This window comes from Neopsephotus bourkii, unplaced genomic scaffold (assembly GCF_033783945.1).
Source record: "Neopsephotus bourkii isolate Nb327-2 ecotype Australia unplaced genomic scaffold, CSIRO-AGI_Nbou_v1 NB_196, whole genome shotgun sequence".
In the NCBI taxonomy this organism is placed as follows: domain Eukaryota; kingdom Metazoa; phylum Chordata; class Aves; order Psittaciformes; family Psittacidae; genus Neopsephotus; species Neopsephotus bourkii.
The window spans coordinates 6,268,571-6,395,929 of record NW_026900709.1 but is presented as its reverse complement, the minus strand read 5'-3'; the positions used below and the strand labels follow the sequence as shown (position 1 = coordinate 6,395,929).

The following is a 127,359-nucleotide window of genomic DNA, read 5'->3' as shown; positions in this document are numbered from 1 at the left end:
CTTTTCTCTCTGTATTATGCTAGGCTATTTTATTCTAATGTAACAGATTTCCAAATGATCATTTTTACCCTCTTTCAGATCAGTCAACCATCGGATAAAACCAAAAAGATCATTTGGATGGACTGTGGGATTCATGCCAGAGAATGGATCGCTCCAGCTTTCTGCCAGTGGTTTGTGAAAGAAGTGAGTCCTTGCTTTTCCACTGAGAGAATAAAACCCCCCATATAATTTCAGATACTTCAGCTCTCTTCTCTATTTTGGTATCAAGAATTATGCTTTTCTACTAAAATATTATTTTCAAAATAAGTACAAAGTACAGATACCTGTGGAGACCAAAGTTCTAATCAGAGTTTAAGATGAGATGTGGGAGAATATATTTGTTAGCTCATTGTTTCCTCCACCTGAATTGATTCAAAGACACTGAACTTGATAGTGATCTCGCAATATCACAGAGTGGTTTTTGGATCAAACTGCTTTGCACCACAAACCCACAGTTCCCCTTAAATAAAGCAACCCTGAAATATGGTAAAGCAATGTTCCATGTGCATGGGAAGTACCTGGTGCACAGGTACGCTATCGTGCAGCTTTCATACCTATATCTGTATGAAGTGCGCTATACACTGTACTTTTGTAAATGGCAACAGGTGGATACAGGATGAGTCTCTGCTCATGGCAGGGGAGCTGGAACTAGAGATGATCTTAAGGTCCTTTCCAACCCAAACCATTCTGTGATTATATGATAACAATATATCTGGGGAACACGGTGATCTTGAATACCATGGTGATACCCAGTAGGGGGTGATCCCCTGATGATAGTTCTAAACTAGCTCTTTCCAGATTACCACTAGATTCTCTGCTCAACCCTCTGTATTTTTTCTTTTCAGATTCTTCAGAATTACAAATCTGACACAAACATAGGCAGATTTCTGCAGAATTTGGACCTCTACATCTTGCCAGTCCTCAATATTGATGGCTACATCTATTCCTGGGAAAAAGTAAGTAATGAAAATCCAGGAACTAGGTGGAAAGTTAGATGTGCATAGCATGTTTTGTTAATTTTAGATACAATCATAGCAATTATATTTATACAGAGAACAGTGACAGAATCATTACTCACATAAATCCTCTCCTGGCAGAGAGATTTTGTTTCTTCCAGTAAATCAGCAGTCACTTGAGATTACAGGGCTAGAAATTCCTGGCAAATGTCATGAGCCTTGGGAAAAGAGGACAAAACCACAGGATCAATTGCTTTTGGGTATCTGGGGATGGACTTATTTCTCTGCTAACAGCTCAAGGCTTGGCTGCTGGGGTTAAGCATGTCTGGAAGAGTCAGTCATTCTCTGCAAGAGATCTCAACTAGCAGATGGGTCTAAGCACCTCTGCAGCATGGGACAGGGGGAGAAGAGGTGAAATACTTGGCTATTTGGTTTTGAAGTAGGAGTACACTCCAAAAAAAGTCTTCCTTTTCTGATAGGGAGAATAATGCAAACTGTTGGTCTTCAGCAGCTCTCATCATTCTTCCAGGCTCCTGAGTCCAGCCAAAACACCTTTTAATGCAGGACCTTAGCATGGCCTAACAAGCTCAGCCTAACACCATATGGATCCTGCTTGTTCCCCGGCAGGTTTGGGGCACAACCACACATTGCAAATGGATTCATTGGTAATTCAGCTGGGAAGCTCATAAAGGCAGTGCTGTGAACTCTCAGGGAAATAAGTACAGAGTCATAGAATTATAGAGTAGTTAGGGTTGGAAAGGACCTTAAGATCATCTAGTTCCAACCCCCCTGCCATGGGCAGGGACACCTGTACAGCAGTGAATATAGCAGGGAACCAAGGAACAACATGCAAGATTAGCTGACAATAGAAATATTCATCTTCCTGAATCTGAAACAAACAGAAGTTGGGCTATCATCCCTTGGACACAGGTATCCCTCACAATGCCAAGTCTTTCTTAAAAGTGCAGCACTGGATGGAAGCAGTTGAGTACTCATAAAAAGCACACAACTTCTTTTAAAGCTTGGAAGGCTCATTTCAAGGTACAAGCAGGCTTGTGGAAGATGACAGCCTGGCTGTAGTAGATAAAGTGTTCCATCACTAAGCTTTATCACCCTCGCGTATAGAGTTGCACACTTACAATGCAGGAGTTACTGAGAATGCAGAGGTCTAAAATAAAAGAGCCGTTACTTCATGTTATTACCAGGCCCTATGGATCATTGAGTTGCTATAATGTAACTGAAGTTACTTTTGTTTAGGACCGTTTATGGAGGAAAAATCGTTCTCCATATATGAATGGCACCTGCTATGGCACAGATCTGAACCGAAACTTCAATTCCTCCTGGGGCAGTAAGTTCCAGCTATTTCAGATCAACAACACAAATGTAAAGCAAGAGTAATAGCTAGTCTCTGAAATAAGATGAAGACCTGTAAGAAAGAAACACTTATCTTGTTGTCATCAAAACAGATGTAAAAATAAAAACCTGGTCTGTAAAAATATTATCATTGACTTTCAACTGGCATTTATTTTTGTGAGCAGAAAATTGCTGCTTATATAACTATACCTCTAATTCACGGCAGGAGCAAGCATCAGCTCCTAGGTAGCAATGTTAGGAGTTAGTCACTTAACAGCCAGTATTTATGTTTGCCATGAATTTCAAGGAGCATCCCTGGCAGGTGGTGTGCTGTGGTGGTGTCAAAGTGTTTTTGTTGCAGTCAGCCTGTAAACAAGAGTTAAATACTTCAGTCTTGTAGCAAATTTTAGTTGCTACCAACAGGGTATAATGTTGAAGTCCCACTGAGCAATCTAGTCTTCCTGCCCATATAAACACATGCCTTAACACTCTAAGGTAGATTTCCCCGTTTCCTCTGAACTGTTTCCTCTCCTTTGATTCATTTTTTGTGTTCCTCTCCAGGTATTGGTGTTTCTTATAACTGCAGCAGTATCATCTTCTGTGGATCTGGACCAGAATCAGAGCCTGAGACAAAAGCTGTGGCGCAATTAATTGAAAAGAAGAAGAGTGACATTTTGTGCTATTTAACAATTCACTCCTATGGACAGTACATCCTCATTCCGTATGGTTCCACAACTGAACCTGCAAGTAACAGTGAAGAACTGGTAGGGCAAAACATTTATAGTCTGCATTTGTAGAGAATGAGTTCAGGCAGTAGCATGTGGCACAACTCTACCTGCCCCATTGCCTTTCCTTCAGAGGAGCTGGGCTGACTCAGGGGCTTGTTTCCCAGAGGTACTGTTGCTCCACACAGTATGAACAAGGTCTGTTTGCCACAGAATTAATCCTAATCCTTCACCTTAAATCAGGAAAATGGAACTATTACAGAGAGGGTTACTGCAGTGCAACGCAAGTGGAGAAGAGCACCAAATTCTTGTTGCATACAGGAATCACAGATTTGTTTAGGCTGGAAAAGATCTTTAAGATCATCAAACCCAGCCATTAACCCAGCACTGCCCAAGTCCACAACTAAACCACATTCCCAAGTGCTTCAGGTTCTCAGCACATTATATATACATGGTTGTCAGCGATTGTGTCTAGAAAGAGTATTTCAAATGTGGCTCACCAGGAGAATGGAAGCAAATTAGACACCTACTTCTTGGTTACTTCTAACCCTCAGCTTCTGAGTGTTCTAATTTGAATCATTAATATATGTATTTATGAACTAGCTGCAGCACTAGTAAAGAGCACAAGGCATTTTGGGTTTGGACTTCGTCTGAGTCACTGAAGAATTCATTTAGTCTGTCTATGGCTCAGTTTCTAAAGATGGTGGAATACAGGATGTGTGGCAATATAACAAGTGTGAGATTAATCAGTGCTGCCATCAGTTTCAGTATGCTATGCAGCATAGACTGATTCTGCGGAATCCAGCCCTGTAGCTTTATAACAAAGCAATTATCTTTTCTACCTAATAGAAGAGTAACTTTTAAAACTTCAGCATAATTTGCATTTAAAAAGTCAAGAGCAATTTGCCCAAATGTTTGTAATGGATTTCACTAGTCTTGAATTAATAATACCAAAACTTAAAGTTGATCACATGTAAATGTAAAACTGAATGAGACAGAAATATTGGTCCACTCAAAATAATTGCCAAACATATTGGCACTGATGACCATGCTTTTCTTATTTTGAATTTACAGATGTATGTTGCAGAGAAAGCAGCTGCTGCCCTGATGGAAAAGTACGGGACCAGCTATGAAGTAGGATCAACCTCTTTAATTTTATGTAAGTTTTTTTATGTTTCCCTTTGATTGTTCTGTTTTTTCAAAGAAAAGAGTCATTCTTGTGTCACAAGCATCAGTAAATATTCTTTTGCTGAGTTTCCTCTTTGAGTAATATTTAATGGGCTGGTTCAGTGGATCATCTAAGCAGCAGTCATTTTAATACAAGATAACACTGTAAATTATAAAGCTGACTGAGGGAAAGAAGGAAGCATTGATCAGAAGCTAGTTCCTACATGAATTCCTCACAGATACATCATAGGGGCCAGAAGGAGATCTGTGATAGATCATCCTGATCCTGCTGAAGTCAGCAGCCAAAATCCTATTTGTCTTCACTGGAGTCAAGCAAAAATTAAAATCCCAATCAGGTCTGTAGTAACTCCCTCAGACATTATCACATGGCAGCTGCTTGCAGTTCTGTGTGAAATATGTTGGTTTCAGCCTTGTTCCTAATAGACTTGGTAGCCACATCACAAACACAGCATCACAGCTGATACTAGTTGACAGCCTGTACACAGAGGACCAGCAGGCCCTAGAGACTACCTGGTAAACCCAGTATCTTCCCAGTAAGCAGTAAGTCATGCCTATCACTTAGAACAGTAAGTGGTTGGCTCCAGTACCCATGTGGTTTTGCATATTCACAGGGTCTGTCTGTGCCAGTCTCAGAGTCACTTGAGTCACCTACTGCATGGGCAATGTATAAGGTAACTTAACCAGGCTTAGGACTGCATCTTGCTAGGGTTTGTACTTTTACTAAATAGGTAAGAAAAAAAGTTTTGTGAGGCATATGAACAATGATACAGGGAACAGACAGAAATTTTTCTGGCTTGACCAACATTATGCTTAAAAACAAATACACAAAGAAATTCCAGGCAGTGTCAATGCAGGAAATGAAGTACCAGAGCAGATAAATGGCCAATCCATCTTGTATCCCACACTAGTCACAGTAAAATGCTAAAAACACAGAATCCGTGGAACTCATGAATCTTATGAAGAATTGTTTCACTTAGGAAGCTCCATGGAAAACTTTTAGTATAATTAAGAATTGCAACACATAGAAATTCTGCTCTCCATGTCACAGTGATATGTGGTTATTGCTTAGTTCAGGGTTTCTAGTAGAATCTTCCATTAACTATAGCAGAAAGTATTTCCAACAATGCTTAATACAGATCTCTCCCCTTTATTTTTCAATTCACAGACAGTAACTCAGGCTCCTCACGGGACTGGGCTCACATGATTGGCATTCCTTTCTCCTACACATTTGAACTGCGAGACAAGGGTACTCATGGATTTGTTCTACCCCCTGACCAGATACAGCCCACATGTGAGGAGACTATGTTGGCTGTGACAACTATCATAGACTATGTTGATCACAAGTATTTCCCAGGCGGGGCTGTGATGCTGTCCTCCAGCAGCCTGGGCCTAAGCCTTTACCTCAGTATCGTACTTACATGGACTGTTTCTTAAAAATGGCTTTGAGGACCCAGCAAGAGACTCCCATGCAAAGTACGCTATCTATTTCTTTGAAAAGACAAAATTACATGAGCAGAGGAACTAAATGTCAAGTATTTCAATAAAGGCTCATCCCACAAAATACAAGCGTCCACTTATGGTTTTGATAGCTATGTTTTAGGGGAAAATGAAAGAATGAAGAGCTGTGGCAATTTCCCAGACTCTACTTGCTTGCTCTGCAAGAAACCAGCTTGAGTACACACAGCACTGTTACTCCCTGGTTCTTGAGCATGTTTTCAGGGATTCAACTGGGTCAGCCACAGTCCTGCTCTGTCACAACTGTCCCTACCACCTGGCCCTGTTGATACAGGCAGATTAGTGAAGCTAGAAACAGCCCAATCCTACAAAAATACAAAAGGGAAAAGGAAGAGGAGGATGGGGTGCTATTCCTACAGAGCAAACCTGAGACTGAGTCCTTTGTGTCCTTAACTTCCCAAACTGTGCAACTGGTGGAGACAAAAAGTCTCCTGAAGTCAGACTCTTGAGTGATTTCATTACAGGCTGTAGGTAAAGAAAGCCTATTTACAGAGGGGTTCCTTTCTAAAAAAGCCTCATTAAACCTTTGGGAGCCTGCAGGCTGCAGGGATGTGCTGAGGATACTCATGTGAAGCTGGAAGCTCAGCGGAGTGCCACAGGAAGGAAATGTTTCAGCCCATTGAGCAGGAGCCCTCCACCTGAGCCACTCGAAAAGAAACACCAAGGAAAGAGCTTCTGTGTTATTACAGCCAACATCAGAGGGTCTAAGGCATTCACTGAAATAGGGAAGACCTATTTTAACCTCTATTCTTGTCTGGTTTTTAATACAGGAGTCGCATATCCCAGAAGTATGTCTACCAAGCTTTGCTATTACAGATAATAGGATGGATCTTTTTTCCTGATAGAAAATGAAAGTCCGGGGGCAGAGGGGTCTGTACGAAATGTCTCATTTTCTTGGCAAATTTCAAGATTCTGCTTGAAAATTGAAAGTGTTCTAACCAGAGATTTTAAACAAAAATATTTCCAACTTGCTGTTTTTCCTCTCTGACTGCTTGAAGGCTAGTGATGACAAATGCAGACCAAGAGCTTGTGCCAGACAACTCACAGCTAAAGAACATAGAAAGGACTGAAATATTAGTGTCCTCAAGTTATAAAGTACAAGAGTCAGTGACTTGACTAAGATCTAACAAAGGGTCTGAGGCAGAACCTAAAAAATTCTTTAGTCCAATTCTCTTCCAGTGATGTCAAGAGAAGCACTTGAGCATGGTACTGTTCAAAAAGAAATAAAAAGGATAAAACCTTGCAGTCACTTTTCCAAAGCATACCCTATTGTCATTTCGTCTGTACTGTAATTTGACAAACCTTAGCTCATGTCCACAGATTATTACCAATTGGTGTAGCTAAATCTGTCTAACTCCTGCAGGTTCCCCAGAGCATAGTCCTTTCAGACCAACCACTCACTTACAGTAAGACCCATCTGTTGCTGGGCTCTATAGCAGAAGGTGTCACTAATTAGCACTTCTCACAGGAGCATCACTCCCCCAAACTTATGTTTACTTCAGGATGTGACTTGTAAGTCTTTATATTTGTATTTGTATACTGTGTCTTTGGAACTTTAAGGAACAAAACAAGTCTATCTGAACTATGACTGTAAGGTGTCTTTAACCAAATAGGGCTTGACCACTAGTGTTTCATGGCCATTTGTTGGTAAACAGCAGTGAAGCTCCCCAGTGCCACCAGCAGCAGATGGCAGTGCCCTTTGGGAACTGATGCCCACACGTGCACCTTGCCAAAGCCAACCCAAACTTGGGCTGCCTCCGAGTGCTTTCAAAACTAACCTTTGACTATACTGGGACAAAAATGTTGATGGCCAGGGCTTCTTTACTGGATTCAGAAACATTGCACAGCCTTTAGGCCAAGAACCAGATAAAAGGGAGCTGGGTTTTGCTGATCTTGGGTACATTTGCTGCAATTGTTTACCACTACAAGATACAGCCAGGTGTGTCCCAGAGTTAATGATCAGGTTTCTGTGGACTGGCTTAGTCCCTTATTAGCTCCTCTTGTTGTAATAACCACCATCAGGGAGGGGAAGAGGCACCTTGAAGGGGGTTGACGTAAGAATCACAGAAGTGGAGAGGTAGACTTTGCAAAGAAAAAAGAAGAGAGAAAGACAGACATTTGCCAATAACCATTAGCTAGCATTATCTAGAAGAATCAGCGTCAGCACACTGATCATGCCTGGTCTTACAGCTCCTTGGATCTGTCAGCCATGATGCACTCACATAGCGAAACCACAAATTAAGGTTGTGTGGAAGCAGCACCTTGCCCCACTACCACTGCAGAGCAGACGTCCTGCAGTGAGTGCTTACAGCCCCTTTTAGGAACTACCATTGCACAAGCAAGCCACAACCACTAACAGGCCAAAACTGCAGCAAGTTGATCCTTACAAACATTACATGGGCTATATATTTCATACACCCTCCCAGTTTGCCAGCTTCTCTGAGTACCTTTTGTGATGGCAAAACAGTGGTAGGTATGGCTGACAAAAATCACTGGAGAGAGGGTGCATTTCATCAACCATATTTTGCAAAGGAAAATTTGAAAGAAAAACATAGTATGGATGTCTCTACTGAAATGCCCCTTATTTCATGACTCCATTGCCCAGCTTTCTCTCTCCTGCATTCCTTCGCTGCTTTCTCTGACCCTTGCCAGGTTTTGCTTTATGATGAAGTATGGAAAGAGCTGCATTCTGATTTATTGCATGCTAGCAGAAGCACAGCATTATCCTACCAACACAACAGTGTGACTTCTGACACATGCAAAACTATATGATACTTTTACTCACTGGGGTTGTTTCTCCCCAGTAATTTTGACAAGACCCATGCCCCTTCCTTTGCTTTCCACACTCAAATCATGCTTGCTTTATTATATAATTAGTATTGCAAAAGATTAATTACTTTTGGTCATTCAGGTTATTGATTAAAAACAAGGGCATCGCAGTTCTGAGTAACAGTGTTCTGTATTATCTTTGTTAACATTTTGTCTGACATACAAAAATAAAGATTGAAGACAGGGCCATCAGTGATCTCATTCCATTTCAGACAAGGAGCTCCCCTCTCCTCCATGCTATGTTAATTTGATTCAGTCCTCAGGCTCCTAACAAGTCAGCAACACTGTCCTCATTAAGGAAAGTGAAGATATCACGAGGGAACTATAATATTAAATGAACGTGCGTAGCCTCAATCCTTAGAGCATCACATAATGGACAAGCAAAAACCTATAGTTTTGAGGGGAGTGTGAAAAATATCTCTGTCAGTTGACCTTCCTGTGGAAGCACTTGCAATGCAAGTAGTTACTTCCTGGCAAACTGCTTATGCTTCAGAAATCCACTCAAACATTAATTCTTTTATGCAGATTCTATTCCAAGTGAAAAACTCACAGACTTGAACATTTTAGACTACGTATGAAAACTGGAAGCAGGCTTAACTGGAACAAATCTACTCAGAAAAACAGAAAGATGTTCTCAGTGAGCTGCAGACATTATTGTAAATAGAAATGTATTGATTTATGACAGCCAAAGACCTAGCCATTTGTGTTCCAAATCCCTCTAGCCAAAACACCCATTCTTCCAAAGTAGCCTGGGATCTACCTCAGACTGAAGGGACAGGCTCTGAATGGAAAGCAAAGTATACTGAGCAGGTCTTTGGTTCTCTCAGCCTAGAGCCTCTAGGTATTCATGGTCCTGATAAGCTTTATTTCATTCCCTGTGTCTTCTGGCTTCATCCAGAGCTGGGTTTTCTTGACTAGATGGGATGTCTAGTTATACCATGCACCAAAATCACACCAGAACCCATTGCTTTGGCGAGACATGCTGTGCTCACTATTTCCTTCCACATAAATGGCTGGCCAAGACTGTTTTGTTTTTATTACCACTAAGCTGGAAGGAAACCAATAATAAGAATAAATAGAGGTTGTGATTGGGCATTAGAATTAGCAAACTTAGTTACTCTTAATGAAAATCTTGTCTAAAATGCATTTTATACTTTCTTCATCCTCCTTCCAGTTAATCTGGATGGTATAAAATCCTTGTTGGTATAAAATACAACCGAATAATCTGATGACAGCCTGTCATAACTTGCTCCTGTCTGCCAAATTTCATGGTGTCTGTGTATGTGCACAGTAGGCATTCATAAAGCCAGCTTCTTTTCTGCAAGTTGGCAAACAATATGAGCATGCTATTCACAAGGCAGCCAGTGGCAAGCAGAAAGAGCAAATGCAGTGTCATGCTCATACCTTTTAATTCATTTCAGAATACTGACCCAAGGAACGTTGCATCACAGCTGTACTCTGTTATATGGGAATGCTTCGAATGAAGGTAATGTAATATAGGAAGAGGTGGTTAGAATCATATAGTACCAATTGCAATGGAAAAATCCCTAGAGGAAGGAGAGCATCTGTGAAAATGATGGAAATTTATTGTGCTGCAAATGATGCAAGTAACACTGGCTTTAGCAGTGGGAAAGAGGAAATGGGTAGGTCGCAGATGGATTAATAATGCCATTCTTCCTAGCCTTAGCTTCTTCTGCATGAGTGTCAAAAAGAGAGAGCCCTTGTTTTGAAAATATAAGCTGTGTTCTCAAACCCCATACATTTTTATGTGGGAGAGGGCTGAAGAGGAAAAGGATTAATGTTACTTAGCTCTGATTAGTGGGACGCAGGCCGGAAGAAGGACTAAACTTAATGAGGGAGATACTGAGCACAGGCATAACCAGGCAGCACGCTCTGTGATAATTGGGTGTAAAAGTCTATTTGCCAGACTCACATAACAGAAGTTTCCATCCTGAGATTGCAGTACAGGCTTTTATGTCATTTACAGCTAGTACCAGGGCAGGTCAATGAACGGATTGTAACAAGGATCCCCCATCCACTGCCATTATCTAACACACAAAAAGTAAGTCTGTATTTAATTCTGTGTTCCTAGTTTCTAAACTAAAGAGAAACACGTGAATCTATGAGGAAAGGCTTTTACTTCACATTTTCTCTTCCCACTTCAGTCACTGTTTCTGCATATTCTTTAGATTTGCATGTTGTGATCCCCCCCCAAGCTACATAGTTAGAAACAAATTAAGATTCTGGGGGTTTTGGAGAGGATTAGATTGGTTGGGGGTAGTATGCTTAGCTTCTACTTGAAAATTAAATCTTCCTTGGGATAAGCAATGTCCCGTGGGGTTGAACACTTGTGATATTGGAACTCTGAATTCACTGTTGTTTGCTTCACCACTTACCCGTGACTTTGACCTGAACAAATTACAGTGTGATTTTGAAAACACCCAAAGAGATCATTACCGAGAGGAAAAAATCTGAGCAAGCCAGCTCTGTGTCAAGCAGTTGGCTAGGAAATACTATAAAAGGGTCATGCTCAGGGATGACAAGCCATTCCACACCAAAATAATGTAATTCTGTGGGGAAATGACTGCACAAGAGTGCACTGCCAAAATGGGTTACTTGGCATTGCTCCCATCTCAGAGGCAAGTACCAAGCTACTTGTGCATGGAGAAATTTACCCAGCTGTCTTTTGTCCGCTACCTACAGAATCCCATTAATTTCATAAACTTGTTAGTTCCTTAAATAAACAAAACATTATCCAAGGATATTCTTTGCATATAAGCAACTGGGAATCAATAATAGTCTTGGGAAGGGGCAAGAAAGAGAATAAGCGTTAATAACAATTACTCATGGAAAGCAACCTAAACCATTTTTTAATTTAATCTGGAGTGCCAAATTTAAAGGATTCTTGAATGTTAAAGCCATTTTTATCATGCTGATCCTGTGTCTTACCGAGTGGGACCAGAGTATTACTCATTTTTTGTGACCCTGAGTTATCAAGGACATGCTGGGCAAACAGCCAAGGTAATACAAGCTCAATAATAATAATCTATACTTAAAGTCAACATGATGGCTATTATATGATGGCTGTGCCAATTGGAGAAAGGTTAGGTCTTCCAGCTCTGGTAAATGGTTGACTTAGCACTTTCTTTAGCGCATGAGAAATGTTATAACATAAAGCATCTATCTTACAAGTGGGAGAAACGTCAGGCAATGTAAGCAGCGAAGAAATGGGAAGAGGTAGCAGAATGATGGGGGTGGAGAAGTAGTGAATTCAAAAGCAGTTTGGACATGTTTTTTAGAAAAAAAAAAGGTAGTAAAACTCCCCTGGCTCCATCTGCACATAGGACTGTCATTGTGTGTGCCAGGAGAACAGATCAAGAGATTGATAGAAACCCTGTTCTATTTAAAGGACATGGAAATGTGTGGAATCAGAGAAGTTAGAAGTGACAAAAAAGGCCAGTGAAAGACTATCTGACCCTAGGACTGAACTCTGGGGTACATTTCTGGGGATGGTTGTTGAGTTATTAAAGTCTTGAGCCCTCCCCTTCCCTGTCCCCCTTCAAACTGTGAAGTTGTAATTTTACCTTCAGTTTTCAACCTTTTCCAATATGTATGACTGTTCAGCACAGAAAATAGATATATTTAAAAAATATTTGTATTTCTTAATATACATACTTGGAATTTTTTTAGCAAGTCTTACTTGTCTTAGTTACTTCAGTGGATCCTATGGACTCTCAAGGATCTAGAGACAGCCACTTGGCTTCACCCATTAATTATCCATCTTGTGACCCACAGTGTTCCAGGAACAGAAAATGAGCAAGTTCCAGAACCTGTCACTTCCTTTAGACTGTATGGATAAGATGGTCATGACGCTTTTTTTTCAGCTTGTGGGTTTTGTCCAGGCTACCAGCAATCTGATGTTGTATCCATTGTATGCTTTCTTTCAGCCGAAGATTGAGCTCTTTGACTGTCTTCCAAGGAAAATCAGGAACTCCAGCTGAGTTCTTTAGCCTAATATAGCTGTTGAAACAAAGCTTGTTCTACACCTACCGCATGGTCAGGCTCACTCAAATTAGGCTGTCTGGTCAGTCCCACTGACCTAGCTATGCTATTCTTCAGTCCTCTGTCAGGTAAAGGCTCTCTCAAAGGGATTATGTGGATGAAAAAGTGACCAGGAAATAATAAGCTATTTATTTTCTGAATAGGCTAAACTGGCACTTTCCCATATTGTAGACTTTCAGGGATAGACACCATTTACTTCATCTCCCTGAATAATCAAATACAATGACACTGCAGAACTATTTTGGAATTTTGTGGTTTTGAACAGCAGAAACATTACCTTTTATGTGACTATAGTATTTTCAGTCAGGCCAACACAGTGAGGCCCACATGGCTATTGAAAATCTTACTCTCAGTAGAAAGGGAAACTACTCAACAAGGCACATGTGAACCGAGGGATAAGAAAACCAGCTTGTGCAAGTGCACCTAGCAAGATGGACTGCAGAACACAGAATGGATCCAGATATTTAGAATCTCAGCTGGTGACATACTCACAACCCTGTTGCATTCAAACGGAGCCATTGAGATTTTAAATGAAAAATGACTTCACAGCAAAAGGAATTGTTTCTAAGCACAGGTCTACTTCAAAAACACATAGCATCCTAGAGCTAATCAATATGCTTTGCCTATCACATTTATCTTACACAGTACTTTTAGTAATGTAGTGCAAATATATCATTCTGCTTTTCTACAGAAAAACCATGGAAATCATTTAATAGTGTGTTTAACAGGTATTCTAGTGAAATACACCCTGCTTAAAGGTTACACTTTTTTAAGAGAGACCTTAAATTTCTATATGAAATGCAGTAGGTTTTACTTAGAGGACTAAACTCAAATGTTGACACGGTGTTATAGTATTCTGTGAGATTACTGACTCCACCTCATCCTCAGCTTCCAAACACAGACACGTTAAAGGAACCCACTGGGAGCATTCATATGATGATGTGTCAGGAGAAGACTGAAGAAAGGGGGTGAGGAGTTCTGACCTCCCAGAAAGCTGGAGTGTCTCAGAGGACCCTTCACTAAACAGCAGAAGGGTTTTCCAAACATGAGAGTGGAAAAAGAAGCTTCTCAAAGGGAAATCATCTTCTATGCTGAGCATTTTTTCTAGATTAAAAGGAAGAGGATTTGTAAATCCACAATCTAAAAATGTAAATATATATCTTATTTAATACATTTTAGGAAAAAAGGTAGTCGACTATAACTTAAATAGCAATCTTAAACTTGCTGTACAGACTATTGCAAATTTAAGCTTGAAATGAGTCCAGCACACCAGCAGTGTCTCAGAAATTTCTGAGGTTTGTGTTACCATGGTAGCAGAGTGGCAATGGGCTTAATCCTGCACTCACTGAGTCCATAGTCAAACTTCTCCTGGCCTTACTGATGCTGGATCTGACTCTGTAAATCCTAACATGCTGGAGACCAGAGCTTGATTTCTAAAACGTTTTTACCCAGTTTCCCACGACAGCTTGGGTTGGGAATTCTGTGGAGACCATTCACTTGAAAGAGGTCTGGGGGAGGTTTCTTTCATTCAGCAACAAATCCCTGTCTGATTAAAATAACTATGTTGACAGCCTGACAGGAAGCCATGCCATCCACTCCTTGGGTTGCAGGTACTGTTGGCGACATGTGCCAATTTAGAAGACGGGGAACATTAAGGGAGGGGAATCAGGAGTCAGACAAGGTCCCTGGTAAATTCCAAAGTAGTTAAAACAGAAGGGAATTGTTGCCTTGGTTAAATGCAGCTCCCAGTCTCTCACAGCCAACTAGACAAATTAACCATTATACTAAGACATTTCTTTTGTCCTCAAAGGACAATGGTAAAATGTGATGATTAGATAATATGCAGGAGTACACACAATAACCCCTCAACAAAATCACCACTTCTGTGGAACAAATATGCCTCTAAAAACCCAGGTCCATAGACATAAAGATTTGGGCTCTAATCACCTTTTTTTTTCTTCTCTTCCTGAAGAAATCAGGCCTGAGAGATCATATTGTCTTTCTCTCAGCCTTTTCTTAATAACTCATGAACCAGCTGGCTGCCTTCAGCCAAACTGGCAAGGGGAAAAAGATCACAAGAGTAAGAAGTTCCTGCAAGGTCTGTAGTAGAGACCTTGTAGGAATAGAGACCTTGTAGGAATACATACCCCAAGTTAGCACCTTTAAGAAGGAAATGGGTGTGTGATGAAGTCAGTAATTAGGTATCATTTGAAAAGGGGCTAAGGGGGGCTCTGCAAGAGCAGAGCAGAGGAAATTGAGTGTTTCTTGGCACACTTAAGATAGAAATGGAGAAGTGGGTTACAGGCTGTGTGTGGGCACAGACACAATTTCAGAGGAAACCAGACTTCATTAATTCTGCTGCTTGGTTGTAGTATTGTTTTCTGTGAACATGATGAGGATTATTAGACATAGCTGACTCAATTGCATTACTAACATGAAAAGGCCTGAACCAAACCACAAGAGGATGATAAGAAGCTTGAATGCTGAGAAACCATGTAATATGTAGTCATGCACAAGAAGAGCCAATATCAACATATAACATGCACTGCATGCTAATTATTGTACATACTGAAAGCCCTTGAAAATAGGGAAGAACCTGCAGGGCATTTAGAGCAAGGGAGGCACCTACATAAATCAGTATATTTTTGGACATAAATTCAGCCAAAGGGTGTTCTAAGGGTTCTTTGATCCTTTGGGAAGTTGAGCAAATCAATACACCTTCTTATAGCACTTCCTGCAGCAGTGTTAACTCAGAACTGACTATTGCACTCTCTACACATTTGAACCACCTTGTTTTGTAGAAATATGCTTTAGAGAATCAGCATAAATGCCTAGAGGTAAAGCAAGCGTCAGCCCTAAAAAACCCACATCCCTCTGATAAGAGATCTCAGATGAGGCCTATGCAGAGAAATGAGGAAGCTAAAAGCTATGCAGGAGCTGCCCTGGTGGAAGTGACTGAGAAGTCAGACTCTGCTTACATTTGTGGCTTGAAAAGCAAGGGCAATGTGGAAAGGCCAGGCTTTTTTTCCCATGTAAAGCCAATGTGGGAGCATAATCTGGTTTCTATGTGAATTTAGCTCCTGCTGAAAAGAGGACTGTTTCACTCTTCAGTTGTTAAAATATTGCTTCTTTAAAGGCAAGCAGAAGGCATTGCAAGGAAAGTTTTGCTCTACACTTAGAAAGACCTGTTAAGCACATACCCTCTGTCTTCTTCAGGTGACAAGATGATATTCTTGAATAACTTTTTCTATTGAATAAGTGTCACAAGGCTCAAGGGGACTGCTAATTCCCTTTCCTACAATGACTCAGGCTGGGATTTCCCCTAGTTCTGTTATTAACCTAGTTGCTATTTTTCCTCCTGCCCATTTTGTTGCTTAGGAGACTGCTGGTCATGAAAAAAAACAACCACCCACAAACAAAACAAAACAAAACAACCCCAAGGCCCAATCCTGCCACTGCGATCCCAAGTTACGAAATGCTGAATTCTCTTGCCTCCTGGGATCAGCCCACACAGAAGGAACATCCTTGTTAGTATAAAGAGTTTTCAGGGATATAATTTTCCAAGCACAGCCATTGCATGCTCTCCAAAAGCCAGGTAGCATAGTTTAATTTTTTATGGTGTTGGAGCAGTAACAGAAGTTTCTCCAGCAGAACAATGTAACTGGGCAATGATTTATGGGGCAGAGAGATGGTTAGATGACAGTCAATAGAACAGAGCAGCAATTTCCCTGCCATTACAACATGACTGTGCAGTCCTATGATAATTATAATTACATCACTGTGTAAATATAGGAACGAATTCATGGCCTCTTTCTCCTGTGGAGATTCTGCCAAGCCTATTTGTACACATTCTAATCCAGTATGAATATGATGCCCCATAATAACTGCTGGCTGCTCTGTCCTCTTTTCTTCAGGAGATCTCAATCAGCTTCCTAAAGCTGGTCACTATAATTTCTTTTTTTCCCCTTACATTTTTATCCTCCATCTCCACTTTTCAATTTATAGAAGGTGAAACTGCAGCCAGGAGAACAGGTCAACAATAAGAGATGATGAAAATTCTTGGACCCTGGTCCAGTCCTCTAATGGATGGGTATCACTCTAAAGAGAAAACAGTGTAAAATGCTGTAAAACACAATGACTAGAAACTGAGTTCTGCATAACAAGGTCTGTCTCTTGTTATTTTCTGGGTTTTCAAATGGACCAAATACATCATTTCTTGATGTGGGGTTGAAGCTCCTTGGATTTCATCCCTCATGAAAATTCTGCTGCTTATTTTTAGGATCTCAGCCACAGGTTTAAGGTAATGTCAAGCTCCTGTGCTTGACATGCTGAATGTGTGGGTTTCCAGCACATGTATTTAAAAAGCAGTCAGTTATAAATTGGCTTCCTAGGGCCTAAGGACTTTGGAAAAAGACTTATTTAAAGATATGCAGCATTAGAAAGCAGGACACCATCAAAAACGGCTGCTGTACAAGATGAGTCATAAGGTGATACCACTGATTTTGCTAGTAACACCAGAGGAAATTTCTGTCCTAGATCAAAAGCACTCAGCTGTTGTGGACTTGTTCCTGGGGAAGACATGACATGCTTTACCAGGCTTGTTTTCTCAGATGAATAAAGTGAGTGAGGAAAGAGATAATACCAGTTAATTCAATGCAAGTGGTAGGCAGTGAGAGGATAAGTTCTCATGTCTTGCTCTTATTTGTAGACAGTGACACATCTCCGCTGGACTTTAGGAAAGTAGGACTGACACCACTGTAGCTGACCTTAATTTCATGCTTTCTCCTACAATCTGTTCTTCCTATCTCACTTCCTGTAACGGGACAGTTTAGATTTGCTCTCCAGCAAGCTTGTTCATGTCTTTTTTCTGTTTGCCTAAGCCAGCAGAGTAGCCTACAGAGCTCTTCACCTTTATATAACATTTGCTTCCTCTCCAGTGGTACCTTTGCAAGAGCTGGCACTTTCATTGGTATATCTGACACCGGCACAAAATGATAGAATATTAATGCCCTTTCAAAATTAGTGCCCTCCCACAGGCAGAGGCAAGAATATAAGATGGGTATTTGAACCAAAATATATGATCAAGAAAGAACAGAGAGACAGAAGCACTTTCTCCCAAGAAGAAACCTGGTGGGGTTCTATTCAAAAGATGGTAATATGTGCTCCACCATGGAACCATAGAATCAACGAGCTTGGAAAAGACCTTTAAGATCATCAAGTCCAACTGTTACCCCACAACTGCCATGGCTACCCCTAAACCATGCCACTGAGGGCCTCATCTACACGGTTTCTGAACACTTTCAGGGAAGGTGATTCTACCACTTCCCTAGGCAGCCTGTTCCAATGCCTGACCACCCTATCAGGGAAAATATTTTTCCTAATATCTAATCTAAACCTCCCCTGGCACAGTTTGAGGCTGTTACCTCTTGTCCTACCACTTGTTACTTGGGAGACGAGACTGACTCTCACCTCGCTATAACCTTCCTCCAGGTAGTTGTAGAGAGCGATAAGGTCCTCCCCCAAGTCTTCCACAGAATAAACAACCTCAGTTCCCTCAGCCGTTCCTCATCAGACTTGTGCTCCAGGCCCTTCACCAGCTTTGTCACCTTTTTCTGGACCTCTTCTAGCAACACAGTATATCTTTTGCAGTGAGGACTGGAGATTCCTGGGGAGGGTGGGAGTATGCATCATGGGGTCATGACCAGCCCACCCTTCCTTTATTGTTAAGGTGGAAGGATTTATGTATTAATTTCTATTTCTGTAGCTCTTAAGACCAACACCAAGAGGTCAGGGCCATGCTGGATAAGGAGAGAGTGACACATAACAGAGAGACAAATGAGGGCCAAAACAAAAGCCAAGTCAGGGGCACTAGAGCAGGCTTGCTGCTCAGTCACAGGCAGATGCAAACATCCTGATTGATGTCTGCCGCAAGCTAACTGGGTCATGCTGGCTGAGTATGTGAAGACCATCTCCTTTTCAGTGCCATTCTGCTACTGTTACAGGCAAAAATAATAGCACAATCCAGTTTATGTGAGTTCAGGAGCTCCCAGATAACTGCCTGGAGCCCCAGTACAATCTCATTGCCTCCATCAAAGGAAGGGCACCTCCATCAAGTACAGGTGCTTTAATCTCCCATCATTTCAACACGAGCGAGAAAAGCCAAGTCAGATTTGAAAACTATGTCCTCTGTTTCCAGCTCTTGAACTTTGAGTCTTGTTTGTTACCTCCCTCATTTGGGAATCAGTCAGCTTAGCTGAGAACACTTCACATTTATTTTCTCCTCGATTTCCTTTGTAAACCTGTTGTGCACTATCTCCTTAGATAATAAGCTCTTCAGTATCATTATAGTCTGTATGCAGAGCACCAACCATGACATGGCACCAGCTCCCTGACTGGAGTGTCCATACTAAAATCCAAACAGAGCCAGTGGAAGGGAGAGTGAAGAGAAACAACTGCAAGAGATTATGGGGAGCATTAAAAAGGTCAAATTATCAGTGTTGCATTAGCATCTGCCAGGAGGAAAGGGGCAGCATCATCTGTGGCAGCAGCTACCGGGAATGTCCTTGGTGAGGAAGGGGAAGATGGTGATTGTGGTTGTTGGTAAACTACAGGGACCAGTCTGTCTCACAGCAACATTCCTTTCCTATTCAGTTTAGATTCTCTTTTGCAGGTTCTAGCCTTTTTTTCCTTTTATTTTAATCAAATAGGAGCATTTGGAACTGGGGCCACTTCTGAGTGCCTGATGCTTTGTTTTGAAAAGCTAGGGAAACACTGTGTCAGCTCCATCTTCTCTGAAAGGGATAAAAGACATCACAGACTTCTGTAGGCTCCTGCATCCTTGTGGATTGTTATTGCAGGGTTAAGCCCTGTGTTTCAAAAATTGAGGAAAACTTGTATGAAAAGTGCCTGGGGGCTTCTGAACTGGTTTACAAAAATAGCTGCCTGAAGAAGAAAAAGAAGAGAAAAAGATATCTGAAAAACAAATTCAACACCAAATAGTTTCTAGTGTACTCATCTATTTCAACTAGTGTGATATTAATAGAACACACAACAGCAGGGAGTGGGAAAAATAAACATATTTTCACTCACATAAAGGGACTGCCTATATGACTCACAAATGAAGAAATGCATAAATGGCTCCCCATGATAATCTGAAACTATATTATAACCACAGAAACAACTCAGCTCCTTAACTGTAACCTAACATGTTAAATTCACTCAGTTTTATTTGAGGCCCTGGACAGATTGAGTGATCAATCTCTATTACCCTGAGCTTTTTTTTTTTTTATCCCATCCTTACAGTGTCATTTTTCTTCTCACTAGACATTTCAGTTCATTTCCCTGAGCCTCCTTCAGCTTCATAGCTGAATATCAGACTTACATAAAAAAAAACCAAAGAGGCCCTCAAACTTCCAGAGGGAAGCGAGCAAGTAAGCATGTGCTGTGCACGAGAGAGGGAAATACAGCAAAAAAGGGAGGAAAAAAGGCAACTGTTAGTATTGCATTTGCTGCACTTAGTGGATAAATATTATGTGTTGTAGTTTCATAACGAAGATGTTCAGGGTCAAACAGGTGCTCGCTTCAGATGCTGTGAATTTAAGAGGCAGGGTTGTTTTTTTTTCTGTCTGGTAGAATTGTCAAACAGGTATTCCCCTAGAGAAATGGAATGAGGACACAGCAATTAAGTCTCCTGTTCCTGCAAAAGGAGTGCTAATCACATCCTTAGCAACTGCATGGTCACTATGGTACTGACACCATCTTATGCTCAAATCCTTCCTGATTCATTCTCCTGGTAGCTTTGGTGATGGCCAGAGCAGAGGTTACATACACTTGCTGACACTGTGCTGAATGGTTCCATCAATCTCCATTCTGCAATATTGGACTCTGTTGCAAGTGAAAATCAGCTGCAAGGCTAGAAAGGGAGCCTGTGAGTGTCCAGAGAATCTATGCTGTTTGCTTTTCAGAAACACTGTGCAAATGACAAACACAATGCTTCACTACAGCTTCTCTGCTCTAATAGTCTCAAATGTGAAGCTAATGAACTTTAGTTTTCAACTCCATTGAACCTCATTATACTGTAAATACCTTCTGTGTAACATCTTCTTGTGACTCAGCTGCCAAAACCAGTAATGAAGCTATCAGAAAAGAAGAAAAAGCTATGGTCTTAAAACCGAGCCGATTAGGTTCATCTTTCCACAGCAAATATTTGTCCTCGGAGAAGCAGTGACAAATTATAGAGGCTGTAATGGGAGAATGCTACATGTTGAGACATTCGTAAATGCTAACGGAATGAGAAAATACATACAGGAAAAAAAACTAATGCTCTGTCCCTGATGGAGTTGCTTAGAGTTGTTGCTGAATCCCTCCTGTAAGCTCTATCCCATGTGTCACAGACACAAATAACTGGAATCAGCTTTCGTTCACTGAGTCACTGACCTCTAACGGCTTTGTGTGCTCCAGTGACACAGAAGAGCTGAAACTCTAGTCCTCACTGTTGGCGGTGGTACAGAGTGGCAAAGGAAAACTTACTCCAGGCCGCAGTCCTTTATTTTCAAATCTCAGTGTTTTGGTACACAGGAAGACTAACCTTAGTATCAGCCTAGCAGAGAGAAAGAAACAAGTGTTTGCAGGAAAAAGATGGATGTCATGTAATTAAAGCATATGATGTCTATTTCAGGACACTGTACAGTTACTGGGAATAGGAGTAAACATTCCCTGGGAGCATATTTTCAATATCTCCTCAACTGCAGGATTCTGTTCTTAATAAAGTCAGTTACTGTTCATCTTTGGAGGCAGAACAGGTGGATGCTGTGTGGATCTAATGTGACAAACATCTATTTTCACATGTGGGAGGTAATGTTAAAATGGAGGCATGGATACTGGGAGGTAGTCAACGGGAGTGGGAGTTTCAAGTGGGACTGACAAAGAAGCAGATAAATGTGTGGCTTCAGAAAGATTCGCAGACTGGACATTTTCAATAATGCCAGCATTTATCATATACTTGTAATTGGAGGACCTCAGTTCTCCATTTTCCTAATTGAATCCTGTAACAAAGATGCCTTGAATGCTGTATACACTCACTGATTGCTGGGCAAACATTATTGGAGTGTTAATATTTGCTTTTTCCTAGAGCTAGCATTGTTTGAGAGGGTATAAGTCATTTTGGATAATGTTATGTTAAACACATATGAAAAGCATCTGGTATGCTCACTCTTTTGGGGTCTTTTTTTCTTCACTTCCCTAACTTTGCAGTGAAAAGAACTGCTAGTCAGTTGATAAACCCAGAAGTCGAGGTATTTCAAATTAACATGGTTTTACCTATCCTACTGGTATCCCATTCCTGGGGTCTTAGGGTCAGAAAGGGTGAGAATTCAAAATATTTATCCATTTTACATTCTCAAAGTTGGTCTCTATAACCACGCCTTCCCCTAACTCCCCACCTCCTTCTATTCTGCTCTGGGTGCTGATGCTTTGTTTCACACCAGAAGTGAACAACTTAACATCTTTACCACAGATAGTTTCCTTCAGAAGTTTGGACAACACCTAGTGTAATGGCCACCCTGCCCCTAATTACTTCTTTTTGGTACTACCATAACACAAACCTACATTTTCATGTTAAAGGTGAAGGTTCTATTTGAACGGGTTAAATCAAGCCTGACTCTCTACCTGAACAGAATGAGAAAAAGTAGATGGTGGATTCTTGATAAACAAGAAGGAGGAATTATTTTCTGCTCTAGCCAATATATAGTGAGGCCTTCCAGTACTTCCAGAGGCTCATCTTTTCAAATACCACATAGGTTTTCTCTGTAGCCCAAGAACTTGAGCAGTAATCAGTGTAGTGGAGCTGAAGATAAGCCAATAATTGCAAGTTTGGGCAGCTTACCCAAAGCCTTCACCACAAACATTATGAAAAACAATTCTTACTCTTTACATGAAGGTTGTAGTACACAGAATGTAGTACTTTTGAGAGGGTGATTGAGCTGCATAGCTGTGGAGTAATACTTCAGATGATTCGATTGGTCCTTCGGTCATTCAATATGTGTGTAACTGCATTTCATACAAAACTCTCCCAAGATAGACACTGATTTCTGGTAAGATATCTGGGGATTCTCCTGCTGAAATTGGAAAGAAGATAGAAGAAAAGGGGATTGCAAAACTCAAATACTGTGGTCTTGGCTCCCTGACATAGGTCAAGAAGAGGCTGTTTGGAAGTTGACCTCATATTTCAGATCTAGAAATGCACACCACAGGACTCGATGTTTTGAAAGGATAGCTTTGTTACCATGGTTGTTTTGCTAACTTCAGCATTTTTCCTCCATCCTGCTCTATAATCAGGTTAGGATTTGACCTTGTATATAAAAAAATGCACCTTTCAGCGGGTGTTCAGATTAGGTGATTGTTGTTGTGCAGGTCAATTGGGAAGGTGTCTAAATTGACTACACGTCTTTTTACGTGTGCAGAAATTTGGTTTGATGAATAGGAAATTCAGGCATCTGGAGCAGGTAAAAATTCACTGTAAGGATCTAAGAAGAAGCTTGTGCCTGTTCTACACTAGAACTTACTTTTTGTCATGGTTTAAGCCATATGAAACATGCTGAATAGGAATTTGTCTTGCCATTAAACCGACTGGTAACTGCTGTTCAGTGTAAGTCATGTTTTTCCTTTCTGCATAATCTGAAGAGAGTTAAGAGCCTCTCACAGCTCCAGTTGCAGAGGAGAAGTTCAAGTATAAAAGCTCATGTTTTCAGCTCTCTGTATGTTCCTGGGACATTCCCCAACGGATCAGCTATTTCAATGGCCATCACAACACCACAAAGCTCCTTGCTTCCTCTTTTTTCACTTCTGATGAAACTTCCTCCGTCACAGAAAGGAGTTAATGGTCCAGGTTTAATCAATAAAATCATTTACATTTCAAAATAATGACATCCACTCAGCTGTTAAGTTGTTAATTAGTTCTCAGGCATTCTCCCTTTATCCTCTTGTGCTGCAGAGCCAAAAGGAAGTGGCTGCAGCCGACAATCCTTCCAATTATAAGGGAGGTAACTTGAGCAAATGTTATCTCACAATCATACCTTGCTACAGGCTCAGTTTACACCAACACATTGGTTTCTGGAGAACTCCTTCTGATTTACCTACGGGTAAATGTCTTCATGTATCACACTGTCCTACTTTTAACAAGTTTTTGCCTTCTCTTTTTGCATGCTAAAATGCCTACAAAGCAATTATATGCCTGAACTTCAGCCTCTCTGCCCCTTTATTTTTTAACAGTGCTATTCTTTCACTCTGGAGCTACTAATATTTGAGGTCAGAAAAGCTATTTATACCACTTTATAATTCAGTGCCATTCTTTCCCTTGATTCTCACATGAAGGCCCTTCTACCCAGCTATAAAAAGGTACCAGGATATAAGTAAGGATCTGTCCTTTTTTTATTTCAGGCACCCAGATAGTTGCAAATGAAGATGAATATAAAGAATGTAAAGAATCTGTTCCCAATTTCTGTTCCCTTACTAATAAAGTCAGGAATACACATGCTGGGTTTCACAGTCTTCCCCAGCAGGTTCCTTAACAACTGGAAAGTTCCACCAATTAATCCCCAGCACAAGACATGCTTCACCTGCCTTGCTGGCAATCAGTTGCTCCAGAGCTTAGATTGATTTTGGCCTGTGATTATCAATTCTCTGGTTCTTGTCTGGACAGGGCAGGGAAGATCTTAAAGACAAGAAGATGTTTTAGGAAATAAAATCAGGATGTTCTACTCAGCACACAATTTCCTTCTATATCCCCATTTTGAAAGCCACATAAGTGTGTGCTTAACTTCTAGCACATGATTAATCATCTCTTTGGGTACAGGAAGTCTTTCACAAACTGGAGGCTATGTCTTCTCTTCTGCAGCACTAAAGACAGTTGCCTTCTTTTTTCTGTTTTCCTTTCTTCTTTCTCCCCCTCCTTTTCCCATTTCCTCTTTTTTGTTGTTGTAGTTACTTTTCCCCTGTTATATCTAATGAGTTTGTGCAAAGTTCTTCTCTTTCCTAAATATGGTGTGTGGGCAGGGAGTCAATTATTTAAGTAAGGGGGGGGGGGGAAGTTATAAAAATAGCAGCACGTTCCCAACTTTTCAAAGGGAATTTGTACTTCTGAGCCATTTAAATTTCTCTGGAAGCCTGAGGACTAAGTATACATATGACTGAACCTGGCTTTTTTATTGATGTTTGTCTTCTATAAATGAACCACTTCACTATGTTTTTGAAATCCACAAATTAGTACCAAGAAGCTGCACAAACAGTAAGTAAATCAAAACAAATGAGTAAGAGAGGACATCTTTTAAATACCAATCTAATTTAAAGTGTTTGTGACCATGGCAAAAAATGTTCCCACATGTTGCCAATGTGGAAAAATGTTGCAAATACTTTTAAAATATTTTAATAAATAAGTCTCATGTTTTAATCAGACACTTACAGCCTGCATATGTTGTCTGTAAAGCAAATACAATGATTCTTATTTTCACAGAAATATGATCCAGCCCTAGAGGTTGCAGAAGTTGTGATTTTGGATCTGAACTCCAAGGAACAAAATGCTAGAAATGTGTTTCATGAATTGGAGGATCTCAGATTGGGTGCATTTATTCCATTTGAAATACTTGAAAGCATACTAGAAAGGACTTAACCACTTCCTTAGAGATCATTTCATGTGCTTTTAAGAGTTATTCATGAAGGTTCATTCTATCACAAGGTTTCCAGCGTGGTAGTTCATGGGAGTCATAAATCCTGAAGCATATCACTTGATAGCCAAACTTGTGACAAGCAGTGTACCAATTGCCTATATCTGCAAAAACCTCATCTGATTAAAATACCCTGATTAAATAGATGGTTCCCTAGGTCAAAGAAAGGAAGAACTGGGGAAGGGGATTAATGAATAAATATTTTTCATGCTACTACTATTTTTTTTCCTGACTCCTTTTTCTGTACTTCTAAAAAATATTCATAGTCCTAGAATAGTCTGTCAATAGCACAAGCAATCACAACAGATTAGCCCAGAGGGGACTCTGATTCACTTTCAGTGTTAAGACAAAACCCCATTGATATCAATGACTTTGACCTTAAAATATGCATTTGTAATTGACTTGTCATAGCTCAGCTTTACTGCCCACTTGGCTTGATGCACACCACACACCTATTTACTTAGGACACAGAATGAGAAGTGAGAGTTACAGAAAATTTGTTCTGAACTTCTTCAGTTTAATTTGGATATTTGTGGGATTCAGGAGAGAGCCAGAAAACTAACCTAGTTATGGAATATTACCCATTGCAAGTCAGGCTCTGGCCAAATTGTTTTTCATATACAAATAATATTTGTCATGACTACGAATATAAAAGGATTGTTTTTTCTTTGGTGTGACATTTGAGGCTCTGTCCCTACAAAGGACTTGTATATAAGTGTGACCTAAACCTCTGTGGAGTAGACGCATACATGCACACATCCTATTCCCATTTAACTCCTTGATTTCATGTATGTGCAAGGTTAAGAAGCTCAAGGATATTTTGAGGCATTCTTGGTCTAACATTTGTAAAACAGTGTAGGAATCTTCTGCATATATTCACAGAAGCAAAAAACAGGTGGATTATTGCTATAACAGTTTTGTGGGAGGAAGATATGATGTGGAACAAAAGAAGAAAGAGTATCTTGGAAAATATTTCAGTGTAATGTTAGGATGTGAGGTGGGAAAGTAGACAAGCAGGTATTAGATAACCTAGGCTTTAAAACGTAGTGTATGTGTTTTGTGATCACCGTGAGTTACTCAGAAAAAACCTCCTTGCTCAGCCTAAGGCTCTGAGTATCCTTACTCATAGTTCTGTGGCTTATTCACAAGCTTCTCTATTTGATCTGGTATTTTTTAATGAGAAAATGCCTCCTTTCCAAATTTTACTGTTGGCAGGCTACTCTGGTATGCTTCTTGCCCAGAGGAGGTTGCTCAGAGTTATTCTGCAGTCCTTTTATTTACTCCTAATTTATATAGTTGCTTCTTGTCAGATATTAATAGATAAGTATTCTACTATATGTGTTTTTTTTCACCTACTAAAACCTTGCCTATATAGCTCCAGTGGTGTCTTGCAGCTGCAGAATCCCCTTCCCTGCCACCTCCACTCTGTGACCTAACCTGTCCTTGCTCTGAAGATAATAGTAAGTATTACAATATCCCATTGATTTTTGACACTCCCTCATTCTTCAGAAATACCTGTTTCGTCAAGGTCTCTTTCCACTGTCATACACTCTGCTTTCACCTGTTATTATTTTTAAGCTTGTGGTATGAAGACATTGATAGTATTTATTTTTGACCATCTACCTATTTTTAAACAACTCCTCTGCCTAGCTCCCTACTTCAGCATATACCACTATGATTTCAGTTTAGTCATTTTCAAGGTCATCCGTCATCCCTGTTCCCACCTTTTAGAACTGGATACACAGTCATCATGCTGATGGGGGAAAAAAGAAGGTATGTGGAAATGCAAGCACTCTTCTACCCAAAGACTTGACTACTCACATCCTACCCAGTGAAGACAAAGCGCTGCCTGATCCTGTGTGGTGTGATGAGGTCAGAGCAGTGTGGCTGCAAACCCCTTTCTATAATTAGATCAGGGCTGCTTTTTCCCTTGGAAATGCTCCCTCTTTATCATCAAGACATTTCATAGCTCACTTCTATTTCTTTTTTTTTTTTTTTTAAGCAGTGGGGGAGCTGATTTTTCCTAGCAATCTTTTCCCTCCCAAAAAAAAAAAAAAAGATAATGAAAACCAATTTCTACTTTGAATTTTTTTTCAAAGTATTTGAAAAATACTGATCTTTCATTAGTTTGCATTCATTTCCATTACCGATCTTTCCATAGGCTCATTGGAAACTCTGAGAGAGGGTTTGATTCTTTTCCGTGGAAAGAACATGGAAAACCTTGTTAGGCTTTTTGTCAAAAAAGAACAATTTTTCTTTTATCCAGCATTTTGCTTGCGATTTTCTGTAACGTTTCTTTGAAAACCCATGTCCCAGTTTCCTTTTAAATTTCTTCATTCTGTTCTGCTATTGAAAAGGCTGCAGATGGATGGGGGGATCTAGGAACTCCCCGTGTCAATCAGCTCTGTTCATTCAATGGCTGTATTTATTAATTAAAAACATATTGAGCAGCCCTGGTTCCTCAGTTCTGCACGCCTACACAATCCTCACTGCCATGCCATTCCCTGTCAGTTAGTGCTCTATCCTGAGGCCTCTCTCAGCTTGAGATTTCACATGAAACATGAATCCAAGGGGATATCACGTGTGTTTAGGTCCTGCTGAAAAGATTTCACACAGCTTGACAGGTGGGGAGGGGGCTGGGGGCAGTTTGAAGAGAAAAAATAAGTGCTTGAGGTGGACTGATAGTTAACTTTTTTTTTTTTCCTTTTAAAGGAGAAATGGAAAGGAAAGGTCTGTGTAAAGCGTGGAAAATCTCTCCATCATCACTGCCATTTGGTAAGCTGTGACATGAATGTACATGTAACAGCTGACCAGTGTATTAGTCATAAACTATGGGTTGGTAGGAAATACGGCACAACGGGCTGTCATCATACAAAGGAGCAGTTCTTCGAGATGAGTGTTAATTTGCTACATTATTAATGCTGAGCTATGGGTTGCTCCCCTGCAGAAAATGTTACATTCTCTTTATGCCACCTCCTGTTCTTATTAAAATCAGAGCTATGTGGAACAGCAGAACCATGGCAGGAGTCTGCTCCTTTTGAGGCCAAAGGAATGGGTGCTGACAGAAAGATTACAATTAAACTGTCTGCCTTTTAGCACTTTCACTGGCGTTTTCAGTAAAAAAAATATTTTGTGTGTGTGACAAAATAAAAAAAGTTTGGCAGGAATCAAGAAATCTCCATACTCCGGACTGAGCATTCAGGTTGCAGTCTGAACTCTATTTCAGCTGGAAACCTGCCTAATAGCTTTAATGGTCTTTAGATCACCCACCAGACCAGGGTAACTTTTCAGAAAAAGGCACTTTTTTCTGTATTCAGCTGTGATGAACCTATAAAAACCTATCTGCTCAGACACGCTGGAACTTAACATCTTCCTCTCTTTGGAGAGGATGTCTCTTTCCAAAAACATTAGATTGAATAACTGCTACGTAAATACCCTAATTTCCTTTTTCCATTCCTTTATATCTATGGACCGAGAGTTTTAATGCCTTCTCCAAGAAAGGAAGAGACTGAAGTATTCACTGACGCTCTCAAGCACACTCAAGGATGTACAGCATATAACCCCTTCCATACGTATCTTCTTATTTTTTCCCTACGCAGGTCACAGTGTATTAACACTGATCTCAGAGTTCCTTCAGAATCATGGTACATCCTTTGTCTTTTATGGCAAGAGAGATTCAGGGATACAGCAGAAAAAAATCTGCTTACTACCAAACAAATAATATTCTTTACAGTTGCCTCCCCCTTTCAAAACATTCTACCCTCACAATCACCCTTGACAAGGAATTCTTAGCATTGCTTCCAGTTTCCAGGTGAGAGAGTAAAAGAGCACTGACATCACAAAATAAGTATCAGTATCACATAGTCAAGACTCAAATACATATGTTCCCTTAAATTTGCATGTCTTTGTGTGAAAAGAAACAAGCCCTACTGAGATGAAGAAATCATCCAGTTCACAAGGCACATACTTGGCCCTTCACAGAATACGCACAGCCACTGTGTGATGTTTCACACAGATCCAATGAAGAATACAAGAGAGAACACAGGCAGGGAATCAGGAGAACGATGGTAATGCAGTAGTTACATCCACTGTATTTGAGCATCATGGTGGTGCCATTGAAGCTATCACTTCAACAGTTTGGCAGTCAGCTAAGGAGAAGTTTAACAGAATACAACTTGACTGAAGGTGCCTTTAACCATGAACTATATGGTGATATAAACAAACAGATTAACAGACAGGTGACGAGGGAAGTCAGTCTGGGGCTCTGTCTCTTTGGTAATCTCACCGGACTTTGAATCTTCAGTGATTTCATTAATGCAGGTACGCCTGTCTGGTAGGAGAATGCTGCTATTCCTGGTTTAGGGAGTTTTTGGAAGGCTAAAGACTCCTGATACCAATAAAGATATTTAGGCATTGAATTCTACTTGTGAATTTGGACCAAAGTGATGGGTTTACAGTGTCACAGGAGTGCCTGGCTTGGCAGACAAGACCTATTTACACCACAGTATTATACTAGAAGAGCTTTATTCATCTCCTCCTCTGACATCATAAGTATAGAGGTAGGGTAGGAGGATATTCTTAAGGATTGTATTATGGTACCTCCAGGAAGGTCAGGAGGGAATATAAGAACATGAATATCCCTAAACACCTGTGTGTATACACATGTATAAATACATACGCATGTGTGTAGGACAACACATACAACACATAAAGCAATAATCATGCTGATGGTGATTACCTGTTCACTCTGAGCTGCCAGCACACAAATAGATGCTAGTCTAGTTCTTAATAGATGTGTATTCACCTCCACAGCTGGCGATGCTTGGCACAGCTAAAGGCAGTTAGAATCAATAAGCCTGTAATTTCAGTGGTGCAGAGGCTGTTACAGTCCTTCATTTCAAATAATTCTGGGGCAGGTGTGAGGCACGTGCCATGTGAAGTAAAAACCAAAAACTTCCCTGATTTATGGAGCATTTTCACAAGCCATTATTTTTCCCCAGACAAAGTAAAACCAAGAACAGAATGAGCTGAAAGCGATTTTGGCACCAGATTCTTCTTGTTTTCAGTCCCACACACTCTAAGATGATTGGCACTGTAATCAGATGAAGGAAAATTATGGATCTCCATGTGGGTCATAACCTTCTACTGGAATCATGGATTTTTCTGAAACTATTTACAAATTCTTTTCAGAAAAATCGACACAAAGAGTAACAAAGAAATTGCCTTAGAGGAAATTGGTTGCTGCACTTTCAACAAAGGGTATTGTAACCAGCAGCTACAGTTACATGGATTTGGTTTTGGTCAATAAGAGATGCCTTTCCCAACTTGGTGTCAAAGTCAACTCAAGTCCTCTGCCAACTAGGCTGTAAATTGCCAAAGTCTGGGTTTAGCACAGAGTTCAGTAATAGCAAATGACAGTTTAAACTGTCCTCCTTGGGCTTGGCTGCTGTCAGTAAAAACTCTCTTCTCATGGAAAGAGGACACCAGCCTTCTACAACAAAAACATCTTACACAGATATTAGCACCTTGCTGTGTGTCTGCTAGAGCCACGGCGCGAGTGAATTCCATGGGCATTTTATATGCGTGCTACATGAGGAAAAAGGGGTGCACATCACTAAAACTGAGCCAATACAAGATGATAATATTCAATTAAACTTACCTAAAATGTTTGTTGCAGTATCTGGCACTTCCAAATCCCAGTGCAGTTCTTCATCATATCTTGCTCTATCTAAAACCAAACCTGAGGTAAAAAAAAAGTAATAAATGAAGGTAGCATTTAAATCTGAGTGTATATTTCTCTATTAAATTAACACAAACATACAGGCCATTTTCTCACAGATGTTGACTATTTTTCATATGTTCAAGCTGCTTCCAAGCAACTCCTTCCCTGCATGGAAATGGGGCTCTTCTGAAGACCAAAGGACGAGTGGCCAAACCCTTTTTCACAGAGTGACTTGCAGCCAGTGACTTCCAATTCATTAGGGGCACAGTCTCCCCTTGGTATATGTACAACGTAATTCCTACTAACATAAAAGGGAAAACTGCCCTCCCTAAGTCTGCCAGGCAGCACCTACCCAAGGGCTGGTTTCTGTTCAGAGTCTGCACAAAACTGCTTAGCCTTTGGATGTCTTTCTTGCCTGCCAGCCATGGTGGGCCAGCTTCCTTCTGGAGCATGCACTTACCTCCTGCTGGTACCACCACACACACAGCGGCAGGGGAAGGAGGAGGCCTGACATCCCTGAGGGCACAGCCCATCTTGGAGCTTCAGCACCATGGCGGACCCGTGAAGCAACATGGTGGACACCTGAGGCAGCATGGCGGACACCTGAAACAGCATGGCGGACACCTGAGGCAGCATGGTGGACACCTGAGGCAGCATGGCGGACACCTGAAGCAGCATGGCGGACACCTGAGGCAGCATGGCGGACATCTGAGGCAGCATGGCGGACACCTGAAGCAGCATGGCGGACACCACACACACACATGAAGCAGCATGGCGGACACCTGAGGCAGCATGGCGGACACATGAAGCAGCATGGCGGACATCTGAGGCAGCATGGCGGACACCTGAAGCAGCATGGCGGACACCTGAGGCAGCATGGCGGACACCTGAAGCAGCATGGCGGACACCTGAGGCAGCATGGCGGACACCTGAAGCAGCATGGCGGACACCTGAGGCAGCATGGCGGACACATGAAGCAGCATGGCGGACACCTGAAGCAGCATGGCGGACACCTGAAGCAGCATGGCGGACACCTGAGGAAGCATGGCGGACACCTGAGTCACCAAGCCTGTGCTCAGAGAGCAGCAGAGCTCCTCCTTGCCCCACAGATCAGTTAATAACAAGTAACCCCTGATCACAGTGACACAGCTCTTGTGAGCCCGCAGTGCTCTCCTGACAAGAGGCTGTGGTCACTGGAAGAGCCCAATAGCAGCTGTTGGAGGGAATGGTGCTGTGTTGAGTGCTGGTGGTGTTCATTCACTCAAATAAACACACCTGTCGCTGACTGGCTCGGCATGGCTTACATCTCACACCACCAGAATCCATTACCTTTCCCCACACGATCTCCCCAGGTAGCGCTCATTGCCCTTTAGCTGCCTTTGGGCATCTGGTAGCCCTGAGGTATACCCAGGTGGTGTTGTGTGGTGTGTCTGACGGGGCCACACTAGCCATTTAACAGTATGGGCAACGGGGCTACGGCGCTGTTGTGTTTACTAATGCAAATGCAACCTGGGAATGCCTAGGTGCCCAGTTTTTATCTGTGCCATGACTCCAGAGGGCAGGCACCCAGCGCCAGAGTTGCTGAGTGAAAAGCAGGCGAGGGGTTAACAGCAATGCCCACTATGAAGAACATGGCACCATTTTGTAGCTCTCTGGTTACCAGCACTGTGAAAACAAAACCCTCATGGCTCAGCAGAAAGCCTGGCCAGCTTTGAAAAGGGGTCCACAAAGCAGTGAAGTATGGCATGGGGATGGAAGGGTGGCAGAAACCCTGCATGGGGAGAGGGCAGCATGGCTTCCACATGCTGGGAGAGGACCCACCTGACAGCAGTTCTTGTGAATGCTTCATCCCTGGCAGTGTTCAAGGCCAGGTTGGATGAGGCCTTGGGTGATATGGTTTAGAGCAAGGTGTCCCTGCCCATGGCAGAGGGGTTGGAACTTGATGATCTTAAGGTCCTTTCCAACCCTAACTATTCTATGATTCTATGTCATCCTGCACTTCATTTTGACCTGAACGCTCTTGCTGTTGCCGCCACAGTTCCCATTGCTCAGGCCCTAAGCAGGGCTGGTGCTTGCAGCCGATGCGGCAAGCTGCCTGAGGGCACAGGCTGGCTGCTGCCAGGAGACCTGAGAGCAGAGGGCTGCCATTCTGAGGTGCTCGTGCCTCTCCCAGGGCAGCAGGCTGTCCTCAGGAGTGGGACAAGGGCATTGCACTCCCTATGTCCTAACTCTGGCTGCGTCTAAGCTTTTAGGAATGGGGTCTCTGCACAAGGGGAGGCCTATACTTGACAAGTACATACATTCCTTGGATGTCATACCGTTGACTCACCAGTACACAGCTCTGTTCTCTGAGCTGTACAGTGACCCAGCCAGGATTTTATTTCTTGGGTCTCTGAAAGTGATCGCTGTAACTCATCCTTCACAACAAAGACAATTTAATGTATCATTTAGGAACAATTTAGTCATTAAATGCCAATTGATCAGCTAAATGCAAAGGGGTGATGACGGTCTTTGGCTAAGAAGGAAAACCGTCACCTGGCAGTGTAAAAACCTGAGAGAGAGAGAGATGAGGAGGTTTGGGGTGGGCTGAGAGGAATTAGGGAAATGTTTGCAAGATCAGCACCAGAAAAGCAGAATGGAAACGATTAAGGTTGATTAGCAACAGTTACTTGGGATTTCAGCTGTTTGTGGGGACGCCTTGGAGCTACTCACATGATCTTAGATGGATCTGTAGCAGGGACCTTCTTCCACTTCGTGCCACAGCCTGTGAATTGTATTTAGGTTATACTGGGGCAGCTCTCGCTGTTTCCCAGAGCATTAGGTACTGTTCTGATTCAGAGCTGTGCCCTCCTTCCTCTGCCAAATGACCTTCCTTGGAGCAGCTCTCTCTGCATCATCAGCTAGCCACTGTACTTCAGGAAAGAGGTGGAAAGAAATGTATGTTTCAGGGACCAAAATATTCACCTCAGAAAGGCAAGGTTCTCATCACTGAATTTTAGGAATTTGCGTTTATTTTGTATCTTTCTCTCAAAAGGGTAAGAGGCTTTTGCTGAAGGTCAGGAAAGCTCCTGTTTCCCAAAGATCCCTCCTGAAAATCAAAAAATAACTTTTAAATTGTATCACTTAACCATACTTCTCTTTACTTATGGGATTAATACTGGCCCTAGGTTTGCTAACACCAGCTAGGCTGGGTCCTGAGCCGAAATGTGCCTTTCGATTCCCTCAGTAAATCAGAAATATTAGATAGGAGCCTCAGACCAGAAGGTGCTTCCCTGGACTGGGACCCTGGTTTCTGGTCCCCACACTCCATGTTATTTGGGAAGCGCAAGTTAAATTTGAGGTTCCACCTGCTTGGGATGCTTTTGTTCAGTCTGCACTCCCAAAAAGCCCAGCAGAAATCCAGCAGATAGAGGTAAATCTGAGGGAGTTTGGAAGAGCCTCCAAAGCCCTGAGGGATTTTAAACTCAAGACTAATTGGGTATAGCGCATCTTCATTTTGCTCAGTTTTATTGCCTCTCCATCATCGAACATCAACCAGCCAGAACACAAGCAGACAATGAACCTGAAACCGGTTTTCTTTTCTTTCCTTGGAGAAGTCCACACCCTGACAGCAGGAGTTGCTCAAGGTGTGTGACTGTGCATTACTGGACATTCATTTTAAGGGGAAGTTCTTTCACAGCATCTTTTTCCTCTGGCCTCCATCTCAGGGAGACCTTATAGCAGCCTTCTAGTACCTAGAAGATGCCTACAGGAAATCTGGAGAGGGACTTTTTACAAGAGCATGTAGTGACAGGGCAAGGGGGAACATATAGATGACGGGGGGGAGATTTAGATTAGATATTAGGAAAATGTTCTTCACTGTGAGGGTCTGAGGCACTGGAACAGGTTGCCCTGGCAGTGCTCAAGGCCAGGCTGGACAGGGCTTGGAAGGTGTCCCATGTCTAGTGGAAGGTGACCCTGCCCATGGAACAGGTAAAGATCAGAGGTATCTTTGTCTAGACATACAGACATATAAATGTCAGCATGCTCGAAGTAGGTGAGATGCTAAAAGCTTCCAGGTTTTTCTTAGGAAGAGAGGAAGTAAAGGAACTTGGACTTTGTCTTTAGAGGAAGAAAGCTGTAAAGTCAAAATTCTGTTTGCAGAAAAAAATCTGTGTCATACCTACATCATACAAATATCTCAAGCTACAAGAAGGACAATCTTTTTTTTGGCCTTTTAAATTCATGGTAGGATGCCAAAAACTCCTTGACAACTGCCTGCCTCACTTACGTACACTCTGTGACACCAAGATTTCCAAGATGTCACTGCCCCACTGAAGCAGACAGAGCACTGTGCAGTTTTGGCCATCTGGAACACAAGCCAAAAAGTTGACCTGTGCTGAGCTCTTTTCCAGTGCCAGACACTATTATGTCCATCATGAAACATCTGGTACAATCTGAGTGACCAGAGCCACCAGGGGTATCACTGGATCTTTTGTCTTCCAACTTACCACATGGCTTTCCAGAAAACCTTGACATCACCTCGGCTCCTTTTACATTCAACCCTCCCCTGGAGTGACTCACCTCTGGATGTGTCTCTTCATTAGCTACTGAGGGAGTATAAATGAGGAGGTTAGAGTGGTCACTTGGTTTCTAGAGCTAGATGTCAGGAGGGGAATCCTACCCTCCACCTGTCTCACATAAACAGCCCTAGCACATCTTCCAACAGGGCAAGTGAGGCATGCTGTCTCAGAAATAAAACCTAGCAAGTAGGCATCAATGAGCTCTATAGGATGTTCATATGCAAAGCTTATTGAGATTGTGCAGTGTGTGAGCACAAGACAGTAAAAACCTAAAGGGATACCAGCCTGACTTTAAAAAGTAATTTCCTTTTATGCCATGACACTGCAAAGTAATTGTGCCCAGAATTACTGTTTTTACTGCCTAAATACATTTTTAGTACTTGAGCATCCCTGTGGATTCAATTGTGCTTGCAATTTTTCAGGCATTAAAGTGGGAGACTAAATGACAGAGGCGGGGGAAAGAGAGCAATACTGCACTCCTGTGAGACAGCCTGATACATGGACTAGAGCATAGCACTAGTGCTCAGGCGCCTGAGAGTCTAGTCCTGTTTTGACCACTGACTGACCAGTATTTTATAGCTAGGCATGGAAAAACGCAGTGCAAGTGTTCTCTGGGTCTTCTGCAAAAGTAACAGTGGTGGAAATCTTCAACCAGTGTAAACTGTCGAGTAACAGAAGTCACCAACTCCAACAGAAGCACCATTACAAGCCAAATGTAGTCAGCTTTTAAGAGTAGGAACAGCCTTCTTGACCATCTTTTCCGAAAGCAACATGTGATATAGCATGAATATAAGCAACACTCGAGCTGTTATAAAACACATTAAACCCAGGAAATTATTTATATCAAAAAATGTCATTCTGATAAGTTAAGCATACTCAGAACTGATGTCAGTAACTGCTTACAGAACCATAGCCTTAACCAGTATTCAAACGCCTGCTCACAGAAGTTTCCATGAAGAAATAATATACAAGGCACACTAAACACTGTCGGGCCAAACACATTCTACTGTTTATTACACATATTACATTCTTAAATAAAAATGCGTCACATAACATTTTTGCATAGATATCTTACAATATACCAATTTAAAAAAGAATTATGAAACAGACCAGTAACAAAAATAAATTTTTTCTTCATTAATAATTTTGTAACATTAACATACCACCATCATATAATACAAATAATATTTTTAAATCTTAAGACTTTTTGTACAGCAAAAAAACTGACAAAGTAATATATTTATATATATATATATAAAAAGCTTAAAAAAAATAAAATGTCAAAAAAAGGCAGAACTGAGGGCTACAAGATTGGGTACTTCTGTGATATATTAGAAATACCAGAGTAGGCCTGAGAGAACGTGACCGAGGGCATCTCCAAAATGCACTTGTCAGACACATCTGCTAAAAGAAAAATTATAGTGCAAAACGAAAGTCCTTCAAGCAATGTTGTTTTCTTTTTTCTTTTTTTTTTTAAATAGGGAGCATTCATACTTTGTTGTGTTGTTGCTAAACAAAAAGAAATAAATCCCCCAAACAATAATATAACATATAGTAAGTACAGAGCAAGAAAGGTTCCAAAGGACAAGAAAGAAAACAGGCCACTTGGCAAAGCAAGGAAAGAAAACCTCAGCCTGCATTATTATTTTTCAACTAGATGAGTAGCCATGCTAAACTAAGGCCTTGTTTCTAAGAGAAAAGCTGCACTGTGGTTTAGGTACTTGAATTGGTGCAAGAACCTTCCTGTAGAGGTATCTTAACGGGTTGAAGGATTTCTTACACTTCAGCTTAACTGCATAGGATGCCAATGCAAAGTCAATCCAGGCAATCAAGTAATAAGTGCAGCTACAAAGTTGTTTTAACTTGACTGGTAATTTAACTTAGGGCAACTTCCCTGGTAGAGACATGGCCATGGGAACAAAGTAGTGTTTAAACCAGTGTTTTGATCTACTTCCAGAATCTGACAGGCCTGGGGTTTAAAATACAGAGCGATGGGTAAAATGTATGTTGCAAAATACCAGGATCAGCCCTTCGACCATCAGGCCTTCCAGGAACTGTGTGATAGCTTTTCATTTCCCCGAGAGCCTAACAAAAAAGGCTAAACTTGTTACCTTTCTGTCCATTCTAGTTCACTTTTAGTGTGTACATGCTATGCTAAGCCCTCATCCTCCTCCCTTTCCACCTCCCCTCCCAACCCCAAATTTGCAGCCTATTCATTTGCAGTACACAGCAACATGTATCTCCCAGCACTGTTAAAAACTTTTCCTAGAGAAGCCGACATGAGTCCTAAAATGCAGTGGCAACAGCAAGTGCCCTCCCAAACCAAAGCAATAGGCACGGTTGGCTACTACAAACTGTAAGTCAGTAGCTCAGTTTCCTCTTCTGTGTAGGTATATATAGTACACTGTTGTACATCCACACCCACACAGAGACAGGGTGGAGAACCTGTTTTCTGGCAGTATACAGAAGTTAGGATCAAAGCACTTTAAAAAAATCATCAAAGCTTTCATTTTGAAAATCGCAAAGAGTTCCAACTTCAATTATTACACCAAAAATGCCATAAACAAGCATTAAGGAAAACTATAAAACCCTGTTTGAAAAACGACGCCTGCATTTGAAAGTTTTCAGGTAGGGAAATCCATTCTTGAGGTGATAAAAGCAGCCTACCTCCCATCTCCACATTTTTATGTATATAATTCATATATATATCATTATATATATAACTTATATAGACGAGTATGTTTTGGACTTTTTCCTCTAAGGGAGGAGGAAAGTCTCAGCTTTACGAGACAGATCTTAGTACCTGGTGTGCCAGGTCCTACAGATCTTACAGTGCTAATTCTTGCCACTGAAGCCAATGTAGAGCTGAGGAGGGGAAAGACTGCAGTAGTCATCCCTAAACTACTAATGAAAAGAGACACAAAAGTGACAAAAGGAAGAACATCCAAGCTTGGTCTGGAAATCATCATTCAAGAAGGCGTAGATTTAATGCTAGTGAGAGACAGGCAAGACTTGTCAATGAGTAGCTGAAGTATCTTGTGAGGAAATAACTAAAATTTTGCAATACAGAGTTAAATAGAGCTATTATCACACATTGTTTTTTATTCCTTGTATATGGGGATCTTTGCAAGTGAAGTTCTATCTGAAACCAGCAAAAAGTACTTTCAAAGAGCGTTGGGTTAGAGGTGTCACCCAAGATATGAAAGCTTAAAAACAGTCTTACTGGATGGAATGATAGGATGTGCCAAGTCCTGAATGAAATCAAGAATAAAAGCCCTTGATCCACTGGGTGCTGGCCTAGTAACATTAAATTATTTACAAAATCTTCCTCTTTTTTTTTTCTTTTTTTTTTTTTTAATTTTGACATACATTAAGGGAACAGGCAGAGAAAAGGAAACACTTAAGCAAGTAGGATCTTCATCAGTTTTGTCAAAAGCACCAATTATGACCTCTTTTGTATGCAGATAAATACACTACCTGTGTTAGAGACAGCTAAGAAGCCCAAGTTGCCTAGGGCCAGGTAAAAACAAGGGAAAAAGCCTGATCCTGTAAATATCAGGAAGGTCACAGATCAGATACACTCCATCACCGTAACTATCATATGGATCAACTCCATTTTAGCCATACACCCTGGTGAGTAATTATCTTTTTACTCCTGAAGTTAAAACAGTTCCAGAAGCAAGGACCTGGGGGCTCCTCTTGGGTTCAGGTTCTTCTTCCCCATCTGTGTTTGGTCAGTTATTTCCACATATTAAGGGAAAATGTGCTAGCCTAAAAAAAACACAACATACCAGTAAACCCAATTCCAAAAAGTCTGAGGAAAATAAGAATTAATAATAATAATAATAATAAAAAGTTAACCTTTGTAGAAATATATATTGGCTTAGATTTCAGGTCCTGGAAACCATCTTTGAGACATCACATAGGTTTGTACTCTAGCAATCTTGTTTCCATACTATCTGGTTGGTCCCTGCAGCTGTGACACATCTCATGGTATAATATTGCTTCAAACTGGTTTGCTAAGGGGTTTGGGTTTTCTTTAAAGATTTCCTCCTCTCTAAGTCTTCCTCATGAAGAAGCCTTATAAAGTTTAATGAGAATGAGAGTTTGTGAGAAACCCTAAAGATCTATCCTACAGTCTGATCCACCAGCACTCTGATCCACCACTGGGAAAAACTAGAACCAGTACACATTCATCACTCAGAACACTGAAATGAACCACAGAAACACAGAAAAATTAATGTTGGAAGGTACCTCTGGAGGTCACCTAATTCAACCCTCTGTATAAAAACAGTTTAGTTAGATCAGACTGCTCGGAGCATTGTCCAGAACACTGAAAGAATCTAGGATTTCAATTCATCCTTCCTCTTTTGCCAATTTATCTAGCTAATACAGTTTTCTAGACTGAGTCCTGGCTACTGTTCTGAAAAAGAACAAGTCTGGGATAATGAAAAATACTCCGGACTCTGGAATGCCCTTTTCTGTTAGACTAATCTTTATAAAATACATGTCATAGTTTAGATTGCTCTTTATCTCCTAAGAGGAAAAAGAAACAGAACAAAGATGCACTGAAGTGGTGTTTTGGTCTAAAAAGTGACTAAAATACAGCATCATTTGTGTTTGTATTTGACATAGCATGAGTGAAACAATACAATTTTTTTAATTTAAGGTAAACCAGCAATGATTATATTGGAAAAACATAATTTTGCCTGCCAAGCCTCAAGCTGGCAGCATAGAAAGTGTATTTCTACAAGCATATTTTTATACGCAGATTCAAAAAATCTGATTAGAAAAATCTTTATACTGATGCTTCCTGATTAAAGTTTTTCATAAGTCCGTTTAAAAATAGAATCTTATCATAGAGTATAACTTGTCTCAATTAGGTAACTGAAGAATCCAAAATAAATTATATCAATATTGGAACACATGAAGCACATCTTGATCTGGAATATTCTGTCTGGTTTTGGTCTCTCCATTAGAAGAAAATTACTGACATATTGGAGAAAGTTGAGCAGACAGCTACCATGGAGATCGTGTTCTGGAACACATGATGGATGAAGAGAGGCTGAAAGACATGGTTCAACCTCATGAAGAGGAACGTGAGGGTAGATCTTATTGCTGCCTACAGGTACATAACAGAGAGTGCAGAGAAGAAGCCAGACTCTTCTTGAAGGTGCACAGTGAATGAGGCAATGAAAACAAGTTGGAACATGAAAAATTCCTACCTGAAACATGGACTTTAGATTTTTTTTTAATTTTACCATGATGGTAATCAAATATTGGACGAGCTTGTAGAAAAAGGCTGTAGAATGTCCATCCTTGGGGATATTTAAAACTCAGCTGGATATGGCCCTGAGCAACCAGCTCTAGTTGGAGGTTGGCCAAGACAGTTTCTGGAGGCCCCTTCCCATCTGCATGATTCTATCATTGACTGCTCTGCTCCAAAATATTATTTATCTCCTAACAAAATTTGTTTAGTTGCTTCCTCTATGTACACTATTTTCAGAGACTTTTGTCTCAATTTGTTCTCACCCTGAAGTTCCATGGCCTTGTAAATCACAATCTGACTTTCTTATAATGGCTTCTCTTTTGCAAACAGGCATAAATCTAGCATGAAAAAAACAAGGTAAAGCTTCTCCTTTCTATAGCTGGATAACTCAGTCCTCAACTGTCACCAAATCATCTGCTGCTGGGTTTGCTTCCAAAAAGCCTTAGAGAGGATTAGTCTTTCCTCATTAGTCTGTTTCTACTCATAGTTTACGAAGAGAGGACAACTTTAGCAAGGAGACACAGGCTCAAAAGAATCTAGCCATAACAGATGACAAAGTTTGAAGCGCACATCTTAAAATATCTGTGAAGAAACAAATCTTGTCACTGTAAAAAATGAATCCTGGGATGTTGAATCCTAATTATGCCTTTCCAAAATGGAGACTCCTACAAAATACCAGGTATAGTTCAAAACCTTACTAATGAGTAAGACACTTGTTTCCAAAAACTGAAGTCTAGAGAGTGGCTGAGTACACCATGTATACAAATGAAAAATATCTCCCTTTAGAAGCAGAAGAGATGTTCCTCAAGCTCAAAATTTGGCATCAGATTTAAGACCTACTACAGAGAGAGCCCGAAAAGTCTGAAATGTGGTTAAGTCTCTTATTCCCCTTTTAGCTATGCTTTTAGGCTATTTGGATCCAAGATTTAGATGTAGGTCTGCCTCTAGAACAAAATAATCAGACATTTTAGCATGCTTTTTTCCATGGGCCCTTGTTCTGCCATATTTAAATAAGATGTCAAGAAGACCATAAATGACAACTGGAAGTAAATAAAGAGTCTTGCTTCATTTTTTTAGTTTTAAATAGAGCCTGGTACTTAAACTGTCACTTATTAATTAAGGTTTGTAGACTACTGACAGCGTGTCTAAAGGCAGGTGTGTTCAGAGGTCAAAGGAGGATATTTATACAGGTTGACAGCCAGTGATTATCATAGTGGTGAGTTTGAGAGCACACACTTCAGGACACTACAGTAATGAAATTGTAGGATTCTCTTATCCTTTTTTTAATCTAATACACTGACTGGATGCTCTACAGTTTCACACAGCTGAGGTTTCAGTTCCCATTAGACATCTGGCAGGATGTTCTATATATTCCAACACAAATTGGATTGTAGGGCCCTCAGTCCCAGTGGAACAGCTGGGTGGAATGGCCATTAAAAACTATGCAAATACAGAGAAATACGAGATTGTCAGCAAGCAGTGCTCTGCAATTTTTAGATGTATACATATATATATAAGCATATATATATACACATATAGAGTATAGTTAGTTTAAAATCTTTGGAATAAACTCAATTTTTGTTCTCTCTTTCTCTCTGTCTTCCTTTCTTTTCTATTTTTCACTCTCTCCCTCTCTCATGCTCTTATCATGAATGTTACATCATTGTCCCCAAAAGATGGTTAGATTTTGGTCCATATTTCTTGCCATATGGGCCAGACATCGTATTTCCCCCCTGTCCCCAAAGCGTTCAATTGACAGTCACAGTGTTTTGTGAAAACTGTGAAGAAAACCAGCATCTTTCAAGTAAATTCAATCTCTCACTGGAACCGAAGGTTGCAAAGCGTGAGATTGCACTGTGAGGGTGGTAAGACACTGGAACAGGTTGCCCCTAGAAGTTGTGGATGCCCCATCCCTGGAAGTGTTCAAGGCCAGGTTAGGTGGGGCTTTGGTCTTGTGGAGGTGTCCCTGCCCATGGCAGGATGGTTGGAAGTAGATGATCTTTAAGGTCCCTTCCAACCCAAACCATTCTATGATTCTATGAAAACACTGAGAATTCAAGTGCCAAGGATCCTGGTGACAGCTCTTAATCATCTATTGATTTTCCTGTTTCTTCTTTTTTCCCCCCTAAGAGTACAGTTTTACCTCCCCAAACATAAATTAAGGGAAATATTTAACAGTCAATGCGTCAAAACAGTCAAAGAAGGGCAGTTGGCTAATACAGCATAAAAGAGCAGCAACCATTTTTGGACCACGCGCCATTTTGTTTCACTTCTAGACACATCTTGTAGGGATGGGTCCCAGAATATACAAAATATACAACCAAATGACCACCTGCCTGCTTGCATAGGCCATTTTTATGGTCCTAAATGCAGTCTTTGGAGTCAGGGCCAGTGCCAAATAGTTTGAAATGCAAGTTATGGTGAGATACATTTTTTGTTTTTCTTTTGCAATGAAGACTTCAATCCTCTTTGAGCCAACAAAATCAAATTAGCAATAGGACTGAAGGGCAAGCATGAGACCTCCACTTCTTGATGGTTCACATAGTAGGCCAAAACGGACCTCTAAGTTAGTAATACTTTAGACCAATCATTTGGAAAGCCTCACTGCTGTGTGTAAAATCCAACCCTTCCTTCACCATTCACGCTATTACACTTTCTCATATAGGAGTGGACTACAGCATCAACTTGATGAATGGAAAAGGAGGACTTTGTTAATTTCTTTAAAAGGCTAATGATGAATGAAGCCATTGTACTTGGAAGAGGTTCTCGATTTCCCACTCAATGACTGGAGTAGGGTTTTTGGCTTGTTTTTTTTTGTGTGTAAGATGCTCAACGAACATTAGCTTTAAATTAAAATGTCGGCAGGTACTCTTTACACAAACGAAAGTCCAATGTTTTAGATTGGTTAATAGAAGAACAGCAAGAAAAAGCAACATAATTCATTGCTAAGTCACTGTGGGTTGTGGCTAACATGCTCACATGATGTGGAAGGAATCCTGTAGTCATGCCTGTGTGGCCAGTCCCAGACGGATATCCAGGTGGAGACAAGGAGTTCTGAAGATCACTTGTTTGTGAAGAAAAGAGAAAATATGTTTAAGCTTCCAAATAAGCTTTTAAAGTTTTTTGTTCAACAAAGAAACAAGAAGTCCTAGCTATGGCAATAAGGTGAGGCCTACAGAGACATTAGGTGCTGTTTCTCTGGGGTTTATCCCTTGGCCACTTAGCCATCATGGCAGCAGCTTCCAGAGTCCCTAGTGCATATGTTGTGCAATAGCCAAAACAAAAATTAAACCAAAAACAACCAACAAAAATATAGTCCTCCATGAAGTCTACATAAACTCAGGCCAAAAAAGAGGATATTTGTGTCACAAGTGTCACTCCACAGTCTACTGCCATTAAGGCCACTGGTATTGACTTAAAAGGATCTCAATAGCTCAGTTCTAGGAAGAAGAACCAAAACCATGACAGGTCAAAGTGTCTGTGAGAAGTCTGACGCATTGAACATTAGGAATTCTCAGACAAAGAACAAATGAACCAAGAGGTTAATTTTGGCTACCAAACTGGGATTTGGTTTTCTAGGTCATTGTTTCCCCCCATCTATTTAAAAAGAAAGTTAGTGCTACAAATATGCAACTTCAAGACGACATATTCTCCTATTGAGTTGCATTGAGAAGCAAGTTAAATAAGCCCCTCCTACTGCCGTCCACCTGCAGGGAAGTCTCCTCTGTGTTCTTTGATTTCCATTGGCAAAGCCAGGAAACAAATCCAAGGGACGAAGCACTGTAAGCAAATATTTCTCCTCATTGACTTCACCTCTATACCATTTCCTCGCCTGCATCTTCACCCATCCAGCTGGGGCAAGGCATGAAGAACTGATGTACGTATTGAAGTATAATCGCGTGCATGACAGTGTGAGTGTGTGGTCTCTGTACAGAGGATTACACGTGATCAAGTTCTCGTCTCCTGCAAGGTAGCGCGTTGAAACTTGAGTCCCACTTTCATCTCACAACACTGAGCTCAGATGACATCTGTGCCAAGCTGACTGGTATTTAGATGTGTCTTTTCATGTGGAGGGCAAGGTGATCAGACCTGGAAAAACACCTGCAAAATAAAGCAAGTGGGAAATTACATAAATACAGGATTTGGGAAAACAGGGCTCCTGTTCCTTCTTCATTATGTACAGGAGGAAATATATATCCAAGTTTAGAGGCACTCTTCAGATTATCCATGGATCACCATCAAACCCTGTGTGATTGACCTCTGTGACTACAAATGGCCAACTATCCTGGCTCTTTGATAGCTAAATAGACTTCTTTCTCTTTTCCTCTCCCTCTCTCTACTTTCACCGAGTCATATATCAGGGAAGAGTGCTCACCTGTAGTACAAAATCAAATGTTTAATATTAGCATGTGTATGCATATAAAAACCAAAGAAATAAACCAAGTCAGTTTTGTTCACAGCTTTCACTCACCAAGACCAGTTTAAAATAAAAACACCAGCTTTCTCAACTGCCCAGCACCTACAACAAGCATTGAAGCATGACGCCAGATTTGAAAGCTGAATTCTCATTTCTAACTCCAAACTGAAAGGAAAGCTGGTTCAGAGTTTGGAGGGTGATAATCCGACAGGCTATACACTCTCTCTGCTGGGAATCTGGGTGGCAATATGTGGATGTTGATGAATGCCATCTCCTTGAAGGATGTTGGGAGAAGATAAGGTATTACACCTATTTTGTAAGAGTGAAAATTGAAAGACAGAGAAGGCAAGGAAATTGTAAATCACACAAGAAGTCTGGCAAAACGAAACAAAACAAAATCCAGGAGTTCACCTTTCAACTTCTGTTCTTTATCCACAAAGCTATTTTTCTCCATCTCATATGAAAGTGTAATGTTTTGACACTCTGAACATGTAGGTGGATGCTGATAAGACAGACTTACAGCAGCAACCCTAGAGAACTAGTTGAGATTTAGGGCTGGTCTAAAGATGCAGTTAACTGAGAATAAGGTATGGCATGTATCTGAAACAAAGCCTGTGTTCTCGATTAACTCCCTCTCTAAAGGCTTACAATTGCCTTCTTCTGAAATTACTTAATCCACTTGGGAAGTGGTTGAGATAATAAAAACCACACTTCCTCCTGGAGAGGACCAACCCCAGAAAGAGTTAACCAGGAATTACTATTCTAAACCAGCTGCCTTGTAACAGACATGCTGCAGGGCACTCACAGCAGCAGGAACAGCAGCAGCCCATATCCAGGCACACCACCAAGATATTGTCACAGTGATCAGGGGAATATGTTCTCAGGAAGACAAGTGCTCTTCTTCCCTGACATTCAATATATACTCTATTTTATCAAGACTGCTGGTAAGCAAGAATATTTTTTCAACTTTTATACCCATTAGAAAGGGATTGAAAGCACCAACTCGTGTCACAACCACCATCACAGTGTCATTACAGATATGTACAGCACCAAAGAGCAAACCACAGGATAAGTGGGGAGTAGTTCTGGCTGCCTACCCCAAACCCCTAACCTGGAGCCTGCCTGTCAGAGCAGCAGGACTCAAAACCCTCTCAGAAATTAAACTTGTACTAGATATACTTCAAGTTGAGCACTGAAAAGTGGAAGATTCACAAGTTCCTTGCAAATCCTGGTTTGCCTTCTTTCCACCCTAAGCCACAAGACACTGGCTTATTTATTCTTACTAATAGCAAAAAACATCTATTCTAAGTATCACACAAAAACCCACGTATCTTTGGCTTTTGAGTAAACTGGTTTTGTAGGCTCTGAGGGCACCAAGAAAAACTCTTTCCAGAACTGACTTACCTTGAATGTCTTTTCACTTACTGCCCCATAGAGTATAAAAGAGCCACTGACACTGGCCTGAAGAAGACCCAGATGGCTTATTGTGAGAACGTGGACAGCTCATATATGGGCACTAAATGTACTTTCAAAAAAGCAGTTTTTAGTTGAGTATTCCACATTTTTCAAGAAGAAGGTAGAAGAATGGATTTAACTACTCAGTAAAAAAAGCCAAATACCAAAGATAAAAAAGAACACTCAAATCTAAAGGCAAACACCAAGAGGATAAACACCCTAAGCAGAGAAATGCTGAGAAAGAGCAGCACTAAAATAATGAAGAGATTTTAAATAGTTAGGGGATCTTTTCTGCCCTGCTGGGCAATCTATCTGCATCTACATGCAGAGATGAGTGATCAAGAGGTACATTTTTAAGACAAAGAAACCTCATGAGAAGGCAACTTTTGCAATAAAAGCCAGATATTCATCTTCAGCGGATGAGCATAGCTCTGCTCAAGTCAGCTCTTCTCTACTGATGTGTAGTGGCTTACAAGGGGGTTAATACCTTCTGAGTGGTGAAAGTTAAAAAGAAAGCCTTCAAAATGGGATGGAGGCTGCATTCCTGCAAGCTCCTGCATGAAGCACAGCAAGACGGATGTGAATCTGACAATGGACACTTGGCTTTCAACACAGCAGGCTCAGCACAGCTAGAATTTTCTAGCCCTAGGGTGCCAAAATACACCCTTGGACCAACATCCCTCTCGTCAGTCTAAACTGAGAAAGCAGCATGCTCTGGCTACAAGGGCTGGCAAAACAAAACAACAGCTTGAGCGGCTGCCAAAAAGACATGCACCAGCTGGCACTTCAGTCTAGGACTAGTCATAAGACCACCACCCAAGCATGGCTTTTCCTCCCTGATTGTCTCTGTCATAGATGCAACTCAGGAAAAAAGAATGCTGAGTCACAGCACAGCAAGACTGTTTTACATCAGTAACCACAGTATTAGCACCTAGTATATTTTTCAGCCCTAGAATATGCTTATAGCTAATAAAATAGTTCCATATTTGCTAGTTTATAGCTAATAAAATGGTACAATACTAATTCTCCACATTCTCCTGCTGATTAATTTCGTTAATTCTAGCTCTTGGTAAGGCTGGTGGATGTGGGTATTTATTTTCAGCAGTAAAACAGTCCCTAAATCACAGTAACAAAAAAAGCTACTCGTAAGTGGACACATTTTTTTAACTTCTGGGACCAGAGGCAGAAGTGGAAGAGGCTCCACAGGTGTCAAGGGAAACTTCTTTCTTCACAAACTAGGGAACACCAGCTTGCTGGTCTCCAGCCCTGACCATGAGACAGACGAACCTGCTCCACCCCTCTGGCTCTACACCTCTTCCAATTCCAGACTGTGGTACATGGACCCATCACAATTTTCACTGTCATCCCTCTCCCGGTCCAGCTCTTCCAGCAAGGACGGTTTATACTAGAGTAAGATACCCTAATTCTGAAAGTCATACAGTGATGCATGATATGTAAATTCCCTACTCCCAAACATGATTCCTTCCTTTCTCTTGCTTTATCTCCTTAGCAACACAGCACTGCTTGGCACTGAAGCCTCTGCAGGAGAAAGAAGGAAGGTAACTACACTGAGAAGTAAATATATTGCTCAGCCATTTCTCTTACCAGCTGTGGATTCTCCACTGTGGGATGTGTTCATTCCAGCTAAGTGTGCTCTTACCTTGCTGTCAAAAAGGAAACTGTGTGTACATGTACACATACACATACAGAGGAATATATACCCCAATAGTCTGGCACTAAGCTCCTATCTCCTAAACACATATTTATGTAGAACAAGCAATTGCCACTACCCTGTCATGTTCTTCCCCTTTTGAGTGCTGAGGGCTTGCACTGTGTGAGGAACATAAGCCTAGCTTTTGTTTCTGAAGAGCAAAATTCCTGGAGAATGCTAATAATTAGCAGATCCATGGTGCCTGGAAGGCAGTATGGACTTGTACACTGCTTTCTGCACCACTTTAACCCATTCTCTTTTTTCCCCTGCTGCCCAAACCACACACCACTTGCAGCACATGTGGTGCTACTCAAACCAGTGGTAGTTTACTAACAATGTGATCTGAGGGCTGCATGATGTTGGAATAGGGCTGGGACAGCAGGAGAAAAGAATCACATCTTATCTCTTTTGTTTTAAAACTGACTGGTACACAGAGGACATTAACACCTTTTCGATGTCAGCCAGAAGGTTAGAGACACAAACATATCTGAAAACACCTTGGGAAGGGAACTGCAGCCAGACTGTGTCCACAACGTTCCCCTTCTTCACTTTCATGCTCTGATTGCCAAGGTTTGGCCTTCACCTCTGAACAATAGGCATATGTTTTGTGCTATGTCAGTGTTGTTAAAAGAGCTCTAAATGACTTCCTAAAGTTTAGCAAGTTGGATGTCTGAGAGAGTGACTACTCCTGTCAAAAATAGTGTGTGCAATAAAAGGTGGCAGTTCAAACATGGAGAAACTGCTCTCCAGCTGGGAATCCCAGCTCAAAAAGGAGCATCTTTAATAGTCAAAGTCTGCCTAAATAACTAACGACAGGCTTAGGTACATGTTTCAGTGCTTGCTGGAGGTAGAATCAGCCACAGGAGGTAGGAGAGAGATCTGTGAAAGAGGAAAGAAGGGAAAATAGTGGTATGGCAGAACAGGCCCAAAGAAGAACAGGCACTATCACATGCCTGAACCAACTGACTGGGAGAGTAAAGACAAATCTGTCTCCTGCCACCACACACAGATGGTATGTGCACGGAGTTGAACAGGGCACAATCCCCAGCACTCTTAACATACTAATAAATATTTTCCAGCATCTACAGATTCAGCTGAAGAGCAGAAAACGCATTAGATGACTGCAAGAACGTATCTCTTGACTGCAGTGACTGAGTTGGCTGCCAGAGAAAAATCCTACATACGCAGGGATAATGTGTAAAGGAAGGAGTATGGATGCTTAACAAAGGCTTGAAAGAGACTGAGTAGTTGTAATCACTGAATGCATTTCTTTAGATTTCTGCTAAAAATATTGTCTGCCCTGACACAGAAACCCCTGGTTTTGTGTGCATGTGTGTATGTGTGTGCGTGTTTGTTAGGATGGTTGGTTTGTGCTTCAGAGGAAAGAAAAGAAAAAGGCAATGCCTTACATTTGAAACAGAGAACGTAACTATACTCCTGCACAGAGAGGTGCTTATACAAAAGCAGAACTCCAGAGGTCCCTACTTGGCTTATTCTGTCGCTCATTCTGAGCAAACAAAAGATAATCCAGGGATAAAACAAAAAATAATCCAAGAGGAAGCCCTCTGTGGGGGAAGGGGGATGGGAAGAGGGGAGACAAGGGCAGAAGAGCACTTAAGGAGATGAAGCTCCTGGAAAGGCAGGATGTGAAAATGATCGAATTTCCTTCCCATAAAAGGATGGGGTCCCTTGTTTATGTCTCACACATCCTCTCTCCACGCATGTTCTCTGCTGGTCTGGTGTACCCAGAGGCTTCCTAGAGCCTTTATTGTATTACAAAATGTTTCCTTATCAGCACAGAGAACCTTAGTCCTGCATTAAAAAGATGGGTAATTTTCTTAAGCCTCTTTAAAAAATATATATAAATAGGATTAGCTGGATAACATGTTCGGATGCAAGCACATTATTTGATTACTCAATAGTGGATCCAGGTTTCACCCAGGGCACTGCCAATCTCCAGCTGGGGGGGGGGGGAGGGGGGGGCGAGGGGGAGAAATGCTCATTGTTCGATCCTGTCAGTGCTGTCAAGAGTCATTACAGGGGTAATTGCTTTTGCTCCACCCTAATTTCTTATCAATTTGGATTGGGGATAGGAAGGAGGGTTTTTCTTTTGGTTTTGTTTCTAAATTCAAAGAACACATCTTTCAAAACCACTCAGCACCGAGCAAGGATGACCGTGTTTTTCAATGAGCTCTTCATTCACTCAAGCAGCTGAAGCAGTGAGGACTGTGAAAAGGAACCTGCAGAGAGGGGCAGCAGCCATGACTCCCACTGGGAGCTGCTGGGTGCTCAGCTCACCAGGCAAAACTGGGCCCTTGTTTTTAAGTGCCCAGAGGGGAACTGCTGCATGACAGGCTCTTGAGAAACCTTGTCTCTGGGTACCTGTGTCAGGCCTTTAAATCTGGGCCCACACAGAATGAAGGTGCAGAATATCTGAATATTTCCCACATCAAACAGATATCAAGAAAGGGTGAGATTTAAAACTGTAAGGAAAGATTCACTAATGAGTGGGAATATGCAGAGATCATCGATTCTACACAAAACAACCCCATGAAATTGAGTTGTAAGATGCACCTAAATCACTCCTGTGCTTTTGAAAACGATGCCCTTTCTGGTCTTCTACTGACCCTCTCCTGCTGAACATGGGGAAGCATGGAGCCCTGTGCTCAGTGGTAGAGAAGACAACAAACATACAGAAATTAAGTGCTTTTTTCCAAGATTTGGGTACTTGTGGCACAACAGCCACACACACTTCCCATCTCCCCTGTTGTACACCAACGTGTTTGTCAGGCCCACTCTGACAAAATGCAGGCAACCAGTAATGGTGCTTGGGGTAGTCCTTGAAGCAAATAGAAGGAGCTCTGCCTTTGTGAGGGCACCAGACCCATAGGACCAGGAAATGGCAAACTGTGGAGATGGTTTGTTTAGAGGTCCATCGCTGAAGTGGTCTGGGGCCCTCTGGAAGTCTTCTCTGCTTTAAGAGAAACCAGCAGTTTTCAGTCAGACCTACACCTGGTCCCACATCTTTGTGCTGTGGTAGGGAAACAGCTTAGGCTGCCTAGGAAGTATTTCCCTCTGGCAGCTGGCCTGGCCACTTAGGCCAAGAGGGCAGCGGCAGAGTGGAGGGTCCCTCCTTCACCTGGGGATCAAGGCAGTGGGACAGGAGGCCAGAAGGGGCCCCTCTGCTGGGAGCCAGGTCTCTTGTCTCAGGGAGCTGGTGGCTCTGTGCCATTCACAAAGCCCACACGTTGCTCGAACATCAGGAATGTTAGGAGGCTGCATTACCTGTCACAATGGTTGCATTTAAAGGGCTTTGCACCCGTGTGCTTTCTGTAATGCCTCGTGAGCTCGTCGCTCCGTGCAAAACGCCACTCGCACCCTTCCCACGAGCACTTGTAAGGCTTCTCACCTGCGGATGGGAGGAGAGAACAGTCAGCATGGCAGCAGGATTACTGAGCACTCAACTTGCAAGCCCTGTGTCCTCCCACCTTCTCTGTCCCGCTCAGGCAGCTAAGCCTGTCGCACAATTCGTGGCAGATGTGGGATGGAAACAACTTAGTACTTGTGATGCATTATACTGAGGATGGATCCAGCCCAAATTCTACTACTGCTAAAATTATTGTGCAATCTTAATTCCCCTAACAAAACCAGTCATTTACTCTTCAAAAAAGAACGTCCCCAAATGCCTGTGCTGCTGTGTGGCTTGAGCCTGATTTTCAGCCAGCATTTCAGCTCAGTTTACCTTTGCCAATGAATTACTGTGGTACCTGCGAGTGGCTGTACTGACACCTGAACACAGTGCAGGTGTGCACTGCTCCAGTGACCACCACAAGCACATCACATACTTTATCCCAGCTGCCATTCACCCTTTGCATGGCCAGGCTAACATCTGTTGCCCTCAAGCTTTCATGCCCACTGCCCCCTTAGACTGCACCTTGTTTAGTTGCTTCTGACAACAAAAAATGTTCCTTGGTTCAATAAATTACGTGTCAGGACAGTGAGTGTGAGGGGAGAAATGTTTTCTTCTTTAAATCAGCTGGTCCTTCAGGCTTTGTGCACGACACCTTTTTCTGTCCCAAAATATTAACCATACCACCGAAGGCAGTGAAACAGAGCGGCGGTAAGACAGGAGAGATTCTGGTCTGTGTTCATATCCACATATATTCTAATGATAACCAGTCTCTGTGGGTCAAAGTCTGCCATGGTGTAACATCCATGGAGTCATTAGCACCGTCTAATTTCTACCTTCTGAATTCCAAGGTTTCATGCCCCCTTTTCTTATTCGGTGCACGTGTATTCATGTGCATGTAAATTTACCATCTCCCCCCAGAACAAATGCTCCTGTGCATCTCCTCCTCTGTAAACTCCATGTCACTATTCCCCACGCAGTCAGCACCGTATGGGTACAACAGAAGAGGAGCGAGCTGAGATAAAATGCAGACAAGACATCGCTTTCACACCAAGCTTCTGAGCTAGGAATTATGAACAGAGAAGAGCTTATTACTTATTTATTTGTTCTTAAAATTGCTAAGGAGGTGATCTTAAAAAACCCACCACTGGCCAAACTGAAGTCACGGTCTGTATGACCTCTCTATGCCAGTCACAGGAAATAATCACTTGGCTCCAGCACACAAATTTCTCAGTGCAGAGACACAGATTTCTACATTCAGCAAGTAAAGGAGTGAGATCTGATTATGGGAAATTTATGTATTTCAAGGTGACAAATTGGAGAGGCCAAAAGACCAAGAAAAGTGAAAGGGGCAAGAGAATGGCATGAAAATACATTTTTAAACAGCTGTTCTCTGGTGAGTTCCTGCAGACTTCTTATTGCAAAGCAGCTCTGCTGCACAGTGGTCACGCACCCCAGAGAGAACAGCAGAGTGGACTGAGGCGTTAACTGGTGCTGAGCCATTTTACTGCCCTCTGAGAAGTTTCTCTGGCTCAGTAGCTCAATTAAAGGATTCACTGGGGTGAAGCAATGAAGAGGGGGCAGTAGCTGGCAAGACTTCACCGAAATACCCATTTGTCCCTCAGTCCCTGAATGCAGAAAGGACAGGATATATGTCTCTTGTGTGCCACAGTCCTCCATGGGAAAATGCCCAACAGGACAATGGACTGTGCCAGCAATAACACCCCCCCCACACACTTAGATTGTGCCTGCCCTGTCATCTCTGCACACTTGCCTTTTGTTCTTCTTTTTCATTTAATAGGATTTCTTCAGGAAAAATAGGGGAAGGGGGTAAGAAACAACTTGTCAGTGCTCCAAGTGCTGGTGTCTTGTTTCTGGGCTTACTCAACTGTAATTCAAACACTGTCACCAGTGCTTGCCCCAGACATTGGAGCTGAAGTTGCAGCGCTCTCCCCTCCAGTACCTGACATCCTATCTGGCATGCTGCATCTGCTCTCTCCTCTGCAGAGCAAAGGGATTTCCCCCGTCCGGGCCATGTCTATGACAGCACTCCGGTTTTGTCTGAGCAGTTCATGCATTATTCTTAAAAGCTGCCAGTAAACAAGCCTCAATTCAGCTTCCTCAGTTCTCTGACGCTCTCTAGTGCCTACCTCCGAGTGGAGACAGAAGGCAAACTGCCTTTGCGGCAAAGCAGATGCAGAAGAGGACTGCTCAGCTTAATCTGGTGGGTACAGCCTGGCTGAAGGATACAGCCACCTACAGAGCAGAAGGGTGAAGGGAAAACATCCTTGGCTTTCTATGAAACTATTAGGCTATCAGGACTGAAGTGGAGTTTGGCTTGTTAACATTTGCCAAGAGCTTTGAAAACGTACAGTGTTATATACAGGTTACAAGAAACAGAGATGCCAAGCATGATTACTGGTAAACCCATGGGATGCCACGTATCTTTGTTATTTGCTGCAGGGGCTCCTCCCTCAAGTGTTCCTGGTCTGGCCTTGCACAGCCCTGAGCTGAGTTTTGTTTTCAGATGCTTTTCCTCTGTAACCCAAGCACCATTCCACAAAATGTCAGACAGTGCCTCTCTGAGCTGCAGGCAGCATGCTGGCACACAGTGCGCTGTTTGAGCACAAGATAAATGCAAAGGAGCACAGTGACCTTTAAAGCCATGTCAGACAGCTCCTTGACCCAGAGACCTCAAAGAGGTTAGATTTCCTGCCTTCCTGCAGCTACTCAAAAATGTGAGAGGCAGGAGACCTCCATATCTCTGCACGTTAAGACCAGGAACAAACTGCTTCTTTAATAGCTGCTTTCACCTTACCCGAAGACAGAATGAAAGCGTATCTTGCTGAGATGCACATATGTAGGAAGCACGGGAATGGAGGAGAGGAGGAGGGCCCTCCTATCTCACTACTGGCAACGGTAGGGAGAAGAAATGGGAAGGATCTTTTCCATGTGTCAGAGTGCTCTTCTGTTGTTGCAGAGGATTAATGAGAATAAAAGGATAGATGGTGAAATCCTCCTCTGCTGAAGGCAATGGCAGAACTCCCACTCACTCCTACAGGGCCAGGATCTCCCCTTTTTAACAAATTAATTATGAGCTTCAAAATCCAATTAAAAATAGGAACATCGCGGAGCTGTGCCACACTGACTTCTTTTCAGGCTCTAATTCCTCAAAATTAATAACTGCACTTGAAACTCGTGCCTGCGAGCCACTCCCAGGAAGGAGGCTCTATTCCTTACCTCACCTATATTCAACACAACGATCTGTGCAGTGCATAAACAAATCCATAAATCCACGTGTATACACGTACACTCAACACAGAAGCCTACACACATCCAAGAAGAAGCCAATACCCAGATACACAGCTGTTAAATGCTGAAGTGCTTCAGCTCAGAACGTGATTCACACCATGGGGCCAGTTCAGTCTTCCCACATGCAGCAGCACACCTGGGAAGGGCAGGCAGCCAGCAATGCAGACATATGTTCAAGCAGTGAATTATGCAGTTTTCTAAGATGAGTACTAGTCTGAAAACAATACACCACTTGCTCATGGAAAATGTTCTAGAACCAACCCAGAGCTTTCAGCTTTCCCTAAGCTTTTCCCAGGGAGGGGGAGACTGCTACCTAGTGATTTCACATTCCAGTTCCCTTGGGCAGTGTGCATCAGAGAGCAGCGCAGCACAGCACAGGCGAGCTGTGGAGTGAAGCAGTGGGTACACAGGACCCAACATGCAGACCACGTGCATGTGAAGGGTGTTATTTCTGGCTAGCCGCAGCCTGGTCCTGTGGCTGCTCCGTAGGTGAAGTGTGCCAGTTGTGTGCTTGCAGAGCACCTCCTGGACAGGCCATCCAAAACCACATTTGTGCTCCAGCCAGGATGAACCAGTGAATGGGAGCAACCGAAGCCTCACCTCAAGAGGGGATGTTTTATCACCAGAAAACCCTTACTAGATACAAGCTTAGTGGCCTGATGAGGATCCTCAGAAGCAGCCGGCACACGCCTGCAAGCACGAGTGCTGTGCTGAAACTTACTCTTCCAGAAGGACTTTACAATCAGAAAAGTTAGTGGTACAGGAACACTATTAGACCTTCAGATACGTTTTACGGCTTTAGTCCATCACGACTGGATCCAAGAGAAGCAGCCTTTCTTCACTGTGGTGACTACCCCGTGGTACACAGCCCATTTAATGCTCTTCCTGAAGCATATTTTCATACCCTGAGACTGGGACGGTTGGGGAATAGGCTCTCCATTACCCTTCTGCTTATGGCACCTCACACAACCTAGATCATCTCCTAGAAATACCTCCAATGCACACACCTCAGTACAGTCTGGCCCTCCATTCTCTTTATTTCACCCAGCCTGGTCCAATCTGGTAACTGAAGAACAAAGACCTTTGCAAATTTACTGGAAACATGCAATGGTGAAGCTAGAATTTATGAGTCATAACAAAAATCCATCAGACTTTGGCAGCCCTGGAACCAGGTCACTATTTCTTTGGTGACTAAGACAAGTGCAGGACTCTAAATGTTAGGCATTTAGTTACAAAATAAACAAATGATTGGTATAGCTTTCTCTTGAAAGCCAGAAGTTTATAATTCGAAAATATGAAATTTGAAAATATGCACACAATTCCAGCAACACTACCATGGTAAACACACACCAAGTCCCCAGCAAAACATGACTGATAGAGCTGGGCTGGTTCTATGATGAAGACACCACACTGGTCCTTGGGACTTCTCCCTCTATTTTCTAGTCTTCGGCGGTTTTGGTGAGTTTCATCTCATGGAACTTCAGGTATCAGAAACAATCATCCGAAATAACCACCTATGGCTCTTTTTCAAGTTAATGGAGAGGCAAAGGCATGTGCAGAGTGTGACACATCAGTCCTCAGTCAAACTGGAATTGGAGGTGAATTTCCTCCTCTGATGGTATAAGGGGCTAGGCAAGCAGCTCGCTTGCTGGCAGCTGTATCTTTACTTTCCAGGCACAAGCCAGAGAGCATCGTGTTTTCAACACACACTTAGACTGCAAACCTTACACAAGCCCTTATAGTAAATATTCCCTCACAGAACATAGCAGTGGGGATGTTGTCTCTTCTCAAAATCCAGAGATCCCCTGCCCTTGCCACCTACATCCCACAGACACCCTCTAGATCCAAGGGCTATTTCTTTTGTGTAAGGCAGCGTTTGCTACAGACATCTCACACTGGCTATTTCAACAGAGAGTGGTTAATAGACCTTAAGTTACAGGACACAGAGGTACATAACCCAGGTCAGCTGAGGCCACTGTCACGATCACAAAACCACAGCACGCAGTGGACACTGAGCATATTATACCTGCATTGTTTATTGCCAACCCTAAGGGTTAAAACATCACGGGTCCAGTCTCCCAAAGAAATAACGAGATTTTAAAGACGGAAATGATAATATTTAAGAGATCATTTGCCATCTGCTTTGTAGATAACCTAGGGCCATGATTTTAAACTTCCCTTCACAGCTCTGCAGGCTAGAAACGCGTATTACAAAATAGAGAGACAGGAGTTTGTTCTCTATTCCCTGGATTTCAAGAGTGAGGACTTTAAGAAGACGACCCTCCACATTTTGGAATGTGCACAGTAAGATCAAAATGTTGGCAACACTGTGGGGTGAAATCCTGGCTCCATCAAAGTCACTGGAAAAATGTCCATTAAGGCTTAAGTTTCAGCCTGTACCTTCACACAATTAGAAGTAAACAAAGATACTACGCTTATCATAGAATCGTACAATACCTAGGGTTGGAAAGAACTTTAAGATCATCTATTTCCAACCCCCCTGCCATGGGCCTGGACATCTCACACTAAACCATGTCATCCATCAATATCTGTTTCATATCCCTCCCCTGTCCACCGCCTCAAATACCACACCACAAGCATCCATTGATTACAGCACAGTTACTAAAACAAGCAAGTAGTTTTAGCCCCCAGTCCTGCAGTGAACTTCAGAGAAGAATCACAGTCAAAATCCTTGCTGGTATTTCTCCATGCTAAAATGTGGTGCAGTCACAGGACTCCTTTTGTCAATATGACTGATTTAGGCAAAAGAAACCGATGCATGTTTTGAAGGCCATTCAAGTAAGTTATTTGTTGTAGGTATGTTTTAAGAGCTCCTTAATATCATGCTACGCAACTACACAAAACGAGCATGCAAAAGTGTCCTTAAGAAAACAACAGAAACACCCCCTTGAAAATCACCACGTGCTCTAATCCATCACAGATTATTTACATACAGTTTCAGCATGAAAAAAAGTCTTATGAAAGAAACACAAAACATTTCCTTCCTTTTTAAAAACTGTGATTTAAAACCTGCTCAAAAGGAAACTAGTTCTAAGAGCCTCGATGTTCAAAAACACATACTGAAAGACAGCTTTAGCTACGCTTGCTCCAGTACTGGTGTTCCTAGAGCACCACACAAACTGCAAATTACAACTGAAGGAGGAATTAAACGCAAGATTTCTTGCCTGGATCTTTCCCATGAGGAAGATCGGGCGGCCTGAGCCATGCAAAGAAATGTGTGAAGAATCAAGTAGTGCCACTGGCTTTTTAAGAGAATGCTTTAATAGCTTTTCTTGCCACCCTTTCTGAGAAATCCTTTCGGGACCTGCTCTTCCTGGTCTCATGACTATGCCGATGAAGCAACAAACCAACAACCCAAGGCCTCCTTCAGAGGCCAATGGTCGTGGGGATGCTGTTGATGCTCAGACATGCCAGCAGCCGGTGCAGTTCCCAGTGGGAAGCAGCCCCCCAGACCGCCTTGCAGAGAAGCGCCAGGCAGGCAGTCGTATTTGCTTTGCAGTTTATTACTGAAGTCTGCCACAGCACAATGGGATGCCTAATGTGGAACATCACATTAGCAATATTTTATATTTATGTAGCACTCTTCATCTCCAAGGGTCCCTGAGAGCTTTACAAGCTACATACATGGCATACCAATGAAGCTGAGCCATAATTCTTCTAATTAGCTGAACATCAGCACACAGCACATGGCACAACAGAAAACGTTACTGGTCACTCCTCTCTTCCTATGGCAAGGACCGTGAGGTATTTAATAGAAGCATGGTGCAGAAGGGCACTCAGTTTTACGGATTCCTGGGAAAATGAAATCTAACCAGACAGGTCTCCTTAACACCCATGCCTGTCCTCCCTCATTACATACGTACACTTTGTCAGAGATGAGACACAGAAGAGAAGCAGCCCAAAAGTTGCCGCTTGTTAAATATCCCTATTTTCACACTAGATACAGCAAGTTACCATCACATGGCTCAGGCAGCTGCTCTGCTGGTGAGCCTACCAAAAACCTAGTGAGCAGCTGTTGTTCGCTGCACAACAACATCCCCTCTTTTTAAGATTAATAAGTTCATTTCTTCAGCAAAAAGGAAGAGCAGGCTATTTAATACACACATCCTCCAGAGATCAATGCTAACATCTAAGCGTATGTGCGTGCAACCCATCAACCAGTAAAACTAATTACAAAAATCAATTTCAGATACTTTCCAGAGCCTTTCATTCCTCAATATACTCCTAATTGATTTTTGTTGGAGAATGGAAAGCCTAACTATTATTTTTATTATTACAAAGGAGTGCAAGGGGGGGCAGTGGTCAGTGCTTAAGTGGCTCACCAATGCTTTCTACCCAAAAAGAGAAAAAAGAAGAAGAAGGAAAAAGAGAAGGCATTTTATTCACAGTTTTGCCACCTGCTGGAAAGATGGAAAAGCCTTTGAAAGGGTGACAAAGCACAAGAGAAAAGCTGGCAGGAGACAGGATGGGGCAGAAGAGGAATGTGACAGGATTGTGAAACACACAATATGAGAAGGTTGTACCTATTTTTAGATGGGCAGGGATGATCAAGTGCAAAAGCAGTACATTTCCAGGAACGATGTACAGCTCCTTTCATCCAAAAAGATCAGCAGTGCCCTTATAGAGAGATAGCTCTGATCATGTCTATATTAGAGATCGGGGAAAAGAGGTTAAGAACCAGACGCAATGTCCAATCAGTCTTTCTACAAACTTCTAAGCTCTGGATTAGTCCCTAAGGGCTTTGCCAAAGCTTGTCTATGGAGCCAGCAGCAGTCTTCGGCATGTAGCCATTCAGGAAACAAAAAGAAATGAATTTTTGCAGCCTTATGTCTTATACACACACAAGCACCTAGCACGCAACCACAAAGCCCACCTGCTTAGCCAAAGAGCAGAGAAAAGCAAAGCATGGAGCAACATTCAAAGAAATGGGAATGTTCCATTTTCTACTCCACTTAAGAGGACACAGTTAACGAATGCCCGCTGCCGTACTGCTGAGCACTGAATGTGGGGTAGAATGCCATGCTCTATCTCCTTGGGTCATCAAGAAGGATAAAGCCTTAGGAACACTGTTTCCTTTTCAAACCCCTTCTGTTCAGAAGATGCTCCTGGCTGTCAGAGAGTGGAGCTGGGGGCTGGCGCCAGCCCGGGTGCACAACCCATACTTGTGCCCCATTAATTGCCAGCACATCCTCCCCCCAGCGCCGGGCCCTGGGGACAGCAGCAGAGGGGCAGGCCCAGGCGAGCAGTCGGAGAAGCACCAGCAGCAACACTACCCAATTAAGCCTCCGGAATAAGGGAGTGAAGGGGACAGGAAAATTGAAAAGGAGAAAAGGGAGAAAGCGAAGAAAAAAAAAGGATGGAGTTGCTTGGCAACGGGAGGGCAGAAGCAGCTGTGCAGCAGGTCCGGCTGGTACCCAGGCGGCGGGCTGGCCCATTAGCACCCTGCATCTCATGCATTTCGTGCCGGGGTCTCCTAGTAACAGCCTGTGCACGCCGGGCTGTTGTGCGCTTCCCCTCCTCTCCTCCTGTTTCTCCCCACCATGCGAGGCATTGCTGTTTGCCCTAATTACACATTCTCTGCTGCTTCAAGCTGCCATTACTTCAGTCCCCAGAGGAGCAGCAAGAACTTTAATAAAAAAATCTCCTCTAATAAGGGCTTTTAGTTTCAAATTCAGTGGAGCTCTGAGAGCTCCAAGATGCAAGGCAAGGCAGCGGCGGCAGAAGGAACAGATGAAAAAGGTAGAAAAGATCAGCAGTTCACTGGGTCAGATTTTTCCAGAACCCTGAGATATATTTCTCTCTTTGTTTTTTGTATGTTATCCCAGAGGGCGGACAATGAATACAGCCCTTCATGGGACACAGGATGTATTTACATAATCTGGAGCAGCGTATCAAAGATGTGCGTGTTGGAAACCAAGAGTTTCTGAGAAATTCCAGGCAAAATATGAAGGCAAATAGTCCAGGCAAAATACAAGACACATCTACTGGGAACTAGGAGCAATGAAAAAAAATAAGAGGAATAGACACCCCCTTTTCCAAATGCTAACGTTTTAAATAGTTTTGCTCCACATTTTTGCTAATGAATGTGGGGTTTTGCTTATTCAAGCTACAACAGTGCTGATGTTTTTCACCATTATCTGTCACTTAATTGTCTCCCTTTTGCCACTGAAAAGTCAGAAAGAGATGACCAAAAAATATGATGCAGACTGGCAAAGATAGCACAGGAATAAAACACAAAGAACATACATTTCCATACATATGTACGGAGAAACAAGGAGGGAAGGAGGGAAGGAAAGGAAGGAGGGAAGGAAAGGAAGGAAAGGAAGGAAAAGAAGGAAGGGAGGAAGGAAGGGAGGAAGGAAGGAAAGAAGGGAAGGAAAGAAGGGAAGGAAGGAAGGAAGGGAGGGAGGGAGGGAGGGAGGGAGGGAGGGAGGGAGGAAGGGAGGGAGGAAGGGAGGGAGGAAGGAAAGGAAAGGAAAGGAAAGGAAAGGAAAGGAAAGGAAAGGAAAGGAAAGGAAGGAAGGAAAGGAAAAAGAACATACATTCCTTTCTGTTTCCCAGTTTTGTCAACAAAAGAAAGAAAAATGAAAGAAGACTGAGGATGCTTCCATTCATTCAGATACTGGATTTGATTTGGGGGTGAAGGTGGAAGGGGAATCATGTGCTTGGGTTTCAAAACTACACTGGCAGGTTCTCCCAGTGAAGGCTGCCCTGGTGTGAGGGCAGGGCTAACTACATGACAGCAGGCATGTGATGTTTCTGAGGGAGATCCCATTGTCCCTCATGCTTTCTCCTGTCCTGGGGCTGGAGGTGGCAGCTTGAGCTCAGCGGCACAGGAGCTCCTTGCATCTCCACCCTCAGTGAAGAAGTCTTGTCAACACTGCTGGACAAACCTTGGTGAATCAAGCAGCCTGGTTTCAGGAGCACAAGGCAGTGAGTAAAGATAATTTTACTGGCTAGGAAGTTTCCTCACCTGGATTTTGGAAAAGGCACAAGTGATGACCTATCCTTTGCTCTAAGGGAGGTACAAGCACCCAGCTGGAAACCACCCAGGTCATTCATGCTGCCACATGAATGTAACTAAAGGAGGACATAAATGGAGTATGACATTCCATTGCTGGGTGACACTGCATGAAACGCATTACCTAATTGTTGTGGTTTAACCTCAGGCAGCAAACTAAGTACCACTCAGCCCAGGTCACTCCCCCAGTCCCAGTGGGATGGGGAGGAGAATCGGGAAAAGGTAAAACCCGTGGGTTGAGATAACAATATTTAATAACTGAAGTAAAATGTAACAACAACAACAATAATAGTAAATGAAAGGGGAGAGAGAAAGAAATAAAACCCAAGAAAATCAACTGATGCACAGTACAACTGCTCACCACCCCCTGACCGATGCCCAGCCAGTCCCTGAGCAGCCATTGGTGCCTCCTGGCCAGCTCCCCCTGTTTATATACTGGGCATGATGCTCTGTGGTATGGAATATCCCTTTGGCTAGTTTGGGTCAGCTGTCCTGGCTCTGCTACCTCCCAGCTTCTTGTGTTCCTCCTCACTGGCAGAGCATGAGAGACTGAAAAGTCCTTGATCAGGGTAAGCACTACTTAGCAACAACTAAACCGTCAGTGTGTTATCAGCATTGTTCTCAGACTAAGGCCAAAACCCAATACTGTACCAGCTATTAAGAAGAAAATTAACTCTATCTCAGCTGAAACCAGGACACTAACACACATTCAAAGCCAAACAAAGCCCAGGAAAAATAATTACCTTTGGGATTCTGTGGCTTTTACAAAGAATTAATGATAAAATTTTATGACATGTATGACACTCATATGAAAGTCAATTTACAACAAATCAGAGCTTAGTCCATTCAAATTAATTTTTACCCAGATACTCATAGATAGAAGTGTTCTACTTAAGGACTATTTTCCACTACAAAGGCCAAGCTTTTAGTTAAGCTTGTTACACTAAGGACAGCTCTTTTCTCCCTGCCCCTCCCCAACACACATGCCACATTCTCCTAAAATCCAAGTATTTTTCCTCCAACTTCTAAAATAACAAACAGTAACCGTACTGGAAAAAGACCAAATGTGGAAAATTTCACTCTGAAGAAGGAAAAGCTTTGCAAAGTTAGAGGTGACCAACAAGAAGACATCAAAATGGAAGTTTATGCAAAATTAACCACAATATAGTTCCTTGCAGTTACATATTGAACAAAGCATACGCAGATGTGCATGCCTGTATTTTTATAACATTCATTTCCAAGAACTAATACAAGCATCTAGTGCACTAATGAACACTTATGGTCATCATAAAAACTAGAATGACATTGCAAAATTGTCCAACTAATCTATTAAGTTCTCTCTATCGGTGGCACAAGTCCAGATGTACAGGAGGAAGGAATAAATCCCTGCTAATCCTTTGAATGTGCATTGCCATACAGTGAGGACACCTTTCTGTCAGAACTCAGCTGGGGATCAGCTTTTATCTTGAAACACATGCTTGTCATTATTATCTTAGCTAGCACGCCTGCAAGTGGGGTTTTTTCAGCATTCAGCTTTTGCAGCCCCAGTTTTCAGTCCTGGGTTTTGAAGGCCAGACACCTTCAGGAGCAAATCTGCCCAATCCAACATTTGGGTTCCTATCTGCCAGTGGGGACTGCTGGGATTGCAGACTGGCTTTTAACTCTTATTAAGCCTTCTTATCGTGTTTAAAGATGACCAATGGGAAGATTTTGGTTCCGCAGTGACACAAAGGTTTTGGTTACTTTGAGAGACCTATGAATAAAGTAGATCCCACACAGTATTTTGTCCTCCCCTTTCCAAAATGGCTGCACTAGTCCTTCAAATTGCCCTGACCTGACATCCTTGTCTCTCATTTATTTCAATCTACCGCAGCACATTACCATTTGCTGCTTGACATGTGGTAACCAACCGGCTTTTAAGAGTAGTGCTAGACACGAGTTTTCTGTCCAGTGCAGAGGGGTCCATCCAGGCTGCTGGCTGCTTGTACAGACGTGACCCAGACTCACCTGGCCATACCTAACTTCAGAAGAGCCTAACCTGCATTTGAGATGAGACGTAGCACACTTGGCTTTTCCTGCCCAGAGAACTTCAGCTCTCCCAGCCTGCTCAGGCCCTTATCCAGTAAGCTCACTTTAGCCTAACAGAGCATCTCTGAGCACACATCTCTGATTCAGGCCTGCTGTGACCTCGAATCAGAAATGCCAGTGCTTCGGACAAATGGGACAAGAAAATGATAGCTTATCATCATTAACTTGCCATTTGTACCCAGTGTGGGGCAGCAGCAACACAAAGGGAAATCAGCAGAAGACGAAGGGCTTTTTCTTCCAGTCTTTCTTTGTGATGCCTACCATTCACCCCCTTGCCACATGTCTCATGGGGGCTCATGGGTGGATGGATATAAAGAAAACACTAGATGACAAACTAGAAATGGCTTCTCCATGTCGTGTCTCACTGAGGCAATCTGCCATAACATTCAGAGGTGCCTACACACTCCCTCCTGCAGCTGCTGAACAGACAGCAAACATCACTTTCTAGGTCTCCCTTGTGCCAAAAATCATCTCACATGGCAAATAAACAAACAGACAATACCTGTTTTCAAACCCAAACAAAAACATGTTCTGTCCTATTGATTTGGCAAATGATGGAGCAGAAACATGGGACTAAGAATTCAGGTATTGGCAACTAAGCAACGGATGAATGCCACGGGTGTTCTAGATGGCAAGGGCTGCTTTTGGCCGGGCCCATTGTCCTGCTGCCTGGGAGGCTCACAAAACTCCTTCCCCAGCCTAAGCTCTCTCTGTAACAATGAAGTGAAGCTCTGGCCTTCACAATGAATTCACAACACTCCACTCCAAACTTGCCAATGGCTAAAAGGCTTCAAAACCAGAGGCTTTGAAAGAGATCATGATCAGGTTGGGCTTACTTTAATCCATTTTAATAAACTCTTGTTAGGTTTATACCCTAAGAAACTTCAAAAACATCCAACCCCACAACAAAACGCATCTTTCCAATTTGGCAATGCAACTGTCTCCCAAAACAAATTCAGCCTGAATGAAGGTCTTCCTCACAGCCCCCTCCTCCCTCACCTCCTTGGCTCTTCTTTCCAATAGCACATTCATACATTCACCTATTGCTTCAGCCATGGGACCTTCAGCATCCTCTGTGTCCCTGCATGTCCCTCCATGTCCCCTTGCCGGGTTGCAGTGCTGCACACAGAGCTGGGGACTCACTACAAAGCAGTGGGTCTCTGTACAACACATAAATGGCTTTCATTTCTCCTGTGCTATACTGTTCTCCCAAATGCTTTTCCGTAAGTCCTTATTCAGAACCTTGCATCCTGCAGAACTGGTGCTGTGCTTAGCTATTTGCTTTTTCTTTCTCTTCATTAGCTTTCTGTTCACGAGTGCTACCACGCTAACACACTACAGCAATGCAGCTTCTCATTCATGTGGTATCACAGACATAGATACTCTTTATTTTCTCTATTATTCCTCTACTTTGTATTAATCTTCTGTATCTATCACGCAGTGTACTCTCAATTTGGTCTTTTCCAATCATTTCAAAATTCTGGATGTTTCCTCTTCGTTCTCCAGCACTTTGGGAAAGCTCTTCTCTGCTGTTTTAAATCCCATCTCGAAAACCTTCCTGTTCATTAATGCTCTTTCTAATCTCTTGTTCTTGCAAATGTAGTAATTTGTTTTCCTGCAGGGTGGATTTGTTTGTTTTAGTTACTCTCACCCAGCACTTTAGATCAAAGAACTATATAATTTAAAATAAGATGTCCTGACAATGTGAAACAAACTCCACTTAGATAAGTGCTATCTTAAGATCGCATGTAGGCTCACAGCATCTATTTACATGGGTATTTCCCAATTGTTTAGGCTTTAGAAACCTAAATATAGATGTGAGGTGCCCAACTGCTGCTTCTCAGACTTGGGCTTAGGTTGTAAAAGAACCTGGTTTTAGATGGGTGAAAAGACCCAAAACCTTCTGATACACATAAAATGCAAACCCCTGCAGAACCCCTTAAAGGTCATTTTTCATCACTATCCTGAATCTTAAGGATTTCCTGGTCAGTTTATACCTGATGCTTTATCTCTGGCCTGAAAGCACCACACCATGTCATACCTTCTGTACATTGCTGCAAGGAAGGCTGTAGATCAGGAGATTGAAATCTCCTCCAGAAGTCTTTGATCTGGGAGCACAGCCACATCTCATGACTAATCTTTCCATAGGTCGCAGGCCACATCACCCTTAGTCCAGACACTGGCCAGCAATATCCTGTTTTCTAATTTAGGAAGTGCTGATGACTATACATGGGTTTGGGCTCATTCGAATTCCTTTCCTCTCCACTCCCTATTACATTAGCAATTTTTCTCCATGCATGTGTGAAGGCTGGACCAAAATTTGTCTCTCAAAAGAGACAACTGTCATTGTTTGCACTGATGTCTGCTCCACAAATAACTGTGAGCAAATGTGCTAGGGTTGGACTACCATGCCAGTCCTGGTTGCTCCTTCTTCAGATGTTTTTACCTCACCCTCACAATCTCAGTATGGTCTTCCCAAATCTACAGCTCACCTTTTCCTCCTGCTTACAGTCCCAGTCACTGTTCCCCCCCGAGGGGCTCCTCTGTGGCTCTCTGACAGTCCGTCCCACCACTGCTCTCAGCTCCTTTACATATTCTTCACTTTAGATTCCCCAGCTTACTTTGAATTCAGTCAAATATTTTAATTTCCCTTTCCATCAGACAATGTTTTTCCCTTTCCCTTCCAGATTAAATTCTCTTGCACACAGATGGTTTTTTTTCCCTCTCCAAAGGTCATCCAGAAGGTGGTTTCATAACCAGTTCAACCATCGATGGGCCTTACAGTGCTATCTTGATTCTCCTACAGATGAGATGTGGAAGAGTAATATGAGGGATGCACCAAGCGCAATGTGGGGTCTTGACTGCCTCTGGGCTCTCAGCGAAGTAAAGCCCTAAGAGATTGTCTCCGATCTAGCAAGCTGCTATCAGTCTGTACTGCCTCCAGCCCAGCCTGGCTCATCACGCAGCAGCGAGGAACACCAGCCAGCATCTGTCTGGTCAGCCTTACATATGAGAGAAAGGAATGCAACCTCCTTCCGCCGCCTTCAGTCCCCCCGCTACCCAGCCCATGGCTTTCTTGTTTTTATGCACTGCAGTAAATCTCTTTGATCCAGCAAGTGGTCTTTGCACGTGCAAGTTGGGTGACCAGCCCGTATCTGCCTCCCTGCCCGCGAACCCCACACTGAGAGCTCTTTGTCTGTCAGGGCACTCACACCCTTTTATACAGAGCCCACACTGGCAGACTGCTCTTGCATGACATACTAACAAACCACCAGCCAAAGGAAAATATCTCGCAATCATTTCAGACCCTCTGGCTCAGCCACTGACTAAGCCAAGTGGCTACTAGCCATTGGCACTGCTGGGTGCATTTGCAACCCACAGCACACTCAGCTCAGCCAGGAAAAAAACAAAGCACCGACAGAGAAAAGGGCTTCTTGTCCCTAGCCCTGAAGGAGTGCATGGGAAAGGAGGCAGACCTGCCATTTATAATTCAGTCCTGAATTTCCTTAGCTATTCCTCTCTATCCCTCTCTTTTACCAGAGGCAGGAGGTTCCTGCAGGGGGACCCCACTGCAGAGGTCAACATGAACATATTTAATGTCTTGATTGCACCAGATCTGATTTAAGGCATCCAACGGTCAGGGCTTTTTTTAAGGGAACAGAGCACTTAAGCAGGATGAAGGAGTCAGAATGACTTTGTGCTCTGGACTCAAATAAGCTGGTTAGTGGAACCTATCGTACCCCTCCCTTGATTCACCTAGATTGCTCCCAAGATGTAAATGTTCAAAGGTACTTAGATGTTTTGCTCCACAGAGAAACATGGGAGCCAGGTGCCTACCTGCTCCCAGGTTCTGCATCAGAGATGGATTTGAAAAACAAGGCTGCATCCAGCTCTCACCACAAAATGAAACCACGCTGTCTACACGTTTTAAGCATGAAACCTAATGAAACCATGCTTTGTCTACATGGTTTAACTCGCAAGATCAGATGGTGTGGTGCTGGGAGTGGAAGGTGTGGGCAACTACAGTCTCATCACCTGATATAGGTCTTCCCCACCTGACAGTAAAACTGGATTTCCCTTTCTCACCACATTGAGCACTGCTGTGGATGGGCAGACACATACATGTCAATGGCACAATATACAGTCTAAGACTATTCAAAAGAAGTATCACAGGGCCAGTGAGAAATGTTTCTCATCATGGATTAACTATAAAACATAAGATTTCACAAAAAATTAAACCAGACATAAAGCTGAGTTCAAAAGCATAGAAAATCTTGCAAAATTTTGACTCCAAAGGATGGCAGTGTTGAAAGAGTAGTGGTTTTTCCAAGCGCTCTCTCAGGGCTCCTCGTCCCCATCCACACCAACTGGTGACAAAGCCAGAAAACTCCACAAGTTCACCCTTCCCAGGTAAGCATGTCCCATTTCTGACAAACTTGAGGAACAGCTGTGTAAGACCCAGCACTCACAGCTCGAGCCCTTATCCGAACAGATAAGGGCTCTCACACTCTAAATTTGTGCCTTCATGGAAGCCTCGCTGCCTGCTGGAAGGCCTTTGCTGGGACATCCCCCCTGACAGCACTGGTAGGGACCAGCCTCACAGCAGCACTGGTGCTATGAGGAGCCCCCTGACCATGCTGCTGCAGATTTTAAAACGACTGCACTACTTTCACTGGCTGTCAAATCACTGAATCACAAGTGAGGTCACTCCTGGCAAGGTGGCTATCCCCAGTAAAAGCACTAGAAAGCCCTTATAAAAAGATCAAAACCAATGCTTTTTATGTCTTAATATGATTTATACTTCAGACTATGTAACTTTTACAGGACTGCCTAGTATTTGATGGATGCAGCTCTCTTAACAACCCCCGTATTTGTCTGATTTACTGCACTGGTCCAACGTGTTATTTTCTACCTTGCAAGAACAACCTTGCTTCTCGGAGTCTGCCTGCACGATAAGGCCGTGAATTAAATGTGCAGTTATCGTAAGAGACCACACATTTTACAGTAAAATTGGGAAAACTGATTACAGCAATCCCTCTGGAAACAAGAATAATCACATGATAAGACACTGCTAATGGGAATTTATCATCTCTCATCACATGTGAAGCTTAGAACAAAGCCACAACACACACGAACTGCACAGCTATTACTGTCAATGAATAGGAGCTGAAAAGCTACTGGAGACTATGAAGAAATGACAGAAGAGCGGGGACCCTGAACAGGCAAACCTAAGCCAATTCAGCGTGCTTCAAGAAGCTTACACAGCCGAGCTTATATGCAACATTAGTAAATATTATCCAAAATAGCAGCCTGACATCTTTTCATACATTCTATTCCCTCTCCACCTACATTATTCCATTCAAAGTCCATGTCATTCTTTCATTTGTTCTCACTGTATCTTATCACCAGAGAAGCCCAAGATCATGCGTATTTCAAGGGTATGTGCATCTCCACACCTACACGTCTGCATCTACACAGATACTCTCTCATGCACACATTAATCCTAAACTGCGTATCTCAGATCTTAAGTATGTTTCTCTCTTTCCCCCACAAAAAAAGGCTACAAAACCTGCCCACACTATTCTCCAGTTGAAGCAATTAACACTTGACTAAAATTAACATTTTTGAAGTTGTCTTAGGGAAGTGAGTGCCAAAAACCAAAACTGGCATGCCCCCAGTTTTAACATGAACATCTACATCCCTTAGCTATCCTAAAATGACTCTGCATCAAGCCCCACAAGACAATGAAATCCCAAGAGGTTAATGGTAGACATTGAACTCCTCTGTCCTACTGAATAGCGGGTACATTTGCTGGCCTACCATATTATCCCCCTGCCCTGTTTCATGGACAAAAGCCTGGACTTTCAGAAGAGATTTTTCTTCCTCTTTTCTAAATGAGAATAAAAGGACATGGTTACGGTTAGGTGGCAGTAGGACAAGATGAGAGAAGCACCCTACATAAGTACCTGTATGAGTCCTCTGGTGAGCCTTTAAGTGGGAGCTCTTTGTATAAACCTTCCGGCACCCATTAAACTGACAGCGATGAACCCTCTTCTTGTTTTCTGGGGATGCTTCTGCCCCTGTACCAACGTGCTCACTGTCACTCTGCCCAGCTTTTATTGTCCCCGCAGTCGCTGTCACTACACCCACTTTCACGGAGCTGAGTGAAGTTTTCTTGGCCACCAGTTTCAACGTCACCGTGCCATCCACCGCTGAGAGAGTCTGTGAGGTTTTTACAAGGTGGCGGCTGAGCTCTGGGGAGGAAGGGGGTGTTAATGAGGTTACTGCATTGAGTTGGGCCTGGTTGACGGCTGTATAGCCTTCTGTGGAAGAGCTGGTGGACTGCAAACTGAGGCACGTCTCAGAGAGCAGCTTGTCCCGTGAGAGGATAATGTCCACATTAGTGCTTTTGTCACACGTACTCGTCTCCACGGGTAAAAGGATGGGGTCCAGCCGTCGGATATTGTCCTCTGCATCTGGGGCTGAGGCGGCATGAAGGAAACAGTCCAAATCCTCACCAAAGGTCTCAGAGATCTTCCGCGGTTCAGTCTGAAGGTATCGCTCCAACTCCAGGCATGTCTGCAGGAGGGAAAGGGAGAGGGAAGGGAGAGAAACCACGTCAGAGAGAGGTTACACCATAGCTCCCACCTAGGGCCAAAGAACAATGTGGTCCAGAGTCATTCAGAGAGAGCACTCATGCACACCAGCACCTTCTCGTGAGGGAGACTTGAGGATCTGACACTTGTTTGATGCAAAATAGACTATGAGAATATCCATGTATGGTAGCAGATGTTATAGTAGGAGTGAAGATACAACAACCAGAAAGCATCCAGTACATTTTCTGTAGTGAAAAGTCTGTATATTGTTCCATGGATACCAGGCCCTTCCCAGTTTTAAGTGTAATCTGGCCAACAGTCACTTCCATATGAAACTATGCTAAAGGCTGCATCACCCAGCCATGTACAAACAAAGTCACCTCTCCAAAGAACTGCTTCCTCTTCCTTCACAAACATTAACTTTCACTCCAAATTTAACTCAGCATAGTTGGCTGGGGCCCAGTCTGTTCCTAAACCATCAAAATCCTGAAGCATGAAGCGTAGCATTTTAAGATGGGAGACAGAGAAAAACTCCCAGTGACACCACAGCTTGTTTAAAGGGCCTGAGACAAGGAAAGATGTGACACCAAAAAGGGACCTACTGTCAGTCTTAGAGGGTTTTTGGTACTTCTGGTCAAATGGAGCTCACTGTGTACAGGACACCAGACTTGCATTCAAACACACACATGCACCTTATTAAAAGGTAGATGAAGTTGCAGTCAAGGCGGCTGCCACATGGTCCTGCATTTCCACCACAGTGACTACCAGCACAAGGACGGGGTAAGCCTAACTTGAATGTACCTTATTATGCGGTGTCCCTAGCTAGCCCCAGTAAAGTCTCCAGGCACTATCACACTCCCCAGTGCTCTCCATAACTAACATTATAAACTTTTATTGTTTATAGAAAACCGTTTGCTGTAGTTTCAGGAGCTTTTAATGGAGTTTATTAGTGCTGTTTTTCATTTCTTGCTTCCTGAAAGGCTAGCTGGTTTAATATCACCACTGTGATTTTAGAGGACTTGAAGAAAGAGACATTCTAGCCAATACTTTTTAGAAACTTCTAAGAACTACTCCTCAGAGGACACTTCTAGAGATATAAAAAAAGTGATTTTAGGCAAAAAATTTCAGCCTATGGGGGCTGGCGACCCAACTACTTCCCAACCTTGAGAGTCCAGCATCTGATCAAGAGACAAAAGCTTCATATGGCTGGAGGAGACAGAGACTCCTGCCTCCTGGGTACAAAGGTCCCGTCAACACGAGTGTAAAGAGACCCCACTCACAGCTATGAGCTGTCAGATAATTCAAGTGTACTCAGGAAGCAGCACTGCTGGTTGCAGATATTATGTGGTGGGATGACTTTCAGAGTTCACAACAGAATTTGCCAGTTATCTGTTGTTGTTAAAATAATAGCTGATTGTAGACCTGAGCTGCAGAGATGGAATTGGACAAAAAGAAATAGAACAGCAACATATCCAAGTGAGATGTGCTATACTTTAGCACATAGGTTATTTTCAGAGGCATGACACTGTGTGTACGATGTGTCTGCACACAGGCCTGGAGGTGGGACACTTACCAGTTCGTACATGCCTTAAGCAACCTTTCCATTTTCTTTTTAAAGTACATTTCTGGTATCATGAGGAATGGCTTTAGCTGAGGATCTGATCTCTCCCCAGATGAATCCTAACAGGTTTTGGGAGCAGCTTTCCAATGCATTCCACAGTCTTTCAGGAACAACCTCCACCACCAGGAAAGGCAATGCTTTTGAATGCCCCAAACATGTAATTTGGGCTGCTTGGCCCACTTAGCCTTCACCCAGTGAGGCAGAAACAGGTTTAGGGGCCTAATAAATAAAAGGCTTCCAAAGGAAAGAGCAAGCATAATCACAAACTGGGGGTGGAAAGGGGGAGGGGGTAAGACAGGGACTCAAGGCTATTAAATCTGATGACAGTGACATGAAATTTCAATTGCTGTGGGATCAGAAAGCTGCGTGCTGGCTGCAGGCTGCCCATGGAGGGGAGGCAAGCAGGAGGTACTGCTCCTTTAAGGCATCACCACCGCATGACAACAATAGTGGGCCTGACAGTTTCTTCCAGCTTCACCATTAATTTTCCATAAAGAGCAGTTTGTCGATGAGCCCTTTTCAGCAAAGCCTGATGCTTCAGAAACCTGTAATTATTCCTGGCTCCCCCCTCCCGCAGCCATTGCACCTGTGCCATTTCAAGACACCAGCTGGTCATGTCTTGCCTTCTGCCTCTGAAATCCAAAACCAGTGGATCAAGCCCATCTCCCCATAGAGGGGGGGGGGAAAACTCAAAGAAACAAATGCAGTCTTTCCCTCCTGCCCCCCCCTTAGCCTCTCCACCAAGTCAATAGGGGGGAAGAGCCTAGCAACACTGAGCCAGAAAAGCCCTTCACCTAATCTGCATGGCAGACAAAGCCCAGTGAGGGGTTGCAGCCACAGCCCTTCTTTAACCCCCCACCAGGGTCCTACCTGCTGCTGCATTTGCCAGAGCAGGCAATTGATGGCAGAAACAAAGCATCTTTCCCCATATGCACTTCCCAGCTTCTGCCAAGTACCTCATGCGACCTTCCTGGCCCAAATCACCCAGGGAGTGCCCAAATCACCCTGGCAAGGCAATTTTTAGGCCAGCTAAGCCAAATCCCTCGTTTTGAGCTCTGACCTGGAGAAACCAGTCAGGCTGACACCACCAACGTCTCCACTCCAGCCCAGTGGACCATCAGGAGGGGCAGGAAGGTTCTTTGGTCTCCCTCCCCACAAAGTTCTTTGCCAGCAAGCTACATTTTGTGTGTATGTGTGTTAGCAACAGGACGTTGACCACTATCCATAGAGGTATGAACCCAAACTGCTGGATTCACATGATGGTGAACCCCTGTAGCTCTCCCACTTCCAAAACCAGCCTGGTAAGAAAATGGTCCAAGGATACCTAAACAGGAGTAACCTGCTCTTGTCATGCTGTTGTCATAGTTCTGTTGGATGTCCAGTTTCTCCCTAACCACCCATGCAAGAGATGGGGAGCTTTGTGTAATGGATGTGACATGTGACACTAAGTCTGACTATCCTTTGTTTGCTACACTGCAGGCAACTTAGTGGGCATTCAGCTTTCTTAACCAGTGCCTGTAGGACTTAGAGCAATAAACACTACAGAAATTGCAATGTGAGGAGGGAGATGACTCCCTTCAGGAATAGAAGAAAAAGATCCGTAAACCTGCTGTTTGCTGTCAAGCCAGTTTTGCAGGCCAGGGATAAAAAGTGACCCACCACTTCAACCCATCTGCCCTTATTAAGGAGGGTCATTTTCCTTGCACTTTGCTCCTCAATTTAGCCAGTTAAAAGATGATGATTCATGCCTGACGAATTACACAGTGTGATTCTGAGAGACCCCAGGTACTTGCAGGAAAGGATGGAAGTCTGGCACGTGGACAATCCCAACAAAGAATTTTTCAGTTTACACAAATGCAAAAAGGTTTGCTTTTCCAGCAGAGGCACACTGCCATAACCTGAAAGAAATGTGCATTTCCCGCTACATACTGGTAACTTGTAATATCTCTTTGCTCCCACATTATACTATCGTATCAGTCCTCTGGGACACATGTAGCAGCAGAATACATGTAAACTGCACACTATGACACTTCCACAAGCATCACTAGATCCTTCAGACAGTAAAAGACAATCAGTGTAGTGCTGTCCTATGCCTGGTAAGGACCTACTTCTTGTTAGTCCTTTCAGAGTTTGCAGTAGCATTGACCCAGGGATATTCAGTGTTCAGTACATCTACCAATTCAGAAAGGTATGGCCACTAAATTACCTGTATTCCAAAGCTGATCAACTCGAATAAAGATTATTTACCAAACACATTAAGAATGCTCACCACTATGAAATACAACACAAGAGAAACCCAGTGTGTCCTAGTAGAGCTGCACTACACGTCTACCATTTTCAGCAGAGATTAGCACTCACCTAATTTTCAGCCAGCAGAAATCAAGACAGTTTTGCTACTAGCTGCAACAACAGTGGCCTTTCCAATCCCTCCCTGATTTGCAGATAGACTCTGGTTCAGACAACCTAAATTTTAGAGTGCTTGTCAGCTGTGCAGGTTAAAATGCAACTCAGAACATTCAAAATCCAAATACGATGGAGATGAAGCTTTGGCTGGGACCACCACTGTCATCAAAGTGTCAAGGCTCAAGGCAGTGTAGGGAACGACATGCCCAGAGGCCAGGGGCCTCTGCAGGGACATAAAGTTTGGCATCTGGGTTCAGGTACAGACAGCTCTGGAAAACCTAATTCGAACTGATAACTCAAAATGAACTCTCAGTTCCCAGGGTATAAGTCTAAACTTGCCCCAGTGAATTGCACAGCACTGGTCTTGACTGGCAGCCATATGGAGTATCAGAATTTGACCCATATGTACATGCTCTTGAGAAACCACAGGTCACGTCAGAAGCACCTGACTATGCTGAAGTCTTTACAGCACTCAAACTCTTGAGCATTTTGCACAACTAAAGACAGGAAAATGTGGCAGCAGTACAGTCCAGTTCTGCCAAGCCAAAAGAAAGCCTAACACTTACAATGATTTGAGGACAGAAAGTCAGGGAGACACCTTATCAACATGTTTCCTGGGTTCCTCTGCCTTATTGATGCTGAAATATTTTGTAACATCTTGATTTTGAATTTTTCTTGCAGATCATGGGAAGTTCTTATCTGGAAGTGCTAGTTACTTCTAAGTGCCATTTTCCTGCAGATATAATTGGACATCAAGCACTGATCCTGGAAGTTATCCAAAACCTAATTATGAAGTTGGATACTTAGATCAGGCTGTGACAGAGAATGAAAATGTTGAACATGGCTGACAAGCAGGTCTGCTCTACTAGTTCTGTTTACAATACTTGAAAGGATTCTCTTTGCAGCATGATTTATGTGAGCAAAGCAGAATTATACATGCAATAATGAAGGTCAAATGCCAACCTCCACCATGACCCCATTGCTTTCCACTGGCATGTAGAAAAGAGGCCTCATCTCTACCTTCAAATAACTGTGAAAGTCTCAGGACTGCGAAGGAAGAGAAAGCGCCTCAACCTGAAGGTAACCCAAACTAATTCTAAGGTCGGTGTCACCGCAGTTCACTCTAGCTCAGAGCAAACAGTGGCACCAGGTCCAGTGCCTGGTGTCAGCATTTCACTCTTCAGCAGAAAGCAAAAGCTTTGAGCTACAATGCTACTTGCACTGCAAGCAGCCCTAAGTTAAGAGGAGTAAGAGATTTAAAGCTCACCTGCCTTCCCTGAAACGCCATGCTATTTTTGTCCTTAGCCCTAAAACAACATTTGAAAGATGCATCTTCTTCCCACTGCCAAAAGCCTTCATTACTTCCTGAACAACAACAAAACTCAATACTCTTGCCCATTTATTCCAACATTGTCATCTGTTCCCACCCAGCTGCCAAAACCCCCAGCTTTTCCTCTTGGCAACCTCTACTGGGCAGTTGCTAGTTGTCAAAAAGCTGCAGCACATCAGAAGCTTAACATTTGGGACAGCATAAAATAAACAGAATTTTAGTATTAAAATAAGTCGTTTTACAAAGTACACTTGGGAAAACGGGAAAACCACACTCTGAAATGAATGAATAGTACGACAAAGTTTCAGGCAACAGCAAGCCATTTCTATTGCAAAGCATTTAAGACAAAACTAGTCATGTGCCAGCATATCTCGTTTATGTGTTAGTTCATTGAAAAAAAACACCAGCAACCCATCTAAAAGCACTTTTCAGGTACAACAATAAGACACATAATGACAGCTAACTTGCTGTAAATATCTGCATGCATGTTCTTAATCCCTTGTACATATGAAGCAAATCAAGCTAACTGTATGCTCAACAAACAGGCTTTTGCCAAGAGCAAAAGGCAGGCACACAGACAGTCAGCAAAGATCATCTGATAGGCAAAGACTTTTTTTCCTGTGGTAGCTTCATCACATGCCTGAGCCGTCAGGGTAGTCCTCTCTAACACTGGCTGAATGGGTCCCACCAGCAGTGGGCATGTCTGTCTACTCTTGACTACGCTACACAGAACTCGAGCCTCTGTTTGCACATTTCTTCAATATAATAACGACCTGTGCCCATTCCCCTCCTTGGTCTCAGCCCAAAGAATGAAGCTTTAAGGAAATGTATTTAGCCAAACCAGCCCATTCACTACTATGCATGCACGATAGTACTCTCAATGAACACTCTCCCACCATGACCCAGATGGCTTTCTCCTGGATGTTCTCCACAGTATTTTTCTTCAGAGCAATAAAAGATGCTGAAATCAGAAGCCTCAACCACATTCAGCAAAGATACATTTTAACTTCTGTAAAACTTCTGCAGATTTACTTGAAGGACAGAATTACTACCTTCACATACACACAAGCTGTTTTCCTGTTGCTGATGTGACCTGATGTAACTGCGGTTACCAAAGACTCTGATCAGCCTCTAAAGCTCACAAGATCAAAACCAATTTTTCCATAAATCATCAATTTTCACCAGGAAATGGGTGGTAAAACAAATGTCTCAAACAGAAAAGAAGTCTGAACCCATAACTTTAACCAAGGAGTCAAAAATCAGCATCTGTTCCCAAACTTACTGATATTAAATATATCTTATCGAAGAAACATTCTTTTAAATGGACAAGCCAATTTTGTTTACTAAAAATCTGTGCTATTGGGGCTGTAAGCATAGAGAATTTCAGTGCACCGGTTGTGAGATACTGAACAAAGGACTGCAGCTAAGCGTGGCTGAATTTGATAGACATCTAGATTAAAAAAAAACAAAAAAGGACGAAAGAAACGTGCAAACACTGACCCAGGGCTTTGGAGGCCTTTTGTTGGGTTGTGACTGTTTAATGAAGATAGAAAAAATATCTGCCACCAGTCACAACAACAAAATGTATCATCAGCGTCAGCAAAGGATTAAGGATAGCCAAATCAAGAACGCAAAAGTGCAGGCAGCCCATTGTGCTAGTATCAAAATATGATAAAACCCATATGTGCTTGTACACCAGCACATGCCCTGCATGCTGCCACGCAAGTAGCCATACAATGGCCATTTAAGAAATTATATATATGTAACATAAGTGTGTTTCAAAATCTTTCTGAAGAGATAACTTTTTTATATAACAACCTTGGATGGCTTTGAGCGCACTGGCCAGCGGATCTCACCACAAGCTTTTTTCTCCAAACTTCATCACGTGTGTGTTTAACCTGCTGCTGTCCAGTTTGGAAGCAACTTTAACATTATAAATAGCAAAAAGACACAATTAGCTCCTTGAATTGCTACTCCTAGCTCCCACTGAAATCAAAGGATCGGGTTCAAAGCAGGACCCGGAGTGTGGTAAACTTCTCACAGGAAACGGATACGCAAGAGCAAATGCTGACGGCTGTGGAACGCACAAAGCAGAGCAATATTTTAGGTCCTGATTCTCAGTTAAGATTCATCCTCACAAAGTACTGCAGAGGGGTTACACAGCAAAACTGGATAGGATCATGAATGAAAAAATGTACTCTTCAGAGATGTCTCATTAGCTTCCAGAGACAGCTATACATTTCCTCCTCAGTAGCTGACACAAATGTATACACTGGTTGTGTTCACACACTTTCAGGCAACAGCATATTCATAAGTGCAATTCTTCACAATTAGCTTATTAAATCAAACCTGGAGATGTGATCAATACTCTCAATATACAGTACATTTTATAAGAGTCCTAGGTTTCGAGCCATCTCATCTGCTCTGACCTAAAAACATATTAAACAAGGATGCATAACACTGAATTCCTAACCCAAAAACATGCAATTCCTCCTCTTGATTTTGCATGATCAACATTTTTTCACTGGGACCTACTGTATCTACCCTGTACATGATGCCTATTCATTATCACATCTCATGGCTCAAAAAACCTTTTGTATGTTCCCTTTTGTATTATTTTTGGCTGCAGGGAGGAAGAGGTGGGGACCTGTCTGGGAAACAGGAAGCAGGAGGAAGGAGGGGAATGTGTTGTAGAATAAGGGCAGAGCAAAAAAGAATAAAAGAGCATTTATGCACTTTCTAAACGACAACAAACATACAGGACCAAAGCCTGCCTCCAGCCATGCAGGAGCAGTGGGCTGTTTGGTTGAAGTTTAATGTGAACACCTCAACTGTCCAAGCACATTTACAAAAAGCCATTTGCTGCTTTTTTTCTTTGAGTTTGTTTTATAAAATCATTTGGGCAATTTGTTATCTTACAAGAGCACAAAGATGCATGGGCTCCTGTGATAAATATGCCAGTCTAGGCAAGGAAAAGAGAAGACAACAGACTGGAGTTTCACTGCTGCACCGAGAGAAATACAGACTAGAAACAAAGCGATGGGAAGCACAACCGGATTCTCAGCTGGGGTAAATCAGCACAGAGCAGGCCTGATTTCATGGTTCCTGTTTACATCAGCTGAGGATCTTGCCAACACTCAAACTCCATGAAATTCTGCTCTTAACTAGCACCATTTAACTGTGGCTTACGTGAAATAGAATTTGACATGTTCTTTGAGGGCTGGAGATGGTTATTTTGTATTACAAATCTTGTCTAATTTATTAGGAACAATGTGACCCACATGGAAAAATGGGAAGAATTTAAAACCAACACCAACTTCAGACATCCTGATACTTGGATTTGTTTCCTTTGTCTTTTTTTTTTTTTTTATTTAATTTGGTCAGTCTATACAGAGGTTATTCACAAACTGGTTCCTGCCATTTCTAGACCAGAGTTGTTATCATCTGTACATAGGAACAACAGCCTCCGCACTTGAACGTCCCACTGTGGGTAAAGTTGCCTCTTATTCAAAGCCAGTTGCCCTCCAAAGGATGCTCCTATATCAGTGTTTTTCCATTACTTTTCTACACTGCTCTGCCAAGGTGCTTGTTCCAAAACTCCAGCCACCAGGGATTCTGATCAGCCTCAGATCTTGCAGGCAGCGCACTTGGGCTGCTCTGCACCCTGATAAAAGCAGCACAGTCCTCTTTTGAGAGCAATCTGCTACAGCACTTTGGTAAAGTGCCTACCGGTACTGGCCCAACCGCTCAGCAGCATCTGAGGAGACCTGTATCCCCAAACTGCATTAGATCAAACAAAGAGGAGATCCAGCAGGCCCTTTTGTGGATATCATTAGCAACTCAAGGTGCGCTATCAGAACTGTATGAGGCACTGCTCACTCCTTATCAAAGGATCACAAGATCAGCCTCGTGTCAGCATAGTTTCCAGCAGGCTGTACAGCTACCAGCTGCAGCATGGCATGGGAAGCTAGGAGATCCCATTAGGAGGCCTGCAATTTCTTGACTTGAGAAAGGCAGGTCAAACCACCAGCTACTCAGAGGCAGCACACCTCTGTGAGCCAGTGTACACAACCACGGCTAGTGCACTGGCTCACCTCCTTCAGTCTGTTGACTGTGGACACCCACCCAGTTGTTATGGATTTTAATATGCTGCAATATGAAAGTGCTATTTCAGGACAAAGTTATTAATAGCAAAGCAGCCAGAAAATAGCCTAGAAGGAATGCAATGTCTCAGTATTCCTGGAAGATCGATGACTTCCCAGCATCTATGCAGCCACCATGGTTAATTCAAGATGTTTCTGTGCACAAGACTGTCTTTTGTAAAGGGAGCTAACTGTATGATAAGCCATCATGATGTGCCTTCACAGAAATGCCACATATGGGTACCAGCAGAATCGCAGGTCTGCAGAGGCTACAATACAGAAAGACCCAAAGGATGGTACTTTGTTACGCTAGGCAGTCTAGGGAAAAGCAGAGGCTGAGCACTGCGATGAAACAAGCCAGGAGAAGCTCTGCTCTTCCTGAAGGAGATGGAGGATGGGACAGGATCTGTTTGAGCCTTGCTCAGAAACCTATTTGACTCCAGGACCTTATCTTTTCAGCCTCTATTAGCCTACAAGCACCCTCTCCTTCTCTTGCATCTCCTCAGCAACACTCTACGTGGCAAGGCTCGTCACTGTCCCTTTTCACGCTCTCTCTTAAACCTTCTGTTTCTCCTGGCAAAATATCCATGGAAACATATTGGAGAATACTGTCCTGAGACCCTGCCTCAACTTTATGTTGGCATCTTTTCCCCTAAAATTAACTGGGAAGGTTCCCAAATTAATTCCAGGTACGTCACCAAACACAACACTCAGCACCACCTTGCAGAGTTGATACCAGACAAAGGCATCTCTCTGCTGCCAAGGCTTTTAGCATCACTTCTGCCTGTCCCTATGCTGCTGAGAGACCCTCTGGGAGGCCTTTGGCTTTCCAGCCCCATTCCCAATTATCCTCCCTGAGCAAATCAAATGAAATTTGACACTGCATCTCTCCCTGAGATGAAAAGGCCCAAACGATAATGCTGGAAACTGGAAGATGTCATGTTTGTGGCACTACAGCCTTACCCATTAAACCGCCATAGACAGCTCCAGCTCACTACCAAACATGCACTGCAGGAACTGCAGTCCCTCACCACTCTCCAGAGAGGAAACAAACAAAACCCACTTACCAAAAAGGAAAAGAGGAAACACATTGCAGTCGTTGGACATGTTATCTGGCAGGTTTCCAACTCAAGACGTTTAAAAAATGTAGTTAGTTTACCTTAAGTGTCCTATTTTCCCCTATTTCCCTTTTCCACTCTATTTAAGCCTATACAGCATCTCCTGAGATAAGCCTGCCTTTGTAGATTGGCTGTATACCACTTCTTCCCTCTATTGTCTTTCTGAGATAGGATGGAAGTCTCCGATGTCACAGCTTGGAAGACCATGGCCAGGCTCTCTTGGCTTGGTTTGTGGGAAGAGGAAGAGCAGGAACCGAGGAAGGACAGCGGCTCCCGCTACAGGAGGGGCATCCTCTTCCCCATGGTACAACCAGTCCTCCTTAGTATTTTGTTTATCATCGATACTTAAATAAAGCTGTTTTTAGTAGCCCCCAAAGGCAGAGTCTGTTGCCAGCTATCATCATCCCAAACACTTCAGACTTCTGTCACCATGCTTTGGTACAATCCCTGCAATAGCTAAACACAAACATTATGTTCCCCCCAAGTACAAAATATAGCTTTCAGGAGCTGCAATTTTATTTTGGTTATAAACATACAAAGGTAACCTTTATGCAGTGAGAGGAGGAGCCACGCGTGAGACCACAGGCTGAGCCTCTGCTTCGCAGGGAACATTCCTGGGAGCGCTTTGCTGCTTCGCCTCCAGCCAACTCTGCTTCCCAAGCGGCTGCGCTTCCCAAGCAGCTGTGCTTCCCAAGCAGTTGTATGATATCAGAACTGAAGCGAGAGCCAAAATGCCTTGTGGTGGCTGGGACTGCTGGAGGAATCTGCTTCAGACCCAGCAGTCCAGGAGCTGGGACTCAGAAAGGGAGAGAAATGCACTCAGACCACGCTGCTTTAGCTATAGCTGGCACTGTTGGTAGCCTACACATTCAGGACAGTTTGCCAGGCATGCCTTGTGACTTGATTGCCACCCTGAGCCACTGCAGAATACATCACAGCTCTTCTGAACATGCAGGCTGTGGTCAGAGCATCCCAGAGGTGTTTCCACCATCTCCAAAGCAAGGTTTAGGGGGTTTCCTCCATTTCAAATCCTTCTAATCCTTCCCTGCTCTGCAGATGTCCCTTGGCTACCCTGCACTGAGCTTGTGACACCTGTCAAATAAGCATGATGTCAAATTGCCCCTGCAAGCCCTTAAATGCCCCTAGGCATTTCAGTCCTCCTGTCAAGACTGCTAATGTGTCCCTTCCCCACCACGAGTAATGATGCATTCCTGGAAGCAAAAACTGCATTAGAAGTCTTCTTTACATGCGAGCTAAGAGCTTTCTTTGCCTCGTACCATTTTTACTCATAAATATAATATCAAGGTGATCGTGTTCTTCTCAGACTACTCAGAGTGTTCTGTAAGTAAAACCTGCAATTGGCAATTTATCAGATGGAAAAATAAAAGCCACATTTGGTTTCTCCCTACACTTAAAAATGACCACGTGCAACCTCTGAAGCACACCAATCTTTTTAACAAGGTCACGAATATCAGCCAGGGGGTGGGGGGGAACAAAACCACCCTGCACATGTTTTTCCTTCTACTCTGCTTTCTTACCAGCTTTGCTCACTTTCTAAGCAAAAAGGAAGCCTCTCCTGTTCTTATCACACTGTGTTTATTCAAATTCCAGCAGCCAGTGGCCACTCCTCCAGGCACTCTCCAAGGGCAAACAAGTGGATCTCGCTGCAACACATATCTGAACGTGAGACACATCCAGCTCCGAGTTGGAGTGAGAGCACAAACGATAGAAGCCATGGATGCTGGGACACCATGAAATCTTTTGAAAGCGCTGCTCCTGCAGGCTTAGACAAAAAGCACAAAACACCCTTTGCCTAATGAAAGGACTGGAAAATGCACTTCAGAAGGCACAGCCTTAGGAGTCAGAATAAATCCTCCCAGATGTCCCTGGTGACAAAGCAGCCCAATTTGATCAATACAGCAGCATTATTAACACTGCGCTACCTTACACGAGGATAGTCACATGTTCTTGCCTCTGCTGAGCATGGGGGAAGGGGTGCAAACTCCTACTGCAACTCACAGGGGAAATGTCTCTCTCAAAATCATTAAGATTGCACAAAGAATCTCTTGCCCATTTCCATGCAAGCTGCCTTTTTGGGGGAGAGCTCTGCTTCGTTAGTATTAATCAAGCTCATGTGGAATCCCAGAAACAGTGTGTGCTTTATGGTTTTCTCAACAAGAAATTTTGGTTTTAATGACTTTAGGATCCCTACCTTGAGGCTTTTTTTAATGCAGCCATGTTTGCTTTGGGGGCTGGGTACAGACACATAAATGTAAGTGGTTAATAACAGAAGGTAGGACTTTACGATTAGCAAATTTTGTAGAATGATTATGAGGATTAGGGGTTAAGTGCATTTGGATTCAAGCAGAAGTAATGGTAGTAAAAGGGTATATATCTCTGCTGCTCCTGAGGCCCAGCCAGAGTCACTGCCTTTCTGAGTTTGCTTCTTGACATATGATGTTACAAACAATCTTGGTGAGTAACTTGGGAATCAGCAGGAGAATGGAAAGGGAAAAAGAGCAAGTGCTAGCTCATTACCTGCTATGGCCAGCAAATCCCAGAAGTCTGTAAAAACTACATCCTGTTTGTGCCTCGTGACGACTCTGAAGGTTAGAGAGGTACCACCCCTATGCCAGGTGAGAGAGAAACAGCAGAGCAGCAAAAGCCCGAGTGGCCTTTAGCCACTGATGGCACAGGAGGAAGGACTGACTGTAATAATAAACACAAGACTAGCAAATGGCCTTTAAAACCAGGAGAAAGACCTTCTTATTTACAAAGAGAGGTGTGCCATCCATTGCTGGAAAGAAAAACCACCACAGAAATGCTGCATTGGCACAAGCCATCTTTCTCTAGCACTCAGCGCAGATAACACATCAAAACCAGGGAAAATGACAGACTCGCTCCTCCTCCACAGGGAAGAAATCCTAACACAAACCCCCTTTGCCACCTCTCCACCAAAACCCACCAAGACTATCTGCAGCCTCTGCAGAGAGGGAGGTGAAATTCTAAGTTTGAGCATATCAGGCCACCTCCATGCTGTGCATGGTAAGCGTGTGTCACCAGCGAAGTGTGGTGCTTCTCCAGAGCTGCTGGCACAAAGTCCTCTCAGAAAGGGGTGCCCATAAAAGTGTCTAGACAGACTAAAATTAAAAAAGAACAAATTATATGACACTGCCCACTGTCTGCAAACCAGGGCCAGATTCTCAGGGGGAGGAGTAAATCACTAACACCGTGATTGTTAGCTAGTGGAGTCATCCTAATTTACACTAAGCAAGGATCTGGCCCAGAAAAATATTCCTGTCGAGTCTGCAGTCAAAAATTCCTCCGCTAGACCACATTCCACCAGTTAAACTGCCAGGGAAGACAACTGCAGAAAGAATTTAATTAAAATGGGGATCAGGGAGTTGGTATCCTTTTCAAGCTCTGCTCTTGACTTCCTCTTCAACAACTGAGTGCTTGGGGGTCCCAGTTTCCCAGCCTGTAAAATGGGCAGTCTGAAGCTCCCCTGCTCTCTAAGGGCAATGGCTGTGAAGCACCTTACCTGTTCAAAGCCCCACCATCAAATCAAACAGACATCTGAATACTCTAAACCTCTGGGTCTTGGATGAAAGGATATGTATTTTTCTCTGCTGAAACAGCTCTGACATTGCTTTTGGAAAATCAAGCTTCAAAAAAAGCAACTTGCAAATTTTTCTTCCAAGACTGTAGGTGTCAGATCCTCTGACTTACTGGGATACAGCTGAGGATTTCTGCTGCTCCACACTTCACAAACTTGCTGCCACAGTCCCTGATACTGAAATAGAGGTAGGCACAGAGAGTACTGCTTTCCCACCATTTCCTCATTCATATTTTATTTCTGAACTTGAACTTTTGTACTGATTAAAATCTGGATGGACAGTGAATTTTCTGCACACCCCTCTATTTCCAGTAAGTCATTAGATAGAATACACCCAGGAGGTAGACCACTGCAGTCACACCATCAAGTCATAACGATGGTGCCACGTGGTGCCTCACTGTAGCAGGTCCTTTCTTTGTTTTCATTCCTTAATTTCTGTTCAAACATTTGGGCTTTTTACATGCTGGTCTGCAGGACCATTAGCAACAGCACGTGGTTTAGGACCTGTTTCTTTAGTCCTCACATTCCACACACACAAAACTGCTCATGGATGCCCACAGTTTAAGAGCTCCTGAATAAAGGGAAGAAAGACGGCAGCTCCTCTGAGAGTTCTCATGGAGGCAGAACCATGCAAAAACCAGCAGAATCCTCCTGCCCACAGCCAGCTGTGCACCTCACTGCCGTTTGGCAAGGCCCCACTGTTTTGTTATAACCCCAGCAGACCCTGCGTGGAGCGAGCAGATTTCCTCCTGCACAGGAATGAAAGGGAATCACCATCTTCTCAAACACGGGAACATATTTATTTGCCATATAAGCAGCCCAAATTGACCCAAATGAGCAGAGACAGTTAAAAACAGAAGACAATCACAGCAGGAAGGTGGAGAGCCCACCAAGCAAACCAAAGAGCACCTGGCAGCCCAGACCAGCTAACACTTCCCCAGCTCAGGCAGGCTCTTTTGTCTTTTGCTAGCAGCTTTGGTGAATCCTTCTTTAAGGCTGTGGGACCAAGGTGGCAGGGAGCCACCTTGCTCAAGGCCACCACAGCCATCCACCCCAGATGGTGGCAGAGGGGGGAACCTCCTGAGGGATGGTAGTGGGACCCCACCTCTGACCCCATAGCGTTTTGGGCAGGCCTGCTTCCTATTCGTGTTGGAGCAGTTCCCTTTGCTGAAGAGAAGGGCAGAGGTGCGCTGGGCAGGCCCCAAAATTCAAGGAGACTTTACCCTTTAACAATGATCCTGGTTAAGCAACTCTCCTCACATCCATCAACCACAAAATCAGTGGCTTTCAACTAACCAACCAGCATGTAAATACTGTTTCCTGAACAAAGAGGGCATCAACTCACAGCAGTCCTGCTCTTCCCAACACTAATAACACTACCTGACTTTCAACCCCACAGTTGTGTTTTAGGCTTTTCAAAATGCAGAGATCTTCCACCACTTGCTGTCAATAGCCAGCACTTGGAATCAGCTACCATTAAGTCAAGTCATCAGCATCAATTTGACTTCATCCCATTTAAAGTCTGATCTGTTTCATTAAACAAACAAACAAAAGTTTGGCATCAAACTTTTTGTTTCTGTTTACTCTGATGGATAGCAGCCCTCACCATAAAAACATGCTTAATAAAAACAAATCAGAAAACTAAGGAAACTGATTAAAAGCTTTCATTGTGAAGAAAAGCAGGGAAAAAGGCTTAAGTAGGAAATGCTAAATTTTTTTGTGATGCCAGCAGAGAGAAGCAGTATGCAAAGAAAATCATGTAGGGGCAGGAAATCAATCCTTGAGACTGAATTTGGAAAAACAGAAATTAATGCATTTAGGGAAGTAAACAGCAACACAACATGCACACTCAATACAAGGCAGAGATCCAGCAAGGCTGAAGAAGAGACCTATAAAACCAATATAGCTTTGAGGACACATTCTTAGCATCTGATATACAGGAAAATTGGAAGGAACACAGAGATGGAAAGTATGAAAAAACTGAAAGAGACATGCACATTTATTACTATTTATCACATCTATTCCTCCGTCAGTGCTGTAATCTTCAGTCAATGAGCAGGGGTCTCATTTCACATTTAGATAAAAATCCTTGAAAGAGTTCATATAGATAAAGATGGGGGAAAGTGTCACAGACTGTGCACCTATGAACAGGGTGAACCCAAACAAAGCAAAGGACTTGCTCATGGAGAAGAGAGAAAATATAGGAGGGGGAGGAATTAGGTAGGAGAGAGAAGAGCCTGTTAGATATATGGCTTAGTGGTGGACCTGGAAGTCCTAGGGTAAGGGTTAGACTTTATGATCTTAAAGGTCTTTTCCAACCCAGTTGATTCTATGATTGAACATTCCTCGAGAGAACAGTCTGTTAGATATTCCTCCCCTAAATTAGGTTTTAGCACAAGCTTCCAAGAAAAGCCATGCCTCACACTAGGTGGATTTCAAGTGAGACTGGAAAGCACCAGTGAGGCACCTGGGCAGAAGAATTTAATGATTTAACAGTGCTAATTTCCAAGCTTATTTGTTTCTGGACCAGATCTGCTTATATAAATGGTTTATTGTTGCTGGATGAAGGCAGTGACCAAATATGCCTTTTCACCACGTGTACCCTGCTCCTGAACCTCATCTGCCTTCAAAACAAGCCAGTAAGACCACCTTGCTGAAAACAAGTCTTTCCTGAACCTTATCTAACCTCAGAAGCCAACCTGCAGTCAGAATGTGGCCCCACACCCTCAACATGACATGACACGACACGACACACACTTGGGATTTGAGGAAGCTGCCACCTCCAGAAACCCGGTATCTCCTCTGAGATCCATTTCTAACCTGACATACAGTACACGTGTGATGGATTCTCAAAATGAAACATGTCTGGCTGCCCGTATGTGCACGTGCAGGGACCCTTCATGATTCACATTTACACTACAGCTTTTTGACATCATTAGAGCAAAAAGGTCTCAAAGATGACTTACTTACAGAAGGGGATTTTAAGATCAAAATGGCCATTCTGATAATTTAGTCTGACCCCTGGACTACACAGCCCACTGAATTACACAAAGGGCTCCTTTAGATGCTCATTTACACCCACTTTCAGGTTGTTTTTTACTGCTGGATATGAATGCCTGAAGGTAAATCAGACTGGGATCCTTCCTTGTTCCCATGCACTAAGACTTTTCAGAAACCTCTCTCATCTGTCTTCATTTCACAGATGGGCATGACTATCCTGGAGGAAGCAATGCCCACACCAGGCATCATCCCACCTTGCAGTGCTGGGGAGAGCACATACAGCACTTGGAAACATCTTCACATTCTCTCCTACCTCCAGATTTTCTTCATTTGAAAACCCAATGAAAACAAATCATGCTACATCTTTGTTTTGTAAGGGCAGCTCAGGACCTCCCACTCTTTCATGGAAAGAAAATGTCTTTCCGGTACAGTTTCCATTATTTATTAGCTGAAGGTGGGGGGAGAAACGTTATTTATAGGATGCCTAAGGCCACACTCACTATAAAACAGAAATAAGCCAATATAGCTGGAGCACAACTTAGTGGCCTATTGTGCAACATTTTAAAAAATGGACTCTGTCATTATGGCACTTGAGAATATCCCCTCCCCCCAACACCAGTGGAAATCCATTTATGAGAGCCATAGAGCAGCAATACTGTTTTAATCAAGCCATTAAAATGGGTGTGCTGTTTTCTGCCCACATCCTGATATTTATTCCACATCCTGGCAAGATCTGGGATTTGTATAGACCATTCTCCCGCAAGGTGTCAAGTGACTGTGTGGACACTGGGCCAGTGTAAATCCACATACTGCTACTGTGACTCTGGCAGATCTGCATCAGTTTGCATCAGTCCAGGATCTGACTCACTGACTAATCCAAAATCCCCAATGCAGTGTGGGTACTATTCTTCCTATTTACAAAGACAAAAAACATTAATAACTGAACGTCAAAGGTTTCACTGACCTTTACCACTTAAAGCAATGGGAAGGAGACAGAAATTCCGGTAGTGGGAGACAGTCCCACCACAGTGACCAGAGATAAGGCTTGCTAATACAAAACACTGACTGAATTACAAGGTATACATCTGGTATAGCTCTCACTGCATCAACATAACCCATATGAGACAGTCCCAGTGAGGAGGAGTCTTCCACCTAAGGCATGCACTCTCCAACAAACACTCAAGACTGGGTAGATGAGTACTCAGCATTTTCTACAAGGCACATGTGCTGGGCTTATTTGGGAGTAAGAAATCACCCATGCCTTGCTTCCCTTGCTTTCCCTCAAATGTCTGCTTCAAAGACATGTAACACAAATTTCTCATGTCAGGAAAGTAAATCCCAATGCAGCCTTTGTAGGGCTCTGCGCACCTACTGTTAATTCTTCTCAGCTCTGGGGAACTGCTCTGGGAAGTCACTCATTTACCAAGTCCTACACACCAGAAATTAACTCTGCACTGGCATTCTTCTGTCCTTCCTCAAACAAGTGGGGCTTATTCACATTTTAAACAAAGCTCAGAAGGCCAAAGATGAGCTAGGCACCCTCAGTAGAGAGTTTTGGGTAGACCAAATCTCATTTGCCCGCATCCAAAAATGATTAATAAAGGAGTCACCCTTGGAAAACACAAAATTGTCTTGAGTGAGCAGAAATCAGGTGCTGCCTGAGGAGAGATCATGAGGTTGGTGGCAAACTCAGAGGTACAGCGTGGTGCTATGAGACCAGGTTGACCAGAAGGCAGACAGCTAAGCAGAGCAAAGCTCCCACATTACCTTCCTGAAGCCCCAAATCACCCCAGCTCCTGAGGCACTGATTGAAGTAAACATCATCACCCTGGGAATCACTGGAGACAGAGATTCCAGCCTACGTCTCAAAGGTTTCATCCTGTAATCAATGGAAGAAAGAGCAAAGCTCCTCCTGACCTTAACTGTACAATCAAACACCAAAAAGACACATTCCCTCTAGGAAACACGTCACAGATAAAATGAGGCCCTTCCATTTTCAAATGCTGTGCACAACAATCTTTCTTTTCATTTATAAAACACAGGAGAGCTAAGAAATATTCTGATAAGAGTCTATAAACTCTTTTTCTGTGGTAGACAGCAGGAAACTACCCCAAGTGACATTCACTTACCCTGAAATTCTCAATCCTGCAAGAGAAGCTCCTTATAAGCTCTTTCACTGGGTCACGTCAGCATTTAACAGCAGTCTGCCTCTTCTTCCAAGATACTTGAGACCTCCAAAACTCTAAATGCTTCTTTCCTCTGGCCTGATCAGACAGAAACACCCCTTACTCTCTTTGCCTGCAATCCCCACTGCTCTTTCACATGTTTCTTAAAGCCCCAACTCTCAGAGGTTTCTGATTACATCAGAATCACTTTTCTCAGCATCAAAACCAAGCTCCTGGTTTCCTCAATTGTGCAGGAAAGCCTACAATATGACTTTACACTACCCTGAAAGATCAGAAACAAAAAACAACTAGAAGGAATATGGACCTTGCTAAGAACCTGATTGATGCAGCAACCTTCAGATGTTCACAAACACTCTGAGGTGTTGGCACGGCTTATGAACAGCTGGGGAAGGGTTGCGACACCACCAGAGTGAACTGGCACAGCAGCATCAGATGGAGATAGAAAAGAACTATTTTGCCCAAACTGGCTGTCTTCTCAAATCAGTCAGTCCAGTGTCCTTTGCTTGTCCTTTATTATTTTAAAATGCAATTTAAAAATAAAAGCAGGAGACACCAAAGTTCATCCCCATCTAATCTACTCACTAATGAGGGAGATTTCTTTTCACTGGCACTGATTTTCCATTAAGCAGCAAATGCAGCCTCTCCGCTGTCCACGTGTCGGAAACAAAGCCATTTCTGGCCTGATGCTTTCCATATGAAACACCAGCTCCCATCTTTCTTCTTCCCTCTCCCTTCCTCCTTTCCATACTTTATTACTCACATGGCAGCTGTAGTAGCTTGCAGATGAGTGGAATGTTTTCTTCAGAGCAGCATAAATTTTCCGGGCTGACAGGAGAGGCCAAAAGAGAGAAAAGAAAAAAACAACCCCAAACCAGGATTATTTTGGATTTTTCACCAGCTAGAAGCAGGCAGTAGGCTCTGCAGGGCTGGCACCCTTCAAACCACTATGCAGCCACAGGAAAAGAACAAAGCCCATAAGGCACTCACCCCACCCTGCCCCCAGGGATGTGGAGCACCTCAGAGCTAGTAATAAGCCAGAAGTGTCAAGGGATGGTGAGTGCATGAGTGCACTGACTCCTCACACAGAAACCAGCAGATCATCTTGCCAGCAGCCACTGATCAGAGGAGAGAGGAGTAACCCGCAATTGTGAGAAGCCAATGAAGACATGTGATTGCACCACTCTTGTGCATCTCAGGCATCAACATGCCCTGCCAGACCCTTTCCCAGAGGGAGAGCAGGCACTCAAATTAGAGACCAGAAGTATCCACATATTGCTTACAGCATCACACAAAGTAGCAGCTGCAGTTCTCAAACGAAGCCAAAGAGTCACAGGGTGCAGAGAGTCTGGATACCTTTTACTAACCGAATTGATAGTAGCTGGGGAAAAAATAATCATGTTTTAGGGGTACAAGCACTGTCCATCATTTTAGCCATGGAGGGCTAAAATGGACAACAAAGCCAAAAATGTTAGCCAAAACAAGTCTCTCACAAGGAAAATAGTGACAGTCCCTCAGGAAAACTAGAAAGTACAACTGGGTGAAACATTTCTACCTAACATTCTTAAAAAAACCCCATTTTTGTCTAATGTAAAGCATTTTATTGAATACATTGGTTTTGGAGCCACCATGTCATCACTGAAATTTCACACAGCCAAGATGTAATTTGGAACGGCAGACCTGAATCAAGCAAAGAAGCAACTAAAATCTGTATCTCTAACATCACACCTAAGCGCTGGGATGTGGCTAATGCCCGTTTTGAGTGTAAAAAAGCAAGCAGACAAGAGCACCTCTCACCCCTTCCACTCTTCCACCCACTGAATATTTTTCACCCTGGCCGTTGCTTGCTGGAACCTTTGTTTTCCATCCAGCCATGGTGGAGAATAAAGGCAGGAGATTAAAGGCAGTCCCCTACTTCATCCCCACCAGCACAAAGCAGTTCACCACAATGCTGATTCCCCTCCAGGGCTGGAGTGAGGACAAGTCAGCAGAAATTGCAAATGTCTACAAGCCCAAGAGGTTTCCTTATGCTTGAAAGTGAACTTTGCCTACTCGAGAGTCAGGATTAAAACCAAATGCCTAATGGCATAGTAGCCTATTAGTAGCGAAAGCATTTTTTAAATCTAATTTACTTCTCATACCACACTCATTTTTCCTCACCACTCAGTCCAAACAAACGTTTTCACTTTGATTTCCAGTTGCTTCAGTTGCATGGGAAGAATGCTGCAGCATGAGAGCTGCAAAGGCAGCAGGTGCCCAAAAAAACACAAAACCTGTTTGCAGGGCCTTTTTAATTATATAGATGGAGATACTTCCACTGATTGCAGTTTCCATCAGAACATGCTGGTTTACAAAGGTCCATCATGGTCAAATGTCAAACCTATGTCAGCATCCCTTTAAAACTGACCTTGGGAGGCTGCAGATTTAAGGGCAGGAATTGTAAATCAGGACACTAATTGGAATGTCTCAGAAGAGCTTCTCGCAAGCCAGCTTCCTCCTCCTTTGCATCCTTCCCCATCAATCACACTCATCCAAGCTTGCCTCTGTCACTGTCTACTTCTCTATCCCTTGCAGAGTAGGAGCTACTGACCCCCATACATGATTTAAAACCCCATCTTTCCGCTTGGGTCCAAAATGCTGGGAAATAATCAAGAGGATTAGGACATGTGAGACCCAGTCTATAAGCACCATGTTCAAAACCATTATGACACTTAAGTAAGTATGCACACTGGACCTTCAGCAAGCATTAACAGGCAGTCTGTGTGTGAATGACTCATACTCTTCAGTGTATGTTGTAAAGTATACCACATGCATCTTAATAGTTCTCTAAATAACAACACACTCAATGAATATACAGTTAGTTGCACTGAGTGGAAATGCTCTGGATAGGAAAGGATCCTTCAGATGGAAAAACACGGAGTGGATGGGTCCCTGCTTAAAGGATTTAAGAGCATCAGAGCAGCTTAATACATCAGAGCTGATATAGTAAAATTTTTAAACAAAATAAAAACCCAAACACACACATGCCTCCTACACCCAACTCCAAGACTTATTAAAAACCTAGAGAAGGGATCAAATGAGTGCTATTGGACAGGTTGACTCAAAGACAACCCAGCCCTCTGGGAAGGGGGATTTAAGTTTACATTTGAGATCCTCATTTCCATTTTCCAGCGAGGCAGAGCCGCACGCGCTGAGGGCTCCCTCACAGGAGCTGTCCTGTGCTTTCAGCTCCTGCAGCCTGGCACGGCAGGGGTTGGGCCGCAGCTCCCAAGGGGCTGGCCGCAACCCCTCCTGTCCCAGCCGCGCTGCCGGTGCGCCGCACACCCGTAATACAAATCCTGGCAGCAGCCCTATGACAACAGAAGAGCTGCCAACTCATCTTGTAACCGAAGAAGTTGGGTGTCCTGATTAAATCCAAGATGTCTAACTACCTTTGAGCATAAAGACTGAAACAATTTCTTCCAAGAAGGGACATGAAACATGAACCCTGCTCTCGCAGACAGCTTAACAACCTGAACAGCAAGGCAACCTTCCTCACCAGCTGCTGCCAGAGCAGGAATGGCAAATACAGCCTGGTGAATGCAGCGTTATGCGAGCTTTTCCCGATGTACACACCTATCTGTACCTCCAGCTCTCAAAATGCCACAATAGTGGCATTTTATTTATGCTGCTAGAATCAAATAAGTGATGGAAATCACAGGTTTTTTTGAGAATAAGACAGAAAGACAAATCTTCAGTGGCTCAGAAGCAAGGAAATGAAAAAGAACATCAAATTAAAAAATAATTTGTGACTTCAAAGACAATCTCAGTGTCTTGGGAACCAGGCACATGACTTTTTAACTCAAAGTAACAATGCTGGAAGGACACACAGCCAACAGAGCGCCAAACTCAGACAATCAAAACACGTACAGCACCCATCAAGACTGAAGCCCATGGGAGAAACTAGGACGGTCTCACATACAACAGCAGCAAACTGGGGAATATACCTGCATAACATCTGTACTCCAAACCTGTTCTCTACCCAGGAAGATCTGGGAGGAAGGGAGGCTCCTTCCCTAGCAGGTTTGTTTTGTTTGTTACAGAACCAGCTGAACCCTGCAGTTCAAATGAATCCAGATTTGTTGGGACCAAGGCAGAAGCACCCATAGTACAAAGAGGACCTGCAGGGAGAAATTCAGCAATTTGGGTGGGTGATTCCTGCAACTTGAGCCTGAAAGATGCCACCAAAATGGCACTTTCAACTCCTCAGTGTGGCTGGGAGTTTGCAAGTGGTGCGGGCATTGTGGATAAATACATAAAAGAATGGGCATGAGGCACTTGAGAGTCCAGGGGAACAGAAAGGGAATTAAGAGGGACTCAGCACCGTTCTTGAAAACACTTTTATTAACTCTCCAGAATTCCAGTTTACCATCCAAGAAGAAAACTGGCACCAATTACAATACCTGTGAATAACTTTTGAGTGTGGTGACCAAAAGCCTACAATTTTTCTTCCCCTCTGTGGAAGGTGACAAACTTGGTAGGACATGGTGTACCCCATTGCTTAACGTACTGAACACCAATGCTGCTCAGCCAGTGAGCAAAATCCCTTTATTTTATAAAGACAATTGCAAACAAGGTTATTCATATGCAGCTATAGAGTCAAACAGAAGCAGCTTCTTTCTCACTTCCCTATATTTCCCAGCACAGAATGCAGAAGCAACATACTGATGTTTCTCAGTGGACAGTCATTTCACAAGGCCTCAAAAGAGACAATATCCAGAAGATACCATTTGCTTCCACGCTGGAGAGCCTGAGTTTGAAATTACTGCCTGGAACTGAAGACCTTCTTACATTTCTACATGGCACTATCACATTACAGACTAGCTATATATCGTGATTTTTACATAGCCACTCTAACCTATGCAGTGCCTATTCAATAGGACATATAGAAACATGAAGGGGAGGGGAGATCTAAGCATCCCAAACATATAAAATATTTTCTAGTTGAGTACCCACATTATGACTATGCATTGCTTGAAGATATTTACCCCATTTCAAAATTACTTGACGTAAGTCACAATCAGCTATTTTAAGACCTGCAATGTGGATTGTGGGGATCTACACTTTTCATAATGCCAAGAAATAATCACTTGTAACAACAGATTCTGTAATTAAGGAAACAATAGAGACAGCAGTGTCAAGTCTGTTTTTCCATCCTTTCTCCATCTCATTTTGTACAGTGACAGGAGCATGTTTTCAGCACAGGGAGCAAGCAGAGATCCTGCAGGTATAAATGGACATGCGCTGGGAGTCTGAAATACACTGCACTACACATGTGGCTGTTCTTGGAAGTCAACCATTTCTGCAAGTTATTCTCAAGAGGTGTGATGTACTGTATGCACTTAAGAAATGTGTTACACTGTGACTGGAACCAAGATGAAATAGCAAGATTAAAAGAGATGGTTTAGTTTATGTAGTGGCCAACTATGCCATTAAACTAGAACAATGGGGACGATGGGAAGGCAGGAATGTCCTCCAGTGTGATTTATTCCCTTCCAGTAGCAGTGGAAATTTTTCCTATAGGCCTGAAAATGACCCTGTCTGCCAACAAGAAGCATTAAGATGTAAGAGCTCTGCTAGATTAGTCACCTCAGGATACTCTGCTCTCACACAGCACAGGGATCTCAAAGCCATTTGCCAGAATGGGTCAAAAGCCCTGCAAAGACCATGCCTGAGCATCGTTTTTGTTGAACAATCGTTTTTTGGTCACTTCAGAAAGAGGGAAACTGAGGCTTGAAGTATTGATTAAGTATATGTAAAGAAAGCTCTACATCAGAGTCAAGAGTGAAACAAAGGCTTCCTTGATCCTATGCTTTACAGGAAATGTGCATCTTCCTTGGAAGGGTAATTGTTTACTGCAGCTGAGAGCAGCTGGGTCAGCCAAGGCAAGAGGAAATGTTACTGGGCAATGGTTATCAGGCAAACAATATAATGCCATTTCCACTTCTGCCAGCCAATGTGACCGGTTCTGCCCAATGACACACATGGGAAAGGCTGGCCCCTTGAGAAGCAGCCAGGGTTTGGCACCTAAGCCCTGCTGATTTTATGTACCTGCGTCAGCTACACACATGGTGACCCTGTGCATCTACCTGCTCTTTTGTGCTCCTGTGCTCTCACACTGTGGGAATTGCCATGCTAGAGGCTGCCCTATTGCCCCACAGAATATGAAGAGAGGCTCAAAATGTCTCCTGATAAGACCTTTTCTCCACAAAAGGACAACCTTCACAGCCCTCCAAGAGGCCTATGAAGAAGTAATAGGGATGGTTTGAAAGGAAGAGACATAGCCGACTACAGAAGATGCCTTCTGCACACTGATCTTTCAATTACCCCCCAAAAGAACGTTGTGAAACCCAAGCAAGAAGAACAGAATGAAGCCCCATGTCCACCCCTTCCCAACTGTCAGACCTGCTCCCTGTTCTTTACAGCCTGGCACACTGAGAGTGGGACCACGTGCAGCTGCACAGGCTACTCTCCTCATAGTCGCCTCCCTCAAAAACAGCCTCCTACCCACTTCCTTCCTCTGCAGAGTAGCAAGGCGCTCTTCAGCCTCGTGCTGTCTCTCCCAGCAGTCTGGTTCCAATCTCGGGGATGCCACATCAGACAGCTAACCCCGAGCAACAGCATATGTGGTAAGAGATCCTCCCGCTGCACCACAGCAGACATGCAGGTGCTGAAATCTCCCCCTGCCCTGGTCCTAATCTGCAGTCAGCTCAAAGGGATAGAGAGCAACAAGGACTGTTCAATCAGAGCCAGCATGAAGCACCAGGCAGAAACACACAGACCCTGAGATACCAACCTGCTGACGTACACCGAATGCCTCATTTTCCAATGCACAGAGCCCACCTCTTCCTTTAATCTCCCTCGGTGCTGTGGCAGCTCAACACTGCTGGAAAAGCTAAGCAAAGACTACACAAAGTTCTCTGTCTCCTGATGAAGCTGTGCTATGAATTACTCTTTAGATCCTGACCTTCCCACTCCAAGATAAAATTTGCACGATGGAGTACACCTAAGGCTGACATAGTGAAGTTCAGCTTTTGCTGCCTAAAAACCAAGCCCTACCTTCCCAACATGGGTTTTAAAATAAAGTGAAATACACCATGGATTTAATTTCAGCTTTCACTTCAAGTATTTTCACTTTCACAATGTAAACTATGTCCAGGGTGCAGTGAGGGGGGTTTTGTTTGTGTTTTTTCCTCCTAAAAAAGAAACCTACACAAGAGATGACAATCTCTTCCTACACAAAGTCTGTTTGTTTTGTTCATATTGCTGGGTGGCTCTCATTCAACTGCAATGATAATTGTCAAAAGTAGAGATACCAAACTTGCTCACATTTCTCTTGCAGTGGGAAGGAAACAAGGCAGAGATCAGCTGACTGCATGCAAGCATTTAGCAACCTGCCTGTGCTGTCAGTGCCCTCCGTGAGCAATGGGTGTTTCACAATCAGAAATATGAGCAACTGCCTCAGCTGTGTAGTGCTCAGCCAGCAGCTACAAAAGTGTGGTCCAGACTCAGGAGAAAAGGTAGACAAGACTACAATCACTTTCACCCCAAGGCACACTCTGATTTTCAGTGGGGCAAGTGCATCTTTTACGGTGTCACAGTAGATGTCATTTCGACAAGCAGGAACTGGCATAGACTAACCTCTCCACATCAAGCACTAGGAGCTGCTAATCACAAAGAAACTGGAGCTTACAATGTGACAAGGAAGCCTGCTCTTGACCCACACAAATCCTTCCCCCTTTTTAAGAGACTGAAGTAATCTTCCAGGGTGCTGCTTTGCTGCTCGGAGAAGCACTGCTCTGGAGCCTCTGTGGAGATTGGGAGCAGAAGACCCATTCAAGTGTTTTCACTTAATATTAAAGCTGCCACTTCCCAATTCTGATGCTTCCCGCAGGGATCAGTCACTGCCCTGTCATCTTTTTTCCCTGGGGTCTTAATTGCAGCCTGACAGTTTAAACGGATGCCTTTAGAAATACACACACATGCACATATATCCCTTCTCCCAAAGTTGCTACAGTTTGCCTAAAATAAATAAATCCCCAAGACATGGCTACATTTGCAAGTGATTCAGAAGAATGAAATTGGGGTCTCTGTGTCAGTGGGTCTGCCAAGTGTGCATGACAGCATGCTCTGTACAGCCAGCTTCAGTTGCTCCCACCACCAATACATCGGTTTTGCTACCCCTTGTTGCAAGGAGAGTCCAGGCAACAACAGGGGAATAAAAACAAACTGTAAATACAGGATGCATTATGAAACATCAGGCACTGGTTGCAGGATTTGAGGGGAAATGAAGGAAAATGTAATAAATTATTTTCAACTTCTCTTTTCAAACATATGTGAAGAATCAGCGGGGTTTAAGCAGGAAAGTGTGAGTTTAAATTTCACAATAGTAACAGTGGGCTTGGGTAGGTATATTTTATTGTATAAAACAAACTGCTGCTCTTCCACACATAAAAGAAGGCAGCAGGAGACGGAGTATCACACACAGTACTGCCTAAAGCATGCTGGCTATGTCAACAGATTATCTCGCTTTGGACTGTCTGGACTGTTACTAATATGCAACTGAATCTGCAACCAATCCAACAATAACAATGCTATGAAATTATTTTTTAAATGAAATTATATTAACATTTTATCTTTAATTATCATGCTACAAATATAAAAGGAAAACAGATGTGACCATCGTGGATGTGCAAGCTGAGTATTAATAACAAAAAGCATCCCCTCCCCCTCGGAGGATAAAGCAAAGTTGGATCAGTCATTTTGCAAATTAAATCCGGAAAGTGTTCACACTGTAGCTGTCAAGAACCCTCTGGTGTGTTTGCATATATACACACACAAAGCTGAAGCCAAAACAATTTTAATAGGGTAAACCTTTAGAGATCCAGCCCCACTCCAGCTGGATGACAATGCTACAGCCCAGTGTACCCCAGCAGCCCTACTGTCCACATTTCCCTACACACTTCTGAGGAAAAATTAAATGAACATCCCAAGCTATCACTTACTGGAGCCCAACACACGCTACCCTCACACTAGCCAAGACTAAGGTGAATGCTGGTAAGATGAAACCCAGTGGCTCGTTATTCTTACACCCACAGTGTCATGGGTCCGTGCGCTGCATTAGGACCACATGTCATCCCAACCACACTCCACTATTCCTACTCACCCCAGGATATTTTTTTTTCTTTTAAAGAGACACTAGTTTCCAGGATTTCACCTGGTATATCACCTCTACCAGAAAATCACAGCAAGAAACAGGATTCACAACATCTTGCCATAATAAGGAATCCTGCCTTTCCTTTTCCCTCAGAATCCTAGCTGGTAACTATTCATAGATCTATGCATTTGGGCTCACAGTTCATTTTATACAACTCTTTTCCTTGTAACCTACTCTTCTCCTTGCTCTTATTTATTCACACCACCAATCATTATTTTAATGCATGTATAATACTTGATTTCCATCTTTATCCTAAATCTGTCTGCATATGAACCCTACAGTGCCTCAAAACACACTGCTTTACTGGAACCAGCCTAAGGCGTCATTGTTTTAAGATACAGGAAGAAGTGTGTGCTTCTCTGCACCTTCTAAACCAAGAGATAATAAAAAAGAATGAAAAATAAGTCACCTCCCTAGTTACACAATTTAGGCTAAAAGCTTTTGCTAGTGCTTTCACACACCTGCCCACCCGCCATCTCCGATTCAAGCTACGATTTTTATTGACATATACTAATTACCTGAAAATAAGAATGATCTATTTCTTTTCCACCAGCTGCCAGATGTCAGCACTGGCTGGAAGTGAACAGCCTTGTTTAAAAGAACAAAAACAACAACAAAAAGCTCTAAGCTCAAAAATAAAACACCCTAAAAACAAAAGCCTTTTAAAGAATGCCACCGGATCTCAGGTGCTGCCGGGTGTGCTCGGAACGAACTGAAGGCAGGCAGATACGAATGGACTGCTCAGTTTGTCATGGCAAAAAAAATACAGAGAATTAAAGGTCTACCCACGCAGAAAAAAAACACAAAAAGAACCACCAAAAAAACCAACCCAACCCTGAATCAAAGAACAAAAATAAAGTCATAAACGCAGCCCCAATGCATCGACTGTCTGCGCTTAAGAGATTTACAGGAGTAATTTAAATGATTCACCTGCTGCCAGTTTTCCTCCAAGGATGGCAAAGCTGAGAAGTAGCCGGTGTCGTGGACAAGCTGGAGTTCCTGGAATATACTATAACTAGCCAAGACATCCATGCTGCTGCTTGAGCAAGACCCTCTCTTTCTGCTTTTGTGTGTGTTTGTTTGCTGGGCTAGGGGGATTGTTTTTGATCATAAAAAAAAAAAAAAAAGGAGAAGGAAAATCAACCAATGATAGATCCAGCGTCCCTTTGGCTTTGTTTTGTTTCAGTCACACTTTTAAAAAAGAGAGAGAGGAGAGAATCAGCGCGGAGGGACGGCGACGGCCGGGGGCCGGGCCGAGGAGGACGAGCGGCGCCGGCGCGCACCGAGCACCCCGCGGCCGCCGCACCGGGGCACTTCCCCGCCACCGCGCACCGCGGCCATGCGCGATGGCGACCGCCCTCCCTGCCCCCTCCCCTCTTTATTTTCGGGAGATCACTTTCCCCCCTCCCCGTTCTCCTCTCACCCTCCCTCGGTAAACCCGGCCCGGCCCCCCGCCGCTGCCGCCGCCGCTGCTTCACGGCCGCCTCACGGCCGCACCGCCCTCCCCCACCCCCCCCCCTCGCGTCGCGCAGCCGCGCGGCCCACTCAGGCAGCGCGTGACCATGTAGGGTAAACGGCGGGGCGGGAAGGGCGGGCCAGCGGCGCTCCTGAAGTCGCTCTCGACCAATGGCGTCCCCGCTCAGGGAGCTGGGGCGGTGCCTGGGCTCGCCGGTGGCTGCGCTGATTGGCCGGCAGCGCGGCTCCCGCCTCCTCCCCGCGGCCCGCGAGGCGGTGCGCGGAGAGCTATTTTTAGGGCGCTATATAAGGGGGCGGCGGTGCGCGCGGCAGCGGTAGAGCGCGGTGCGCTGAGGGGCGGTGCGGAGCCCTGTTGCTCCAGCGTGGCCGCGGCTGCCGCTGCTGGCTTAGACGGGAAAGCGCTGCTAAACCGCGGCTCTTGGGAGCCGGTGAAAGCCGGCACGGGCGCTTGGTGCCTTCCGAGCAGCCAGCCCGCAGTGTGCGCGGCCGTGTACTTGTCTCCAGCCACTAGCGCTCGAGTCCTCGGGGTCTGAGGGTGGCCAGACCTAGGAAGGGTGTCGGCTTTTTTTAATCACGATTCCACTGTGTGGAAAAAAGATACGTGGGTGATAGGGGTGGCAGAGGGAAGCAGGCTGGGAATACACCCTGTGCAGGAGCTGCCAGTCTAAGGAGCACATGGTCGGTGCCTGAATGCGGAGACAACAGCATAACCCAGCTTCTAAGGCAAAGCCAGCAGTGTTAGTGCAGCCAGGCTATCTCCAGAAATGCTTGCGTGCTTATTAAGGCATCTATTACGGCATTTAACCAGGCTTAGCTGTGTGCTGAGCCCTCTTCTGAGTGTTTGGGTTGGCTAATGAGTTGTTTGACCTTAAATGGTTAGCGCGGTGCAGAGCTTCCCCAAAATCGCACTGGCCCTGGGCATGGCTGTGTTTCTGCTTTTAGATTGCAGAACCGAGTGTGCTCATTTAAAGATGATGGGGGGAGTGTCCAGTAATGGAAGAAATATGTTCTTTTTGTTGCGCTCAAATGCGGAGTGCACTGTAGTCCCACCAGTTGTTTTGCCAGGGTCCTATCTAGCCACCAGGTAGCTGGATGAGCACCCCCCAGTGCCCTTATATGGTGGATTGTGAGCAGTGTGAGTTTGGGGTATCGGGGCAAGCAGATGCTGCCAGGGGCTGTTAAAACTCTGGTTTTAGGGCAGTTGCATGAGACTCTTAAGTGACCAAGGTATCTCTACTTGCTGTTTTCCTCTTGCAGCCAGATGCGAGTGCCTCAGCTGGTGTAAATTGGTGCAATGCCACCAGTACGTGCACATCCCATGTGTCCCCGCTCAGATTGATGTGAAAGCATGAGGCAGCAAAACTCATCAGGGCTAATTGGTTCATGGTATGTTTCCTTTCCTTGTGATGAGGACAAATTGCCTTTTCGAAGACAGCCCGTGTTAACGATTTTGAAAACCATGTTTGAAGCAAGCTGCTTTTCTGAAGAAAGCCTGAATAATGGCTGCACCAACCATACATTCTTGTAGGTGTTGGCAAGCAACACTGCTGTAACTTTGGACTAAAGCAGAGTAACCACCATGCTGTAGTCTGGGGAGTCAAAACTGAGAGAGAGAAATGAAGTGTTGCTGAAGGAGCTGCAGTAATCAGGAGAGACTGGACATGAGCAGCTTTCTGAAATGAACGGTCTCAGCTCTGCAGAATCACTTTCTGGTTGAGTCTTGTGTTGCAGAAGCAGTGGGATGGCTTATGGGAACTGTGGCTCAGGCTTTGACCCTGAAACTGCACGTCTGGATGGTCCAGGGTCATTTTACTTGGAGATGGCTGTATCCTGTGAGCTGCTTGTGAAAACATGTTTCCCAGCCTTTTCCTAGGGAGATGGGGGTTGTCTCAGACAGGACCCTCTCCAGCGTCTTCAGCTTAGCAGAAAAGCTCGGTGTGAGGCTGGACGTGAATAATAAACTGCTCTTTCTCATAAATATACCCATAAATGTGTAAATGTATGTGTTAGTGGGAAGATGAGGGAAGGTTAGCGCAGCGAGCACTGCTGGAGAGGTCTCACAGACTGTTGTTACCAATTCCAGGCATGCCTCAGTCTGGCAAAGTGACGCTTCCTGTGCACCTTGGGAAGGGAAGACTTTGAGACAGGAGAGGACAGTGCTGGACTAAGGTGGTAAGACCTGGAAAGAAGCAGCACTTGGGTATCGTAACCCAGCTCCTGTACCGAGAGGGCTATGTTAAAAATACCTGTTTCAGAAAAAGCTTTCAGTAAGCATTTATTCTTAAGAGCTTGTCAGTTCAAGGCCATATGCATATGCAGAGGCTTTTTCTGACCTAGACAAGGAAATAGAGGACAAGAACAGGTTTATGGTGTGAGCTACTTAAACATACGGTTTTGTCCTCAAGCTCTAATTCCTGTGGCTGGAAAACATTTTGTTGTTATACTTCTGGTCTTATTTAGCATAACTACTGTTTCAACATGTAGAAAGTTTAGTGCTCCGATGTCCAAGCTCCCTTCTAACACTGTCATGTGAGGAGATCTAACCTGTGCAAGTTGTGGATTGCTCATGCTTTGGGTTATTGCAAAGCTTGGTTTATACAGGCAGCCCAGGAGTCCCCACTGCCTTGATAGTCACCTCTGCTTGCTGCTGAGTTGCTCTCCTTTGAATCAGTTTAAATCTTTCTACTTGTCTGTCTTAGCCTGAACTTTCTGCTGAACACTTATCCTGTAGGAACAGGCACTTTTCCACCCTCAGGGTGAAGGTGATTCTCAGTTATGGAGCTCAGCTGCTTTACACCAGTGAAGTGCAGAGTATGCGCCCAGGTTGCACTATAACTGGTGGCCATATCCGGCGAGCAGATGCTGCTCTGCCTGCTCTGGCTGGCTTCAGGAGGAATTGTGTCTGAGGGCAGGATTTTGGCTGTGAGCCTTGAGGTGAAGAGCTGGGCTACAGATCTGGCCGCTTGCCTGGGTGGTTTCCAGGCAGACATTGCATTTTTATTGTCTTGGATATTCTGCTTTGGAGGTCAGTTGAGAAAGCAGAATGGGGCTGTCACTTGGCAGAGCAGAAAGGTGCAGACAAAATTGAACGTGGTGATACGCTGTGTATAATGCTGTCAGGGCGGCACCTGAGGTAGCATCTACCTGTGCTAACCCAGAGGTAACAGCAGGCTGTTTCTGCCAAGCTCTCTTTTGTTTCCCGGGCTGTACTGACCTTACTCTTGGCAGATGGCCACTTCCCCTGCTCCAGCCCAACCACGCCACCCGTCACGGAGAGCAACGCAATCAAGCGTGGAGGAGGAGCGATGCCTCCCCACTGCTACACAGCTGGGCTCAAGGGCACAGAGGACTACACAGCAACTCAGGCAAAGGGTGCAGGCTGGACCTGCAGGGAGTGAGGCTGGGCGTTTCAGCCATAGCACAGCTCTGTACCATAATGGGTAAAGAGAATAGCCTGGGCAGGGAGAGGGCTTTTTTAGGCTAGACCCAAACTTTATACATGGTGAAATGCTGGGAAGATGCAGGGAGGTGGTATGGCTGGTTGTGCAATAGCACAGATGGGTCTTGGCACCTGAGAAAAGGGAAGAGGGTGTATCTTTGACATCAAGGGGCAGTGGAAGTGCTAATCAGTAGTTAAAGAAAGTGAAAGAAAACATTTCCTTGTTCCTTCTGCTCTTCTACAGAAAGAGGAAAGGTGACTTCACTTTTCTGGGAAAAGCTTCAATTTCTCATTGCTTGCCACAGGACCTCTGGCAACGACCTTATCTACCCTCTCCAAGTTGAGAGCACAGGATCGCCCCCTGCACTTGGCTGGGTCGCTACAAGCCACTGCTGTGCACAGAATGGCAATTTTGGTTGCTGTGGTTGCTTTCCCTTGGGATATTTCCATCCCTACTTGCCTCCAGGAGCAATGGTGAGGCATGCATAATGGGGAATTGACACAGAGGCTGATTTACAGGGGACTTTGGGGTGTCTGATTAACATTTCATTGCTCTGGTTTGGGCAGTGACAAGGTGCCATAAAGCCATCAGGTAGTATATCAAAGTATAGTTTAAAGATTTCACTGGGTACGCCTCCTTTAAGTACCAATGAGACATCTACACTAAGATCTCTTGTACACAGCTCTTGATGCAGTTTCCAACCCCATGGCATTCTCTGTAGTTGACAGAAGAGCTAAAGCACTTTTTCCTGCAGGGGCAGGTTGGCCTAGGTATCCAGGCTACCCGTTTCTTCTACCCTCACATCTGTGTGTTATGCTGCCAGCTGCACCTCTTCCTCTCCCCAGCTCAGATGGAGAGTTAATACAGCTTTTCTGTGTACACAGCCTGTGACACGGGTGTTCAGAGCTGTTGGTTCTTCCTTTGGAGTCACTCCTGGAAGGAAGAGGCTGTGCCTGCAGGTTGGGAGGGTTGAAGTTATCACTGATTGTAAAGCCTTGGAAAGAGCAAAGGGGAGGAAGAGCACTGAGAAGCCTGCTGGAGTGTGCTTGGGTCTTCAGCTGCACCCTTTTCAGGAGTGGATGCAGAAAGCTATTGCCATGGAAGTGGTGGTGGTGGTTGTTTATGACCAGGCAGCATAGTTCGGCTGGAAGAGGCTGCCAGAGGCACAGCGGGAGAGCTGAAAAGCCACCCTGCTGTTCAGAGTTGCCACTTCCTGATACTAGAGTGTGTCTGTGCATCTGTGTCCATATCTGATGAGAACTAAAATCCCAATAAACATCAAGCAGCCAGAAGGGAGACAATTTCCTTTCCCATTGTGAAGCATCTCTGCAAGCCCCAGACATCCCCATTTCCTGTCCAGCTGTATCCCTCCGAACTTCTTTCCTCCTCCTCAGATCTCATTTTCCTGGAGAAAGGCCTCTACTGTTGGCCCCATGGCTTTCTCCTATCCCTGCACAGCAGCATTTCAGTGATCTGGAGGGTAGTCCAGTATTTCATGCTTCCTTCTGGGACGTGCAGCCCAGAAACAACATCCCAAGGGCACAGGGGATGGAGGTGGTTTCCTCTCTCCAAGCTGAGGAGCACCATGGCTGTAGCTTGCAGCCATCACCCACACCAGTGCTTGGCTTTGCCTGGATGGGACACAGGATGATTCTCTGTGCTGGGCATCTGTGGGTGAAGATGCCTCCTGGATCCAGCGAGCTACAAGAGGCTGTGTCACAGCAGCTTCCTTGTGCCTCCCCTCCTTCCTAAAATCAGGCACCATTTGACTCCCCTTACCTTTCAAATCAGTGCCCTGCGGACATTGCAGTGGGTTTAATTGCAGGGCAGCTAAAGAGCACGCTTCAGGATTAGAGATGAATGGGTTGAACCATAATCATAGCGTAGAGTATCCAGAGTCTCAGTGGACTTTGCAAGTTGATCGCTGGCCAGATGCAGAAGCTGTTTGGTGAGAAAGCAATATGTGCCATCCTGAAGTGGAATATTACCCAGCTGAGTTCTCTGGGCTGAGACAAAAACCAAAGCCCCGTGCTCAAAGGGGAGGTTAGAAATCATTGCTGAACAGACCTGATCCAGGTCTGGCCTGGAGGCTTTTGACACCCCCATACTGGAAACACAGTGAGCACACTCAGCATGTAAAAAGATTTGAGTTTCCACTTCGGAAGGGGAAGGAATCTTCATCTGCTGTGGTTTGTTCACATGCTCTAGGGTTTTTGTATTTCTTGTAACCATTTTTGCCTTATGGCTGTGGCTGTTCACATTAGGATTGGCCTCTCTCTCCTAGTTTTCAAAGTCAGAATGCAAAGCAGTGCTGTCAGGAGAGCACTGCAGTGACTCTCAGAGCAGTATGGTGAGGGGTGAAAGCTTCCAGAGGCAGACAGGTATAACCTCAGTGTTACTGGTGGGAAGCGATTTCCTTTGGGTCCCGCTGAGCTCTGAACCCATTTGGATCTTACCACTCCCTCTGCTGTCTTTGGAGTCCTTCCTTCTGCTTGAAGTGATCTGTATGTTTCTGAACCTCTTAGCAAGGGCATTCATCATTGCTATTCTGTTGGTGTTCAGCTTCTGGTATAAAGAGTCTCTGATCATATTAGTAGGCTCTCGGGTACTTCTGTATTACAAATAATAAATAATAATGAGCTGCAAGGAAAGACCTCTGAGTCTTGGGCTCAGGCCGGACACAGCTTCCACATGAGGTGTCCACTTTGTAGCCCTTTCTGGGCTGCTGTTACTAGCAGTGCCACAGTGCTACTGGGGAGAGGCCTGAGAAGAGGATCCAGCAGTTTGGAGATGCTGTCAGCAGACATGAGGAATACATATTTGTGTGCTGTGTCTCTGGGTTGGTGACCTTTTAATGACTGAGTTAGATCACACTAAGGAAACCTTAAAATAAAATAGGATAATATTGGCATGGTTCAGCAGATGGTAACGAGGGACTGGTCTGTGTTATTACACACATGATTCTGGACAATGTGTTGGTTTGTCTTTAGCCAGCAAGGGCCCCTTTAAGAAGAGCTTGCATCGCAGCAGAGGTGACACACACAGTGAGGGGGGCTTTGCTGTGCACAGCTCTTCTGCAGCACCACAGCAAACACCAGTAGCACTTGGTCCCCGAGGGAAGGAGAGGGGTTAGAGCAGTCTCTTCGGGTTTTCTTCCCAGACTTTTCACAGATGAAGGAAGTGCAAGGCATTGAAAGCAAAGCCTGTCTTCTGCTGGAAGCTGCAGGACTCTTACTGTTCTGTTTTCACATCCTCCTGGGGATCCTCTTAGTCATGTGCCTTACAAGAAGCTGCTGAAGACGTGGCTCTCGCAGTCAAGTGCAAATGTGTGAATAAGGAAATGCTGGAGTGCAGGGAAGCAAGCTGGAGGCTCAGAACCTGGCAGAGTGTGTCATGCTAAGCGCACGTGGATGTCCTGGCTATGCTGCTGCTCGCTTGATGGACAGCTTTTCGTGTTCCCCAAGAGGTGTGTGAAGAATAAAATACCTGGCATAGCACACACATACCCCACAGCAGTGGCCAGGCATCCTACAAAGAGAATGGAGCCAAACTCAACCCCAGCCGGGAGTCCCTGCTGTGATTTATCAGTCAGGCTCTGCAGGTGTGACACAGGGACATCACCTGGGTATCACAGCATTTTCCCCTCTAAAGAACATCTCTTTGCAGGCTGTTGTTGTACAAAAAGAAAAATAAAAGATGGAAATGGCTTTTCCTTTGGGGGGAAAAAAAAAGAAAGAAGCGTTGCTCACAACCAAGCTCTTCATGGGGCTTAGCCCTTGTCTGCTTGACAACTGTGGACAGCTGAGAGGAGAATGGATGTTGTTAAAGAGGGAGAGCCTGTCTTTGGGCCTCTCTCCCTCCACAGTCTTTGTTCCTTGGCTTTTATTTCCCTTGAGGGTCTACATGGCTCTGTCTATAGCATGAACAGAGCAGAGCATCTCATACCCATTTGACCTGTGTTGCACGCTGCATCACTGGGTGATGGATACCTGGCTGCTAGTACAAAAACAGTAGCACCAAGAATGCTCCATTAATCCTGGGGTGTCGGTTAGACAAAGCTTAGCCCAAAGTCACAAAGCAAGGCAGAACCCAAAATAAAACCCATATTCTCTCAAAGTGCAGATTAACACACAGGGGCTGCCCTGTAGCTATTGTACCTGCTCCCTTGGTGACTGGAAAAGACTGCTGCTTCAGTTTGGGAGCTGAGGGAGCTCTGTTCAGCTCTCCTTTCCTCTGGGGCAGTGCTTAGCAGGGTGGCCAGCAATTTGTCATCTCTGCCTTTTCTACCCATAGCAATTCCTGAAACAGGGAGTAACTGGTTATTAGTATTAAAGCCATGAGGAACATTGCAAGATTGTTTTCTAAGGGTTGGGGAAATCATTTTATAAAGTGGAGGTTGCCTGCAGAAGGTGACTGGGCAGTTACTCTTCCTGAGGAAAGAAATTAAGAGGCCATACAGTTCATAAGTGGTGGCCGAGAAGATCTGAGTCTTGCTCTGCAATGCCCTGCCTTGAGAACTGGTTTGTGGGTGGCTGAGGGGGGAGCAGCACCAATGATGATGGGCATCGTCATGTTTGCCTGAGCTTTGCAAGCAGAAGGCATGTGTCTGTCATGCCTGAAGGATCTCTGCTGATTTTTGAGATCAGGAGTTGAGAGACAGAGGGGCAGAGCCTGGAGAAGTGAAGGAGGTGGAGGACATCTTTCCAGAAACTCTTGCAGATTCTTGGAAGCAGGCAAGTAGGGTCGGTGGCTGCTTCAGTCTCTGACATCACTTTCTCTCCAAAGCAATGCATGAAGGCATCACTGGGTCTTTGACAGGGGAGTCACAAGGGCTTGCATGGCCTGCGTAGGTGAAGGGCAACGCTGCCTTCCCTTTGCTGTCAGTACAGCTCTGCTGAGAAATGAGCCCTCTCCCGTTTGGATTAGAAGGAAAAGCTCTGGTCACAAACTTCCCACCCTTCAGCTTCTTCACCCTGGGTAGACCCTGGTTCACCAGGGCCCACCCATAGGGACCAACTGGGGGCTGAATCTCTGCCCTTCTGCATTTTTCAAGCGTGTAGTCCTGCTGCAGAGAACGCCCTGGGAAACCGTGACTAATCCATTTCTGGGCAGAGCCGCAGCGTGCAGATATGTTTTTGCAGTATGTTTTATGAACCTATTTTCTGGATTACGCACAAACTCGTGTGAGTGTTCTGCGAGTTGCCATGAGGAAGGTTAGCGGAGTATTCCTGGAAAAGCTGTCACCCAGCACTGGTGGTGTTAAGTGTGATCCTGACTTTATAAGCTGGGAGAATTGCTCTTGCTGTGCCAAAAGTGAGGATGCGCAGTCCTTCTTAAGAAGAGCGACTGCTGCAGGAGCTCGCTCCAGGTCCCTTTGAAGTCAGTGGCAGATTTCCCATTGACTTAAGTAGGAACATGTGTTTCAAGAAATGAATAATATAAAGCTTGAAAAGCAAGGAGCAGTATGGTCAGGGCATGGCCTGGTTTGACCTGGAGATTCAACTTGTGTTTCACTGCCTCCCATCTCTCAGCTGTACAGTAAGCAGTGTGAGTTTGATTTGTGGAAGAGACTTACGTACTACGATTAGTAAGCTACATTATTAGCATTAATTGGATTAGGACTGATAAACTATGGAGGTTTTTTTGTTTCCTACTGGTAATTTCCACTTTAAATTGGGCTTGGGCAGAGTGTGTGTCAGCGTGGATGGCCCCTGTATTTGTCATGCATGTTTTGTTCCTACTTTGGGCAAGCTGGTAGAAAAGTCTAGGAATACAAAATAAAGCCGTCTCTGGAACGAGCACTTTAAATACAGGCTTGTTTAAATGCAATTTCTTGTTCAGAGCAGAGTAGGCAGTTAATAAAATTGCACTGATGTTACTGCGTTGATCCTTATGGCTGACACAGTGCATATCCCTGGTTGCAGGAAACCGGGTGAAGATCCCCCAAGCCCCCAGATGAGCAGGCACAATGGGAGGGTTTCAACACAACATGGTCCTCAGCTTAGCTCACGTGGTCACCCATGTGTCTGTGCAGGGTCAATTCAGACCTTGGTTGCTATGGCACCAGGAGGCAGTGCTGGAGTCCCCAGCCAGGTCTAAGTTATCTAAGTGTTAGTTTTAATTCCTTGTAGGGTTTTATGAAATACCACTGTTACTAGTGCATTGCTCATTGCTTTTTAGTGGTAGCACCAAAGAGTGAACCTTGCTTTTTTGTGGAGTGGGAGACAAATTTGCTTGTATCTTACCTTAGAAATAGGGGGACTGAGCAGAGGAAGTGTGTGGGGCTCAGGCAGGAGGGCTAAATACTTAACCAGAGGGACAGAAGTGCTGAGTGTGACCAGAAGCACCTGCTGTTCCTATCTGTTGTGCAGGAATTGCTGCAGAGTTCTCCAGCAGAAATGAATTTTCATCCCAAGAACATGCAGAGGTTTTTTGAAATGGAGGCATTTAATGGGAATGGGCCAATCTGGGCATACTTCTCAACAGGAAAGTCAAAGTGGATCCATTCGAGCTCTTCTGGTTTGTTTTGATAATGGTGAAATGTCTTGTTTTGACAGAGACAGAATTGTCATTTCCATGATGCGAAACTGTTTTACTTCCACCTTCTTGTTTTGCTACATTTTTTGCTTGCTAGCTATAAATACACTGTTCATAACAGTTATTAGTTTATCATCATCTTTTTATAGATTATATTTAACACTGTATCTAGGTTTTTTATATCTCCTGTTGTGTTTTGACACCTAAGCCAAGTGTCTTTTTATTTTAGTCAAATGAAACGCAATTAAATCATGATGCCAAGGCAAAAAAAATCATTGTTTATTGAAATTAAATATTTTATTGGGTTTGTATTGTTTCTTTTTGCCTCAGCTTTCCACTTCCTGATAGGGAATGCAACTATATTCTAGGTGTGAGGCTGTGGAAAGCAGCAGTTTCTGGTCAGTATGCTCTTGGGCACTCCAGTTAAATCAGTGCTGGCAATTAAAAAGCAAGGAAGCAGGTTAAAACAGTATGAGCAAAAAGAATTTCCCTTTTCAGTTAATGAGATTTCACGTGACAGAAGAAAGAGAGGATGAAAGGCTTTGATGTGATCTGTTGTGTAGCTCTTATCAGCAGTAGTGCCTAGGAAGTGACTGTAGGATGTCCGTGCTTGCAGTCTGCACCTTATCAGCTCCCAGGCTGGAGTTTATGAAGTTGTACCTAGAAGCTGGTGGGGCTTCACAAGCCAGTGGGCAATACCTCTGCCTTGCACAAACATCTGCCTTTGGGTGCTGGGGTTTCTGTTATCAGCGTTGTTAACTTGTTGTATGATGCTTTCACATTGGGCTGTGATAATGGCACTTATACATCACACTTTGAAGATGCTTTTTATTGACTTAATGTGAATATTATTGTCATCGTTTATTACCGGGAAGTATCTCATAGTAATTGAAATGCAATATGGTGCCATTAATCACTCTGAATATGAAATGCTAACTTTAAACTGTTCATAGTATATTAAATGCTCCTCTAACCATAAAACAATTTGACTTGCAGCCGGTTAGTTTACACATGGCCAATGTTTAGGATTCGCAGTGATTGACATTTATGTGGTGGTATCCACATGCTTGTGATCCCAAACAAGCTATTTTATTTGGAGTTTCCATGAAGGTGCTAGGACTTGCAGCTTTCTGGTTCCCTGATACCAGGGGTAAAGGGATGCAAACTGCAGGCATGACTGTCATTTGTTTAAAAGCATCTTCACTTCAAACGCAAGATACAAGATATGTGTGACAGTCTGAAGCACCCAGTAGGCTGTGTATACAGACAGCTGCACTGCTAAAACATCACTGGCCTTCTCTTCTTGAGACACCTAGTGAGGGAAAGTAGTAAAGATGAGACAGAAAGTCAAATAATGAGGTTTTAGGTAAGGACTGTTGAAATAAAAGCCCATCTGCTTCCATGGTATGCTTTTTGAAATTCTCTCTCCTGTATTACTTAGAAAGAAAGGGGGTCCTGCTTTTAAAAATAGTTTTTCATTAAAACTTCATCCACCCACCAAAAAGGAGAAAATAATCTAAACTGATAACCATAGTAAAACTGTAACGGTGCTGCCTGTAGTGCTTCGGTCAAGTGTGATAAAGCCTCTCCAGCTTCTGACCTCTCCTCATTGCCCACACCCAGAGAAGTGAGAGAAGCCTTCAGGAGCAGCTCCAGCCTGGCTCCATCTGCCAGGGGCAGCAAACTCCTCCGCACCCAGTGCTCTCAATCTGGGCAAGAGGCATCCAGCTTTGGCCGTGTCCATCCCTGCTGCCTGCGGCACAAGCTTCATGCATGCCCAGTGCCAGTGTGGCACTTGCAGGAGTGGGCAGGGGGTCTGCGTGCTGTGCGGCTGTGTGCACTGACCACTCACAGATGCACAGCATCGCATGGCACTGCCTGGCTGGGAATGGGGCAGGTCAGACAAGATGCAGCATTTCGAAAGCTCCCGACATTGGCTCCTGTAGCAGCTGTAAGAAGCACCACTATTAAACCGCTTTCAGGAGCCTCACTTTTTACTGCTTGGATTGAAAAGCGTACCTCAATGGCATTCACAGGAGGAGAGAGGATGTGTAAGGTTATTTCGCAGGGCACATGTTTAAAGATTTTCCCAGAACAGCAGAGAAGGTCTTTCTTCTGGGGAAGGAGGGGCTTGCTTTTTTTTTAGCTGGAGCTTTATTGTCAATATGTATTTTTAATAAAAGGGAAGCAATAGAAGTGGAGGCAGGTAACGGAGCCCGCTGTTCTTCAGCTGCTGACATTTATGAGACAATGCCAACATCTCCTCTAAACAGACGCTTGCTTGCCACTACTGTATCGATGTACACATTTGTTTTATAACTGACAACATCGAGACGAAAATGATAATGCATGAAGAAATCCCAGAGGCACAACCTGGCAGCTCTGCAATGCAGCCCTTTGCCTTTGGCATCATCTGGAGGCTAACGGTCCTGGATGAGTCAGTGTTAAAGAGCACGGGCTGCTTTCTCATATGTACTCAGTGCTCGCTCCTTTTTCCTGTTTCTGGTGACACCAGCTGTGTATATCTTAATCATCTCAGGGTGTTTACATTTCTTTCTCAATTATCTACAAACAAACCTAGGCAGTTACATGGCAGGTGATGGCTGGAGAGAGCTGGTCAACTGTGAGGTTGTGTAACATGGGGGCACCAGAGAAGTGGAAAATTATACTACAGGCTATTAAAGAGGAGAGGTAACCTTCCAAATAGCATATAGGAGTTGATAAATTTAGCTCACAGGATCAATATAGAGTGGGGGGGGACAGGAGGGGGAATGAATGGTGAGTGCTGATCAACTCCCATATTGTCAGCTTAGACCCCAGCAGGTTTTTTGTTACCCAAGGAAGCGCTTGGGTAACATGGGACTTGCACTGAAAGCCCTGTGCATAAGGCCTTCCCTTAGCTGGCACTTAGGTGCCTTCTGGCTTGGTCACGCTAGGTTAGAGCCCAGCCCTGCAAAGCAGCTCTCCATCAGGCACTTTTGGTCATGTAAAAATAGTCCCTGTGGAAGCAGGCTTCTTCGCCTGGAGAAAAGCTTATTCCTGGGGCATGTCTCGTAGGATGCACCTTACCACAAAGCAATCAATACAGCAATAGTATGATAATGTTACACACAAGCTTTTATTTCCAGATGAAAAATGAAAATAAGGAATACACCATATCTATTGATTCTTTGAGTTTACATATCTGAATATATATATATATATATATATGATGTCTGCCTCCTGTGTGCAGCTGTTTGCCAAATGTGACAAGATTTGTTTTTTAAACCTGGGGGCGAGTTCTGCCCTGTGCATTTAAAATAAGATTTCTCTGAATTATTGAATATGTCAATAAATAAAGCAGAGGAAGCAGGCAGGGAAAAACCCAGAGGTCCTTGGTGAAAGGAAGTTGTAGGCGCTGGTAATAGGCTCTTACAGCTCTAAAAAGAGGGGGGAAAAGGGCAACTTAAAAAAATGGCAAGGACAAAGAGTCACATTGAGTGTCTCTGCTTTGGTTTTCTCTGGGTTGTTGGTAATTGCTGGCTCGGCCCTGGATTGCATTTCTTGGTTTTCTGTGAGTTTAATTCCACCTTGTGTTAGAGGGTGAAGGATAAAACACGCATTTAAACAAATGCTGCAGTGAAGGGAGGAGAGAGATGTCTGAGATGTCTGGATGTCACAGATGTCCCCGGGCTGGGGAGCCCCAGAAGAGCAGCCAGCACCATGGCATGAGGAGGGACAGTGCTGGGGAAACCCAAGGGGCTGGTGAGGAGTAGGGAGCACACACGTGGCCGGTGGCAAGGCCAGGGTCTGTCTGTGAGTCCCTCACCCCAGCAGCTCCTGGGGGAGCTGATGAATAAACCATCACGTTTTACAGAACATGTGTCATCCCAGCCCCAACATTATAAAGTCCCTCACTCTCCTCTCGAGAGATCTTGCATGAGCAACCGTTTAAATGAGTGTTACATTATTTACAAGTTTCACTATTATTAAATTAATGTTACATTCATCGGGCCTTTTGTTTTGTTTTGTTTTCAAGGCAGAGCTGTAATTTGAGCAACATATTCATCAAGTCTGAAATGGTGGCTCCAATTATTTTAACATTCATTTGCCCATTCAGCTTCCTCTGCATCTGCTGGTTTCCTCCCTTTGACAGCGTGTGGAAGCCGGGGACGTGCTTGTGCTGCTCAGCAGCGAAACCACCACAAGGGAGGTGATGGGGCACGTTTGATCGCAACACAACAGAGGCCAGCGGGGCTCTTCTGTGAGGGCAGTAAGATGCAGCATGTCCCCATGTGTGGATTTCCTTTCTCTGCTGCCAAACGCTTCCCAGTGTCAGCTCATGTGAAGATGGGGCTAGCGACTTCCTGAATTCAGGATAACAAAAAGAGTCTCCATCGATTTGCTGGCACGGGAGCCTCAGTATGGCAGGTGTGTGCGTGTGCTGTAGTGGTGCTCGTCAAGGTGAGCGTGGGCTAATTGGTTCAAATCTAAAAGGATGCTGTTCAGTGCTGGGTAAGCAACCATAACAAAGCATCAGCCATTCAGCAAGTGCTGAAAATAAGCCAGAATAGCTAAAAAAAACCCCAGCGTTTCATTATTTATTTTAATGCTGGAAGTGTAAGCTTTCCTGACATGATTGTAAAATCTTATCATTTATTAATGCTCCTTGCTTTGAGGCCGCATCCTGTACCATCCCCAGCTCTCTGCTATTCCTGCCATCTTCAGCCCAGTCCCGCAGCTGAGCCCTGTCCTGTGACACTGCCCATCCCACAGTGGGTGCTCCTCTGCCCAACCTTGTAAGGCAGTGGTGGGGAAGACTATAACCATGTAACTATAGTCTCTTCCTTTTGCTTTCTGAGCCTGTGAGATTCACTTGAGCTTTTCCTTGTGATCACAAGAGCTAATGCCATGCTTTAGGGGTATTTGATTTGTTTTGGTTTTTATAATAAGACAAGAGGATCTTGTCTGATTATTACCCACAGAAACTGGGACCTCTGGGGTAGGCACAACCCAGAGATCATGGGGGTCCCCATAACACCATGCAAGGAGATGACCCTCATCTGCAAGCAAGCTTGTAGTTCCATGCTGATGTCCATGGGACAAGCTCTGGGAGCCAGCAGGGACCCTGATTTTGTGCCTTCCCTGGGGTTCTTCCACTGGTGCGCAGAGCAGGAGCCATGGGGCCACATTTCTCAGGGACCAGCTGGAGCATCAGTAGGGCACATGTCTGGAGGGGAAGCAGTGGGGGAGGCACAACAGCAGCGCTCAGAAAGATAATGAAATGTGGCCTCGGAAAGACCCTCAGCGACGGCTCCTCGGATGTGCCTGTGCTCTGTTCATTAATCTGTGATAATTAGACTTATTTGCAGAGGTTAACAGCGGTGGCACATGGTAATTAACCACTCGTTCCTCGCCGAACGGCTCATAAAGCTCCTCACGTGCCATGGGTCCGGCTGCAGGTAGTTTTGGTGCTGATGGGTTGCAGTGCTGCCAGGTCAGGGACTCCCTCCCAGGGGGAGGTGTCCCCCAGACCTCCCCATCTGTCCTGGACCTGCTGCAGGAGGGAGCAGGAGGAAAACAGATTAGTGTCCCTCTGCTCTTTGCACCTCTCCTATCCCATCCCTCCTCGCTGGGCAGCTTGGAGTTGTAATTTCCCCAGGGCAGGTGCAATATTGCCCCAGCGCCTGCAGGGTGGGTATTTTGGCAGGGTGGGTGGGAAGGGACCAACGTACCCCAGTTTTGCAGGGCATTGGCTATGGCATTAGAGCCACCTAGCCCTTCAGCAGGTCCCACCAGCCAGTGTCAGCAGAGCTTGACCAGCTTAGGGGTTAGTAAAGATAAAGTAGAAGGGTGGATTTTGGAGAAGATCCCCCCTCCCCTTTCATTCATTCTTCCCCCCTCTACCCCCAAAACCCCCCCAGCGAAACCAAGCTAATTAGTCAAATAGATGAGGGTAGGCCAGGCGGGGAGAAGCCCCGTTGCGTGTCCTATATTAGTAACTCACGTGGGAGTAGCCAGATTGGAAGGAGATTGAAAGGGAAAATAGTAGGTGTACATCGGAAGATAAGTGGGCTAAGCCTTTCCCCAGCCCCGCGCCTGGCTCCTGACACACAAATGATGTCACCCTGCTCCGTGGCCAGCCAGCCGCCCTACATCAGCCCCCCGCAGCGTGATGGCCAGCGGGATGCTGCTCGGGGGGGTCAGCCCCACTGTGAATAAATGATGAGCTGCTGGTGGGGGGGAGGCAGGGCAGGCACCTCGGCATGCATTAAAGCAATTAACCGGGAGCAAGGAGGGAATGGCAAGGGGTTTAGCCCATGAAAAGTTGCACAGGGCTGTATGGGATGAGCCGTGGGTTGGGGGAGCAGCCAGGGAGAGTGGTTTCAATAGGTGCTGACTGCATCCATGTTTCTAGGGCTGCCTGCCTTAGCTGCTGTGAGGAGCAGGTCTTTGTCCTGCTCCTGCCCATCTCCGGTGGAGGGGCCCCGCTTGCCAAAATTCAGCTGCAGTTTCCATGGGTTGAGTTGCTTTGGGGGTCACAAAGCCTGACTCTCCCCCTCCCTTTACATGGGGTTTATCAGAGGAAACTTCTCAAAAGCTGCTGTGTGCCAACACCAGCCTTTCTGCCTCAGCAGTTGTTAGAAACCCTCTCTGCTGCCCTGACCCACAAAGTCTAGTCCCATTCCAGAGCACAGTGTACTGGGGTCCCCAGGTTTCAAGAGTACTTTTGGAGTGTGCATCACAGGAGCGCACATGGTGGCTGTGCAGCACATCCATTAGAAAGTGACAAAACAACAAAAGAGCACTCCTTTCCTGCCAGAGACAGCAGTGTGGTTTTCTGGCTCACTAACAGGGTAAAGTTGAGTATCTGGAGGCCCCGTGCAGTGATTTCTGTTCCCCTGTCTGTGACCAGTGACGGACCCCTGAGCAGAGAAGGAGCATCACACCAGGTGGTGGAGCAGTGGGCATTTGCCATTGATGCTTTTGCTCTGGGCTTGGGAGTTTGCTTCAGTTGTGCAGCTGGTGGCTGAGGAACCTGCAAGACCCAAGTCATCCCCTCAGAAAGCTTCAGGCTCTGTTGGAGGTTGGTGCAGCAGTGGGGCTGAGTACGGTGCCATGGCTTTGGGAGGGCAGGGGCTGCCTGTTCCACTCGCTGGCTGGCACTGGCAGTTTGCCATTCCCATGCCAATGGCGAGTGAGGTGACAAGTCCAGTCCCTGGCTCTAGCAAACCTACTTTCCTGACCTACTTTCATCTCACTCTGCAGTGGTGGAGCAATGCTCGGTGCGTGCCCTGTGCTGCTGGCACCCCTGCATGAGGATGGCTCTGCTCCTGCTGACCGGGAGGGCACCTGGGCAGCAAAAGCTTCCAGGAATAAAAGAACACAGGGAAGGAAAAGAGCATCTCCTGCTAACACGGTGCAGCCAGCAGTGCCTGTGGACCCATCAGCTCTGCTGTTAAGGGCAAAACACAGCTGTGAGTCAAAGTGAGGGGACTGAACGTCAAGAAGGGGCTGCCCTGGTTGTTCCCATCACTGCATTCATTGCTGTTGCCTTCAGCTTCAGGGTAAAAGCCAGGCAAAGATTCCCTCACTGTTCCCAGGGTTGCTTTCCTCCCAGGCCAGAAGTCTATAGCTGGTGGTTCAGTGAACCATGGCTTCATTGAAGCTGGTTGCTCCTCGTATGGCTGCCTCTCCTTGGTGGTGGTGGTGAGCAGAAAAGGCAGTGCCCGGTAGGCTCTGGACTTTGGAGAGGGAAAACCATGGCGAGGGGAAGCTGCCAACCTCTGCCTTCACAAAGAGACATTTCCTTGCACCTTGGAAAAACAGCACAGGGAAAATTGTCTTTGCTTCTGACTCCAGGGTTGGTTTTGCTGGTGCATGCTCTTGCACCTCTCCCTCTCTTCTCCTCAGCCCCTTCACCAGCTTGTTCTTTGCTTCCTTGCAGCTTTTCCATCTGCCCGCTCTTCTTGCCCCAAGGCGTCCTCATAGGCACAACCCAATGCCTTTACTGCACCAGCTCTAGTTGAAATCTATTGGGCAGCACAGGGGTTCATGCTGCCTTGTGTGTCTGCGGTTTGCATATTCTGTTTATTGTTTCATCTCTATGGGGTATCAGATGAGTTCATCAACGTCATCATCCCAAGTAACAGGACACAAGAACCAACATGGATCTAACGCACAGCTTTTGGAGTGCACAGCTTTCCAATTCCCCGCATATATTATTGTATCCAGAAATTAAAATCAGAAAATGTCTGAATTAGACCAAAACCTAAAAACTAGCTGGATTTCCCCTCAACTGGAAGAGTGTCATCAGTGAGCCTTGGAGGCTCCCCCGATCCTGACTCTGGGCAGATCCACCAGGAGCCCGGGCATGTCCTTGCAGATCTTTGTTTCTCCTTTTGGTTCAGTGACAGTTCATTGAACAGGAGATGAAACATTCCAGGCTGGCATTTGTTCAGTGAATTCCTGACTAGCTGCAAAAATGAATGCTTGCATCTGAAGGGAAAAACATAGATAGGCACATACATACTGATCGGAATGGGCATTTGTTCAGGAGGACAGCTCTCTCCCAGCTTGTTGGCAGTGCTTGGGGTTCCAGTGGTCCAGGATCTCCTCTTACCACCTGTCTCAGGAATACAGATGATGCAGGTCACAGTGCACAGAGCCCAAATGCAAGACCAAAGGGCTTTGCTAGTGCTGGCTTGCCAGAAAGGGGCATGTGCTGACACCTTATCTGCATCCCTCCAGCTTGGGATCTCCGTTCAGATGCTGTCCCAGTGTGGCATGGCTCCGTCTGCAGGCTCTCAAGGGCTTTGGTTCGGGTACGGCAGCTCTGTAAAGCTCTGCTGCTGCATAGCAGCCAGCGCTGCTGTACATGAATAGTAATTTGGATGAGGGCGACTTTGTCTGTGGGACAACCTAACACCTTATTGTAGCAGAGAGGAAGCTTGAAGAAAGGTTCTGGAAGTGATGCCAAATGACAAAAACATAGTTGAGGGTTAACCGGAGACCTTCCTGTGAGCCACACTTCACCGCCTTCCTGGAGCTCATCCCTGCATCCATCTGGGCTCAGCATTGCACAGAAGAGCAGTCGTGTTTCTGGAAATGCTACTGGTGAGCTCCGTTTTCTGAGGTCTGAGCACATAACAGAACATTTGCGTCTTTTTGTTCCATCTCTTGCTCCTTTCTGTTTGTTTGGGGTTTTTATCCCAGAGGCAGGTGGACCATGAGAACAATAGTAACTACACCAGAACAGCAAAGGAAACATTTAGCACCATCAATAGCGAGAAACCCATCTTCTGAGCCATGGTTCTAAAGAGTGATTTTCTGACAAAAACCCCCCAAAACAAAACAACAAACACAAAAAACCCTGTTTCCTTGTGGGGCCCAACAGGACGAAAATTGGTCCAGTGTCTCAGTTTTTATTTAATGAAAATGGTTTTCCCATTTTCCAACCAGCTATTGCGAAAGGATTTGCCATTAGTAACAGAAGAAGCCTCACATCTGGTCCGGGTTTCACCTTCAGACAAAGAGGAGGACGTCAGCAAGGCATTAAATGTAGATAATGGATTATCAACAGGGAGAACAGACCTTCGGGGGGTGGGTGTGGGGAGGGACAAGCGGACGGGGCTTCAGGAGGCACAAAGGAGGCAAAGTGAGACATCTGGGAAGGCTGTGAATAGCTCTAGGGGGGCTCCTGCTCCCTCCTTGGGCGACTGTGGCTGATCCCCAGATGCCTCCCAGACATAGCAGTCGGGAGGGTATCAAATATTAACTGGTTCCTTCTCCCAACCTGAATGAGGAAGAAGATAAGTGAAGCAGGAGGGAGACCGATGGAGCCAGAACAGTAGGAAGCCATGCAGAAGCCAAACACTAAATTATTAGTGAGCATGAGTAGCAAAGCTTTCAAAGGCAGCTTTGACAGAGACACTAGCAAAATCCCCAGGGTGAGGAAGAGCCTTTGTTGAAATGAGTGTAAAACCCAAGAAGCAGCTTTGGTGGATTTGGAAGAGCAGCCCTGGGACAGAAAAGGGTGAGCAGAAAGGAGCTGGGAGACAATGAAACGCCTGGAAGCAGCAGCCGGGAGGCCTAGCAGAGCTGAACGAATCCAGGGAGGAGGAGGATTAGCAGATAATTACGCTGCTGTCCTGCCCAGGAACCTCCAGCCTGGAGCAGGACCCCAGGCACGTGGCAAGCCGAGAGCCAAAGCCAGCAGCCTGGGCAGCAGATGCTGGGAATCCACCCCCAGCCAAGCACTGTGGTTGGCAAGCACATGTTCATGCGGAGCCTGGAACAGTGGGGCAGGAGCATCAGCAAGGGCTCTGCCCGATCCAGGGCTCTCAGTGCCTGTCTACGCTGGATCCTGACTATGGATGGGCATCTCATGTGCCCTCTGCCCTCTTCCCCTCCCCTTGTGTCCTCCTTCCCAAGGGAACACAGGGCAGAGAGGGGCTCCCTGCGCATTGTGGCTGGGACAGCCTCTGCCTGTGTCAGGGGACCGAGGTGCACTGAGCCCCATCACCACTGGGACTGGTGTGAGGGTTGGTCCTGCTGCTGGGGGACAGCAAATGTGAGCTGGCACAATGGGCAATGAAGGAATTGCTTTCTGTCTGCAGAGCTTCACCTTGTCTCTGACACTGTAGTAAGGACCCAGACTGGGAGGGAGGTGCTTAGATGCACAACAGGAAGGGGAGACCCCTTGGGACAGCCTGAACTGCTCATTATTTAGCATTTGTGTTATTGCTTGGAGACGTGTTTGTGGTCATTGTGTCTTTCAATTTGTCTTTCCAGCACATCCCACAGTGCAGATGTCAACTGGAGCTGGTTCTGTAGCCTCTCAGCTCCCTCTCAGTCCCCTGGTGGCAGTAACTTTGTCCCCTCAGGAAACCCTGCTGGAAAGGAAGTCTTGGAGGGATGATGGGTGATGCTTGAGGAGCTGGGCAGGGGAAGCCCCATCTTCCCAAGCAACAGGCTGGGCTTTCAGGCCAAGGAGAATGCCAGGTCCACTACCCACACCAGGAGCCCAGGGGTATCGTGGGCAAAGTGGACAGGGCTGGCCACCTAAAGTGAGTGTATCTGGTTGAGCTCTGTTTCTGGAGGACCCCTCAGGGCCCCTCTGGACCTTCTCCCTGCTGTCTTCACTGCCATCGGCAGAAGCAGCACAGTTTAAAAGCAGCTTTGGCTTTGCCTCCTCTGAAAGATGGGCCCTGGTCCAAATCCTACTGACGTCAAGAGGAGCCTGGCCCCAGCAGAGACTGCTTGAGATGGTTTTGGTCTGGTGAGAGCTCATCAGTCATACCAGAGCTCCAGAAACCCCAAACAAAGGGTGGCTTGGCCCTAACTGTTTGTATGGCCGCGTTGCTATAGTGCCCAGGAACCTCAGGCTTTAAACACAGCCATTGTCACAGCAGCCTGGACAGGGAGGGATGCATGTCTGCGTCCCAGGCAGGGAAATGGAGGCACAGAGGCCATAAATCACTTGCCTGTGGCTGAAGGGAAGGAGAGCTTACGGCCTGTGAGCCTCCCAGGGTGCAGGGCAGGACAGTCCTTCCTGGCCTTTGCATCCCTTTGCTTGCAAGTGTTGACAAAATTCCAACACCTGAGTCTCAGTGTGTTGCTGAAGGCCACGTTGCTGTCTGTCTGGTCCTTGCGTGGACATACTGATGCCCACATCTGGGCAGTGGCATGGGATGGGGAAGAAAGGCAGGAGCCATCACTGTACTTGCTGGAGGAGAGGAGCTCGGGAGGGGGAACAGCAGCCTGTGAATAAGCTATGGCAGCAGCTTGCAAGGTCTGGAGGCTTTTTCTGGAGAAGGCCCAAGCATATTGCTTGGAACGTTGAGCACGCAGCACACAGCGAAGGGAGGCAGCCTGACCCGGGCGAGACGGGTGGCTGGAGGACACAGGGAAGAGAGCCATGGGCTGTAACAAGATCTGCAAGGATCAGGCGTTCGTATTGTGCAGAGATTGGTCTCTCGGTGCTAATGCTCTTGGTACCTCTCCAGCAGCTCCGTAGGAAACAGAGGGATTTGCAGGAGTGTCCGGCGGCTGTGACTCAGCACAGGCAGAGCTGCAGCAGCCCCATCCCTGCGCCACTGCCCTGCTCCTGCCTGCCAGCACGCCTGGCACGCCGCCCAGACACCACCACCGAGGGGCTCGCAGTGGTCTTGGCCCAGCAGCAAGGGCTGGAAAAGGTTGGGCATCACAAGGGAAACATCAGTGCATGGGGAGTGGATTTCTGTCAGTGACTGAGTTGCCTGAGTGTTCTTGCTGTCTACTGTTGAGGCATACATCCAGTCAGAAATGATCCCAGCTCCTAACAGTGGCTCTGGAAATAAGCGAAAGGTCCATTCAGGAGTGACAGGGATACAGCTCTGAGGACACGCTGCGCAGATTGAGACAAAAGCCTGCACAGAGAGGTGCAAGCCCCATACAGCAGCCTCCGATGATAGGACAGCCATGAATCCTGTCCCAAAACGGAGTGTGAGGGGTGGCTGTGCTGAGGAAGGGATGTATTCATGGGAGTACAGCACTCACCTTCAGCTGGTTCATGGAAGAGCAAGGAGCCTCTCACAGCCAGGGCAGCCCTGAGTGCACCCGGGGACTGGGCTTTTCTCATTTGGGTCACTGTTTCACAGGTATCTTTTCTGTATGATAGAAGTCTTGTAGGGGAAAAGCTATTGAAGACTTTTTCTGTTTCCTTTTTCAGCTGATGGAAGTGATAGTCAATATGTTTTGCCGAAGCAGATGGTGGATGAGGCTATGGAAGGTGTACCGTGGCAGGGGGAAGGACGCTGGGGTTTAAACAAAGGCATTTTATCCAAAGTGTCAGTTGGTCATTGAAATCAAATGATGTTAATAGCAAACAGAAACACTGGACAGCAAAAAGCCTACTATGGTCACCCCTGAGTGGCTCAGCTCACACCATCATCATTTCTGTAACTGCACAGTATGCAAGTCCTCTTACCTCCCCAGAGTCTTGAGGTAGAGCAAGGATTCACAATTCTAATGCCAGGAAGTAGCTTTATGGAAATACCTGCTTCCAGGTCTTTTTATCCAGCACAGGGAAGCGAGCACTAGGCAGTGAGCCCAATTATACTTTCCTTTGTGGGTCACCTTTAAGGACTGAACAAATGGAGGATCTCAACATTAAAATAGAATATGACTGGAAACCCCATCAGTGATTCAACTCCCCTTGGCATGCCTCCAACCCTCCTGCAGCTCTGCTCCTTGGGATGCAGAAAACCTGGAACTTCATGAAGAGATAATGGCCGGGAATCTGTGCCGGCTGCTGGGAGAGGGGTCCAGGCATCCGCTCATCGTGCCGGATGCACTGCGCTGCTGAGATATGCCCTGACCTTTACAGTGCTGGGCCTTTGGGGATTAGGAAAATCCCAGCCTGGATGAGGGAAAATCCTTGTGCAGAAATAAGCCTTGCAAAGGCCGCCCCTCGTTGCATGGCTCTGGCACCTTCCTCAGAGGGGAAGGGAAATGCGAAGCATCTCCACAGCTCCATCAGGGCTGGAGGGGCTGCCCAGGCATCTTCTGGTTGGTGCCAGCAGATGTGGTGCCTTCCTACAGCTACGTCTCATCCCTTCATGTCAAGGACGTGGCTTTTTTCCCTGCAGTATTTCAAGCCACAGCATTGCAAACCAGGACAGCAGGGCTGTTCCCCATAGCAGAAGTTGGCAAGAGGCCTTTTGCATCCCAGCTCACTGTGGCAATTAATAGTGCTTTGGGCACCTGTGGGAAGGGGCTCAGCCACCTAAGCCCACCTCTGAGCTTTTGCTGCCTTCTACATGCTGTGCTGCAGCAGCAACCAGAGCCCTCAGCTTAAATCCCAGCAGGTAGGACTGTAGTGTACTGCAGGCTAGATGGAGGTGGGCAATGAGAGGGGAGAGACCTGCCTGGTGCCCCAGCTCTCTGGGCAGCAGCCCAGTTCCACCCCCATGTACTCCCGTACCCATGCCTCCTCTTACCATTCCCTTCAACTCTGGTCCCAGGGCTGGACAAGCTGCACACCTCCTGCCTTCACTCCCAGCGGCAGCTTCCCCCAGTGACTACAGCATGCTTACATTCAGAGAGCATGTTAAATAAATCCTGGTCATATCCAGATTTATAACTTAATTGGCTGGTTGTAAAAAGTTATTTCCTTTTCCAGCCCTTGTGCAATATGCTTGCCCCTCCTCTCCTCGTTTATCTGTTACTAAGAATATTTGATGGTTGAATGTTATGAGAAGTTTAAATACCCGAATTTATTCTCTGGTACAAGCACACTGCTGTGCTGATGATGCTGGGAAGCTGCGTAACAGCCTGGGGCTCGGGAGGGCTGGGGGGGCTGCACAGGGCTGCAGGGGGCCAGGGAGCCCCCATGTATGAGCATAGGATGTGGGCTGAGACCCTGTAAAGGTGCAGGCAGTGGCCTTGCTTTGGGAAGGCTTGGTGAGGGAGGAGGTGGCTGCTCTGGGGTCACTCCTGCTGTCATCTCATGCCTTGGTGGCTCTTACTTTCCTTCCTCCACTCTCCTGTCCCCACGTGTGTCCCCATGCCTCCAGGGAATGCGCTTCTCGCCTGTCACCCTGCAGAGGGACAGGGGTCTCATGGCATCATCCCCATACAGCAGGTCAGCCAGTGGAAGTGCATCCTGATGGACGGTGTTTGCGTAGAGCAATGGGTGTAGGAGAAAGGGAAGAGTTGCCTATTTCTCACTCGGACCAGCTGGTGGCTGCTGTGGTCAGAGCCATGGTTTTGTGTTGGGGCTGCCTGGGCCTGAAACCCATTGTGAGCCATGAGAACAAAAGGCCTGCAGTCCCCGCTCCTCGTGTGCCTGGATTTACATGGCTGTTTCCCCCATCCCGCTCAGGCGCTGTCTGTGTAACACATCTCTCAGCAGTGCCACCGTGCTTTCCCCCCTCCCTGCGGGGCACACGCTGAGCCCAGACAGCCCCTGTGGAGCAACACAAGCCCAGCCTCAAATTCAGCGCCGCGCATCGCACGTGCTGCGCATGGAGGCAGGTTGCACTGAGATCTGAGAGCATCCAGCTGACTCCATCCGCGTTCGTTGTCGGCACCTCGGGAAAAAGAATCACATTGAATTGGTGGGAATCCAGTTTGGTTTTTACCCCTGTTCTGGCTCCCTGCCCATGGAGCGGTGTGAAGCCAGCCCTGCCTGCCCCTGCTCTTGTGCCCCTCAGGGAAGACTTAGTGGAGGGCATTAGAAGTACAGCGGTGCTTTACTATCATCCATCATGCTGTTATTGGGAAAACAGAGCTCGTAGCCAGAATAACATGAGGAAAATGCCCTCTGGAGTGGCACATCTCATGCACCCCATTCCACCCTGTGTGGCTGTAATTTGCCAGGGGACAGGAGGTCCTGCAGGAGCCCAGCCTGTCCCAGTGCACAGGGACTTGCAGCGTGTCGCTGCTGCCTGCCCTGAGCACCGCTTGGAGGCTTCCAGGGCATAAATAATTCAAGAGCCATGAAGAGGATTTCTCCCCCCCTTCCTCCCTTCCCTGGCTTATAACAAATGTTAATTTAATCAATCGGCAGTAAATCTGGCTGGTTGCTGACTCACGGCAGATGGTGCCCCTGCGGGCTGTAGCAGCAGCTTCCCTCCCTCCTTGGGAGATGAACAATGCGGGAGCCCGTTTCCTTGCTTTTCACCTTTTCCCTCTTTTCCTCCAGTTGGTACCAAACAGAGGCCACTGCAAAATACATCCAAGGCTGCAGGCAGAAGTGCTGAGCTGTCAGCAGGAAGCGCTGGCTGCTGGACACTGGCTTTATGTACATGGCTCTGGCTGTACATAATAAGGCCACAAGGTGCATGGGGATAAAAGGTGCGGCTCTGGCACTACCGACAATGAACAAGGGGCCATTGCAATATCCAGAAGCCCAATATGTGATGTTACTGTGATGTTATCCAGGCGAATGGAGCGTCTTACAATGCTGATGACCCCATGTTTCCAAGCCAGAGGGAACAGGACCATGCCCCTGGCTGGGCAGGGGGGAAGAGGGCAAGGCTTGAGGACACCAAAGCTTTTGGGAGCATGGGACAGGCAGCGTTTCAGCAGAGGGATTGGTTTTAACAGGGTAATTACGTGCTGTTCATCACCCACAGTGATTGTGCTGGTCCCTGCTCACCCAAACACAGGTCTTACTCCGCGTCTGGTTGATGAGGTCATTTAGAAATGGGAAGAGGGAAGGCGACAAAGTTCCCTGTGAAGTGCTTGGCTTCAACACAGGGCTACCTGAGTGCGTGAGTCCCTTGGGCTGATGGAAAAAGAGG

The 127,359-nt window shown here is 44.6% G+C and overlaps 2 protein-coding genes across 6 annotated transcripts in view; one reads left to right on the top strand and one right to left on the bottom strand.

Annotated features, from left to right (window-relative positions):
* Positions 1-5,695, top strand: part of CPO (carboxypeptidase O) — a 14,341-nt gene extending 8,646 nt beyond the window's left edge. The window contains exons 6-11 of the mRNA XM_061375717.1: positions 79-183; positions 885-995; positions 2,253-2,343; positions 2,910-3,112; positions 4,148-4,232; positions 5,427-5,695. Coding sequence (XP_061231701.1) covers positions 79-183; positions 885-995; positions 2,253-2,343; positions 2,910-3,112; positions 4,148-4,232; positions 5,427-5,695 — 864 coding nt within the window. The remainder of the gene's footprint in view (positions 1-78; positions 184-884; positions 996-2,252; positions 2,344-2,909; positions 3,113-4,147; positions 4,233-5,426) is intronic.
* Positions 5,696-39,001: 33,306 nt separating this feature from the next.
* On the bottom strand, positions 39,002-101,005 carry KLF7 (KLF transcription factor 7). Of its 5 annotated transcripts, XR_009729197.1 has the most exons (6): positions 100,569-101,003; positions 70,340-70,952; positions 51,808-51,931; positions 44,761-45,040; positions 43,919-44,003; positions 39,002-39,441 (listed from the first exon to the last, which is right to left on the bottom strand). XR_009729197.1 is itself a non-coding variant. In XM_061378062.1 (4 exons), exons 1-4 carry the CDS (start codon positions 100,668-100,670, stop codon positions 44,989-44,991), a joined length of 891 nt encoding a protein of 296 aa, XP_061234046.1. In that variant the 5' UTR covers positions 100,671-101,003; the 3' UTR covers positions 39,002-44,988. The 5 variants fall into 5 exon arrangements, 2 of the variants coding, with proteins under 2 accessions (XP_061234046.1, XP_061234066.1); XR_009729196.1 differs by having other exon boundaries at positions 43,919-45,040; XR_009729195.1 differs by having other exon boundaries at positions 39,002-44,003.
* Between the last annotated feature and the right edge of the window lie 26,354 nt (positions 101,006-127,359).

What these genes read in the sequence shown, in the direction of transcription:
- KLF7 (XM_061378062.1), bottom strand. Translation starts at nt 100,670, where the DNA reads ATGGATGTCTTGGCTAGTTATAGTATATTCCAGGAACTCCAGCTTGTC. An exon ending in TCACCAGAGGACTCATACAG is followed by an intron (nt 51,932 to 70,339) that starts GTACTTATGTAG and finishes TCCCATCCGCAG; the next exon opens with GTGAGAAGCCTTACAAGTGC. An exon ending in AAATGCAACCATTGTGACAG is followed by an intron (nt 45,041 to 51,807) that starts GTAATGCAGCCT and finishes TTTATTTTGCAG; the next exon opens with GTGTTTTTCCAGGTCTGATC.